This window comes from Entelurus aequoreus, linkage group LG08 (genome assembly GCF_033978785.1).
Source record: "Entelurus aequoreus isolate RoL-2023_Sb linkage group LG08, RoL_Eaeq_v1.1, whole genome shotgun sequence".
Lineage (NCBI taxonomy): Eukaryota > Metazoa > Chordata > Actinopteri > Syngnathiformes > Syngnathidae > Entelurus > Entelurus aequoreus.
The window spans coordinates 53,416,578-53,560,756 of NC_084738.1; the positions used below are offsets into that span (position 1 = coordinate 53,416,578).

General features: G+C 40.0%; 4 protein-coding genes across 12 annotated transcripts in view; 3 read left to right on the forward strand and 1 right to left on the reverse strand.

The window, feature by feature from the left end:
• Positions 1-344, reverse strand: part of kcnn2 (potassium calcium-activated channel subfamily N member 2) — a 218,714-nt gene extending 218,370 nt beyond the window's left edge. For 2 of the 3 annotated variants that reach the window (XM_062056769.1, XM_062056771.1), the window contains exon 1: positions 1-113. This exon is cut by the window's left edge and continues 423 nt beyond it. The gene's annotated coding sequence lies outside the window, so the exon portion shown is untranslated. The other variant, XM_062056770.1, reaches the window with a different exon arrangement.
• A 17,105-nt stretch (positions 345-17,449) lies between these two features.
• slc2a11l (solute carrier family 2 member 11, like) lies at positions 17,450-52,754 on the forward strand. Its single transcript, XM_062057488.1, is given in 12 exon segments — positions 17,450-17,473; positions 17,546-17,644; positions 19,880-20,040; positions 20,107-20,231; positions 22,276-22,405; positions 32,693-32,841; positions 32,904-33,091; positions 45,858-45,968; positions 46,067-46,168; positions 46,235-46,310; positions 46,634-46,761; positions 52,539-52,754. Coding segments are annotated over 12 exon segments (1,509 nt in total).
• Positions 52,755-63,563: 10,809 nt separating this feature from the next.
• Positions 63,564-103,346, forward strand: nt5c2l1 (5'-nucleotidase, cytosolic II, like 1). 7 transcript variants are annotated; one of them, XM_062055074.1, is made up of 18 exons: positions 63,574-63,761; positions 66,119-66,192; positions 68,554-68,671; positions 70,078-70,173; positions 71,547-71,638; positions 71,744-71,801; positions 71,984-72,077; positions 72,135-72,188; positions 73,803-73,886; positions 73,963-73,998; positions 74,081-74,188; positions 74,249-74,315; positions 74,375-74,545; positions 89,791-89,842; positions 92,383-92,443; positions 98,439-98,615; positions 98,687-98,763; positions 103,169-103,346. In XM_062055074.1, exons 1-17 carry the CDS (start codon positions 63,715-63,717, stop codon positions 98,747-98,749), a joined length of 1,452 nt encoding a protein of 483 aa, XP_061911058.1. In that variant the 5' UTR covers positions 63,574-63,714; the 3' UTR covers positions 98,750-98,763; positions 103,169-103,346. The 7 variants fall into 7 exon arrangements, 6 of the variants coding, with proteins under 6 accessions (XP_061911056.1, XP_061911055.1, XP_061911054.1 ...); XM_062055072.1 differs by having other exon boundaries at positions 63,564-63,761; positions 66,134-66,192; positions 68,569-68,671; positions 74,081-74,315; XM_062055071.1 differs by having other exon boundaries at positions 63,566-63,761; positions 68,569-68,671; positions 74,081-74,315.
• Positions 103,347-125,317: 21,971 nt separating this feature from the next.
• On the forward strand, positions 125,318-135,281 carry cacfd1 (calcium channel flower domain containing 1). Its single transcript, XM_062056775.1, has 5 exons — positions 125,318-125,788; positions 131,007-131,079; positions 131,291-131,416; positions 133,007-133,114; positions 134,718-135,281. Exons 1-5 carry the CDS (start codon positions 125,680-125,682, stop codon positions 134,794-134,796), a joined length of 495 nt encoding a protein of 164 aa, XP_061912759.1. The 5' UTR covers positions 125,318-125,679; the 3' UTR covers positions 134,797-135,281.
• Positions 135,282-144,179: the final 8,898 nt, after the last annotated feature.

Sequence of the window (144,179 nt, forward strand, 5' to 3'; positions counted from 1 at the left end):
TGGTGCCCGGAGGAAGATGCATGGCGAGTCTCCCCAGATGTCCTCAAAGTTACCGCGGTGCACGTCGGTGACGTCCCGCGGACGACGAGGCGGTCGCCGACATGACAGGTGCGGTTGGTGCAGGTGCGGCTCGACCCAATTGGGATCCGCGGACTCGGATGCTTCGTGTTGGACTAATAATGCTACCGCAGCTGCCCCAGACTTCCCATGTCTTCTTCCTCCTCCTCCTCTTCTTCTTCTCCTTCTTCTTCTTCTTGTTTTTATTTTTCTTCTTCTACTTCTTCTTCTTCGCCTTCCTCTTACTCCTCTTCTTCTTCTTCCTCTTTCTCCTCCTGCTCTCCTTCTTCTTCTTTTTTAAAGCAGCAGCAGTCCAGCAGCACACAACGATGGAACAGAACCTCGTCGGCTCCCGTAGAATAAACAATCATCTTTAGCAAGGGTGAGGACCCAAACACTCTCATTTAGCCAGGTGTTAACTAACCTCTCCTCATATATACAATATCATATATTCAAAATAATATGTATCATATATACAATATAATTTATATCATACAATATCAAAAGACATGCACCTGGGGATAGGTTGATTGGCAATACTAAATTGGCCCTAGTGTGTGTGAATGTGAGTGTGAATGTTGTCTGTCTATCTGTGTTGGCCCTGTGATGAGGTGCGACTTGTCCGGGGTGTACCCCGCCTTCCGCCCGATTGTAGCTGAGATAGGCTCCAGCGCCCCCGTGACCCGAAGGGAATAAGCGGTAGAAAAAGGTTGGATGGATGGATGGACAATATCATGTATACAACACCATGTATCATATAAACAATATATTATATATCATATAAACAATATCGTATGTACCATATAAACAATGTCATATGTATTATATAATCATATCATATGTAATGATTATATGTAATAATATATATCATATATCATACATATATCATACATCATATATCACATATGCAATATATAAAATATACAATATCATATGTTTCATATATACTATTTCATATATATCTTATATGCAATATCATATATATCATAAATGCAATATACTTTTTATCATACAATATCATATGTATCTTATATACAATATAAAACATATTATTCAATATAATATATACAATACCCTACTTATCAAATATGCCATATCATGTATATCATAAAATATCATCAATACAATATCATATGTATCTTATATACAACATCATATCTTATACAATATATTTACACAATGCAATATCATAATCATATATACAATATCAAATATATCATATATACAATATCATATATGTCATATACACAACATCATATGTATATCATATATACAATATCACATGTATCATATAAACAATATCATGTATATTATACATACAATATCACATATATAATTTATATAAAATAATGTATATTATGTACAAAACTGTATGTACAATATCAGATATATATACAGTATATTTTATACAATAACATAGAGTATACATTAGTGGTTGTCAAACGTATTTCACCAAGTTGCACCTCAGAAAACACTTGGCTCTCCAAGTACAGTAGTGTAGTAGACCTAAGTATTCATCAAGTACCACCATAATGACAACATTAAAATACAGTAGTGCAGTAGACCTACGTATTCATTAAGTACCATCATAATGACAACATTAAAATACAGTAGTGTAGTAGACCTAAGTATTCATTAAGTACCACCATAATGACAACATTAAAATACAGTAGCGTAGTAGACCTAAGTATTCATTAAGTACCCCTGTAATAACAACATTTAAATACAGTAGTGTAGTAGTGTATTCATTAAGTATCACCATAATGACAACATTAAAATACATTAGTGTAGTAGACCTAAGTATTCTTTAAGTACCACAATAATGACCAACATTAAAATACGGTAGTGTAGTAGACCTAAGTATTCATCAAGTACCACCATAATGAGAACATTAAAATACAGTAGTGTAGTAGACCTAAGTATTCATCAAGTACCACCATGATGACAACATTAAAATACAGTAGTGTAGTAGACCTAAGTATTCATTAAGTACCACCATAATGACAAAATTAAAATAAAGCAGTGTGGTAGGCCTAAGTATTAATTAAAAAACACAATAATAACAACAATAAAATACAGTAATGTAGTAGCCCTAAGTATTCATTAAGTACTACCATAATGACAACATTAAAAAACAGTAGTGTAGTAGACCTAAGTATTCATTAAGTACCACCATAATGACAACATTAACATACAGTAGAGTATGGGTTCTAAGTATTCATTAAGTACCACCATAATGACAACATTAAAATACAGTAGTGTAGTAGACCTAAGTACTCATTAAGTACCACTATAATGACCAACATTAAATACAGTAGTGTAGTAGACCTAAGTATTCATTAAGTACCACCATAATGACATTATTAAATACAGTAGTGTAAGAGGCCTAATTATTCATTAAGTACCACCATAACAACATTTAAATACAGTAGTGTAGTAGACCTAAGTACTCATCAAGTACCACCATAATGACAGCATTAAAATACAGTAGTGTTATAGACTTAAGTATTCATTAAGTACCACCATAATGACAACATTAAAATACAGTAGTGTAGAAGAATACAGTAAGTATTCAATAAGTACCACCATAATGACAACATTAAAATACAGTAGTGTAGTAGACCTAAGTATTCATTAAGTACCACAATAATGACAACATTGAAATACAGTAGTGTAGTAGACCTAAGTATTCATTATGTACCACCATAATGACCAACATTAAAATACAGTAGTTTGGTAGACCTAAGTATTCATTAAGTACCACCATAATGACATCATTAAAATACTGTAGACAAGTAGGCATAAGTGCTCATTAAAAATAAGGCAGATGTTTTATGTAGTAACATTACACACAGTTTGAATACTATTTGTCTGTGTTTAAATACAGACAAATAAAACTGTTGCATTACAATATTTAAGGAAGTGATTTTTTTTTAAAATACCATTAGATAGAGCCTGCGTACTACTAGTGGTACCCATACCACAGTTTGATAATCACTGATATATATCATATACACAATGTCATATAGATCATCATACATATATGTACAAACCCCGTTTCCATATGAGTTGGGAAATTGTGTTAGATGTAAATATAAACGGAATACAATGATTTGCAAATCATTTTCAACCCATATTCAGTTTAATATGCTACAAAGACAACATATTTGATGTTCAAACTGATAAACTTTTTTTTTTCTCCAAATAATCATTAACTTTAGAATTTGATGCCAGCAACACATGACAAAGAAGTTGGGAAAGGTGGCAATAAATACTGATAAAGTTGAGGAATGCTCATCAAACTCTTATTTGGAACATCCCACAGGTGAACAGGCAAATTGGGAACAGGTGGGTGCCATGATTGGGTATAAAAGTAGATTCCTTGAAATGCTCAGTCATTCACAAACAAGGATGGCGCGAGGGTCACCACTTTGTCAACAAATACGTGAGCAAATTGTTGAACGGTTTAAGAAAAACCTTTCTCAACCAGCTATTGCAAGGAATTTAGGGATTTCACCATCTACGGTCCGTAATATCATCAAAGGGTTCAGAGAATCTGGAGAAATCACTGCATGTACAGCTAAGCCCGTGACCTTCGATCCCTCAGGCTGTACTGCAGCAACAAGCGACATCAGTGTGTAAAGGATATTACCACATGGGCTCAGGAACACTTCAGAAACCCACTGTCAGTAACTACAGTTGGTCGCTACATCTGTAAGTGCAAGTTAAAACTCTCCTATGCAGGGCGAAAACCGTTTATCAACAACACCCAGAAATGCCGTCGGCTTCGCTGGGCCTGAGCTCATCTAAGATGGACTGATACAAAGTGGAAAAGTGTTCTGTGGTCTGACGAGTCCACATTTCAAATTGTTTTTGGAAACTGTGGACGTCGTGTCCTCCGGACCAAAGAGGAAAAGAACCATCCTGATTGTTATAGGCGCAAAGTTGAAAAGCCAGCATCTGTAATGGTATGGGGGTGTATTAGTGCCCAAGACATGGGTAACTTACACATCTGTGAAGGCGCCATTAATGCTGAAAGATACATACAGGTTTTGGAGCAACATATATTGCCATCCAAGCAACGTTACCATGGACGCCCCTGCTTATTTCAGCAAAACAATGCCAAGCGACGTGTTATATCAACGTGGCTTTATAGTAGCAGAGTGCGGGTACTAGACTGGCCTGCCTGTAGTCCAGACCTGTCTCCCATTGAAAATGTGTGGCGCATTATGAAGCCTAAAATACCACAACGGAGACCCCCGGACTGTTGAACAACTTAAGCTGTACATCAAGCAAGAATGGGAAAGAATTCCACCTGAGAAGCTTAAAAAATGTGTCTTCTCAGTTCCCAAACGTTTACTGAGTGTTGTTAAAAGGAAAGGCTATGTAACACAGTGGTGAACATGCCCTTTCCCAACTACTTTGGCACGTGTTGCAGCCATGAAATTCTAAGTTAATTATTATTTGCAAAAAAAAATAAAGTTTATGAGTTTGAACATCAAATATCTTGTGTTTGTAGTGCATTCAATTGAATATGGGTTGAAAAGGATTTGCAAATCATTGTATTCCGTTTATATTTACATCTAACACAATTTCCCAACTCATATGGAAATGGGGTTTGTATATATATATATATATATATATATATATATATATTATATATATATATATATATATATATATATATATATATATATATATATATATATATATATATATATATATATATATATATATATAATATATATATATATAATCTGTGTACTCTAACCGTCTACAGCAGGGGTGTCAAACTCATTTTAGATCGGGGGCCACATGGAGAAAAATTTACTCCCAAGTGGGCCGGACTGGTAAAATCACGGCACGATAACTTGGGCGGCGTGGCGAAGTTGGTAGAGTGGCCGTGCCAGCAATCGGAGGGTTGCTGATTACTGGGGTTCAATCCCCACCTTCTACCATCCTAGTCACGTCCGTTGTGTCCTTGGGCAAGACACTTCACCCTGGCTCCTGATGGGTGCTGGTTAGCGCCTTGCATGGCAGCTCCCGCCATCAGTGTGTGAATGTGTGTGTGAATGGGTGAATGTGGAAATACTGTCGCTTTGAGTACCTTGAAGGTAGAAAAGCGCTATACAAGTATAACCCATTTTTCATTTATTTATAACTTAAAAATAAAGACAACTTCAGATTGTTTTCTTTGTTTAAAAATAGAACAAGCACAATCTGAAATTGTACAAATCATAATATTAGGGTTTTTTTTTTTATAATTACTTGTTGCGGTTAATAGAATATATACTTTATTTGTCGTTATTTATATTTTTTGAATAAATTATGTGATAATGTTCATCAGTCAACTCATTGGTGTTCATTTTCAATCTATCAAGATAACAAAATGATATCAAACTCAAATTGCAGTATATTATTTATGTAGTTTGATAATTTTCTCGACTGATGTACTAACACAGGGGTCACCAACGCGGTGCCCGCGGGCACCAGGTAGCCCGTAAGGACCAGATGAGTAGCCCGCTAGCCTGTTCTAAAAATAGCTCAAATAGCAGCACTTACCAGTGAGCTGCCTCTATTTTTTAAATTGTATTTATTTACTAGCAAGCTGGTCTCGCTTTGCTCGACATTTTTAATTCTAAGAGAGACAAAACTCAAATAGAATTTGAAAATCCAAGAAAATATTTTAAAGACTTGGTCTTCACTAACTGACAAAGAAACAGATAACAGATTTGGTGTCCAATTCAAAGTGTGACATGATTTATCTAAAAATTTGAGAGTTGACTTCTGTATTTTACATGAGTTATTATTTGTACAAACATGGTGCAAAGTAATTCATGATTTGTTAAAAAATGTTAGTGGCTATCTGGTTAAAATGGGATATTGTGATTTCACAAGACTGTCTTAGAAGTGATCATTTGAAAATGTTCAATTTGAAAAATGTGCACTTAGAGAAAATATAAAAATAAAGTGTTGATATTGATATTTATCTGTTTCCATATATATTTATTGTGAGAAATCATTAAGTTGATCAGTGTTTCCACAACGATAAATATCATTAATTATTAATAATAACATAGAGTTAAAGGTAAATTGAGCAAATTGGCTATTTCTGGCAATTTATTTAAAGGCCTACTGAAACCCACTACTACCGACCACGCAGTCTGATAGTTTATATATCAATGATGAAATCTTAACATTATAACACATGCCAATACGGCCGGGTTAACTTATAAAGTGACATTTTAAATTTGCCGCTAAACTTCCGGTTCGAAACGCCTCTGCGGATGACGTATGCGTGTGACGTAGCCCGGCGAACACGGGTATGCCTTCCACATTGAAGCCGATACGAAAAAGCTCTGTTTTCATTTCATAATTCCACAGTATTCTGGACATCTGTGTTCGTGAATCTATTTCAATCATGTTCATTGCATTATGGAGAAGGAAGCCAAGCAAGCAAAGAAGAAAGTTGTCGGTGCGAAATGGACGTATTTTTCGAACGTAGTCAGCCACAACAGTACACAGCCGGCGCTTCTTTGTTTACATTCCCGAAAGATGCAGTCAAGATGGAAGAACTCGGATAACAGAGACTCTAACCAGGAGGACTTTTGATTTGGATACACAGACGCCTGTAGGGAACTGGGACAACACAGACTCTTACCAGGATTACTTTGATTTGGATGACAAAGACGCAGACGTGCTACTGTGAGTATGCAGCTTTGGCTTTTTTTTGCGTATGTACGTAACTTTTTTAAAATATATAAGCTTTATGAACCTTGGGTTAGGTGAACGGTCTTTTGGGCTGAGTGATTGTGTGTGTTGATCATGTGTTTGAATTGTATTGGCGTGTTCTATGGAGCTAGGAGCTAGCAGAGGAGCTAGGAGCTAGCATAACACGTACCGTACGTGCGCGTCACGTACGTAACTTTTTAAAAATATATAAGCTTTATGAACCTTGGGTTAGGTGAACGGTCTTTTGGGCTGAGTGATTGTGTGTGTTGATCAGGTGTTTGAATTGTATTGGCGTGTTCTATGGAGCTAGGAGCTAGCAGAGGAGCTAGGAGCTAGCATAACAAACACGCAGGTGTTATTATGCAGGATTAATTTGTGGCATATTAAATATAAGCCTGGTTGTGTTGTGGCTAATAGAGTATATATATGTCTTGTGTTTATTTACTGTTGTAGTCATTCCCAGCTGAATATCAGGTACCGTGAGTATGCAGCCTTGGCTGCTAAACATTCGATAACTTGACCGTATGTGCGCGTCACGTACGTAACTTTTTAAAAATATATAAGCTTTATGAACCTTGGGTTAGGTAAACGGTCTTTTGGGCTGAGTGATTGTGTGTGTTGATCAGGTGTTTGAATTGTATTGGCGTGTTCTATGGAGCTAGGAGCTAGCAGAGGAGCTAGGAGCTAGCATAACAAACACGCAGGTGTTTTTATGCAGGATTAATTTGTGGCATATTAAATATAAGCCTGGTTGTGTTGTGGCTAATAGAGTATATATATGTCTTGTGTTTATTTACTGTTGTAGTCATTCCCAGCTGAATATCAGGTCACCCCCGGCTCTCACAGCATCTTCCCTATCTGAATAGCTTCAACTCCCCACTAGTCCTTCACTTGCACTTCACTCATCCACAAATCTTTCATCCTCGCTCAAATTAATGGGGAAATTGTCGCTTTCTCGGTCCGAATTTCTCTCACTTCATGCGGCCATCATTGTAAACAATAGGGAACTTTGCGTATATGTTCAACTGACTACGTCACGCTACTTCCGGTAGGTGCAAGCCTTTTTTTTATCAGATACCAAAAGTTGCAATCTTTATCGTCGTTGTTCTATACTAAATCCTTTCAGCAAAAATATGGCTATATCGCGAAATGATCAAGTATGACACATAGAATAGATCTGCTATCCCCGTTTAAATAAAAAAAATTCATTTCAGTAGGCCTTTAAGTGTGTATCAAACTGGTAGCCCTTCGCATTAATCAGTACCCAAGAAGTAGCTCTTGGTTTCAAAAAGGTTGGTGACCCCTGTACTAACATCATGGTTTTTTTTTTTGTTCATATGCAGCATCATCTACAAAGATACAAATAATTGCTATTGCAACATCCAGTGGACACATTTAGAACAGCTGTTTCTATCATTCAAAAATTTCAGGTTAATTTTTATACTTAGCAAACTCATCCCGCGGGCCGGATAAAACCTGTTCGCGGGCCTGATCCGGCCCTCGGGCCGTACGTTTGACACCCCTGGTCTACAGGAACAGTTCCGCTCCAATGATTCTGCGGCAGTTTGGAGAGGTCTAAGGGCCCTTACGAACTATAAGCCCAAAACCCCCCAGGCCCTGAATGACCGGACTCTCGCTCAGGGCCTCAACACACATTACTTTCGTCATGAACGGCCTTCAGCTCATCAAAGCCATGCTCCCCCCCACCATCACCCTCCCCACCAATGCCAGCACTTCATTAAAGGAGTAAAAGGACTCAAAGGACTCCAATGACATCACAGGACTCCAAAAACATCATAAGACTGTAAAGACCCTCTCCATCAAAGAAGAGGATGTACGCCGGCAGTTCTTGAAGCTGAATACGCGGAAGGCCCCCGGGCCGGATGGTGTCTCCCCCTCCACTCTCAGACACTGTGCGGACCAGCTGGCTCCTGTCTTCACTGACATTTTTAACACCTCTCTGGAGCTAAGCCGCGTGCCGTCCTGCTTTAAGACCTCTACCATTGTCCCTGTCCCCAAGAAAGCACGGATCACAGGACTAAATGACTACAGGCCGGTCGCGCTGACGTCTGTGGTCATGAAGTCCTCTGAGCGCTTGGTCATGCCCCACCTCAAGGACATCACCGCCCCCCTCCTGGACCCACTGCAGTTCGCCTACAGAGCCAACAGGTCTGTGGATGATGCAGTGAACCTGGCCCTCCACTTCATCCTGGAGCATCTGGACTCCCCAGGAACCTACGCTAGGATCCTGTTTGTGGACTTCAGCTCTGCCTTCAACACCATCCTCCCTGGACTGCTACGAGACAAGCTCTACCAGCTCAGCGTGCCCGACTCCCTCTGCAGTTGGATTAATGACTTCCTGACAGACCGAAGACAGCACGTACGGCTGGGGAAGATTGTCTCGGACAGTCGAACCACAAACACTGGTACTCCTCAGGGCTGTGTACTCTCCCCCTGGCCTCTTCTCCCTGTATACAAACTGCTGCACCTCCAGTCACCAAACCGTAAAACTGCTCAAGTTTGCGGATGACACCACCCTCATCGGGCTCATCTCGAATGGCGATGAGTCCGCCTACAGGAGAGAGGTGGACCGGCTGACGTCCTGGTGCAGCCTCAACAACCTGGAGCTGAACGCCCAGAAAACACTGGAGATGATCATGGACTTCAGGAAAGTCACAGCCCCACCATCCCCTCTCACCCTGATTGACTCTCCCACCCCCGTCCCCATTGTGGACCCCTTCCGTTTCTTGGGCACCACCATCACCCAGGACCTCAAGTGGGAGCTGACCATCAGCTCCCTCATCAAGAAGGCCCAGCAGAGGATGTACTTCCTGCGGCAGCTGAGGAAACTTAAGGTGCCGACCGAGATGCTGGTGCAGTTTTACTCAGCCATCATAGAGTCCATCCTGACCTCCTCCATCACAGTGTGGTTCCCCGGCGCCACAGTCCAGGATAAGAATAGACTGCAGCGCATCGTACGTGCTGCTGAGAAGGTGATTGGCTGCAAGCTCCCATCCCTCCAGGACCAGGAGGCGTGTGGGTCGGATCACAGCTGACTCTTCTCACCCTGGACACACACTATTCTCCCCTCTCCCCTCAGGCAGGAGACTACGCTCCATCCAGACCCACACCTCCCGCCACCTGAACAGTTTTTTCCCCTCGGCCATCAGGCAAATGAACAATAACTCCTAACAGCAGCTCCTTGAATTCCTTGAATTCCTTCTAAGTCTATCTGATAGCTCAGTTACAGCTCTTTTTATTACCAAATATGTGTTATATGTGTTTCATGTCGCACGTTTGCACCAAGAAAAATTCCTAGTTTGTGAACCCGTTCTCAAACATGGGCAATAAAACTATTCTGATTCTGATTCTGATTCTGATATATTAGGGGTGTGGGAAAAAATCGATTCGAATTCGAATCGCGATTCTCACGTTGTGCGATTCAGAATCGATTCTCATTTAAAAAAAAATTTTTTTTTTAAATTAATCAATCCAACAAAACAATACACAGCAATACCATAACAATGCAATCCAATTCCAAAACCAAACCCGACCCAGCAACACTCAGAACTGCAACAGACACAAACACGACACAGAACAAACCAAAGTAGTGAAACAAAAATGAATATTATCAACAACAGTATCAATATTAGTTACAATTTCAACATAGCAGTGATTAAAAATCCCTCATTGACATTATCATTAGACATTTATAAAAATAAAAATAAATGAACAATAGTGTCACAGTGGCTTACACTTGCATCACATCTCATAAGCTTGACAACACACTTTGTCCAATATTTTCACAAAGATAAAATAAGTAATATTTTTGGTTCATTTAATAGTTAAAACAAATGTACATTATTGCAATCAGTTGATAAAACATTGTCCTTTACAATTATAAAAGCTTTTTACAAAAATCTACTACTCTGCTTGCATGTCAGCAGACTGGGGTAGATCCTGCTGAAATCCTATGTATTGAATGAATAGAGAATCGTTTTGAATCGTGAAAAAATCGTTTTTGAATCTAGAATCGTGTTGAATTGAAAAAAAAATTGATTTTTAATCGAATCATGACCCCAAGAATCGATATTGAATCGAATCGTGGGACACCCAAAGATTCACAGCCCTTATATATATATATATATATATATATATATATATATATATATATATATATATATATATATATATATATATATATATATATATATATATATATATATACTGTATATATATATATATATATATATATATATATATATATATATATATATATATATATATATATATACAGTATATATACAGTATATATATATATATATATATATATATATATATATATATATATATATATATATATATATATATATATATATATATATATATATATATATAATATCAGATATATATGATTTATAGCAGACCTGGGCATTCTGCGGCCCGCGGGCCGCATCCGGCCCTTTGTGCGTCCCTGTCCGGCCCGCGTGAGGCCAATTATAAATTACAAAATACATTTTAAAAAGTATCTATGTCGAGTGTGCAATACAACGGTGCTGCTTTTGTTTTGAAAATCGTTATTTGTATTACTTCCGTGTGGACGTATGCATGTGCGTGATTGTGAGTGAATGTGAACAGCTGCAATCATTAATTACAAAATAAAGTTGAAAAAACATCTATGTCGTGCGCGCAATACAACTGTGCTGCTTTTATTTTGAAAAGTATTATTTATGGGCATGTGTCCATGTGTAACCTGCGAGTGAAGGTGCACATGCAGCGACAAGTGATGCACGGTTTACACCCGAGACGCTAAAAAGAGACTGCTAGCGTCTGCTGCGCGCAGCAAATATATGCCGCGGACCAAATCAAATCCCATCTGAATTCTAAACAAAATAAACATATTTATTCTATGTAATTTTGCAATGCAACTTTGAGTGACAGTGACAACAAGCGGCCCTAACGGTGTTCGTCAACACCGTTCAATTGAACACCGTTCAATTATTGTAACGTCTATCGAGATGCTTCGAGGCCAGGAATTATATCGATCACTTTATTGAGCAAAACTGTTTATATTCGGCCAGAACCACACCAAAAACATAAGTAAAACACTTCTATCTCGAAAAACTAGTCATTTTCTGCCGTACAAACCAGGCCAAAACCAACCAACACGCATAGCACTAAACCACTGGTGTGTTTATGGCCACACAAAAAGTCGGACAACTCAAACACCACACAAAGTTACACTATGACTCCTCAGTCATACGTGTGCTTATTTTACTGTCATTTATTATTAATGTTAATTTATTTATATTAGTCATGGAATGCTGTTACACACACTATGTTGAAGTATTACTATTATTATTAATTATTATTATTATTATTATTATTTTTATTATTTATCTTACGGTATATATCGAAAATAATATTGAGTGAAATTTAATTGAAATATTGTCGATGTGGCCCTCCAGCAGTGCTTGGGTTGCTCATTCGGCCCCCGGTAAAAATTAATTGCCCACCCCTGATTTATAGAATATCAGATATATATGATTTTTAGAATATCATATATATATATATATATATATATATATATATATATATATATATATATATATATATATATATATATATATATATATATATATATATATATATATATATATATATATATATATATATATATATATATATATATATATATATATATATGTATATCATATATATAGTATCATATATAAATTTTATAATTAACCATTGTTGTGTCTGTGTTGTAATAAAGTACGGCAGATAATGTAATACTCTTCTATTTCAGTAGGTGGCAGCGGAGGGCGATTCCTGTAAAGACAATCGAGTTAGCGCTGCGTGACACGTGATAGTGACAGTTTGGGATCGCAGCAAGAGGAGGCGAGAAAGGGACAGTGATGGAGAAGTTTTTGAGAAGGGAAAATGCAAATACCGAACATGGTCCTGGACAAAATTCTGACCCAGATGAAGGCTCTAGTATGAGTGGTTGACAAAATAAAATAGACAAGACGGTGAGCTCGAGGCAATACAGCGAAAGCTATCGTTCATTTGGATTTACTTTCACCGGGGATGCGACAGCACCGACTCCGCAGTGCTTGGTGTGTGGTGAGAAGCTATCCATAGCGCCATGGTGCCAAGGAAGCTTAAACGCCATCTCCAAACGAAACACCCTTCCGTTCAAAACAAGCCGATGGATTATTTTGTATGCTTACGTACAAACAATGAGAAACAGGCAACTTTTCTGAGAAAAATCACAAAGGTAAACGAGAGAGCCCTCAAAGCGAGCTACCTTGTTGCTGAAGTCGTAGCTAAATGTTTCTGCCACACTGTGGCAGAAACATTAATACTGCCAGCTTGTAAAGCCATTGTAAATGAGATGGTCAGTCCTGACGCGGCCAAAAAGATCGCTAAAGTGCCTCTCTCAGACAACACAATTGCCAGATGTATTGATGACATGCCTGCAGACATCGAAACTGTCGTTTTGGAAAAGATGGGCATCTGTAAGAAATTTGCCTTGCAACTTGATGAGTCGACGGATATTAGTGGACATTGTCAGCTCTTGGCCAACGTGTGTTTTGTGGATGGAGAATCCATTAAAGAAAACTTCCTATTTTGCAAGGCACTGCCAGAAAAATCAATAGGAGAGGAAATATTTCGGGTCACGTCGGAATATTTTGACAAAAGCGGGTTTACGTGGGAAAACTGCACAGGTGTCTGCACTGATGGAGTCGCGCCATGGTCGGGCGCGTCAAAGGCTTCGTAAGTAGGGTCAAAGAAAGAAACCCGGATGTTATTGTTACGCACTGTTTTTTGCACCGTGAGGCACTCATTGCAAAGACCTTACCAGCAGATCTAGCTCCTGTGTTGGATGCTGTTGTGCGCATAGTGAATTTTGTGAAGACGCGACCTTTGAAATGTCGTTTATTTGCGTCTTCGTGTGAGGAAATGGGAGCGGAACATAAAGTCTTATTGCTCCACACGCGCGACAAAGTGCTTACCCGTGTGTATGAGCTGCAAGAGGAACTTAAAGTATTTCTGACAAACGAGAGGTCTGATTACTCAAAGTTGCTTGCAAGTAATGAGTGGTGTGCAAAGCTGGCATACCTGGCACATATATTTCATCATTTGAATGAACTGAACACACGGATGCAAGGCCGAAATGAAAACCTGCTTACAAGCACTGATAAAATGAATGGATTCCGTTTAAAGGTGCAGCTCTGGCAACAACATGTGCAGCGTGGCAACCTTGAGATGTTCCCACTCACCGAGAAACTGCATGATGGCAACACTGCTGCAATGTGCGAAGTGATTGGCACACATTTAAAAACTCTTGAGGAGAAGTTGTTATTTTATTTCTCTTCAGCCTTCACAGAATGCCTTGTCTGGGTTAGGAACCCATACAGCTAAGCATCCATTGCTGGAAAGGACATGACTTTAAAGGAGCAAGAGGAACTCATTGAATTGAAACAAGATCATGGTTTAAAGTTTAACTTTGCTGATCTTCCTTTGGACAGTTTTTGGTTATCTGTTGCCAAGGAGTTCCCCATTCTGGCCAACAAAGCCATTTTGACATTGCTCTAGCTCATATCTATGTGAGCTGAGCTTCTCAAGCTTGACTGCGATAAAAATTAAAAACAGAGAGAGACTGAGAGCTGTTGAGGAAGAGCTTCATGTGTGTCTTTCTACCATTCCTGCCAGGATATCCATTTTGTGTTCATCGAAACAGGCCCAGGTTTCACACTAGGTGAGTATAAATACATTTAGATACTATATTATTAACTATATGTATTATATACTGTGTTAGAGTGTCATTTTGTGCATTTTGGTTGGTGGTGTGCCGCAGGATTTTGTAAATGTAAAAAGTGTGTCGTGGCTCAAATAAGGTTGAAAATCACTGATATAAACAATATCATATATAGATTATTTTAGATTATCACATACACATCATATATAGATTATCATGTATAGATTATTATATACACATCATATATATTTATTATCATATTTAGATTATCATATACACATCATATATAGATTATCATATATAAATCACATATAGATTATCATGTGTACATCATAAATAGATTATAATATATAGATTATCATATATAGATTATCATATATAAATGATCATATATACGTCATGTATAGATTATCATATATACAATATCATATACACATTATATACAGATTTTCATATACAGAATATCATATATACAATATCATTATACAATATCATGTATAAATGATCATATATAAATTATCATATATACAATATCATATACACATTATATACAAATTATCATATATAGAATATAATATATACATTATTATTATACAATATCATATATACAATATAATTTATACAATATCATATATAGATTATCATATATACAATATAATTTATACAATATAATCTATAGAATATCATGAATGTCATTTTATGTCCCTGTAATCTACATTATTTTGCACTCAAAAGAATTTTAACTTTTGTCTTACTTTCACTTTCATTGACTTAAATTGACTTAGTGATCTACAAACACTTTATTTTTTGTCTCACTTTCACTTTCATTGACTTAAGTTGACTTAGTGATCTACAAACAATTATTTTTTGTCTCACTTTCACTTTCATTGACTAAGTTGACTTAGTGATTGTGGAAGGGGTGTGGTCCACGCGTCCCCTGCGGGCAGGGCGTGTGCAGGAGCCGGCTGTGAAGCAACTGACAGGTGAGGAGATACCTCAGCTGGAACGAGTTATCTAATCACCTGTCTCTTTATTAGCAGCGTCGGAGACCATGAGGGGAGCGTGGTGACACTCAGAGGAGGAAGAGGAAGAGAATAGACGACGATTGCACGAAAGAGCAAAATAAAAGAGACTTGTACACCCTGACAGCGGCCCTGCATCAGTTATATTGGTCCAAAAGAACCCACAAGGGAAAGAGCATTACAGTGATCTACAAACAATTTGTTTGTTGTCTTACTTTCACTTTGATTGACTTAAGTTTACTTAGTGATCTCCAAACAATTCTTTTTTTTGGCTTACTTTCACTTTCATTGACTTAAAGTGACTTAGTGATCTACAAACAATTCATGTTTTGTCTTACTTTCACTTTCATTGACTTAAATTGACTTAGTGATCTACAAACAATTCATTGTGCTTCCAAAAACGTAAATACATGAAAATACATAAGGAGCCCATAACATTTATTTATATATATATTTTTTTTTTAAATTCACCTTTTCCACTCACACTTTTGACCTCACAGTATTTTCATAAGGTCACACTGACGTCATTTATTTGATTGGCCGGGGGTCACATGATCACTTGAAAGACTTCCCACTTTTAAACTGCAGCGTGTTTTTTAAGCACACGCACGCACGTACGCACGCACACACACACGCACCTACACACGCACGCGCGCGCGCGCACCCGCACGCCCACACACAGAAACCTTATTGATCACTGAAGCTGCCTTTCATAAAGTGTCCCTTTGCACAGCATCGCAATGCGCACTTCTAGCTGATTGGCTGGATCTGTGCCACGTGACCGCCCCCACCTTCTCTGCATCCATAGATGCCTCCTCTGTGAGTGTGTGCGTGGTATTATTTCAACAACGTTTTTCTCATTACTGTGGAACAGTCTAACACCAACAGTTGACAAGAAGGTTACAAATACTTCAAGAAAGAAAAAAAGGATTATTTGTTTAATTAGTTTTAATTTTTGTATCAATGGAGATCTTTCTGACATATTTTTGTCCGGAGTATTCAGCGATTTATACACATCAGGAGCAGCCAAAATTCTGCGAATGCTACAAAACCTTTTTTTTTTTTGTCATTACCTTTTACTTCTGTTACTCTATGTATAAAGCTGCACTGCAACGTCGTCATTTCCTATTGTGTGATAAATACAAGTCTATTGTAACCTGCAGAAAATACCTGGTTTTGGCAAAGTAATTCTCTCCACAACTAAATATTTAAATAAAACCAAGTTCATATTGTTTTCAAAAGGGAGCCAAAACGTAGCCCTGTGGGACACCACAGGCAATAGGTGATCAAACACTGTGACTTACGCTGACCTGTTTGTTTGCTAATGTTTGATTTATAAGTGCCAGATTTTCACCCCCAGGAAAAGTGTGCTGACTCCTGAATGTTCTGCAAGTGGGCGTGACTCTGTAGGATTGTTTGTGGTGTTAATAACTCTTCATTCGGTGTCATGAAATAGCCCAATAACTTGGATCCAGCAAAATATGTCAGCATCGTCTTCATCATAGTTCATCACGGCATAGCTGTTGGTAGAGCAGCCTTGCCAGCCACTTGAGGGTTGCTGGTTCGATCCCCGCTTTCGTCATCCTAGTCTCTCCCATTGTGTCCTTGAGCAAGACAATTTACCCACCCGCTCCCAGTGCCACCCACACTGGTTTAAATGTAACTTAAAGATGTAGCTAATGGGATTCACTATGTAAAGGACATGACTTTAAAGGAGAAAGAGAAAAGCGCTATATAAATACAATGCACTTCACTTTACTTCACCCAGCAAGCAAGTTGTAATTGGAGACATGCGCCATAAACGCCACCACCAGTTTAATGATTGCACTTTAGCATGCTAGAGTTGGCAAAGGTTGCCTTCATGACTTCAGCGATGCCACAACATCTAACACTCCTGGTAAGTCCTTTATTCTAGTTATCAAACGCAATTATTGCTACATTTCATGATATTTTCATGCTTTTCATGCAGCTGGACTGTCCTCTTGTCATCGCCGCCATCTTTACACTGGGCATTGGCGGGACATTTCAGTACGGATTCTGCATATCTGTGGTCGCGTCCTCCTCCACTGTAAGTCAAACAGAGGCAGGCGGTCATGCAGTCGCGGCCTTATTGGTATTGATATGAATGTGATATGATTCATGTGGCAGGTGTGCCACACGGTCCGCCCCTCGCCGAGGACGAATCACTAAAAAACACAGGTACAGACAAGGAGAAGCAGGAACACACTAAAAACACAACAATGATTGTAATGTGATTGTAATGTGATTGTAATGTGATCGTGATGTGATTGTTATGTGATTGTGATATGATTGTTATATGATTGTGATATGAGTTTGATATGATTGTAATGTGATTGTAATGTGATTGTGATATGATTGTAATGTGATTGTGATCTGAATGTGCTATGATTGTAATGCGATTGTGATATGAATGTTATATGACTGTAATGTGATTGTGATATGATTGTGATATGAAGGTAATGTGATTGTGATATGATTGTGATATGAAGGTAATGTGATCTGAATTTGATTGTGATATGAATTTAATGTGATTGTGATCTAATTTTGAAATGACTGTTTTATGATTATGATATGAATGTGATATGATTGTAGTGTGATTGTGATATGAATGTGATCCGATTGTGATATGAGTGTAATGTGATTGTGATATAAATGTGATATGAGTGTGATATGATTATAATGTAATTGTGATATGAATGTGACATGATTGTGATATGCTCGTAATGTGATTGTGATGTGATTGTGAGGTGATTGTGATATGATTGTGATATGATTGTGATATGAATGTGTTTTTGATATGATTGTGATATGATTGTGATGATTGCCTTTCCTTTTAACAACACTTGGTAAAAGTTTGGGAACTGAGGAGACCAAGTTTTGAAGCTCTTCAGGTGGAATTATTTCCCAAAATTGCTTGATGTACAGCTTAAGTTGTTCAACAGTCCAGGGTCTCCGTTGTTGTATTTGACGCATCGTAATGCGCCACACATTTTCAATGGGAAACAGGTCTGGATTACTGGCAAGCCAGTCTAGTAGCCACACTCTTTTACTACGAAGGCACGCTGTTGTAACACGTGCAAAATGTGGCTTGGCATTGTCTTGCTGAAATAAGCAGGGGTGTGGATAGCAACATATGTTGCTCCAAAACCAGTATGTTCTTTTCAGCATTAATGGTGCCTTCACAGATGTGTAAGTTACCCATTCCTTGGGCGCTAATACACCCCCATACCATCACAGATGCTGGCTTTTGAACTTTGCACCTACAACAGTTATTTTCCTCTTTGGTCCGGAGGACACAACGTCCACAGTTTCCAAAAAATTTGAAATGTGGACTCGTCAGACCACAGAACACTTTTACACTTTGCATCAGTCCATCTTAGATGAGCTCGGGCCCAGCAAAGCTGGTGGTGTTTCTGGGTGTTGTTGATAAATGGCTTTCGCTTTGCATAATACAGTTTTAACTTGCACTTACAGATGTAGCGACAAACTGTAGTTACTGACAGTGGTTTTCTGAAGTGTTGCTGAGCCCATGTGGTGATATCCTTTACACACTGATGTCACTTTTTGATGCAGTACTGCCTGAGGGATCGAAGGTCATGGGCATTGCTGCTTACGTGCAGTGATTTCTCCAGATTCTCTGAACCTTTTGATGATATTACAGACCGTAAATGGTGAAATCTCTAAATTCCTTGTGTAATAGCTTGTAATATCTTAAACTGTTCGACAATTTGCTCACTCATTTGTTCACAATGTGGTGAACCTCGCCCCATCCATGTTAGTGAATGACTGAGCATTACATGGAAACTGTTTTTATACCCTATCATGGCACCCACTTGTTCCCAATTAGCCTGTTCACCTGTGGGATTTTCCAAATAAGTGTTTGATGAGCATTCCTAAAGTTTCTCAGTCTTTTTTGCCACTTGTGCCAGCTTTTTTGAAACATGTTGCAAGCATCAAATTCCAAATGAGCTAATATTTGCAAAAAATAACAAAGTTTACCAGTTCAAACGTTAAGTATATTGTCTTTGCGTTCTATTCAAATGAATGTAGGTTAAAAATTATTTGCAAATCATTGTATTCTGTTTTTATTTACTATTTACACAACATGCCAACTCCACTGGTTTTGGGTTTTGAAATATGATTGTGATAATTCTAATGTGATTGTGATATGATTGTAATATGATTCTGATGATTGTAATGGGATTGTGATATGATTGTAATATGATTGTGATGATTGTAAGGAGATTGTGATATGATTGTAATATGATTGTGTTGATTCCAGTACATCAAGGAGCTGCTAAACCAAACGTGCCTACAAAGATATGAAGTCAGACTGACACCATGGCACATCTCCCTCATCTGGTCCTTCATTGTCTCCCTTTTTTGCGTGGGCGGGTTGCTGGGCACGCTCTTGGCGCCTCCAATCTTCTCCAAGTACGGAAGGTGAGTGGTGCGGACACACCAAGTGGTTGTTTGCCAAGATGCCGAGCATGATCTCTGTGTGCTCAGAAGAACGTGTCTTCTACTCAACAACCTGCTGGCGATAATGGGAGCTGTGCTGATGCTCTGCAGCTGAGCAGCCGCGTCCTTTGAGATGATCATGGCCGCCAGGCTTCTGTACGGCATCAATGCGGGTAAGACCAAATGGCCACAACATTAGGTACACTGGAGGTGTGTGGAATCGTAAATGCAATCATTTGCTTGAATATTTTCCGAATTCATGCAGCAGAAACTGTCACGTATATTAATTAAATATATTTTAATGTGTTTATGGGTTGTGCTATTGACACTGTAACAATATCAACACAATATTTATACATCCATTTATTTTATTATATACAATTATTTGATAAAAAAAAGAAGTCAATAATACACAATAACTAAGCAAAAGTAAGAACTTACTGCATCCTAGTATTTCAAATCCTTTGCTTTATAACCTCAAAGTCCTCCTGTTTTTTTCCTGAATTTGTGAAAATATGAATTTTTATCTAAAAACTCTGGTATCGTTCATATACTTCTACTACTCTTGGTATCAAACAGTGGTGGGCCGTCAGGCCAACAAGGCCTTCTCTGCTGGCCCAACATAATCAGAAATCATGATCATAATTAAAGATAAAATTATTTTAAAATGCACTTTACCTAAATATCTAAAAGTATTCATATTCTCTTCATGTCATATTATGCTTGTTTGAGTGCTAATGTTTTTAGGTTCCAGTTTGTATCCAATCAGAATTCAGCTGGCTTATGTTGCCATGCTGTACGAAATCTGCCCGAGGCCTTCTGAATCAACAATGTGGGCGTCTGTGCACTGTAAGTGAACGGGGACATAGAGTCGATAGACAATTGCGATACCCAATCAGATCACCAGGTGTTGTCAGTAAGGCCTGTGATTAAATACTCACAGGGACCGTTAGCGGATGAATTTGAGAACACATAGAGTTGATAGACAGTTGCGATGGCCAATCAGATCACAAGTTGTTGACAGTAGCCTATCTAAGTAGCCTGATGTTAACGAGACTGTGATTGGATAATCACTTGTCATTCCAAAGTGAGTATGCATTCACAAGTTTCAATTTAGCAGAAAGCAGGAAGTGTTGCGCCGTAGCCGGGATAGCAGAGAAGGAGAACAAAACGTTGATTAGGTGGCAGATATATATTTGCGAGGCCATTTTCAAGAAGGATATTTAAAGAAAAACTACATCTTGTGAGACGATGTCGGCCAATCCCGGAAGCTAACTCAGCTGTTCTGGCGATGAAATGGGGAAATGCCCCCCATTTCCACTCGAATAAACCGACTACTAGGGGTACCACAGACTTATATGGCATCGAATGGGTTCTACAAATTGTGAGTTCAAATATTTTAATGTTTTCACTTTTAATATGTTTTTTGCAACTTTAATTTTGACAGTACCACATAAGATATGTTTTAATTGCTGTTGCGTTTTAATTGATTTTTTAAATGTGCCAGAAAATAACCCGTTTTGTACACTGTTGAGGTGATTCAATGCCCAGTAGGGGGTCAATGTGTTCCTGTATAGTATTTAGGCCTTGGTGGGAAACGCACGGCCTCCCACTGGTATCAACACTACCAATATGTGGATGGAACCTACGTGAACACAGCAACAGTTGTTGTCATACCATCCTCTCTAACTCTTATTAATGTATTTGTTCATTATCTGTTAAAAAAAACTGCTTACTTTGTTCTGCAACGTGCTTCCAGCTACATTTTATTAAGTACTTCTTTTTGATCTTGTTTCAAGTTAGTTAGCTTAGTGGCTAGCCCGACTATTGCTTCTGCTTGTTCTTACTCTGTGTTTAACATGTTTAACCTCAGCTACAGTGATAACGATACTTTTTGTTATTAATTTAGTGGTTATCAACTTTGGCTCCTTCAGCCCGGGGACCAGAAATAAATAAAGTATCAGCCAGAGGAGTTTGGCTTTTGTGATCGGCATTGAAAGGCATTAATCTTCATGGGTTGTTATGTACTTCATGAATATTGGCCAATCGATCACTACATCTCTAATTCAAAATGTCTTTTAACGTACATTTGTGCAAGGAGGATGTGTGGCTAAAGATCAAGAAAATTAGTCAAACAAAATCGTTTATGTGACAGACTTTGAACAGTGCAAAATTGAAAAGACATAAAATGTTCAGTCACCATTGACACCCATGCAGGAGTCAGTCTCTCCACTCAATCCGTGTACCTTGTTGAATGCGCCCCGAAGACGCTGAGAGGGATGGTAGGCGTCACCATTGCCACCTTCATCGCTGCAGGGAAGTTCACTGGTCAGCTGCTGGGGATCAGGTGAGCAGAAGTGAACTACGTTAGAGTCTGTTAATGAGCACCAAACTATCAAACAACCAATCGTCTCCCTCACTTGTTGACTCCACTTTTGAGAGAAGATACGTTCCAATGGTTGGTTCATTAAAGCGTTGGCTTTCCATGATGTCATGAAACCTTCTTCCTCAGGACATGACACCAGCCTGACCTGCCTCCAACTAGATGGACTTGTTTCGTATACACACCCACCCTTTGATGGAAGATAGCTTTGTAAAATAAGAGAAAATAAAAAAGTAAACATCCATCCATCCATTCATTTTCTATCGCATGTCCCTTTCGGGGGGACGGGGGACGGGGGGCTGGAGCCTATCTCAGCTGCATTCAGGCGGTAGACGGGGTACTGCAGGGCCAACACAGATAGACAGACAACATTCACACTCACAATCTTTCACTAGGGCCAATTTATTGTTGCCAATCAACCTATTCCCAGGTGCATGTCTTTGGAGGTGGGAGGAAGCTGGAGTACTCGGAGGGAACCCACGCAGTCACGGGGAGAACATGCAAACTCCACACAGAAAGATCCCGAGCCCAAGATCGAACCTATAAATGTGAAATATAACATCTATTACATTGTTGTATGTGATATATGACATGTATTACATTGTTGTATGTGATATATGACATCTATTACATTGTTGTATGTAATATATGACATCTATTGCATTGTTGTATGTGATATATGATATATATTACATTGTTGTATGTGATATATGACATCTATTGCATTGTTGTATATGATATATGACATCTATTAAATTGCTGTATGTGATATATGACATTGGTTACATTGTTGTATATGATATATTGATTGATTGATTGAGAAGTTTATTGACATCTTAAAGAATTGAATCCATGTAATGCTTTAAAAAGGCAAATGGATGGCACAAAAAGCCAAAAGGCTTGTTTCCATTGTGGTCCATTAAATATTCATCACTTTTGATACATTCAATAATAAAAGATATATAACCTGTAACATGTATATAAAAAATTATGTTAAAAAACTAATAAATGATGTACATACTGTATACACAGTATACATGTCAGGTGATTTGAAAAACAATATATACAAAAAATGGGTGGGGCAGGGGGGGCCTATTTACACTATGTACATGGCACTATGTACATGACTTTGCACATGTTGTCTCCAAGAATGTGCAAAACAGAATGGGAAAATATATATACACTATAACCCAGGGGTCACCAACCTTTTTGAACCAAGAGCTACTTCTTGGGTACTGATTAATGCGAAGGGCTACCAGTTTGATACACACTTAAATAAATTGCCAGAAATAGCCAATTTGCTTAATGTACCCTTAACTCTATGTTATTATTAATAATTAATGATATTTACACTTAATTGAACGGTTTAAAAGAGGAGAAAACACGAAAAAAATGAAAATTCAATTTTGAAACATAGTTTATCTTCAATTTCGACTCTTTAAAATTCAAAATTCAACCGAAAAAAAGAAGAGAAAAACTAGCTAATTCGAATCTTTTTGAAAAAATTAAAAAAATAATTTATGGAACATCATTAGTAATTTTTCCTGATTAAGATTAATTTTAGAATGTTGATGACATGTTTTAAACAGGTTAAAATCCAATCTGCACTTTGTTAGAATATATAACAAATTGGACCAAGCTATATTTCTAACAAAGACAAATCATTATTTCTTCTAGATTTTCCAGAACAAAAATTAAAACAAAAAAATTCAAAAGACTTTGAAATAAGATTTAAATTTGATTCTACAGATTTTCTAGATTTGCCAGAATATTTTTTTTTAATTTTAATCATAATAAGTTTGAAGAAATATTTCACAAATATTCTTCGTCGAAAAAACAGAAGCTAAAATGAAGAATCAAATTAAAACATATTTATTATTCTTTACAATAAAAAATAAAACATTTACTTGAACATAGATTTAAATTGTCAGGAAAGAAGAGGAAGGAATTAAAAGGTAAAAAGGTATATGTGTTTAAAAATCCTAAAATCATTTTTAAGGTTGTATTTTTTCTCTAAAATTGTCTTTCTGAAAGTTGTAAGAAGCAAAGTAAAAAAATTAATGAATTTATTTAAACAAGTGAAGACCAAGTCTTTAAAATATTTTCTTGTATTTTCAAATTCTATTTGAGTTTTGTCTCTCTTAAATTAAAAATGTCGGGCAAAGCGAGACCATCTTGCTAGTAAATAAATACAATTAAAAATATAGAGGCAGCTCACTGGTAAGTGCTGCTATTTGAGCTATTTTTAGAACAGGCCAGGGGGCTACTCATCTGGTCCTAACGGGCTCCCTGGTGCCCGCGGGCACCGCGTTGGTGACCCCTGCTATAACCACATATAAACCTGTTTGATGCCTTGGAAAGTTGCTGGGGATCAATTTTAGTTCAGATCAGGTAGAGCTTGAGCTGAGCCAGGATTTTATGGCAGTTTTAAAATTTTGTAGGGAAGTTACAATTTTAAGGTCTGTTGGTAATGCATTCCACTGTGTGGTGGCAAAATAGTAGAATGCACTTTTTCCCATGAGAGTCTTGAATTTGGGGGGAACGAGGTCTGAGGAACTCACTCTCGTGTAGTACCAGTGAGCATCACTTACTCTGGTGAAATAGTTCGACAGGTACTTAGGGACAGTTTCTCTGAGTATTTTGAATACCAGGCACATTGCGATTTGGTGTACTCTTTCCTCAACTCTAAGCCATCCCAATTTGGTAAAGTGGGCTTGAGTTAGGTGAGTCCTGTATAGGAGGTTGAGCAGGAGTCTCACCAGCTTGTTTTGGAAAGTTTGCAGTTTTGTTTTTAGTGGCTTGGGGATACTGGTGAAATGAGGTGCAGGTGTAGTCAAAATGACACTGTATAAGGGCACCGGCAAGGGTCTTAAGTGTGTCCCCTTTGATAAACGTAGAAATCTTGCCCAAAAATCTAGTTTTATTATTGATCTTGGTGATTGCTTTAAATGCCATTTTTTCACCCGAGAGAGTGTTGTCCAATGTACAATCTAGGTAAATTACCTTGTCTTTGCTGGTGATTATGGTATCACCTGCTTTAATCGTAAAGCCCGGGGATTTACCTAGGTTGTGCTTGGACCCAAATAGGATGGACTCTGTTTTACCCAGGTGTAGTGACAGTTTGTTATCGGAAAGTCAGAGACAGAGATTACTTAGTTCGGTGCTGAGTGCACTTTCAACCTTCAATTTGTCCCTGTCCGAGGCCAGGATTGCAGAATCGTCCGCAAACAGGAACAAATTGCTGTTACATGCTGATTTCATGTCGTTAATGTAAATCAAGAATAACAATGGTCCCAGAATGCTCCCCTGTGGGACACCACAGCTCACCTTGAGTGGAGAGGACAGTGATCCGTTCACCTCGACCACCTGTTTTCTATCCTCAAGGTAAGATTTCATCCAGTTTGTGGCTGCGCTGTCAAAACCGATTGCCCTCAATTTGTTTAACAGTATTGAGTGGTTAACTGTGTCGAATGCCTTTTGAAGATCCAGCATAACCATTCCACAGTACTTGCCCATGTCTATCTCTCGCGTGATGTAGTCAGTTAGGTACAGTAGGCATGTATCGGTGGAATGTGATTTTCTGAATCCTGATTGAAATTCGAATAGGAGGTCGCAATTTGATAGATAATGATCTATTTGCTCATATATTAACCTCTCTATAACCTTTGAGATGGAGCAAAGGATGGAAACAGGGCGGTAGTTGCCGGGGTCTAATTTGTTTCTTTTTTTATACGGATGTGATATTCTCGCGAGCTTGAATTCTTGTGGGACATGACACTGATTGATAGACAAGTTGGTGATATCAGCAACCATTGGGGCAATAATGACAGCTGCGTCTCTGAGAAATATGGTGGGAATATTATCATGTCCTGTGGCTTTGTTTGGCTGCAGCGAGTTGAGTTTCTTTAACACATCATCAGTTTTAACTTTGACAAACTTGAAGTCATCCTTGCGTACCCCTTTGTTTTTGTAAAAGTCTTGGATGTGCTGTTCACCGTAGAGGCCTGAATGTGAGGGCAATTTATTTACCAACTTGGAAGCGATGGTTGAGTAAAATCTGTTAAAGGAATTTGCCACATTCAGTTTGTCTGTGATGAGTGAGCCGTTTATTTTCAAATTGAGGTTGGTGGTTATTGTTTTGAGACTGCTGTGGTCCAATTGTTTCAGAGTCTTCCAAAGTTTTTGCGGGTTATTTTTATTTTCCGTTAGTTTTTCGTTGAAGTAACTGGATTTGGCCTTCCTGATCATATTAGTTATTTCGTTTCTTAGCTTTTTGTATTCTTTAAGGAGCTGTTTAGTCCTGTTTTTAGTGAAGTTAGCGTGTTTGTCATTTCTAAGTTTCATGGTTTCTATTATGTCTGCATTGATCAAGGGTTCTGTTTTGGATTTTACTCTGGAAGGTTTCATGGGTGGCTGGTCAGATACAGTACATGCAGGAAGTTGGATTTGAAGCATGCCCATGCTTTTTCAACCGATGAGCAATTTAGTACATTTGACCAGTCCAGCCTCTCCAGGGCTGCTGTTAGAGCTTCGCTGGTGTACTTCTTCACCGATCTGAATCTTATTGTGTTGTGACAATCTGATATAGATTTCTGAATTTTACGTATGCAGAAAATGATGAAGTGATCGCTTATTCCACACTTGATTATACCGCTTCTGGAGATCTTGGTCCGGTCTGATGTCAAAATTCAATCAATGACGGTTTGAGCAGCAGGGCACACCGATGTGAATTAAGTGATCAGCTGTTTCAGGCTATGTAGCTTACAGTAATTACTGAAGTATTTGTAGATAGGAGTATCTTTTTTCAGGATGTTAGTGTTCAAATCACCGATCAGTATCACTTGAGAATTGCCTAAATCAGCTGATCCCTCGTTTAGCTGTTCAAAAAATGAGTTTTGAGTTGGGGGTCTGTACAGAGAGTCAATTGACAGTTGTTGGGGTTTGGGGAAAATGATATCAAGCCACACTGCCTCTATATCACTTTGCTCCAAACCATCCCGTACATTAAAACAGATATCAGATCTTACATACGTACAAACCCCTACCCCATGTCGATTTCTGTCCCTTCTGACTACTGTGTAATTGACAATTTCTATCTCAGAGTCCTTAATAGAACTATCAAGTCTGGTCTCGGAAAAGGACAGAATTCCCACCTTCCCATTTCCAAAGATCAGTCTGAGTTTGTAAATGTTACGGAGAAGACTGCTTACATTCATGTGGATTATATGCAGTCCTCTGGCAGAGAAAATAGTTTCCATGTCTTGTGACAACAATGTTTCTTTTCCAACGGTTGCGTGGTTGGGCGCCGCCGAAGAAATTACTCCATTATTGTCTGTTGCGCCATTGTTCAATCAATCAATGTTTATTTATATAGCCCTAAATCACAAGTGTCTCAAAGGGCTGTACAAGCCACAACGACATCCTCGGTACAGAGCCCACATACGGGCAAGGAAAAACTCACCCCAGTGGGACGTCGGCGAATGACTATGAGAAACCTTGGAGAGGACCGCATATGTGGGTAACCCCCCCCCTCTAGGGGAGACCGAAAGCAACGGATGTCGAGTGGGTCTGACATAACATTGTGAAAGTCCAGTCCACAGTGGATCCAACACATCAGCGGGAGTCCAGTCCACAGCGGGGCCAACAGGAAACCATCCCGAGCGGAGACGGGTCAGCAGCGCAGAGATGTCCCCAACCGATGCACAGGCTAGTGGTCCACCCGGGGTCCCGGCTCTGGACAGCCAGCACTTCATCCATGGCCACCGGACCTATGCAACTCCCCCTCGCAAGGGACAGGGGAGAAGAGGAGAGAAGAAAAGAAACGGCAGATCAACTGGTCTAAAAAAGGGGGGGTCTATTTAAAGGCTAGATTATACAAATGAGTTTTAAGATGGGACTTAAATGCTTCTACTGAGGTAGCATCTCTAACTGTTACCGGGAGGGCATTCCAGAGTACTGGAGCCCGAATAGAAAACGCTCTATAGCCCGCAGACTTTTTTTTGGCTCTGGGAATCACTAATAAGCCGGAGTTCTTTGAACGCAGATTTCTTGTCGGGACATATGGTACAATACAATCGGCGAGATAGGCTGGAGCTAAACCGTGTAATATTTTATACGTAAGTAGTAAAACCTTAAAGTCGCATCTTAAGTGCACAGGAAGCCAGTGCAAGTGAGCCAGTATAGGCGTAATATGATCAAACTTTCTTGTTTTTGTCAAAAGCCTTGCAGCCGCATTTTGTACCAACTGTAATCTTTTAATGCTAGACATAGGGAGGCCCGAAAATAATACGTTACAGTAATCGAGACGAGACGTAACGAACGCATGAATAATGATCTCAGCGTCGCTAGTGGACAAGATGGAACGAATTTTAGCGATATTACGGAGATGAAAGAAGGCCGTTTTAGTAACACTCTTAATGTGTGACTCAAACGAGAGAGTTGGGTCGAAGATAATACCCAGATTCTTTACCGAGTCTCCTTGTTTAATTGTTTGGTTGTCAAATGTTAAGGTGGTATTATTAAATAGATGTTGGTGTCTAGCAGGACCGATAATCAGCATTTCCGTTTTCTTAGCGTTGAGTTGCAAAAAGTTAGCGGACATCCATTGTTTAATTTCATTAAGACACGCCTCCAGCTGACTACAGTCCGGCGTGTTGGTCAGCTTTAGGGGCATGTAGAGTTGAGTGTCATCAGCATAACAGTGAAAGCTAACACCGTACTTGCGTATGATGTCACCCAGCGGCAGCATGTAAATACTAAAGAGTGCAGGGCCAAGAACCGAACCCTGGGGAACTCCGCACGTTACCTTGACATAGTCCGAGGTCACATTGTTATGGGAGACGCACTGCATCCTGTCAGTAAGATAAGAGTTAAACCAAGACAAGGCTAAGTCTGACATACCAATACGTGTTTTGATACGCTCTAATAAAATATTATGATCGACGGTATCGAAAGCGGCGCTAAGATCAAGAAGCAGCAACATAGATGACGCATCAGAATCCATCGTTAGCAATAGATCATTAGTCATTTTTGCGAGGGCTGTCTCCGTAGAGTGATTTGCCCTGAAACCGGATTGAAAAGGTTCACAGAGATTGTTAGTCACTAAGTGTTCATTTAGCTGCTGTGCAACAGTTTTTTCGAGAATTTTGGAAATAAACGGAAGGTGGGAGACCGGTCGGTAGTTTACCATGAGGTCAGGATCGAGGTTAGGTCTTTTGAGCAGAGGATGAATAACCGCTTTTTTGAATGCTAGGGGAACAGTGCCGGAGGAAAGTGATAAGTTTATAATATTTAACACTGATGGACCTAATAATACAAACAGTTCCTTGATAAGTTTCCCAGGAAGTGGGTCAAGTAAACATGTTGTTTGTTTTATCCCACTTACACGCTGTAATAATTCCTCTAATGTTATTTCATCAAAAATAGAGAGACTATTTTGGAGGGCAGTGTCCGTCGTATATACAGTCGTATTTGTGTTAATAGAGCCCAGTTGTAGCTGGGATGCGTTGTCTTTAATCTCCTTTCTAATGAGTTCAATTTTCTTATTAAAGAAATTCATAAAATCATCTGCCGAGTGGGTGGAGCTACTGGGAGGAGTCCCTTGTTGGGTTAGCGATGCTACTGTACTAAACAGAAATTTAGGATCGTTTTTGTTGAGGCGGATGAGATTTGAGTAGTATTTAGCTTTAGCTAAGGTAAGCATGCGTTTATAAGTTATTAAACTATCACTCCATGCTTGATGGAAAACCTCAAGTTTAGTCGCGCGCCATTTGCGTTCCAGTTTTCTACATGATAATTTATGAGCTCTAATTTCTTCTGTAAACCATGGGGTGCGCCTTTTAGGGGCCCTTTTTTGCTTTAGCGGTGCTATACTATCAATAATTTCGCGCAAGGCATCGTCAAAGTTGTTAGTGAGTTTATCAATAGAGCCGACATAATTTGGGAATGGTGCTATTACCGAAGGCAGTAGGTCAGCAAGAGTCATCGTTGTGGCAGCATTAATGTTGCGGCCGCTATAGCAGTTATTATTATTATTAGCTTGTTGACAAAGAGTCAAAACTTCAAATTTTATAAGGTAATGATCGGACATTACTTTAGTATATGGAAGTATCATAACTTTGGAGGTGGTGACACCCCTGACAAGCACTAGATCTATTGTATTACCGTTGCGATGCGTGGGTTCATGTATTATTTGTGTAAGACCACAGCTATCAATTATGGTTTGGAGCGCCACGCACTGAGGGTCCGATGGGGTATTCATATGGATATTAAAGTCCCCCATTATGATTATATTGTCGGCGTGCGTCACTAGATCAGCAACGAACTCTGAGAATTCACTGATAAAGTCCGAATAGGGCCCAGGGGGGCGGTAGATAACAGCCAGGTCGAGAGGTAGCGGTGTGACAGACCTCATAGTAAGCACCTCAAACGATTTATATTTATTATTTAGGTTAGGGGTAAGGTTGAAATTTTCATTGTATATAAGTGCGACACCCCCTCCCCTTTTAAGAGGGCGGGCAACATGCGCATTCGTATAGTTAGGAGGAGATGCCTCATTGTTCGTGTCGTTGTTGTTGTCCTTGTAGTGACTCGTCGTAGCCGGCGAGGCCATTGTTGTTGTGGGGAGTCTCCATGACGACGGTGTCCATCTGGTTCTTGTTTTGTTAGCCTGCAGCCTGTTGCAAGATGCAGCCGGTGCAGCGTCCCTGGGTTGTTCCATGACGATGGGGACGATGGTGTCCGGGGGTCGTGTCGTTTTTTTCCGGCCATTCTAGTCCTGCGCGTCTCCTCCACTCTTGGTGCTGGGGTACTCCTTTGTTATGCAGTGGGATCACTTCCCCCACTACGGCGCTAGCATTGTTGTTAGCATTAGCTATGCTAACCCATGCCCGGTCCGCTGGATACGATTCTGTTGAAAACAAATTTACCAACGAACCTGGGCCTGGACATCGATGTATGTCTCCCGATGGTAGCAGGCAGATTGAAATAACAATTCGAACATCCATTCGACTGCTCTCCCTTTGTGGTGCATTGAGTCGGACATGGGCAGACGTGTTGTGAAGGACGGCTTTACCGAGCACAAGATGTTTTTGTAAGTCTGTCGTCGTAGAATGAATGTAGAAGTTAGGGAACTTTTCCATAGCTTCAATTACTTGTTTGGACTCATTTTCCTTCACATTTCTGAAGTTACTAAGTGCGTTTACGATGTAAATAACCATGAGAAAGTATCAAATGGTTAGAGCGCTGGTGAAAACATGTCTGCTCGCGGTGAAGAGGCGGTACCTAAGTATTACATGTATCACATTTTTCTATGTGATATACGACATCTATTTCATTGTTGTATGTGATATATGACATCTATTACATTGTTGTATGTGATATATGACATGTATTTCATTGTTGTGTGTGATATATGACATATATTACATTGCTGTATGTGATATATGACATCTATTACATTGTTGTATGTGATTTATGACATTTATTACATTGTTGTATGTGATATATAACATCTATTGTGTTGTTGTATTTGATATATGACATCTATTACATCGTTGTATGTTATTTAACACATGTATTACATTGTTGTATGTGATATATGACATGTATTACATTGTTGTATGTGATATTTGACATCTATTACATTGTTGTACGTGATATATGACATCTATTACAATGTTGTATGTGATATATGACATTGATTACATTGTTGTATGTGATAAATGACGTCTATTACATTGTTGTATGTGATATATGACATATATTACATTGTTGTATGTGAAATATTACATCTTTTACATTGTTGTATGTGATGAATGACATCTATTACATTGTTGTATGTGATATATGACATGTATTACATTGTTGTATGTGATATATGACGTATTACATTGCTGTATGTGATATAATACTTATATTACATTACTGTATGTGATATATGATATCTATTACATTGTTGTATGTAATATATGACATCAATTACATTGTTGTAGGTGATAAAGGACGTCTATTACATTGTTGTATGGGATATATGACGTCTATTACATTGTTATATGTGACATATGACATACAGTATATGCATTTGATTGCTTTTCATAAAATTCAGGTTACTTTGGATAATGGCTGAGATGGCACTGTGGTGAAAACCACTCCAATATGAAACCTTTGAGGGTTAGGAGACACAATCTATGCCCTGATGGATGAGTAAAACCCTTTTGTGTTTGGACTTATGACACTCTGATGTCCTTACAGCGAGCTCCTGGGCACTGAGGAGCGATGGCACTTCCTGCTGGCCTTCAACGCTCTGCCGGCCTTGTTTCAGCTCCTCACCCTCCCTTTCCTGCCAGAGTCGCCCAAGTTCCTGCTCCTGGAGCAAGGAGACCAGCAGGCCTGCCAGAAAGGTGAGAGCAAACCTTTTCCCCACCTTGCAGGACTGTGTCATGTGACGTGTTATGGCTCTCAGCTGTGACCAGGCTGTGGGGAAAGAAGGACCACAGAAGGGAGCTGGAGGACATGTTGGAGGAAAAAGCTGCCCTCCAGAACGTCACCAGCCGCTCCGTGATGGAGCTCTTGCAGGATGGAAGCATACGCTGGCAGCTCATAACCATCGTGGTGACCTTCAGCTCGCTACAGCTCTGCGGCATCAACGCAGTGAGTCACCTGCTAAAACTTTCATTCAGTCATTATAATCATAATTTTTTTAATCAAAGTGTTCATTTTCAGTTCAGTTCAATTGTTATAATTGTTCAGTTGAAAATAAATAATTTCATCCAACACAGTTTTGGGATCATATGTAAAGAAATAATCGGTTTTGGGATATGCACTGTGTTGTCTGTATAATTGTAATAAATGCAGACAAGGCGTGTTGGCTGAGTTCTCAAAGGTTTACTCAAAGCGTGTTCATCACAACCTCCAGCTGCCCGCATGGCTACATACAACAACACTCAACAGGGCTACCGCGCATGCGCTTCACAACTGTAGCATGCTGGGTAGTGGAGTTCTTATATTCCCTAGCTCATAACGTCACATCTTCTCCCACCCCCGTCCCCATTGTGGACTCCTTCCGTTTCTTGGGCACCACCATCACCCAAGACCTCAAATGGGAGCCGACCATCAGCTCCCTCATCAAGAAGGCGCAGCAGAGGATGTACTTCCTGCGGCAGCTGAGGAAACTTAAGGTGCCGACCGAGATGCTGGTGCAGTTTTACTCAGCCATCATAGAGTCCATCCTGACCTCCTCCATCACAGTGTGGTTCCCCGGCGCCACAGTCCAGGATAAGCATAGACTGCAGCGCATCGTACATGCTGCTGAGAAGGTGATTGGCTGCAAGCTCCCATCCCTCCAGGACTTGTTCTCCTCCAGGACCAGGAGGCGTGTGGGTCGGATCACAGCTGACTCTTCTCACCCTGGACACACACTATTCTCCCCTCTCCCCTCTCCCCTCAGGCAGGAGACTACGCTCCATCCAGACCCACACCTCCCGCCACCTGAACAGTTTTTTCCCCTCGGCCATTAGGCACATGAACAATAACTCCTAACAATAGCTCCTTGAATTCCTTGAATTCCTTCTAAGTCTATAACAAGATCTGATAGCTCAGTTACAGCTCTTTTTATTACCAAATATGTGTTATATGTGTTTTATGTTGCACGATTGCACCAAGAAAAATTCCTAGTTTGTGAACCCGTTCTCAAACAATGGCAATAAAACTATTCTGATTCTGATTCTGATTCTGATTCTGATAAGGAAATAATGATTAGCTCAATAAACAGTTTTTTGGGGGGTTTTTTTAGCTTTAAATTTTCATTTCTTAGCATTCTAACCACATTTGCAAATAACTTTTCTCTTCATAGAATTTTTCTTTCAATAAATAAATAAAGTGCAAAAATGTCAAAGCATCATAACAAACATAGTCATGTCAACACTTTTTTTTTCTTCAAAGTTTCATGTTGCCTTTTTTTTTTAGCAATGTGCAATAACCAAGAGTCTTTAACAACTCTCAATCAGCATTTTAGGTGGCTGAACGTGTTTCTTAGACAGTCTCTCAACAGCTGGTGACGCAGACACTGCTGTCAGACCTTGGTCAGCAAGGTCAGGCTCAGTGTCAGCAAGTTCTGCAGGTCCAGCTGAGTCCTGTGGAGCCTTTTCCTGAGCTGCGTTGTTCCCTTCAGTCAACTGTACTTGAAGATCCATGTGGTTCCTTCTCAAAGACAGTCCACTTTCCATCTGGATCCTATACGAGCGTGGAGCAACTTCCTCTTCCACTTGTCCTTTTTGTCTCCAAGTGCCTGTAGAAATGTCTCTGAGACGCACAACGTCTCCCGGCCTCAGCATAGGCAGGTGTTTTTCCGTTCTATCATGCAGCCGTTTTTGCTTTGCTTTTTGTTCCTCCTTTGCGTGTCTGACTTTTTGTGCGTCTTTGGGTGTCAGCAAGTCTTCATTGACTGGTAGGTTGGAGCGAATGCGCCTACCCATCAGCATTTGGGCTGGTGAAGGTCCGTTTTGTAGAGGTGCACTCCGGTAGACTTTTCTGAAAGTCGTCTTTGTCCTGTGACTTTTTCAACAAGTTTTTTACTGTTTTTACTGAGCTTTCTGCCAAGCCGTTGGACTTCGGATAAGTTGGACTTGAAGTGGAGTGTTGAAACCCCCATTCCTTGGCAGAGGCAGCAAACTCACAGCTAGAAAACTGGGGACCATTGTCGGAAAACAGTTCGCATGGAACAGCATGTCTGGCAAAAACAGTCTTTAGATTACTGACAACTGCTTTGCTCGATGCTGACTGCAACGCTCCGATTTCAGGATAGTTTGAAAAGTACTCCGTGACTATCACGTAGCTCCTTCCATCAAAGTCAAATAGATCAGTTCCTACTTTGTAGTAAGGTCTTTGGGGCACTGGATGAGTCATCAGTGGCTCCACTTGTTGTTTTGGCCTGTAAGTTCGGCAAAGTCCACATGACGCTGTTGTCTGGCTAATATCCTAATTGATCCTCGGCCAGTACATTACTTCTCTAGACCTCCGTTTACCCTTGACTTCTCCGAGGTGGTCTTCGTGTATTTTTTCGAGCATCTGCTTGCGCAGTGAGGACGGAATAATAAAATGTGCTCCCTTTTAGCACTATGTCACCCACCACAGCTCTACAATTCCAATAGTCTTGTATTTTCAAGGGGCAATCATTTTTGTTGTCAGGCCATTCATTCTGTACTGTGCTCTTGAGTTCTTTCATAGTTTCATCTGCAATAGTCTCTCTCCGTATTTGTTCTGTTCTGTCGGCAGTCACAGGCAAAGACGTCACAACCATGTCTACATATGCCTGTATCTCTGTGCTATTCTCACTGTCTGCAAGTTCTCGCTTATCCACTCCCCTAGACAATGTGTCAGCTGTGTACATATATTTTCCCTGTGTGTATCATGTGCACGTCATATTTTTGCAGTCTAATTAGCATGCGCTGTATTCGTACCGGACAGTCATTTAACGGTTTGTTCATGATGGACACCAACAGTTTATGATCAGTTCCCACTTGAAACATCTGTCCATATACATATTGATGGAAACACTGACATGCATACAAACTCACTAAAAGTTCTTTCTCAATTTGAGCATACCTGGACTCGGCGCTTGTCAGGGCTCTGGATGCCTAGGCGACAGGTAGCCACTGCTCTTCATGGAGCTGCAGTAGCACTGCTCCCAGGCCGTATTGTGATGCATCTGCCGAGATCTTGGTGCTCTTCTCGGGGTCATAAAACTTTAACACGGGCTCCTGTGTAAGAGTCTCTTTCAGTTTACGAAAACATTGTTCTTGCTTGTGGGACCAGATCCATTCATTCTTTTGTTCAAGAAGACTCCTGAGAGGTGCTGACTGTGTTGACAGTTGTGGGACAAACTTGGCGAGACGGGGTGACCATCCCTAGGAAACGTCTGACCTCATCTTTGTTGGTTGGCCTATCCATGTTGTTGATTGCTGATTTTTTTCTCAGGTCTGGCTTCACCCCCTCTTCACTCACAACATCTCCCACAAAGGTAAGTGACTTCACTCCAAACTCACGTTTTTCTTTGTTAAGTTTTAGGTTCACCTCCCTCGTCTTGTCTAGCACTTGTCTCTGTCTTTCATTGTGTTCTTTTCGGGTTGAGCACCCTACTATGATATCATCCATCATTGTCTCAACTCCGGGTATGTGCTCAAAAATCATGTGAATGGTCTTATGATATACTTCAGGCGCTGACAAGATGCCGTATGGTAGACAAAGAAACCTGTACCTTCCCTCCGGGGTGTTAAATGTGCACAGTCTGTAACTCTCCTCGTCAAGCCTCAGCTGCCAGAAACCTGATGAAGCATCTAATTTCCTGAACCATTTTGCTCCAGCAAATTGTGCCAAGATTTCTTCCCTGGTTGGTAACTTAAAAGGCTCTCTTCTGATCGCTTTATTTAGGTCTCTTGGATCCAAGCATGTTCTCAGGGCAGCTGTTTTCTTTTGCACACTGACCAGCGAGCTGACCAATTCAGTTGGCTCATCAATTTTCTTAATGACTCTCAACTTTTCAATTCCCACTAGTTCATCTTTCAGTTTTTCCTGCAGAGCAAATGGGACTTTCCTGCACTGGTGCACAACGACACATTTTTATATACACATATTTTATGTAGTCCAGGTAGACATCCAAGTTCTTGGAAGCAGTCCTTGTTCTCTTCCATGAGTGAGTCCTGAGCATTTGCAGTTTCTTGAGATGTCACCACCAACACTCTTTTGACAAGATTGAGCTTTGTGCATGCACTAAGTCCCAGGATTGATTATACACTCATATCCACGATCAGTAGCTGTGCTCTTATCTGTCGACCTTTGTGTTTAAAAGTTGCAATGCATCCGCCTTTGACAGGAACTCGTTCTCCGGTATATCCACTTACTTTGGTTTTTACTGGATGGATTTTGCTCTTTACAGTCAGTGTTTTGTAATCTTCCAAAGATAGCAGGTTTACATGAGCACCTGTATCCAGCTTGAATGGTATTGTCGTCTGATTCACCGTAATTGGAACAACCCATTCTTCTTTTTTAATTGTGCATTCTTGCACCACTTTGAAAAAAACTCCTCATTATCATCTTTCTCAACTGTGTGAACTTTCTGTCTTGAAGGTGCTTTGCAACATTTAGCATAGTGATTACTCCTTCCACAGTTGTTACATGTTTTTCCATATGCAGGACAAGATTTTGGCTTGTGGCTGCCTCTTAGTTGCATTTTGGCATTTTTCAAACATCTATTTTCTGAATCTCCCTGACTTTTCAATGTACTCTTTAATACAAGAACTGTTGGCTCTCTCCCCAGCTCGCTCATCACCCAATACTTGCCAAACATTAAGGTCCGCTAAGGTAGCTCAGTCTTTTATGGAAGAATTTTCTGTTTCAGATGTCTGGCACATTTTTAATCCCTCTGGAAGACAATATTCCTTCTTTTCTGACGTCCACCACACTTTCACCCGCATTGACAACTTTCTCATGCTAAATACTACATGCAAATATGATGCAATTGTTATCTCTGATCATACTCCAATTTTAATGGATTTACTCTTTAAAAACCTGACAACCACACATGCGCCACAGAGTCTAAATATACGATTACAATTTAGGACATTGTGGATTTAGTTTCACGTCAAATATATTTTTGGGCTCTTTAACAAGACTTAGCCCGACTGTCGGCCTCTGTACTCTAGGAGGAGATGAAGGCACATATTAGGGGGGAGATAACTCAGAAGGAATAAATTGACTAGTTTGACACGAGGCATATCTCTCTCAGATAACGTGTACTCTACCTCTCAAAACCCAGACACTTTTAAGGAAATACTCGCTCTACAGGTAGAACTGGATGTCCTTACAACATACCGTGCTGTTGAACAAATACTCCGCCCAAGATCTCAGATTTATGAACAGGGCGACAAAGCTATTAAACTATTAGCCAGATATCAGCAAACCATTATATTCTGTGGATTAAATCCGATTTAAATATAGTTACAGATTTTTTTAGAATCGATAATGTGTTTAAGAATTTTTATGCGTCCCTCTACTTACTGCTCAATGTTCTACTCCTGAGTTTGATCATTTCTTTGGCAATCTGGACAGTCCCCTCGGTTGATCAGTCCGCTGTAGTGCAGTTAGAGAGACCAATTACTTATGCAAAATTGAATGTTGCAGAGTTATCACTACACAACAGTAAATCCTTGGGACCAGATGGCTATCCTCCGGAAATGTAAGATTATTTTTGCATAAGCCAGCCCCCCCTATTATTGGACATGTACAATGAATCGTTTGAATCTGGCCGCCTCCCGCAAACGTTTAACTAAGTTTGAATTTCTCTCCTCTTGTAAGAAGGCCAGGACTCTTTGTCGTGCACTTTGTATCGTCCTGTTAGTCTGTTAAATGTGGACTTTAAATTATCATCCAAACTGCTGGCGTTACGTCTGGATACTATGCTCCCTTCTATCATTAATGCGGATCAAAGCGGGTTAATTCGAAACAGGCACTCCTTTTCTAATCTTCGAGATCTTTTCAATATATTGTATGATGTGCCCGCTCTTAACACTGAAGAGGAAGTGATACAGTATCTCTGGATGATGAAAGGATTGAACCGAATCCTCCAAGTGGACTATTTGGCGTAGCGCTTCAGTCATCTACCCTTAACCACTCCTAAAGGAATCTTGTCACATTCACTACTTTGTTGGCTAGAAGAGTCAATGCGTTGAATTGGAAGGCAACAGCGCCTCCTTGCCCCTTCTGCTAGATACAAGATGTTCTTTATTTTCTCCAACAGGACAACATTAGGCTGACATTGAATGGTTGTTCTGCAAAGTCCAAAGAACTGTGGGGTGCTTTTCTGAAATATATAGGAGACACCGATCTTCAAATCAACCCCGATTGAAACACAATTGGAATGTGGGTGGTTGATGAGCCTTTTGTGTGCTTGTTTGTTGTTATATCTCTCTGGGGCCATTCAGGAATGCAGCTGTCTGTGGTTTTATGTTGCTAACGATCTCTGTTTTTTTATAATGTATTTAATTACTTGTATACTAATTATGACATTTTTTTGCTACTTGAGGGGAGCATTTGATGTATTTTCAACTATATGTAAATTTAAAATCCAAATGTTAAAACAAAACAAAAACATTTCTAAGGACACGATCTACTAAGATACCAAGCTACCCAGCTCTAAACATGTGTACAAAGTATAAAATAGTGTGTACAAAGTGTAAAATAGTGTGTACTCTTAGTGTGTAGAAAATATAAAATAATGTGTACTATTAGTGTGTACAAGTATAAAACAATGTGCACAAAGTATAAAAGCGTGTGTAGTATTGGCGTGTACAAAGTATAAAACACTGTACTCTTAGTGTGTATAAACTATAAGATAGTAGTGTGTACTCTAAAAATAGTGTGTATGGTAAAATTATAAAGTTATATTGCTGAATAGACAATATGTGTAATATTTTTATTAATGAGAGTACAAATATGTTTACACACACGTAGGACGGAAGATTTCCTGTCTGTCTTTGCAGCCATATTTTGTTTCTGCAAGTTCATCTTTACTCTCTATATAACATCTGATGTTAAGTCTGTCACTGAAATATAAATGTTTTGTTACTAATATTAATCCTCTTCAGCGATTGTTCCTCTGAATGAGTGAAGTATGCACTACTCATGAATATTCATAAATCTTGACTGCAGGTGTAGTTCTACTCCTGTGAAATGTTTGCGGGAATCCAACAACAACAATCAGCCTATTGATGATAATAATCAATAAAAGGAGTTTGCGTGTCCCAATGATCCTAGGAGCTATGTTGTCCGGGGGCTTCTATGCCCCCTGGTAAGGTCTCCCAGGACTTACAGTTCGTAGGTGAGGGACCAGACAAAGAGCAGCTCAAATATCTTTACGAAAAGAAACAAACAAGAACCCAGATTTCCCTGGCTCTTGAGCCTGGCCTGGAGGTGGGACTCCATGGTGAGCGCCTAGTAGCCGTGCCTGTCCCCATGGGGCCGGATTCACTAGAGGGAGCCCTGTAGAGTGCTACCTCAGGTGATTCCCTTGTTCCACTGGGGGACTTCAACGCTCACGTTGACAACGACAGTGAGACCTGGAGAGGTGTGATTGGGAGAAACAACCGCCTGGATCTGAACCCTAGTGGTGTTTTGTTATTGCACTTTTGTGCTTGCCACACATTGTCCATAATATAATCCATATGTGCACTTGGCACCAGGATACCCTAGGCCACAGTTCCATGATCGACTTTGTGGTTGTGTCATTGGATTTGCGGTTTCATTATTTGGACACTCGGGTGAAGAGAGGGGCTGAACTTTCAACCGATCACCACCAGGTGGTGAGTTGGCTCCGATGGTGGGGGAAGATGTCATTCAGACATGGCAGACCCATTGTGAGGGTCTGCTGGGAACATCTAGCAGGGTCTCCCATCAGAGACATGTTCAAATTCCCACCTCCGGAAGAACTTCAAACATGTCAAGAGGGAGGCGCTGGACAATGTTCGAATGGACAATGTTCCACGCCTCTATTGTCGAAGCAGCCGATCGGAGTTGTGGCTGCAAGATGGTTGGTGCTTGTCATGGCGGTAGTCCCAGAACCCGCTAGTGGGGACTCTGGAAGAAGCAGACAAGTACCGTCAGTTTAAGCGGCTTGCGGCTTTGGCGGACGCAGAGGCAAAAACTCGGACATGGGAAGAGTTCAAGGAAGCCATAAAAAATGACTTCCGGACAGTTTCGAAGCAGTTCTGGACCACCACCAAGCCGTGCACTGTCAATACAGTATATGGTGGGGATGGTGTGCTGCTTAGCTCGACTCAGGATGTTGTTGATCAGTGGAATGAATACTTCGAAGACCTCCTCAATCCCACCTACACGTCTTCTTATAAGGAAGCAGTGCTTGGGGACTCTCCCATTTCTGGGGCTGAGGTATTAAAAAAAGCTCCTCGGTGGCAGAGCCCCAGGGGTGGATGAGATCCACGCGGAATTCCTGCAGGCTCTGGAATCTGTGGGGATGAGTTGGTTGATGAGATTCTGCAGCATTGTGTGGACATAGGGGGTGGTGCCACTGAATTGGCAGACCGGGGTGGTGGTTCTTCTCTTTAGAGAGGGGAACAGGAAGGTGTGTTCTAACTATTGTGGGATCACACTCCTCAGCCTGTCCGGAAAGATCTACCTTGGACTTAGGCTAAGCAGTGTGTTTTTTTCCTGGTCGTGAAACTGTGGACCAATGCTATACTCTCGGCAGGATCATTAAGGGTGCATGGGAGTTTGCCCAACCAGTCTACATGTGCTTTGTGGACTTGGAGAAGGCATTCGACCGTGTACCTCGGGAAGTCCTGTGGGGAGTGCTCAGAGACGGTGGGGTACCGCACCGCCTGATTGTGGCGGCCCGCTCCCTGTATGATCGTGTCAGAGCTTGGTCCGCATTGCCGGCAGTAAATCTGACTTGTTTCCAGTGAGGTTTGCCCTTTGTCACCGATTCTGTTCATAACGTTTATGGATGTACTTTCTAGGCACAGTCAGGGCGTTGAGGGGATTCGGTTTGGTGGCTGCAGAATTAGGTAACTGCTTTTTGCAGATGAGGTGGTCCTTCTGGCTTAATCCGGCCAGGATCTTCAGCTCTCACTGGATCGGTGAAGCAACTGGGATGAGAATCAGCACCTTCAAGTCCGAGTCCATAGTTCTCACCCGGAAAAGGGTGGAGTGCCATCCCCGTTGGAGAGGAGACCCTGCCCCAAGGGGAGGAGTTCAAGTACCTCGGAGTCTGGTTCACGAGTGAGGGAAGAGTGGATTGTGAGATCGTCAGGCGGATTGGTGCGGCGTCTTCAGTAATGCGGACGCTGTATCGATCCGTTGTGGTGAAGAAGGAATTGAGCCGGAAGGCAAAGCTTTCAATTTACCGGTTGATCTACGTTCCCATCCTCACCTATGGTCATGAGCTTTGAATTATGACCGAAAGGACAAGATCAGGGGTACAAGCGGCCAAAATAAGTTTCCTCCGTCGGGTGATGGGGCTCTCCCTTAGAGATAGGGTGAGAAGATCTGTCATCCGGGAGGAGCTCAGAGTAAAGCCGCTGCTCCTCCACATGGAGAGGAGCCAGATGAGGTGGTTCGGGCATCTAAAGTACCAATGATTGTCACACCAATGATTGTCACACACACACTAGGTGTGGTGAAATTTGTCCTCTGCATTTGACCCATCCCCTTGTTCACCCCCTGGGAGGTGAGGGGAGCAGTGGGCAGCAGCGGTGGCTCGGCCCCCCAAATTATTTTTGGTGATTTAATGTTATGTTTGGACTAAAGGGGAGGTGACGGCAAACAGACACCAGAGGGCAGTAAGGTTCACTAATTTATTATATATATAATAAATATATATATATAATAATAATAATAATAACAATACAACTAAACTATAGAATGGAGTGTGTGACCAAAATACAAGAGTGTGTGAAGTAATACTATGTGTGTAATTTAACTGAAGTGTGTATTACCAAAGTGTTGAATGAGATACGAGGAAGTCCAGGGGGCAGGCAGGTGATCCGGGCGAGAGAGAAGCGTCAGAGAAAAACGTGTCCAAGCGGGAGGTCGAGAATCCAAAAGGAGGTCCGGGGGAGCAAGGGGAACAACAAGGGATCACAGGGGAACACGGGAAGCGCTGCGGGAAGACAACAGGAATATCAGACACAACGGAAACACGGAAGTCGCAGGGGATCGCGGGACGGAAGCCAGACACTGGATGCTTACACAGGTACGGAAGACTATACTCCGGCGCCGCCTGGCAGGTTGTGCGAGCTTATGAAGGCAGGTCCTTCATTACGGGCAGGTGTGCTGATAGCCGGTGATCGATTGCAGCTGGCGGCTGCCGCGGGGCGGAGACGCACACGGCGCGCTCCTGGATATGCGCGCCCGTGGGTGTGTCCCGAGGTGCGCTCACTGAAGCGCACAGACGGATGAGAGGCGTTGGCAGGAGTCTGAGCCGTAACAGTACTCCCTCCTTATGGACAGCTTCCAGATGTCCTACCGGTCGTACCACAAACAAAAACACAGGAATAAAAGTCAAGGGAGGGCTGAGGGGTGAACTGGTGGTGGGTCACCGGCCCAAATGTCCCCGAATCCACCGGGGACGAGTCTGGTGGCGGCGGCGAGTAGAATGCCGCTGAGGCCAGCGAGGCGGGCGACCAAGGAACGGACACCATCTTGGGCGTCGGGAAGGCGGACGCGAGTGGCGCCATGGTGCGTCTCACCGGAAACAAGAAGGAGACGTCTGAGGCGAAGAAGATGACGTCTGAGGCGTGGAAGCAGCGGACGTCATCGGCATGGAAGCAGCGGACGTCCTCGGCGTGGAAGCAGCGGATGTCCTCGGCGTGGAAGCAGCGGACGTCCTCGGCGTGGAAGCAGCAAATGTCCTCGGCGTGGAAGCAGCGGACGTCCTCGGCGTGGAAGCAGCGGACATCATCAAAGCCGGAGACGAGGAGGGCAGCTGAGGAGATGGCCGAGGTGCTGAAACCAGAGCTACAGGCTGAGGTGCGGAGGTCGGCGCTGCCGGCCGAGGTGCTGAGGTTGGCGCTGCCGGCCGAGGTGCAGAAGTCGGCGCAGCCTGCTGAGGGGCAGAAGTCGGCGCTGCCGGCCGAGGGGCAGAAGTCGGCGCTGCCGGCCGAGGGGCAGAAGTCGGCGCTGCTGGCCGAGGGGAAGAGGTCGGCCCTGCTGGCCGAGGGGCGAAGGTCGGGGTCAGCCTGGGAGCTGGTGGAGAAGAGGGGTCTATCCGGGGACTGGTGCTAGCTCGGGGGCTAGCCGAGGGACTGGTGCTAGCTCAGGGGCTAGCCGAGGGACTGGTGGATGCGGCTGGGAAAAGCGAGAGACCGGAGGAATTTGTCTGGCAGGGTTGTAGCCTGTCTGGGTGCGGCTGCGCCACCCTATCAGCACAGCCAACAGTACTATCTCCCCCCCTCCGAAAGCGGATGCCAGACGATTCTAGCTGGCTGAAGAACAGTCACTAAGGGTGGGAGAAGGGTGTCCAGGCGGCGGGTAAATTCTTCCTTGCTGATATCGCTGCTAAACATGCCTTTCCATGACATTTCAGCAGGACACGACAACTCCTCAGGTGTGAAGCGAAAAAAAGAAAAAGCCATGGTGAATGGGGCAAAACGGAGAAGAAAAAAAAAATCAGTGAGGGCGGGGCTAAAGTCACTGGGGGCGGGGCTAAGGAACTGTGCCGTCAGGTCCCTAATCAATTGGCCGGAGTATACTGTTGTGTTTGGACTAAAGGGGAGGTGACGGCAAACAGACACCAGAGGGCAGTAAGGTTCACTAATTAATTATATATATAATAAATATATATATATAATAATAATAATATTAATAACAATACAACTAAACTATAGAATGGAATGTGTGACCAAAATACAAAAGTGTGTGAAGTAATACTATGTGTGTAATTTAACTGAAGTGTGTATTACCAAAGTGTTGAATGAGATACGAGGAAGTCCAGGGGGCAGGCAGGTGATCCGGGCGAGAGAGAAGCGTCAGAGAAGAACGTGTCCAAGCGGGAAGTCGAGAATCCAAAAGGCAGTCCTGGGGAGCAAGGGGAACAACAAGGGATCACAGGGGAACACGGGAAGCTCTGCGGTAAGACAACAGGAATATCAGACACAACGGAAACACGGAAGTCGCAGGGGATCGCGGGATGGAAGCCAGACACTGGATGCTTACACAGGTACGGAAGACTATACTCCGGCGCCGCCTGGCAGGTTGTGCGAGCTTATGAAGGCAGGTCCTTCATTACGGGCAGGTGTGCTGATAGCCGGTGATCGATTGCAGCTGGCGGCTGCCGCGGGGCGGAGACGCGCACGGCGCGCTCCTGGATGTGCGCGCCCGTGGGTGTGTCCCGAGGTGCGCTCACTGGAGCGCACAGACGGATGAGAGGCGTTGGCAGGAGTCTGAGCCGTAACATTTAACCCCCAATTCCAACCCTTGATGCTGAGTGCCAAGCAGGGAGGTAATGGGTTCCATTTTTATAGTCTTTGGTATGACTCGGCCGGGGTTTGAACTCACAACCTACCCATCTCAGGGCGGACACTCTAACCACTAGGCCACTGAGTAGGTGGTCAGGATGCCACCTGGACACCTCCCTGGTGGGGTGTTTAGGGCACATCCAATCAGTAGGAGGACACGGGGAAGACCCAGGACGTGTTGCTGGCCTGGGAACGCCTCTGGATCCCCAGGGAGGAGCTGGACGAAGTGGCTGGGTAGTGCTTCCCCCGCGACCTGACCTCGGATAAGTGGAAGAAGATGGATGGATGGATGATAATGATAGTAATAATATAGTAATAACATTAATAACATTAATAATAATGATGATAATAAAATAATAATAATGATTAATTGTCATAAACTTTGATTGCAGGTGTACTTCTACTCCGATGAGGTGTTTGCAGCAGCAGGAATCCAACAACAACAGTTAGCCTACGCTGCTTTGGGAACCGGGCTGTGTGAGATGATGGCCTCCTTGGCGTGCGTAGGTGTCCCCTCAAAATATTATTTTTCATATATTTGATGTGTTACATCACTATAGCGCCACATTGTGGTGCCTTCGTCCTCTGCTTGATGCTACAGTTTGTGATTATCGAGAGTGCCGGGAAGAAAGTCCTCCTCTCCAGAGGATGTCTGGCCATGGCTGCTGCACTCGCCCTCCTCACTGTCACTCTTCATCTCCAGGTGATGATGCCTGGGACGTATGACGCAATCACAGAATCCAACTCACACTTTGTTTTTGTTGCCTAGCAACACATCTACTGGATGTCCTACTGCAGCATGGTCCTCATTTTTACCTTCATTGCCCTTTTTTCCACTGGACCAGGTAGGTGGGCATCCAAAAAACCAAAACATCTCATGATCACCTCAACTTCTATGTCGGCCATGTTGGTGGCATACGTTGTTGTTTATAGCAAAGCATTTTTGTACACCATGTTGGCCATGTTGGTGGCTTCTGGAGGAGCGCATTTTTTACAGCGTCATGTCAGTGGCATACGTTGTTGCAGCAGAATTGGCCATGTTTGTAGAGTGTGCAGCAACAGGACCATCAATAATGTAATCAGGTTTGTTTTTTGTGTCTGGCATGGATGAATTATATCTGCAAGATATTAATATGGTCTATCTATTTTTATGTTTTTTTACCTTCAGGAGGAACAACCGCTCCTCTTCCGGGTGTAATTTTCACTCAGGCGTATAAATCGTCCGCATACTTGGTGGCCTGCACCATCAACTGGACGGGCATGTTCACTGTGGGGATGGTTTTTCCCATCTTAGTGGTTAGTATGCAAACATTATGTTTTTTAGTGGTTAGTTTGCAAACATTCATGTTTTTACATCTTAGTGGTTAGTTTGCAAACATTTATGTTTTTACCCCTCAGTGGTTAGTATGCAAAAATGTATGTTTTTCATCTTAGTGGTTAGTATGTAAACATTCATATTTTACATCTTAGTGGTTAGTATGGCGAAGTTGGTAGAGTGGCCGTGCCAGCAATCGGAGGGTTGCTGGTTACTGGGGTTCAATCCCCACCTTCTACCATCCTAGTCACGTCCGTTGTGTCTTTGGGCAAGACACTTCACCCTTGCTCCTGATGGCTGCTGGTTAGCGCCTTGCATGGCAGCTCCCACCATCAGTGTGTGAATGTGTGTGTGAATGAATGAATGTGGAAATACTGTCAAAGCGCTTTGAGTACCTTGAAGGTAGAAAAGCGCTATACAAGTATAACCCATTTATCATTTATTTATGCAAACATTTATGTTTTTACATCTTAGTGGTTTGTATGCAAATAATAATGTTTTCCATCTTAGTGGTTAGTGTGTAAACATTTATGTTTTACATCTAAGTGGTTAGTATGCAAATATTATTGTTTTCCATCTTAGTGGTTAGTATGTAAACATGAATGTTTTCTATCTTAGTGGTTAGTATGCAAACATTTATGTTTTACATCTTAGTGGTTAGTATGTAAACATTAATATTTTACATCTTAGTGATTAGTATGCAAACATTTATGTTTTACATCTTAGTGGTTAATATGCAAACATTTATGTTTTACATCTTAGTGGTTAGTATGCAAACATTTATGTTTTCCATCTTAGTGGTTAGTATGTAAACATTAATATTTCCCATTTTAGTGGTTAGTATGCAAACATTTATGTTTTACATCTTAGTGGTTAGTATGTAAACATTAATATTTTACATCTTAGTGATTAGTATGCAAACATTTATGTTTTACACCTCAGTGGTTAGTATGCAAACATTTTTGTTTTACATCTTCTTGGTTAGTATGTAAACATTTATGTTTTCCATCCTAGTGGTTAGTATGCAAACATTTATGTTTTACATCTTAGTGATGAGTATGCAAACATTTATGTTTTACATCTTAGTGATGAGTATGCAAACATTTATGTTTTACATCTTATAAATAATAATAAATGGGTTATACTTGTATAGCGCTTTTCTACCTTCAAGGTACTCACAGCGCTTTGACAGTATTTCCACATTCACCCATTCACACACACATTCACACACTGATGGCGGGAGCTGCCATGCAAGGCGCTAACCAGCAGCCATCAGGAGCAAGGGTGAAGTGTCTTGCCCAAGGACACAACGGACGTGACTAGGATGGTAGAAGGTGGGGATTGAACCCCAGTAACCAGCAACACTCCGATTGCTGACACAGCCACTCAACCAACTTCGCCACGCCCTCTTAGTGGTTAGTTGGCTCTGTGATGAGGTGGCGACTTGTCCAGGGTGTACCCCGCCTTCCGCCCAAATGCAGCTGAGCTAGGCTCCAGCATCCCCTGCGACTCCAAAAGGGACAAGCGGTAGAAAATGGGTGGATGGATGGATCTTAGTGGTTAGTATGTAAACATTAATGTTTTCCATCTTAGTGGTTAGACTGCAAACATTTATATTTTCCATCTTAGTTAAGTTAAAGTTAAAGTTAAAGTTAAAGTTAAAGTTAAAGTTAAAGGCCTACTGAAACCCACTACTACCGACCACGCAGTCTGATAGTTTATATATCAATGATGAAATCTTAACATTGAAACACGTGCCAATACGGCCGGGTTAACTTATAAAGTGCAATTTTAAAATTCCCGCCACACTTCCGGTTGAAAATCTCCTTTGGATATGATTTATGCGCGTGACGTCATAAAATGCACAGAAGTGTTTGGGCCCTATTGGACACAATACACAAAGCTGTTTTCTTCGACAAAATTCCACAGTATTCTGGACATCTGTGTTGGTGAATCTTTTGCAATTTGTTTAATGAACAATGGAGGCTGCAAAGAAGAACGTTGTAGGTGGGATCGATCGGTGTCTTAGCGGCTAAGTACAATACACACAGCAGCACAACAAGGACTACTTACCCTGATAGAAGACGCCTAGCTGATGCTTGCCGCCAAACCCACGGATGAAGTCCTTCGTCGCGCCGTTGATCACTGGAACGCAGGTGAGCACGGCTGTTGATGGGAAGATGAGGGCTGGCTTGTGTAGGTGGAGCGCTAATGTTTTATCATAGTTCTGTGAGGTCCGGCTGCTAAGTTGCTAAATTAGCCTTAGCGTCGTTAGCAACAGCATTGTTAAGCCTTACCAGGCTGAGAATTTTTAACCGTGTAGTTACATGTACATGGTTTAATAGTATTTTTGCTCTTCTATCTATCCTTCCAGTCAGGGGTTTATTTATTTTGTTTCTATCTTCATTTGAGAACGATGCTATCGCGCTAGCTCAGTAGCTAAGTGTGTCACCGATGTATTGTCTTGGAGATAAAAGTCACTTTAAATGTCCATTTCGCGTGCTCGACTCTCATTTTCAAGAGGATATAGTATCCGAGGTGGTTTAAAATACAAATCTGTGATACACAATAGAAAAAGGAGAGAGTACATAGTTCTGTGAGTTCCGGTTGCTAAGTTGCTAAATTAGCCTTAGTGTCGTTAGCAACAGCATTGTTAAGCTGAGAATTTTTAACCGTGTAGTTACATGTACATGGTTTAATAGTATATTTGCTCTTCTGTCTATCCTTCCAGTCAGGGGTTTATTTATTTTGTTTCTATCTTCATTTGAGAACGATGCTAGCATGTTAGCTCAGTAGCTAAGTGTGTCACCGATGTATTGTCTTGGAGAAAAAAGTCACTTTAAATGTCCATTTCGCGTGCTCGACTCTCATTTTCAAGAGGATATAGTATCTGAGGTGGTTTAAAATACAAATCTGTGATCTACAATAGAAAAAGGAGAGTGTGGAATCCAATGAGCCAGCTTGTACCTAAGTTACGGTCAGAGCGAAAAAAGATACGTCCATCACTGCCTCTCAAGTCCTTCACTGTAACGTTCCTCATCTACGAATCTTTCATCCTCGCTCAAATTAATGGGGTAATCGTCTTTTTCTCGGTCCGAATCTCTCTCGCTCCATTGTAAACAATGGGGAATTGTGAGGAATACTAGCTCCTGTGACGTCACGCTACTTCCGGTACAGGCAAGGCTTTTTTTTATCAGCGAGCAAAAGTTGCGAACTTTATCGTCGATTTTCTCTACTAAATCCTTTCAGCAAAAATATGGCAATATCGCGAAATGATCAAGTATGACACATAGAATGGATCTGCTATTCCCGTTTAAATAAAAAAAAATCATTTCAGTAGGCCTTTAAAGGTAAAGTACCAATGATTGTCACACACACACTAGGTGTGATGAAATTTGTCCTCTGCATTTGACCCATCCCCTTGATCACCCCCTGGGAGGTGAGGGGAGCAGTGGGCAGCAGCGGTGCCGCCAGGGAATCATTTTGGTGATTTAACCCCCATTTCCAACCCTTAATGCTGAGTGCCCAGCAGGGAGGTAATGGGTCCCATTTTCATAGTCTTTGGTATGACTCGGCCGGGGTTTGAACTCACAACCTACCGATCTCAGGGCGGACACTCTAACCCAGGGGTGCTCATTACGTCGATCGCGAGCTACCGGTCAATCACGGAGGGTGTGTCAGTCGATCGCCAGCCAGGCATTAAAAAAATAGTCCTAAAAATGAGAGATCATAAATCTTCACTATGACGTCACTTTCGTCACTTGATTGACATTCACGGCACCCGAGGGTCTTCTGAGATGACGCTGGCTGCTGCCAGCTCATTATTAAGAAAAAATTACCGACAGGATGACGGCGAAAAAACACTTTTTATTTCAACAGACTCTGGCGCTTCACGCCAAATTTCTTCCCTCTACAAAAACTTTCCCTCCCCATTTACTTCCATGGTCATGTTTCCTCTTACGTCATTGACAGCGATCGATAGCACTTCGGCTTTGACTGCCCGTCGCTGGAAGGATACTTCGTCTTTGACAGCTGCTGGAATCTGAAGAAATCGATTATTGTTTTTTTTTTGTACAGGCGCGAAACAGTACAGTTGCATGCAGGTTAAGGACCCCCGGCAACTTTGTGATTTTATTGGAAACAGCCCCGGAAGTAAATGGGGGAGGGAAGGTTTTTGTAGAGGGAAGAAATTTGGCGTGACAGCGCCGTACCTGTCGTCAAAACTCCAAAGACCGACTGCACAGTTCCTGCCTTCACAATAAAAGCTCTGCTTCATCCTGCCTGCGCTAAGAGTCTCAGAAAGCTGGCGTGCACAAGCTAGCAAGCTACGGAGTTTGCCGCCAATGTATTTCTTGTAAAGTGTGCACGGTATACAAAGGAGTACGGAAGCTGGACAAATAAGATGCCAAAAACCAACCGCTTTCATGTGGTATTGGACAGAAAGGATGACTTTTTTTCTCCTCCATTTGAAAATGCGGACGTTATCAGCACCACTGTCTAATTCCTATCAAAGCAAGTCATCAGAATGAGGTAATACACCAACTTATATTCCTGTCTTCATGAAAGAAAGGAATCTATATGTGTTAAACATGCTTGCATTATCTTTAAACACCTTTAACTTGTTAACAATATTAACTATGTGTGTTAAACATGCTTGTATTATCTTTAAACACCTTTAACTTGTTAACAATATTAACTATATGTATTAAACATGCTTGCATTATCTTTAAACACCTTTAACTTGTTAACAATATTAACTATATGTATTAAACATTCTTGTATTATCATTATACACCTTTAATTTATTAACAATATTAACTATTTGTGTTAAACATGCTTGCATTATCATTAAACACCTTTAACTTGTTAACAAAAACATATATTTCATAAATAAGTAAATATAAATTATATATATGAATAAGGTAGATCCCCGCGACTTGATCAATTGAAAAGTAGCTCGCCTGCAGAAAAAGTGTGAGCACCCCTGCTCTAACCACTAGGCCACTGAGTAGGTTAGTGTAGTAGTGGTTAGTATGCAAACATTTATGTTTTACATCTTACTGGTTAGTATGTAAATATTCATGTTTTCCATCTTAGTTGTTAGTGTGCAAACATTTATGTTTTCTATCTTAGTGGTTAGTCCAGCCATCCATTTTCTACCGCTTGTCCCGTTCGGGGTCGCGGGGGTGCTGGAGCCTATCTCAGCTGCATTCGGGCGGAAGGCGGCGTACACCCTGGACAAGTCGCCACCTCATCGCAGCTTAGTGGTTAGTGTGCAAACATTTATGTTTTCCATCTTAGTGGTTAGTATGCAAACATTTATGTTTTACTTCTTAGTGGTTAGTATGCAAACATTTGTGTTTTACATCTTAGTGGTTAGTATGCAAACATAAATATTTTACATCTTAGTGGTTAGTATGCAGACATTAATGTTTTCCATCTTTGTGGTTAGTATGCAAACATTAATGTTTTCCATCTTAGTGGTTAGTATGCAAACATTTATATTTTCCATCTTTGTGGTTAGTATGCAAACATTTATGTTTTTCATCTTTGTGGTTAGTATGCAAACATGTTTTCCATCTTAGTGATTATAACCACTAAGATGGAAAACATAAATGTTTGCATACTATAGTATGCAAACATTTATGTTTTCCATCTTAGCGGTTGGTATGCATACTGTATATTTTCCATCTTAGCAGTTAATATGCAAACAATAATGATGAACATCATGAAACATGACTAGCTGCTTCTCTTGCAGGAGAATCTGGGCTCCCTATGCTTTATCCTGTTCCTGTTGATGTGTTTGTGTTGCGGTCTGTACGTGCTCTTCCATGTCCCAGAGGTGAACAACAAGACGCCTCTGGAGATCGCCACAGACTTCCAGCGGCTGCACAACAAGTCCCCTTTAAGTCCCCTGATGTCGCCAAAACACAGCAGACCAAATTTTAGATTTATAAAAATAAAAATAAGATAAAAATGTTGTTTTTTTCTAAATTAAAGCGAAAGACTACTAACTTTTGGAACCACCCTAAACAGATTGTCCCTGCGCATATGCAGTGGAAAGTCCAGGTTGTCAATGAGAACCAAAGTAGATTTAACACAAGAGTTTTATTTTACTCATAATCAAATGGTACAATGGTTGGGTTGAGTTGTCGAGCACACAGAAAGTTTTCCCCCGGGCGCGCCCGACAGCATGGAATAATGGCTACCAAAACACTCTCTTCGTTTGACTTTATCCCTTTCTTATCTCTCTTGTTAGTGCGTCAATGTCTTTTTGTTTTCCCTATCTGTTCCATAACAACTCGAATCCTTTAGACAGTCAACACATTCTGTAGACAGGTTGGCATGACTTAAAATTCACTTTTGTACCACAGAATAGAAGAGAAATCAAAATGAGCATACATTCTTGACAGACATGAAATATAGGTCAAAGGTCAGAAATTCTACTACACATACGCACACACTTTGGGCCTGATCGACTCAAGGCTTGTGTGAATTAATTATAATGATAATAATAATAAATCTGAACCCGAGTGGTTTTTTGTCATTGGACTTTTGTGCTCATCACAGATTGTCCATAACGAACACCATGTTCAAACATAATGTTGTCCATATGTGCACTTGGCACCAGGACACCCTAGGCCGCAGTTCCATGATCGACTTTGTAGTTGTGTCATCGGGTTTGCGGTCTCATGTTTTGGACACTCGGGTGAAGAGAGGGGCGGAGCTTTCTACTGATCCCCACCTGGTGGTGAGTTGGCTGCGATGGTGGGGGAGGATGCCGGACAGACCTGGCAGGCCCAAACGCATTGTGAGGGTCTGCTGGGAACGCCTAGAAGAGTCTCTTGTCAGAGAGAGTTTCAATTCCCGCCTCCAGAATAACTTTGAACATGTCACAAGGGAGGTGCTGGACATTGAGTCCAAGTGGACAATGTTCCTTACCTCTATTGTCGAGGCGGCCAATTGCAGCTGTGGCCGCAAGGTGGTTGGTGCCTGTCGTGGCGGTAATCCTAGAACCCGCTGGTGGACACCAGTGGTGAGGGATGCCGTCAAGCTGAAGTAAGAGTCCTATCGGGTTCTTTTGGCTCATAAGACTCTGGAGGCAGTAGACAGGTACCGACAGGCCAAGCGCTGTGCAGCTTCAGCGGTCGCGGAGGCAAAAACTCGGACATGGGAGGAGTTCGGGGAAGCCATGGAAAACGACTTCCAGCCAGCTTCGAAGCGATTCTGGAACGAACACCATCCGCCGCCTCAGGAAAGGGAAGCAGTGCAATGTCAACACCGTGTGGGGATGGTGTTCTGCTGACCTCGACTGCAGATGTTGTGGATCGGTGGAGGGAATACTTCGAAGACCTCCTTAATCCTACCAACACGTCATCCTATGAGGAAGCAGTGCCTGGGGAATCTGTGGTGGCCTCTCCTATTTCTGGGGCTGAGGTTGCCGAGGTAATTAAAAAGCTCCTTGGTGGCAAGGCCCCGGGGGTGGATGAGATCCGCCCAGAGTTCCTTAAGGCTCTGGATGCAGTGGGGCTGTCTTGCTTGACAAGACTCTGCAACATCGCGTGTACATCGAGGGCGGTACCTCTGGATTGGCAGACCGGGGTGGTGGTTCCTCTCTTTAAGAAGGGGAACCGGAAGGTGTGTTCCAACTATCGTGGGATCACACTCCTAAGCCTTCCAGGTAAGGTCTATTCAGGTGTAGTGGAGAGAAGGCTACGCCGGATAGTCGAACCTCGGATTCAGGTGGAACAGTGTAGTTTTCATCCTGGTCGTGGAACTGTGGACCAGCTCTATACTCTCGGCAGGGTCCTTGAGGGTGCATGGGAGTTGGCCCAGCCAGTCTACATGTGCTTTGTGGACTTGGAGAAGGCATTCGACCGTGTACCCTGGGAAGTCCTGTGGGGAGTGCTCGAGAGAATGGGGTAACAGACTGTCTGATTGTGGTGGTACGCTCCCTGTATGATCAGTGTCAGAGCTTGGTCCGCATTGCCGGCAGTAAGTCGGACCCGTTTCCAGTGAGGGTTGGACTCCGCCAAGGCTGCCCTTTCTTACCGATTCTGTTCATAACTTTTATGGACAGAATTTCTAGGCGCAGTCAGGGCATTGAGGGTATCTTGTTTGGTGGCTGCAGGATTAGGTCTTTGCTTTTTGCAGATGATGTGGTCCTGATGGCTTCATCTGGCCAAGATCTTCAGCTCTCACTGGATCGGTTCGACTGGGATGGGAATCAGCACCTCCAAGTCCGAGTCCATGGTTCTCGCCCGGAAAAGGGTGGAGATCTTGCCCCAAGTGGAGGAGTTTAAGTACCTCAGAGTCTTGTTCACGAGTGATGGGAACACCATCAAACATACATAGCTCATGATCGTGAGGTCGACAGGCGGATCGGTGCGGCGTCTTCAGTAATGCGGACGCTGTATCGATCCGTTGTGGTGAAGAAGGAGCTGAGCCGGAAGGCTATGCTCTCAATTTACTGGTCGATCTACGTTCCCATCCTCACCTATGGTCATGAGCTTTGGGTTATGACCGAAAGGACAAGATCACGGGTACAAGCGGCCGAAATGAGCTTCCTCCGCCGGGTGGCGGGCCCTCCCTTAGAGATAGGGTGAGAAGCTCTGTCATCCGGGAGGAGCTCAAACTAAAGCCGCTGCTCCTCCAAATCGAGAGGAGCCAGATGAGGTGGTTTGGGTATCTGGTCAGGATGCCACCCGAACGCCTCCCTAGGGAGGTGTTTCGGGCACGTCCGACCGGTAGGAGGCCACGGGGAAGACCCAGGACACTTTTGGGAAGACTATGTCCTGGGAACGCCTTGGGATCCCCCGAGAGGAGCTGGACGAAGTGGCTGGGGAGAGGGAAGTCTGGGCTTCCCTACTTAGGCTCCTGCCCCCGCGACTCGACCTCGGATAAGCGGAAGAAGATGGATGGATGGATGGATAATAATAAATTACTAATAATAATAACAATTGGTTAGAATTTATATAGTGCTTTTCTGACACTCAAAGCGCTTTACAGTGAGAACTGTCACACACCATTCATTCACTCCACATTCACATATTGACGGGGGTAAGATACATATAATAATAATAATAATAATAATAATAATAATAATAATAATAATAATAATAATAATAATAATAATAATAATAATAATAATATTATTATTATTAATAATTATACTAATGTAAACACATTACTGGTAGTAAGATAATGCATTAATAATAATAGGGGTTAACTTAGCTAATAATATTAATATTACTAATAATAATTCTAATTATAAAAATAAACACATTGATGGTGGTAAGATACATTTAATAATAATAATAATAATGAAAAATAATATTAATAATAATAAACACATTGATAATGCCCATGGGACGGCGTGGCGAAGTTGGTGGAGTGGCCGTGCCAGCAATCGGAGGGTTGCTGGTTACTGGGGTTCAATCCCCACCTTCTACCATCCTAGTCACGTCCGTTGTGTCCTTGGGCAAGACACTTCACCCTTGCTCCTGATGGGTGTTGGTTAGCGCTTTGCATGGCAGCTCCCGCCATCAGTGTGTGAATGTGTGTGTGAATGGGTGAATGTGGAAATACTGTCAAAGCGCTTTGAGTACCTTGAAGGTAGAAAAGCGCTATACAAGTATAACCCATTTATTTATTTATCATAATGGTAAGATACATTTAATAAAAGTAAAAAGAATACCGTAATTTCCGGACTATAAGCCGCTACTTTTTCCCCTCGTTCTGGTCCCTGCGGCTTATACAAGGGTGCGGCTTATTTACGGCCTGTTCTTCTCCGACACCGACGAAGAGGATTTCGGTGGTTTTAGTACGCAGGAGGAAGACGATGACACAATGATTAAAGACTGACTTTTCATATACCGGTAGGCTGGTTATTTTGATAACGTACAGGCGAGCACTTTGTATTACTTTGCACCGTTGTATTATTTGTACTCTGCACGAATGCTGTTCGCCATGTCAAAGATGTGAAAGTTTGATTGAATGATTGAAAGATTTATTGTTAATAAATGGGACGCTTTGCGTTCCCAAACAGTCATCTCTGTCCCGACAATCCCCTCCGTGGTAGCAGGAACCCCTATATACTACGCTAATTACACATCAAAACCCTGCGGCTTATAGTCGGGTGCGGCTTATATATGGAGCAATCTGTATTTTCCCCTAAATTTAGCTGGTGCGGCTTATAGTCGGGTGCGGCTTATAGTCCGGAAATTACGGTAATAACAATAACAATAAACACGTTCATAGTGGTAAGCTAAATGTAATAATAATAATAATAAACACATGAATTATGGTAAGCTACATTTAGTTAGGGTAGACTGCCAATTTGTACATACAGCCTTTTTGACCACATTCAATCATTCATTTATATTCACACGCCAAATATTCATTCATTCATACACCAAATATTAATTCATTTTCATACACCAAACATTCATTAATATTCATACTCCAAATATTCATTTATATTCATACAGCAAACATGCATTCATATTTATACACTAAACATTATTTCATATTTATACACCAAACATTCATCTATATTTATACATTAAACATTCATTCATTCGTACACCAAACATTCATTCATTTTCATACACCAAACATTCATATTCATACGTCAAACAATAATTCATTCATACACAAAATATTATTCCTATTTATACACCAAACATTCATTCATATTCATAAAAAACATTAATTCATATTCATACACCAAACATTAATTCATTTATACATCAAACATTAATTCATATTCATACACCAAACATTAATTTAGTTCATACACCAAACATTCATTCATATTCATACACCAAACATTCATTCATATTCATACGTCAAACATTCATTCATTCATACACCAATATTATTCATATTCATACACCCAACATTCATATTCATACAGCAAACATTATTTATATTCATACACCAAACATTCATACATATTCTTACTTCAAACAATATTTATATTCATACACCAATTATTCACTCATTCATACATCAAACATTCATTCATATTCATACACCAAACATTCATTCATATTTATACACCAAACATTCATTCATATTCATACAACAAACATTCATTCATATTCATACACCAAACATTCATTCATATTCATACACCAAACGTTCATTAATTCATACACCAAACATTCATTCATATTCATACACCAAATATTCATATTCATACACCAAACATTCATTCATATTCATACACCAAACATTAAAGGCCTACTGAAATGCGATTTTCTTATTTAAACGGGGATAGGAGGTCCATTCTATTTGTCATACTTGATCATTTTGCGATATTGCCATATTTTTGCTGAAAGGATTTAGTAGAGAACATCCACGATAAAGTTCTCAACTTTTGGTCGCTGAGAAAAAAGCAGACGATATGCGCGTGACGTCACAGGTTGTGGAGCTCCTCACATCTGCACATTGTTTACAATCATGGCCACCAGCAGCGAGAGCGATTCGGACAGAGAAAGCGACGATTTCCCCATTAATTTGAGCGAGGATGAAAGATTTGTGGATGAGGAAAGTGAGAGTGAAGGACTAGAGGGCAGTGAAAGCGATTCAGATAGGGAAGATGCTGTGAGAGGCGGGTGGGACCTGATATTCAGCTGGGAATGACTAAAACAGTAAATAAACACAAGACATATATATACTCTATTAGCCACAACACAACCAGGCTTAAATTTAATATGCCACAAATTAATCCCGCATAAAAAACACCTCCCCCCTCCCGTCCATATAACCCGCCAATACAAATCAAACACCCGCACAACACACTCAATCCCACAGCCCAAAGTACCATTCACCTCCCCAAAGTTCATACAGCACATATATTTCCCCAAAGTCCCCAAAGTTACGTACGTGACATGCACATAGCGGCACGCACGTACGGGCAAGTGATCAAATGTTTGGAAGCCGCAGCTGCGTACTGCATTACACATACAAATTAAACAAAATGCTTATGGCAACATTCTGGTTGCGTACTCACGGTACCGCGTCTGCGTATCCAACTCAAAGTCCTCCTGGTAAGAGTCTCTGTTGTCCCAGTTCTCCACAGGCCAATGGTGAAGGTTGACTGTCATCTTTCAGGAATGTTATAAATGAAACACCGGCTTTGTGTTTGTGTTGCTGCAGCCGGCCGAAATACACCGCTTCCCACCTACAGCTTTCTTCTTTGCTGTCTCCATTGTTCATTGAACAAATTCCAAAAGATTCACCAACACAGATGTCCAGAATCCTGTGGAATTTTGCGATGAAAACAGACGACTTAATAGCTGGCCACAATGCTGTCCCAAAATGTCCTCTACAATCCGTGACATCACGCGCAGGCATCATCATACCGAGACATTTTCAGCAGGATATTTCGCGCGAAATTTAAAATTGCACTTTAGTAATCTAACCCGGCCGTATTGGCATGTGTTGCAATGTTAAGATTTCATCGATATATAAACTATCACACTGCGTGGTCGGTAGTAGTGGGTTTCAGTAGGCCTTTAAAGGAATACGTATGAAATCTTAACATTGCAACACATGCCAATACGGCCGGGTTAACTTATAAAGTGCAATTTTAAATTTCCCGGCAAACTTCCGGCTGAAAACGTTTCGATATGATGACGTTTGCGCGTGACGTCAACGGTTGAAGCGGAAGTATACGGAACCCATTGAATCCAATACAAAAAGCTCTGTTTTCATCTCAAAATTCCACAGTATTCTGGACATCTGTGTTGATGAATCTTTTGCAATTTGTTTAATGAACAATGGAGACTGCAAAGAAGAAAGTTGTAGGTGGGATCGGTGTATTAGCGGCTGGCTGTAGCAACACAACCAGGAGGACTTACTTGGATAGCAGACGCGCTAGCCGACGCTAGCCGCCAACCGCACGGATGATCGGGTGAAGTCCTTCGTCCTTCCGTCGATCGCTGGAACGCAGGTGAGCACGGGTGTTGATGAGCAGATGAGGGCTGGCTGGCGTAGGTGGAGCGCTAATGTTTTTATCATAGCTCTGTGAGGTCCCGTTGCTAAGTTAGCTTCAATGGCGTCGTTAGCAACAGCATTGTTAATCTTCGCCAAGCTAGAAAGCATTAACCATGTATTTACATGTCCAGGGTTTAATAGTATTGTTGATTTTCTGTCTATCTTTCCAGTCAGGGGTTTATTTCTTTTGTTTATATTTGCATTTGAGCCCGATGCTATCATGTTAGCTCCTTAGCTAAAGTGTTTCGCCGATGTATTGTCGTGGAGATAAAAGTCACTGTGAATGTCCATTTCGCGTTTTCGACTCTCATTTTCAAGAGGATATAGTATCCGAGGTGGTTTAAAATAGAAATCCGTGATCCACAATAGAAAAACGAGAGAGTGTGGAATCCAATGAGCTCTTGTACCTAAGTTACGGTCAGAGCGAAAAAAGATATGTTCTGCACTGCACGCTAGTCCTTCACTTTCACGTTCCTCATCCACGAATATTTCATCCTCGCTCAAATTAATGGGGAAATCGTCGCTTTCTCGGTCCGAATCTCTCTCGCTGCTGGTGTAAACAATAGGAAAATGTGAGCAGCCCTTCCTCCGGTGTCGTCACGCTACTTCCGGTCGGGGCAAGGCTTTTTTTTTATCAGAGACCAAAAGTTGCGAACTTTATCGTTGTTGTTCTATATCAAATCCTTTCAACAAAAATATGGCAATATCGCGAAATGATCAAGTATGACACATAGAATGGATCTGCTATCCCCGTTTAAATAAAAAAAATTCATTTCAGTAGGCCTTTAATTCCTATTCATACATCAAACATTCATTCATATTGATACAGTAAACATTAATTCATTCATACACCAAACATTTATTCATATTTCTACACCAAACATTCATTCATATTTATACACCAAACATACATTCATTCATACACCAAATATTGTTTTATTCATACACCAAACGTATAGGTTTAGTGTCTTGCCGAAAGACACAATGGCAGTGACCAGGATGATGGAAGTTGGATTTGAACCATGAACCCTCAAGTTTCTGGACGCTCTACCATCTGAGCCATGATGCCCACACGCACACACACAGTTTATCTCCTAAGGATTGCGTGTCTTCGTGAGCAGAATAATTAGTGCAACCAAATTAGTGTGTCTGTCCTTATGAATATGTAAATGATATGCTAATAATCAGAACACCCACAATACTGGGAGGAGATGATGACGTGAAATAAAATGTCTCAAAAGTGGAAGGTTTGGAGAATTGGAGATTTCAAACTAGATTAATCATGACTAATCACCGGCGATTACTCGCTTGCATAATTAACATTAGCTTCAGAAAAGAGCCTGGTATTTGTACACAAATGCAATTTTATTTACTGTCAAAATGTTATTCAGTAACGTTTTTAAACGTTTTACTTGAATGCATGTCCTTAATTTGCACAAACTTGCTATCACTTATATCTAAAGTTTTTTCAGGATGTATTTTAAGTATAATATTTAGTTTGATATAAAGTTCTTTCACAATGTATTTTAAATATAATATTTAGTTTTATCTAAAGTTCTTTCAGGATGTATTTTAAATATAATATGTAGTTTTATCTAAAGTTATTTCAGGTTGTATTTTAAATATAATATTAAATTGTATCTAAAGGTCTTTTAGGATGTATTTGAAATATAATATTTAGTTTTATCTAAAGTTATTTCACAATGTATTTGAAATATAATATTTAGTTTGATCTAAAGTTCTTTCAAGATTTATTTTAAGTATAATATTTAGTGTTATCTAAAGTTCTTTCAGGATGTATTTTAAATATAACATTTAGTTTTATCTAAAGTTCTTTCAGGATGTATTTTAAATATAATATTTGCTTTTATCGAAAGTTGTTTTAGGATGTATTTTGACTAAAATATCTAGTTTTATCTAAAGTTGTTTTATGATGTATTTTAATTATAATATGCTGTTTGATCCAAAGTTGTTTTTAGGTTGTATTTTAAATATAATATTTTGTGCCAGCCGCAGGTCAAAGTGTCCTCCCTCATTTATTAATCTAAGTGTGTTCTTGATTAAAGCCATAATTCTTTGTGATTAATCATGAATTAAATCATTGTTTTGGGAGTCCTAATATATACAAATATATATATATATATATATTAATGTCTGTATATATATATATAGATATATATATCCATCCATCCATCCATTTTCTACCGCTTGTACATATATATATATATATATATATATATATATATATATATATATATATATATATATATATATATATATATATATATATATATATATATATATATATATATATATATATATATATATATATATATATGTATATGTATATGTATATTAGACTTAGACTTAGACTTAGACTTAGACTTCCTTTTTATTGTCATTCAAATTTGAACTTTACAGTACAGATAAGAATAATATTTCATTTCATTAGCTCATGGTAGTGCAGGATAAAAAAGTAATAAGGTGCATATATAAATAAATAAATAGGTTACTGTACAGATAAATATATTGCACTTTTTCACATGCGTCCACGTTTATGGATGTATGTTATATTGTCTTTTTTATTCCAGCGAGTTAATCCATTTTGGGGGGAGTTGAGGGGATTTTATGATGCGTTCAAGAGTGTTATCTAAAGTTGATTATGATTATGAAATATTCTTTATTAATATTGTTTTATTAATGTTAGTTACTCATAATTAACATTGATTAATTATTTTTAGTTATTCCTAAATAGCATTGGATCAACAGATCTGCTTTTTTTTCTGAATATTTTACCTTTTTGCTACGTTTTTAGCATTTTCACAGGGTTTTTATTTACGCTGCAGCATGAATGCCTCTCTAGAGGTACCTAATTAAGTGTCCTGTTTGTGTGTGTTTTGCTGAGTCAGCAGCTGACAAGACACACTCCTTCAAAGGGGACCCCCCCCAACTCCCCCCTCCCAGTGCACAGTTGTGCAGGCTGCTGATAACACAATCTGGGTCATCACCCGCATGCTTCTCCCCAACCCCGAATAATACTTCAAACATCAAGAACCCAGGAGGAGTTCCAACCTCTTCTTCAGCAAACTGAAACACGGGCCTTAAGTTTTCCCCCCACACACCCCTCATCTTGAAGAGTGACCCCCACACACAATCCTCATCTTGTAGGGTGACCCCAACCCCCCTCATCTTGAAGAGAACCTCCACACACACACCCCCTCTTGAAGGGTGACCCAACACACACTCCTCATCTTAAAGGGTGACCCAACACACAATCCTCATCTTGAAGGGTGACCCCCACACACACCCCTCATCTTGAAGGGTGACCCAACACACAGTCCTCATCTTGAAGGGTGACCCAACACACACTCCTCATCTTGAAGGGTGACCTCCACACACACCCCTCATCTTGAAGGGCGACCCAACACATACCCCTCATCTTGAAGGGTGACCCAACACACACTCCTCATCTTGAAGGATTACCTCCACATACACTTCTCATCTTGAAGGGTGACCCAACACACACTCCTCATCTTGAAGGGTGACCCAACACACCCCCTCATCTTGAAGGGTGACCTCCACACACACTCCTCATCGTGAAGGGTGACCTCCACACACACCCCTCATCTTGAAGGGTGACCCAACACACACAAACCTCATCTTGAAGGGTGACCCCCACACACACACCCCTCATGTGATCTTGAAGGGTGACCCCCACACACACACCCCTCATGTGATCTTGAAGGGTGACCCCCCCACACACACCACTCATCTCGAAGGGTGACCCACACACACCCTCTCATTTGATCTTGAAGTTTGCCTCCCCCATGGCCCGGCTCCCTCATACCCCCACTCCCCACCCCCGTGAACTTGACTGCTTGCCACAACAACAACAAGCTGACTTGTGCCCGTAAGCTAGTTTGGACGTGATGGACACCCCAGAGGACTGCAAGATGATCACAGGCTTCCACCAAAAGTTAGTTAGTTGTTGTGTGTTTATTGTTGTAATACTACACAAGTGAGTTGGTTGTTGTTGTGTGTTCATTGTTGTAATACTACACAAGTGAGTTAGGGGTTGTTGTGTGTTTAATGTTGTAATACTACACAAGTGAGTTAGTTGTTGTTGTGTGTTTATTGTTGTAATACTACATAAGTGAGTTAGTGGTTGTTGTGTGTTTAATGTTGTAATACTACACAAGTGAGTTACTTGTTGTTGTGTGTTGATTTTTGAAATACTGCACAATTGAGTTAGTTGTTTTGTTGTGTGTTTATTGTTGTTATACTACAAAAGTGAGTTAGTTATTGTTGTGTGTTGATTCTTGTAATACTACAAGTAAGTTGGTTGTTTTTGTGTGTTGATTTTAGTATTACTACACAAGTGAGTTAGTTGTTGTTGTGTTTATTTTATAATACTACAAAACTGAGTTTGTTGTTGTGTTGATTTTTGTAATACTACACAAGTTAGTTATTTGTTGTTGTGTGTTTATTTTGAAATACTACGCAAGTGAGTTGGTTGTTGTGTGTTTATTTTTGTAATACTACACAAGTAAGTTGGTTGTTTTTGTGTGTTGATTTTAGTAGTACTACACGAGTGAGTTAGTTGTTGTTGTGTTTATTTTTATAATACTACAAAACTGAGTTCGTTGTTGTGTTGATTTTTGTAATACTACACAAGTGAGTTAGTTGTTGTTGTGTGTTTATTGTTGTAATACTACACAAGTGAGTTAGTTGTTGTGTGTTGATTTTTGTAATACTACACAAGTGAGTTAGTTGTTGTGTATTTATTGACGTAATACTACACAAGTGAGTTAATTGTTGTGTGTTTATTTTTGTAATATTACACTAGTGACTTAGTTGTAGTTGTGTCTTTATTGTTGTAATACTACACAATGATTTACCACTTGTATCATTCTGATCCCTGAACTCACAATTAGTAGCACCTATTCGACGCCGTATAAGCCAGTGGTACCCCTCGTTGTCGGCTTATTCGAGTGGAAATGGCGAGCATTTCCCCATTTCATCGCCAGAACAGCTAAGCTAGCTTCCGGGGTTGGCCGACATCGTCTCACAAGATGTAGTTTCTCTTTAAATTTCCATCTTGAAGTGGCCTTGCAAATATATATCTGCCACCTAATCAACGTTTTGTTCTCCTTCTCTGCTACGGCACAACACTTCCTGCTTCCTGCTAAATTTAATCTTGTGAATGGATACTCACTTTGGAATGACAAATGAGTATCCAATCACAGTCTCGTTAACATCAGGCTACTTAGATAGGCTACTGTCAACAACTTGTGATCTGATTGGCTATCGCAACTGTCTATTAACTCTATGTGTTCTCAAATTCATCCGCTAGCGGTCCCGATGAGTATCCAATCACAGGACGTGTAAATGTCATGTTCAACGTGAGACCATCTAGAAGGCCTTACTGACAACAACTGGTGATCTGATTGGCTATCGCTATTGTCTATCAACTCTAAGTCCTCGTTCACTTACAGTGCACAGACGCCCACATTGCTGATTCTGAAGGCCTCCGGCAGATTCCGTCCAGCATGGCAACATAAGCTAGCTGAATTCTGTTTGGATACAAACTAAACTAAAAACAACAGCACTGGAACAAGCATAATATGACATGACGAGAATATGAATACTTTTAGATATTTGGGAAAGTAAATTTAAAAAATGTTTTATCTTTAATTATGATCATGAATTTTGGTTATGTTAGGCCAGCAGAGAAGGCCTTGCTGGCCCCGACAGCACACCACTGCATGACTTAAAGAAGCCAGGTCACATGACTTAATGATGACAGGTCACATGACTTAAAGATGACAGGTCATATGACTTAATGATGTATGTTATATTGATTATTGTCACATGACTTAAAGATGACAGGTCACATGACTTAAAGATGTGAGGTCACATGACTTAATGATGCCAGGTCACATGACCCAAAGATGACAGGTCACATGACTTAATGATGTCAGGTAACATGACTTCATGATGCCAGGTCACATGACTTAATTATGACAAGTCACATGAGACTTAATGATGACAGGTCAAATGACCTAAAGATGACAGGTCACATGACTTAATGACGCCAGGTCACATAACTTAATGATGATAGGTCAAATTACTTAATAATGACAGGTCACAAGACTTAATGATGACAGGTCACATGACTTGATGATGACAGATCACATGATGTAATGATGATAGGTCACATGACTTAATGATGCCAGGTCACATGACTTACTGCACATGACTCAAAGATGCCAGGTCACATGACCCTAAAGATGCCGGGTCACATGACTGCAGTGTTTTTGTGGTCCATCACAGGGTTTTTGTCAACAGGAATCTTACGCTGGAAAATATCACTTGCTATGGCTTTGACATGGACTACACGCTCGCTAGTAAGTACTTGACCTCATGGATGAAAACCGAGTCTTCAATTCCCATTCTCCTGAAACCATTTGATTCCTATTTTCCATGCTCAGAATCAGCAGCCACAGCTGACTGTTTATTTCTATACATGATGTACAGCTGCTCCCCTTGCAGCACAAAAACTACAGTTCTACAAGCATTATTATCACTGGAAGGCCAGATTAAACATGAAGGGCACGCTAGAGCAAACAAGAAAGCAAGCTAGTCACTAAGCCAGTTTTAAACAAGAGAATAAAGAAGTTGTTAGTAAAGTTTAAGAAGTGTAGATGGAAGTTCCTTACAACAGGCAGTAATCAGTCAATAAAAGGAAGTGAAGAAATGTTTAAGAAATGTAGATGGAAGTGCATTACAACAGGAAGTAATCAGTCATTAACAGGAAGTGAAGAAAAGTTTAAGAAGTGTAGATGGATGGATGGATGGATGGATGGATGGATGGATGGATGGATGGATGGACCATTTTTTTTGGTTGTGTTATTGTGTAAAATTCAGGAAATAACTCCCTGGACTAAGAATTTTAAGGGTAAAATTTAAATGAGTGTATTTTTGTATAGAGTATTTTATCTTACTTTTGTGTAGTCATTGTGTACTATCGATCAAACAGTTGTACGCGCCGTGGAAAATGAAGAATCAGCAGACTTGGAGGATGTTCATTCACTTGTTTCATTTTGCAGAAACAAAGCAGATAACAGACATGACAACTAGAATCATTTCAACATTCTGGTGTTTTAAACACACTAAATCCAGAAAATAGGTTGTGCTCGTCAGTAACAGTTTTTAGATCTAGCAAAGTGAAAACACAATGGAATCAGCCTGACAATGTTTGTTTCCTAAACTAACATCTGCATCAGACGACTTGTGTTCACTAGTTCTGCAGTTCGAAAGGATGGTTCACACCTTGGAGAGCTGTTGCAGCAGGTGGATTGACATGAATCATGACTACAACACGACAGATGTCAAGTGAATTAAAGTCAAAGTTGTTGAAGAAGGTGAATTGTTGACAAATGTGTTGCAGCAGGTGGATTGACATGAATCATGGCCCCAACACCACAGATGTCAAGTAAAACAAAGTCAAAGTTGTTGAAGAAGGTGAATCGCTGACAAAGCTGTTGCAGCAGTTGGATTGACATGAATCATGACTCCAACACCACAGATGTCAAGTGAAACAAAGTCAAAGTTGATGAAGAAGGTGAATCGTTGACAAAGATGTTGCAGCAGGTGGATTGAATGAATCATGGTTCCAACACAACAGATGTCAAGTGAAACAAAGTCAAAGTTGTTAAAGAAGGTGAATTGTTGACAAAGCTGTTGTAGCAGGTGGATTGACATGAATCATGACTCCAACACCACTGATGTCAAGTGAAACAAAGTCAAAGTTGATGAAGAAGAGTACTTGTTGTCACTCCTTAAGTCCACACCTCACAGACGTTGTAATACTACACAAGTATTAGAGGTGGTGCAACAAAGTTTTCTTTGTTTCTTACAATTCCATCATTTTCTAGTCTTTGGTGTAGACAATATTTTCTTCTTTTCTTTTAATGTTTTTAAATCCAGAAATGTGCCATTTGATGTGATAATAGTTTTGTGTCATCTGCTTTGTGTTGACAAAATGAAACAAGTGACTGACAGAAAAGTCGTGTTATCACTCATGTTACGTTTTATTCGAAGTTAACGTTTTTTTTTAATGACAAAAAGCTGATAGTATTTCAAAGTATTTTCTTTCATAAATGTGGACAAAGCTGTTAAAGGAGCCATGGCGAAGTTGGTAGAGTGGCCGTGCCAGCAATCGGAGGGTTGCTGGTTACTGGGGTTCAATCCCCACCTTCTACCATCCTAGACACGTCCGTTGTGTCCTTGGGCAAGACACTTCACCATTGCTCCTGATGGGTGCTGGTTAGCGCCTTGCATGGCAGCTCCCGCCATCAGTGTGTGAATGTGTGTGTGAATGGGTGAATGTGGAAATGGTGTCAAAGCGCTTTGAGCACCTTGAAGGTAGAAAAGCGCTATACAAGTATAACCCATTTATCATTTATTATTATATGTAATAATGTGGCCAGAAATGGTACTGCAATCACGGTCAACATTCTGTAGTCCCCTCCCCCTCTACCTGACTGAGGTTGCCAGATACACAGCGGAATCCAGCTGGATGAACTGGGCTACTCCAAGCTTTTGAGCTTTAGAGAGAAACTTCTGTGAAAAGAAACTTCATAAAGTTCATATTCGAGTTTAAAGGATGAATGCTTGGAAATAGAAAACAAATTGGAGTGGAGAATGGTCCCAAAGAAGACCTCTTGTGGTCTGTGGTCCATGGACTATAATCCGTCACTGTGCAGTGTACATCTCTCCAGACTACGAGAGCCTGGGCTTTGAGCTTCTGAGGGACAGAATGGTGTCGGTGGGCTACCCTCATGAGGTCCTGCGCTACACCTATGATCCCAGTTTCTCTACAAGGTTGGTCAACTCCCACCTTCTCTTTGAGCACCATGCACATTTTGTCATCTTCTCACAGTCCTTCATGAAGAATGATCTTTAACTCATGCGTGTCCTCGTTCATGAGAAACAACTGTCCAGTCTTTGCTCCTCTTTTCTAGAGAAGAGACGATCAAACGCTCACTTTCGAACTTATTTCTACAACAGAAGTTCTCTGACGGCACTTCACACATTGAGAAGGTCCTCAAACGCTAGAGCGAACCAATTTAAACCACATGTGTAGCTTAGTGATGGAGGCAAGGAAAACCTCCCTCTGAAAGAAAACCCTCCTTATTCATGTTAACTTAGCAGGCCTCGCTACACGTCTTAAAATGGAATTCTGCCAACCATCTTTTAGTCAGTTACAGACGGGGGAGCTGTACGTTTGATCATTTGGATGTTCTTCACCAACAATAATTTAGCATCTAGCATGATGTTAGCATATAATGTTAGCATGTAGCTCAAGTAGCTATGCTAACATTGCTAACACTTCATTTCACATTGTTGTATGCAATACATCAAACTTGATTCATTTAGCACTGTTCATGCTCAGGAAAGTGGCAAACTACAATAAGTTAGCATCTAGCATGAAGTTAGAATACAATTTCAGGATGTAGCTCAAGTAGCTATGCTAATATTGCTAACGCTTCATTTTCTTCACCAACAATAGCTTAGCATCAAGTATGAGGTTAGGATGTAATGTTATAATGTAGCTCAAGTAGCTATGTTAACGATGCTAACACTTCATTTTCTTCACCAACATTAGGCTAGCATCTAGCATGATGTTAGCATATAGCTCAAGTAGCTATGCTAACATTGCTAACACTTAATTGTCTTCACCAACAATAGCTTAGCATCTAGCATGATGTCAGAATATAATATTAGCATGTAGCTCAAGTAGCCATGCTAACATTGCTAACACTTCATTTTATTCATCAACAATAGGATGGATGAAACAATAGGTTAGCATCTAGCATGGGGTTAGAATATAATGTTACCATGTAGCTCAAGTAGCTATGCTAACATTGCTAACACTTCATTTTCTTCACCACCATTAGGTTAGCATCTAGCAGGATGTTAGAATATAATCTTAGCATGTTGCTCAAGTAGCTACGTTAACATTGCTAACACTACATTTAACATTGCTGTATGCAAAATATCAAACCTGATTCATTTAGCACTTTTCATGCTCAGGCAAGTGGCAAACACAAAGTGCTGTACAAAACAAACAAACACAAATAAGACAAGAAGAGAAGAAAACAGACACACACACACACACACACACACACACACACACACACACACACACACACACACACACACACACACACAATTGAGTTTGAGGTGAGGAGCAGGACAGAGGTGACTGTTTGTCGCTATGGTTACAGGGGTCTGGTGATGGACACCACCTACGGGAACCTTCTGAAGGTGGACTCCAACGGGAACATTCTGGTGTGCAGTCACGGCTTCACTTTCCTCAAAGGGTGAATCACAAGAAAATAATGACACAAAAAAATTGTAACATATAACAATAAAACAATGACACAATACAATTGTAACATAACAATAAACTAATGACACAATACAATTGCAATGTATAACAAAAAAATAATGACACTACAATTGTAACATAAAATAATGACACAATACAATTGTAACAGAGCAATAAAATAATGACACAATACAATTGTAACATAACAATAAAATAATGGCACAATACAATTGTAACATAATAAAATAATGACACAATACAATTGTAACATAACAATAAAATAATGACACACTACAATTGTAACATATAAAAATAAAATAATGACACAATAAAATTGTAACATATAACAATGAAATAATGACACAAAACAATTGTAACATATAACAATAAAATATAGACACAATAAAATTGTAACATATAACAATGAAACAATGACACAATACAATTGTAACATACAACAATGAAATAATGACACAATACAATTTTAACATATAACAATAAAAAATGACACAATAAAATTGTAACATATAACAATAAAATAATGACACAAAACAAGTGTAACATATAACAATAAAATATAGACACAATAAAATTGTAACATATAACAATAAAATAATGACACAATAAAATTGTAACACATAACAACAAAATAATGACACAATATTATTGTAACATATAACAGTAAAAAAATGACACAATAAAATTGTAACATACAACAATAAAATAATGACACAATACAATTTTAACATATAACAATAAAATAATGACACAATACAATTGTAACATATAACAGTAAAATAATGTCACAATAAAATTGTAACATTTAACAATAAAATAATGACACAAAACAATTGTAACATATAAAAATAAAATAATGGCAGAATAACATTGTAACATATAACAATAAAATAATGACACAATACAATTCTAACATATAACAATAAAATGACACAATACAATTGTAACGTATAAAAATAAAATAATGACACAATAACATTGTAACATATACCAAAAAACAATGACACAATACAATTGTTAACATACAACGATGAAATAATGACACAATACAATTTTAACATATAACAATAAAATAATGACACAATACAATTGTAACATACAACAATAAAATAATGTCACATTAAAATTGTAACATTTAACAATGAAATAATGATACAAAACAATTGTAACGTATAACAATACAATAATGACACAATAAAATTGTAACATAAGACACTAAAATAATGACACAATAAAATTGTAACATATAACAATAAAATAATGACACAATACAATTGTAAAATATAACGAATAAATTAATGACAATTGCTGCACACACATTTGGAATATTGATTTGTGTGTTTTCAGAGAGGAGATCAATCGATATTATCCCAACAACTTCATTCAGAGGGACGACACAGACCGTTTCTACGTCCTCAACACACTCTTCAACCTTTCAGGTGACACGTTTTCACACGCACACACACACACACACACACGCACACACACACACACACACACACACACACAATACAACAATTAAATGTGTGTTGCTTTCTTCACAGAGACATATCTTTATTCTTGCCTTGTGGACTTCTTCACCAACTGTAACAGATACAAAAAGTGAGCACACACAAGTTCCACACACACACACAAGTTAACACACATGTTCCACGCACACGCCCCACACACAGGTTACACTCTCACACAAGTTCCACACACACACACAAGTTCCACACTCACACTCACACACAGGTCGTTAGGTAACACCCTCACCTTGCTGACAAATGGCGGCCATGTTGCAGCGTGCTGAAAGGTCATCACCATGGCGACCTGTTCATGTCGTACAGAAGTATGTTCCAGGATGTGAGAGACGCCATGGATTTCATTCATGACACGGTGAGTCCACGTCCTCTTCTCCCGCCTGGTTTCACCTCATGTGGATTCATCATCCAGGGAGTCCTCAAGGAGCAGACCCTCAAGAACCTGGACAAGTACGTCAACAAAGACGTGAGTAGCACAAGAAAACATCAACAAGTACGTCAACAAAGACGTGAGTAGCACAAGAAAACATAAACAAGTACGTCAACAAAGACGTGAGTAGCACAAGAAAACATCAACAAGTACGTCAACAAAGACGTGAGTAGCACAAGAAAACATCAACAAGCACGTCAACAAAGACGTGAGTAGCACAAGAAAACATCAACAAGTATGTCAACAAAGACGTGAGTAGCACAAGAAAACATCAACAAGTATGTCAACAAAGACGTGAGTAGCACAAGAAAACATCAACAACAACCTCACATTCTGACCATCAAACATCCAAATAAAGACACTTTTTGTAAAAGACAACAGAAAATACTAAGTGAAATGTTGACATATTCAAATGATTAATAAGTGAAATGTTGACATATTCAAATAATAAATAAGTGACATTTTGACATATTCAAATGATAAATACGTGAAATGTTGACATGTTCTAAAGATAAAAAAGTGAAATATTGACATATTCAAATGATAAATAAGTGAAATGTTGACATATTCAAATGATAAATAAGTGAAATGTTGACATATTCAAATGATAAATAAGTGAAATGTTGACATATACAAATGATGAATAAGTGAAATGTTGACATATACAAATGATAAATAAGTGAAATGTTGACATATACAAATGATGAATAAGTGAAATGTTGACATATACAAATGATAAATAAGTGAAATGTTGACATATACTGTACAAATGATAAATAAGTGAAATGTTGACTTATATAAATGATAAATAAGTGAAATGTTGACATGTTCAAATGATGAATAAGTGAAATGTTGACATATTCAAATGATAAATAAGTGAACGGTTGACATATACAAATGATTAATAAGTGAAATATTGACATGTTCAAATGATTACGTGAAATGTTGACATATTCAAATGATAAATAAATGAAATGTTGACATGTTCAAATGAATATGTGAAATGTTGACATATTCAAATGATAAATAAGTGAAATGTTGACATGTTCAAATGATAAATAAGTGAAATGTTGACATATTCAAATGATAAATAAGTGAAATGTTGACATATACAAATGATAAAAAAGTGAAATGTTTACATATACAAATGATAAATGAGTGATCGGTTGACATATACAAATGAGAAATAAGTGAAATGTTGACATATTCAAATGATAAATAAGTGAACGGTTGACATATACAAATGATAAATAAGTGAAATGTTGACATGTTCAAATGATTACGTAAAATGTTGACATATTCAAATGATTATCTGAAATGTTGACAAATTCAAATGATAAATAAGTGAAATGTTGACAAATTCAAATGATAAATAAGTGAAATGTTGACATGTTCAAATGATAAATAAGTGAAATGTTGACATTTGCAAATGATAAATAAGTGAAATGTTGACATGTTCAAATGATAAATAAGTGAAATGTTGACACGTTCAAATGATTAATTGAAATGTTGACATATTCAATTAATAAATAAGTGAAATGTTGACATATTTTAATGATAAATCAAACAATGATTAAAAAGAATGTGGGTGACAGGAAGGTGTGAGTATTTCAAGGTAGGACAAAAGTGAAATTACATCTTTCCTTGCAGCCAAACATTGTTGTGTTGCTGAGTCGAATCAAAGACGTGGCCAAGGTCTTCCTGGCCACTAACAGCGACTATATGTACACCGAGGTAAGTAACGCCGACAAGATAACAGTCCTAACACCCTAATAATCTGATTTAAAAAACTCCTTGCTGCTGCGTGGAGGCCATCATGAAATACCTGCTAGAAAGTCCCACCAAGGTAAGACAGTTTGGCATGAAGGTGAACAAATGACGTGTCCTGGCTGGTCCACCATGAAGAATGGACATGTGTGTGTGTGCAGTCTGGAGGTCCCAAAAAGCCCTGGCGCTCCTTCTTCGACCTGGTGGTGGTGGACACCAGGAAGCCTCTGTTCTTCGCAGAGGGGACGGTGCTGAGACAAGTGGACACGGTAGGACACTGGCGCTCCTTTCAGAGGGGAATGTTTCACACCTCCATGTTTGGGACGCAGGACACGGGCAAACTGTGTATTGGCACCTACACCGGCGCCCTGCAGCACGGAACCGTCTACTCTGGAGGTGAGCATGTCCAAGAACCAAGGTCGTCCGTTTCAGCCTGAAACATGAAACGCCCGCAGGATCGTCGGACCTCGTGTGCGACCTGCTGGGCGTGAGAGGGAAAGACATCCTCTACATCGGAGATCACATCTTTGGAGACATCCTCAAGTCGAAGAAACGACAGGGCTGGAAAACCTTCTTGGTGATCCCAGAACTCACCAAGGAACTCAGCGTGTGGGAGGAGAAGAAAAGTATTTATGCAAATGCACACATAGACACACATATACACACATAAATGCGGTATATATATATATATATATACAGTATATATATATATACTGTATATATATATATATATATATATATATATATATATATATATATATATATATATATATATATATATATATATATATATATATATATATATATATATATATATATATCTTAGCGTTGTCTCGATACCAATATTTTGGTTCCGGTACCGGTACCAAAATGTGTTTCGGTACTTTTTGGTACTTTTCTAAATAAAGGGGACCACAAAAAATGTCATTATTGGCTTTATTTTAACAAAAAAAATGTAGGGTACATTAAACATATGATAAATGATAAATGGGTTATACTTGTATAGCGCTTTTCTACCTTCAAGGTACTCAAAGCGCTTTGACAGTATTTCCACATTCACCCATTCACACACACATTCACACACTGATGGCGGGAGCTGCCATGCAAGGCGCTAACCAGCAGCCATCAGGAGCAAGGGTGAAGTGTCTTGCCCAAGGACACAACGGACGTGACTAGGATGGTAGAAGGTGGGGATTGAACCCCAGTAACCAGCAACACTCCGATTGCTGGCACGGCCACTCTACCAATGTTTATTATTGCAAGTTTGCCCCTAAATAGAATAGTGAACAAACAAGACAACTTGTCTTTTAGTAGTAAGTAAACAAACAAAGGCTCCTAATTTAGCTGCTGACATATGCAGTAACATCCATCCATCCATTTACTACCGCTTATTCCCTTCGGGGTCGCGGGGGGCGCTGGAGCCTATCTCAGCTACAATCGGGCGGAAGGCGGTGTACACCCTGGACAAGTCGCCACCTCATTGTGTCATTTATCATTCTATTATTTTGTCAACATTATTAAGGACAAGTGGTAGAAAATGAATTATTAATCTACTTGTTCATTTACTGTTAATATCTGGTTATTTTCTCTTTCAACATGTTCTATCTACACTTCTGTTAAAAAATGTAATAATCCTTTATTCTTCTGTTGTTTGATACTTTACATTAGTTTTGGATGATACCACAAATTTGGGTATCAATCCGATACCAAGTAATTACAGGATCATACGTTGGTCATATTCAAAGTTCTCATGTGTCCAGGGACGTATTTCCTGAGTTTATAAACATAATATAAATCTTAAAAAAAACAAAATAAGTTTTTGTGATGCTAAAAAATATTGATGTAATCATAGTAGTATTATTATTATAGAGGTTTATTTGAAATAGTGACAGATACAAAAACATAGACATCTGAGACAGTTATCCAATGTATGCATCATAGTGTTTGTAGCCAAAGCTAATTTACAACACTTGTCCCCAACAACAACAACAACAACAACACAGATCCAACATCATTAAAATAGGAAAATAAAAAATAGAATAAGGCAAAGATGACTCGATAATAATGATAATAGAAATAATACAGACAAAGTGCAAACTAGATAAAAGCCAATAATAATAATAACACAGACAAAGTGCAGACTAGAAAAAAACAATTAGTAAAAATGAGTAAAAACTAAACATGGGAACACGATTGTTGCTCAACTAGCCATAATTGTGTTTGTTTTTTGAAAGTGACAAGTGCAGGTATACTTTTCAAAGTGTCAGGTAGAGAGTTCCATAGTTGTGGTCCTTTTATTGAAAAGGCAGTCTGGGTAAAAGGTGTCCTACGAAATGGAACGCAACAGTTGCCTTTTGACATTGCTCAGGTGGTAGATCTGGTACCACTTTGCAGTCTTGTAATTGCCTTGCAGAGCAATTGGGGAGCAGAGTTATCCAAGCATTTAAAAACCAGTTTGACTGTATGTAACAAAATCAAATTGGTAAAACTTAAAATATTGTATTTAGCTCAAATTTGGCAATGATGATATCGTATACTCTTCTTGTCTAGGACTTTCAAGGCGCGGTTATAAAGACACTCAATGGTCTTGATTGATGACTGGTGTGCCTGGGACCATGTAGTTAAGCCATAAGATATGTGTGAAAGAATCATTGAATTCATAAAAGTAAAAGCACAGCTGAGAGTTAAGCAGTTTCTTATAATATAGCCTAGATTTGCCTTCAGGGTTTTACACATTTTCTCAATGTGACTTTTAAAATTCAGCTGATAGTCTATGATTATTAGGGTTGGGTATCGAGTATCGAGTATCGATTGGAACCGGGACTAACTTTCCGATTCTCCCGGAATCGTTCAAAAGTTAAAATTTCGATTCCTATTTTCGATGCTGTCACGCCAATTTAGTCCGCCGACCGGAAAAAAATATGTCCGCCGAACCGGAAGAAGAAGCCGCTGAACACCAACGAAGAAGCGCCCACCGCCGGAAGTGTTAGCATAGCCGAGCGAGTCAGTCAAGCTCAAGCATGGATAGCGGGCGTCGGCGGTCGAAAGTGTGGCTTTACTTTACAGAAAAAAAATGAAATAACCGCGAAATAACAGAGCTCCATGTCCATCAAGAAACGAGTGGAGAGAGAGCTGCAGATGTACCAGGACGTTCCACCGATACTTATGTCTGACGACCCTGCTGCATGGTGGTGGTCCGGTGGAACCAACAAAAGACTTATCCTTTGCTGTCATATCTCGTTTTCTCCTATTTATGCGTTCAAGCTTCTTCCACACCCAGCGAACGTGTATTTTCCACAGCAGGAGACACTATCTGTCCAGAACGCTCACGCATCCTGCCTGAGAAGGCGGATATGGTCATTTTCCTAAACAAGAACTGTCTCTGATTTTATACTGTACCTGCTGCTAATCTGGACTGGGTTTTGCAAGTTGTTTCTTATTGTTTATTTGCTTTTCTGCACCAGGTTAGCCCATCAGTGGGAGCACGGTAACATGTTTAAGTACCTGCAGCATCATACACTTGTGTGTGTAAATGTGTTTTCATGAGGTTTTCAAAAATAAAGCTCTCTTGAGGAAAGTGTACCCCTGGGAAAATGTATTCATAATTTATAATATTTATATTCAAGTTCATAGATTTGATATTTATATTCTAGTTGAAAACAGCCCTGTGAGGAATTTATAGTAAAGTTCATAAAAAGTTAATAGAATTAAAATTGATGGAGAATGTCAGACTATTTCATTCAGAAAGACTGTAGGTTAGCTAGCTCATTTAAAATATCCTAAACTTTTTTTTGACCCTGCCTCTTAAAAGAATCGGAATCGAGAATCGTCAGGAATCGGAATCAAAACAAAGAACCGGAATCGGAATCGGAATTGTTCGAATTCAAACGATACCCAACCCTAATGATTATGCCCAAATATTTGACTTCAGGTACTTGTTCAATGAGCTCCTCGTTAATTTTTATATTCAGGTTTGTTTGAGGTAGCTTTTTTATGGAGAAGCAGACAGAGTTAGTCTTTTTAGTGTTTAGGGTTAAACAGGATGATGCCAGCCAAGATGCTATTTTGTCTAATTTAGCATTTAACTTCTCAGCAACTAGAGTACAGGTCTTACCTGATGTATATACGACTGTGTCATCCGCATACATCTGTAAATCTATATCTGTGCATACATCTGGTAGGTCATTAATGTATAGACTGAATAGTATCGGTCCCAAGACACTACCCTGAGGTATCCCTGTTTCAATTTTGCGGAAAGAAGATCTCACATTATTAATGGTGACACATTGTTCACGGTCCTTTAGATATAACTCAAACCAGGACAATGACTGTTTGGATAAGTTGAATTTGGTTAGTTTTGAAATTAAAATGTCATGATTGACTGTATCAAATGCTTTTTTTAAGTCTAGAAATACTGCACCGACCACCTGTCCTTTGTCAAGGGAATGTTTGATCTTTTCAGTTAAAACACAAGTGGCAGATTCTGTAGAATGGTTACGTCTGAATCCGAATTGCAGGGGATTGAAATAGTGATTTGTCTCAAGGTGGTGCATTAGTTGTTCCAAAACAATCTTCTCCAGGACTTTAGATAACACTGGAAGAAGGCTATAATTAGATGTAATTCCAGCATCACCAGATTTTAAAAGTGGTATTACCTGTGCAGTTTTCCATCCATCTGGGAATTGCCCTGTTTTAATGGAAATATTAATAAGACGGGTAAGAGGCTGTATAAGAATGCAGCTATATTTTTTTAAGAAAAGCTGTGTCTAGGTTATAAATATCCTTTAAGTATGTGGTGTTTAGGTCATGTATGGCATTTAGGACAGTTGTCTGACTAACCTCCTTGAGCTGAAATGAGCTGTCTTGTTCATCAGGTATGTCTGGATTTTCCGTTGTCTGTCACTAGTATCGACTAGATACGCTCCTGTACTTGGTATCATTACAGTGGATGTTAGGTGTAGATACACCAATGACGTTTGTTTACATTGTAGCGTATACTTCCATCTTGATGGTTCATGATTGGACATAGTGAAATGTTATACTCCATCCATCCATTTTCTACCGCTTATTCCCTTCGGGGTCACGGGGGGCGCTGGAGCCTATCTCAGCTACAATCGGGCGGAAGGCGGGGTACACCCTGGACAAGTCGCCACCTCATCCCAGGGCCAACACAGATAGACAGACAACATTCACACTCACATTCACACACTAGGGCCAATTTAGTGTTGCCAATCAACCTATCCCCAGGTGCATGTCTTTGGAGGCGGGAGGAAGCCGGAGTACCCGGAGGGAACCCACGCAGTCACGGGGAGAACATGCAAACTCCACACAGAAAGATCCCGAGCGCAGGAGCGAACCCAGGACCTTCGTATTGTGAGGCACATGCACTAACCCCTCTTCCACCGTGCTGCCGAAATCTTATACTGACTTTGCCAATTATAGATCATTTTTAACACATCGGATATTATGATTTTGGTGTGCTGCGAAGTGTAGTAAAGCATGTACAGTTGTATTGAAGCATGTATAGTTATAACCAGAACGACGCTTGGAACAAGTGTACTATATTTATCGCCGTGGAGACATTAATTAGAGCTTTAGAAGTAGTTACAACACTGCGTATAGACATTATCCACTAGCCATGTCTTAATGCACCTCTTCCTGCCTACACACATTGTCTGCTTGTAAATACTCCGTGATTGTGCACTGCAGGTGGGGGACCGGTACTTTTTAGAGGCGGTATAGTACCGAATATGATTCACTAGTATCGCAGTACTATACTAATACCGTACAACCCATTATACTTACATAAATGCAGTACATACATATATATATATATATAAAAAAAATATATATATATATATATATATATGTATGTTATAGATGGTATGCATATTATAAATGTATAGATGTATGTATGTATGTATGTATGTATGTATGTATGTATGTATGCAAATATGCACATGGACACACATATACATACATATATATATATATATATATATATATATATATATATATATATATATATATATATATATATATATATATATATATATATATATATATATATATATATATATATATATATATATATAAATGTATATATATATATATATATATACATAATACATACATATATGTATATATATATATATATATATATATATATATATATATATATATATATATATATATATATATATATACAGTATATATATATATATATGTATACAGTATATATATATATATATATATATATATATATATATATATATATATATATATATATATGCCCACTGCCTATATATATAGGCAGTGGGCAGAGAGACGTCCCCGCCCTCCACGAGTCTCCCACTGCTTTGCGGGCAGGTTTTGGATAACCAAAGGCTAAGGGAGTCAACCCTGACATCAAATCCGGAGCCGGAGTCCCTAAGGCGGTCTGACCTTGTCTTCATAGTCATTCCGGCAACTCCTGCGATGCCGCTGGTGCCAAGATGTATCGGTTTTACCTTTCCCTTGGATGCATCAACTGCGATTGCTGCACCAGGCAACAACACAAGAAATTTAAATTCAACAATGAAAACTTCTCCCCTCAAGCTGGGCATGTGGAATGTCAGAACAATGACACCAGGACTTCCGACGACCTCCAGGACATCAGCGATGCCCGGAAGACCACAGTCATCAATGATGAACTTGTGAGACTGCAGGTTGACATTGCCGCACTGCAGGAGACGCGGCTTGCCGACTCTGGAACTCTCAGAGAAAATAACTTTACGTTCTTCTGGCAAGGGAAAAGTGCCGAGGAAACCAGAGAGTATGGCGTTGGATTTGCTGTCCGGAACTCTCTACTGGGAATGATAGAACCCTGTCAACAAGGCACAGAAAGACTGCTATCAGTCCATCTCCACACCACCACTGGGCCCGTCAACCTGATCAGTGTATATGCACCAACACTCAGCGCCACCAGGGATACCAAGGATGAGTTCTACAGCCAGCTAGACTCTCTTATGGACAGGATCCCAAAAGAAGAGCACCTGATACTGCTGGTGACTTCAACGCCAGAGTGGGCACTGACCACGACTCTTGGCCCTCCTGTCTTGGCAAGTTTGGTGTTGGAAAGATGAATGAGAATGGGCAACGGCTCCCGTAGTTGTGCTAATACCATGACCTCAGCATCACCAACTCTTTCTTCCAGACAAAGCCTCAGCACAAAGTGTCTTGGAGACACCCTCGCTCCAAACACTGGCACCAGCTAGACCTGATCATCACCAGGCGATCTGCGTTGAAGTGCGTCCTCCTTACCCGCACCTTTCACAGCGCTGACTGAGATACTGATCACTCGCTGGTGTACTCCAAGATGAGACTTCTACCTAAGAAGATCCATCGCTCCATGCCCCAGGGCAAACCCCGCATAGATGTGAGCAAGACCGCACATCCTGACAAGGTAGCGGAATTCACCCAATCTCTCTCCGAGGTGCTTGACTCAGATCCTCCTGGTGGCTCAGCCACAGAGAGATGGGACCGCATTAGAGAGTCAGTACACAGCACTGCTATGGTGGTCTTTGGAGAGAAACAGACAAAGAACAACGACTGGTTTGAGGCCAACTCTTCTATACTCACTCCAGCTGTAGAAGAATGCCGCAGAGCTCACCTGGAATACAAGCGATCCCCTAGCCAGAGAACCCTGCAGGTGTGCAGATCTGCCAAGAGCAAAGTACAGAGACTAGCAAGGCAATTTGCTAACGAATACTGGCTCCAGCTCTGTCAGAGCATCCAGTTAGCGGCTGATACTGGAAACATCAGGGGCATGTACGAAGGCATCAAGAAAGCCATGGGCCCAACCAAGAAGGTTACAGCACCATTGAAGTCTGCCACGAGCGAGACCATCCAGGACAAAGGCAAGCAGATAGAGAGATGGGTGGAACACTATTCCGAACTGTACTCCAGACAGAATCAAGTCACATACGATGCCCTCGCAGTCATTGAAAGCCTCCCTCTCATGGCTGAACTGGACGAGAAACCCACTGTGGCTGAACTGAAGAAGGCCATTGAGAGCCTGTCCTCAGGGAAAGCGCCTGGGAAGGATGGCATACCACCAGAAGTCATAAAGTGCGGCGACAGCAAGTGTGCATCTTTACGACCTCCTCTGTCAGTGCTGGGAGGAAGGAGCAGTACCTCAGGACATGAGAGACGCCAACATCGTTACCCTGTACAAGAACAAGGGTGATAGAAGCGATTGTAACAACTACAGAGGAATATCTCTCCTAAGCATCGTAAGCAAAGTCTTCGCACGTGTCCTCCTGAACAGACTGCAGAAGCTTGCTGATAGAGTATACCCAGAGTCACAGTGCGGGTTCCGCTCGGAAAGATCAACCATTGACATGGTCTTCACCATCAGGCAACTGCAAGAAAAGTGCAGAGAGCAGCACAAGCCCATCTTTCTGGCCTTCATAGACCTGACCAAAGCGTTCGACCTTGTCAGCAGGGATGGGCTCTCTCTGCCCACCGAGACTCCTGAGCATGATCAAGTTGTTCCATGACGGCATGAAAGGCACAGTTCAATATGACGGCTCGACGTCAGATGCTTTCGACATCCGCAGTGGCGTCAAGCAGGGCTGTATCCTCGCTCCCACTCTCTTCGGCATCTTCTTTGCCGTTCTGCTGAAGCACGCCTTCGGATCGTCGACCGAGGGTGTTTACCTCCACACTCGGTCAGACGGCCGACTGTTCAACCTGGCTCGCCTAAAAGCAAAGAGCAAGGTCCGGGAGGTAACCATCAGAGACATGCTGTTTGCAGATGACGCTGCTCTGGCCACCCACACAGAAGAAGAGCTACAGAGCCTAATGGACCGCTTTGCAAAGGCATGCAACGAGTTCAGCTTGACTATGAGTCTGAAGAAGACAAATGTGATGGCCCAAGATGCTGAACCACCCTGTATCACCATCAACGACTATGAACTAGAGGTCGTCAGCCAGTTCACATACCTTGGCTCCACTATCACTGACAACCTCTCACTGGAAGCAGAGATCAACAAGAGGATTGGCAAGGCATCCACAACCTTGGCCAGTTTGTTGCAAAGAGTGTGGAACAACAGCATGCTGACAATAAACACCAAGATCGCTTTGTATCGTGCCTGCGTGCTAAGCACTCTCTTGTATGCCAGCGAATCCTGGACTCTGTACTCCTCGCAGGAGAAGAGGCTAAGTGCCTTTCACATGCGCTGCCTCCGTCGCATAATCGGGATTAAATGGAGCGATCGTGTGACAAACAATAAGGTGCTGATGCAAGCCAAGATTCCCAGCATGGTCTCTCTCTTCCATCAGCGTCGCCTTCGATGGCTGGGCCATGTGCGTCGAATGGACAATGGCCGGATCCCCAAAGACATCCTCTACGCAGAGCTTGCCTCGGGCAAGAGGACAGCGGAACGGCCACATCTCCGCTTCAAGGATGTCTGCTAGGATGTCTGCAAGTGTGACCTGAAAGCGCTCGACATGGACCTGAACACCTGGGAAGAGCTTGCTCAGGACAGATCCAGCTGGAGACACACTGTGAACACTGGACTGAACACTGGACTGAACGCTGGCGAAGCAAAACTGTGCCAGCTTGCAGATGAGAAGCAAGCTCAGAGAAAGAGCAAGCAACTACATCCTGTAGCTGACTCAACCTACAAATGCACCAAGTGCAACAGAGACGGTTGGGTCTCTACAGCCACAGCAGACGCTGCATGACCAACTTAATCATATCCAAGGAGCGCCAATCCATTGTCTTCCGAGACTTACGGATGCCAACAACATATATATATATATATATATATATATATATATATATATATATATATATATATATATATATATATATATATATATATATATATATATATATATATATATATATATATATATATATATATATATATATATATATATATATATATTATAAATGCAGTACATACATATATAAACAGTATATATATTGTTGCGTTCCAGACCAGATGTTCCTCCAAGGGAATTTAAGTTACTGGTCAATCCCAAATTCTTTTGATGACATATAAGCTGATTTTGAATTATCACCAGAACAGAATAGGTATTTTGTAATTTATTTTCAAAGCTTTGAAGAGAGCAGCCTAGGACAACACATTCAATTGCGTAGCCAAGTTGATCTGAAAAACATTACCCCAGTGCTGTGTTCTTCAATATGTCCCTCGCCCCCACCCTCCAGAACGAATACACATGTCTATTGTTCTCCTTAGCTAGAGACAGGATGAGATAAAAAATAAAAAGGAGTATTGCTACTCCCTGCATTCCGAGCTCAAGGTAGTCCACAGTGTACCCTCGGTCATGAGATGGAGAAAAAATAGAAAGAGTACAAGATGGAACACTAGCTATTTCAAACATGACTATAGAAAGAAATAACTCTTAATTATGGATATATGTAGATATCTATCTCCGTCAATATATATATATATATACTGTATATATATATATATATATATATATATATATATATATATATATATATATATATATATATATATATATATATATATATATATATATATATATATATATATATATATATATATATATATATATATATATATATATATATATATATATATATATATATATATATATATATATATATATATATATATATATATATATATATATATATATATATATATATATATATATATATATATATATATATATTGACGGAGATAGATATCTACATATATCCATAATTAAGAGTTATTTCTTTCTGGCTCCGTCAATATATATATATATATATATATATATATATATATATATATATATATATATATATATATATATATATATATATATATATATATATATATATATATATATATATATATATATATATATATATATATATATATATATATATATATATATATATATATATATATATATATATATATATATATATATATATATATATATATATATATATATATATATATATATATATATATATTGACGGAGATAGATATCTACAGATATCCATAATTAAGAGTTATTTCTTTCTATGTGTGTATGTTATAGATGTTTGTATGCACATTATAGATGTATGTATGTATGTATGCATGCTATAGATGTTTGTATGCATATTATAGATATTTGTATGCATGTGTGTAGGCATGTTATAGATGTATGTATGCATGTATGCATGTTATAGATGTTTGGTTGCATATTATAGATGTATGTATGTATGCATGTTATAGATGTTCATATGCATATTATAGGTATTTGTATGCATTTTATAGATGTTTTTATGCATCTTATAGATGTTTTATGTAATTTTAACTTTGCATCACAGCTATGACGGGACTGTGTGTGTGTGTGTGTGTGTGTGTGTGTGTGTGTGTGTGTGTGTGTGTGTGTGTGTGTGTGTGTGTGTGTGTGTGTGTGTGTGTGTGTGTGTGTGTGTGTGTGTGTGTGTGTGTGTGTGTGTGTGTGCATGCGTGTCTGCGTGTCTGCGTGCATGCAAGTGTGTGTGTGTGTGTGTGTGTGTGTGTGTGTGTGTGTGTGTGTGTGTGTGTGTGTGTGTGTGTGTGTGTGTGTGTGTGTGTGTGTGTGTGTGTGTGTGTGTGTGTGTGTGCATGCGTTGAGTCCTGGGTATGACTCAAAACTGCATCCGGTGATGAGGCTTCAGTTCGGGAGTTCTGGAGTTCTGGGGAAGGTGAAGTTACCCCTCAGTCATCATTACACCCAGGTCCACTCTGACCCGGGGTGGTAGTACCTGTCAGGGTCCCAGCTATGGGTTAAAATAGCTTGCAGAGACCGCCTCAAAAGTCTCTGCCTCATTGACCAGTGCCTACTGGCTAACCACTTGGTTATAGGCTACGGGAGAAAACCCCTAACGAAAAATCTGTGGCGAGGACCCGCATTAGGCAGTCACCAACAGACCGGTGCTCTGGCAGTCCTCTGCAACACCATGCGGCAGAAGGTCATCATGAGCTTTTCATGCCACTGGAGGACGCCACATGGGGCCAAGACAAAACAGTGCGGGTAGAGACTGCGCACTTCTACCACCACTTACATCAATTCACTGCGCAGGTGTTTTGCTCCTCCTCAGCACTACCCCCAACCTCCCCGCCCTCAAGTCCTGCGGCGATGGGGAAGGGTGGCTGGTACAGGTCAAGGATGTGACTGGCAGTACCTAGCCCAACCCTGCACGTAGGCGGCGTGCGAGTGAAGGTCGCTGTGGCATGGGATGGAACAGCATGCCTCCCCGGCAGCTTCGCACGTGACTGAGCAGCACCGCTCTGCTCACCCTGAAATGGGAAGGGCCTAGAAAAGGTGGCCTAAAAATGGTCTGTTCCTCATCGCCCGGGCAGCCTACCGCAGCTGCTGGGCCATCCCTTTATGCGGTCGAAAACAATCGTACAAGAGAAACAAAATTCCCTTCACAATAGCGTCATGGAACGTCCGCACACTTCTGGATGCGCGTGATCTCTCCTGCCGCCCGCAGCGAAGAACAGCACTCGTTGCGCATGAACTAAACCGATACGGCATTGACATAGCCGCCCTGAGCAAAACCCGCTTACATGGGGAAGATTCAATTACGGAGGAGGGAGAAGGCTACACTTTCTTCTGGAAGGGTCATCCAGAAGGCTCCCGTCGTCTACGTGGAGTGGGTTTTTCCGCCAGGACAAGCCTTCTTCACAATATCCCAGAGTCTCCAGTGGGTATAAGCGAAAGGCTCATGACGTGGCGTGTACCACTCACCAAAAATCGCCATGTCACCCTTATCAGCGCCTACGCCCCAACCCTGGATGCAGACCTCGAGAGCAAGGACACATTCTATGCCTCACTAAACTCCGCCATTGAGGGAACGCCTCCCACCGACAAGCTCATACTCCTCTGGGATTTTAACGCGAGGGTGGGCTCTGACAGTGGGCTCTGGACCGGAACACTTGGTCAGCACGGGGTTGGTAGGCTTAATGATAATGGGCTTCGCCTCCTTACACTCTGCTCTGAACATCAGTTGATCATCACCAACACCCTGTTCCAGCTCAAGGATAAATTCAAGACCTCCTGGCAACATCCTCGCTCCAAACATTGGCACCTCCTCGACTATATTATCACCCGTCGTAGAGACAGGAAGGAGGTCCTAATCTCCAGAGCGATGCGTGGAGCGGACTGCTGGACTGACCATCGAATGATCAGAGCCAAATTTCAGATGGAAGTCCGCCCCCAACTGAAGAAAACATCACGAAACAAGAGACTCAACTGTGAAGCACTCAAATCCAAGCAATCTGTAGACCAGCTTAGAGCACAGCTTGCAGAACATTTGTTTGCAATCCCTGATACCTACCTGGACCCTGACATCAACACCTGCTGGAACTCCCTAAGAACTGCCATCCATCAGGCAGCAGAGGAGTCACTTGGGTACACCAGGCGTAAACATCAGGACTGGTTTGACAACAGTGCACCGGATATCCATAAACTTCTCCAGGCAAAACACAAAGCCCATGCTGCTTACCTGGCCAACCCACAATCCATCACACTAAAGACTCGACTCTCCTCCATAAGAGCCGAAGTCCAGCGTACCCTCAGAGCCATGGAAAATGACTGGTGGATCAAGAAAGCCAGTGAGATCCAACTTTATGCTGACACAAATAATTCCCATGGATTTTATGATGCCGTCAAATCCATATATGGTCCACAGAGAAAAAACATAACCCCAGTCAGATCGGCAGACGGAGTCACCCTCTATAAGGACACACCCCAGATCCTAAATAGATGGGCTGAACATTTCAACACTCTCCTTAACTCCGAAAATCCCTCTGACCAGGACATTTTCACCAATTTCCCAACCACTCCCCCTGTCGACCACCTGGACTCCCCGCCTACCTTTGCTGAGGTCCTAAAAGCCGTCAAGGGCCTAAAAAACAACAAAAGCCCAGGCCCTGACGGTATCCCAGCTGAGGTGCTGAAGTTTGGTGGCTATCTCCTCACCCGCCGGCTTCACCAATTGATTGATTCCATCTGGTCCTCTGAAGCCATCCCCCAGGAATGGAAAGATGCTGTTATAATAACCATCTTTAAGAGGAAAGGTGACAAAGCCGACTGTGGAAACAGCAGAGGAATTTCCCTGCTCTCCGTTGCTGGGAAAGTTCTTGCCCGGGTCATGCTCTCTCGTTTAGTTACTCACATCTCTGAGAACATCCTGCCTGAATCACAGTGTGGATTCAGAAGAGATCGCAGTACTACTGACATGATCTTTGTAGCCAGGCAGGTACAAGAAAAGTGCCGGGAACACCACCAGGATCTGTACATCGCCTTCATCGACCTGTCCAAGGCATTTGACACTGTAAACCGGAATCTCCTCTGGGACTTACTCGGAAGGCTGGGGATTCCGCCAAAGTTCCTCAACATCCTGAGACAACTTCACGATGGAATGCGAGCCTGTGTCCGCATTGGAGGCCAGCAATCCCCCTCTTTTAATGTGAAAGTCGGGGTCAGGCAGGGATGTGTCCTAACCCCTGTCATATTCAACCTCTTTCTCTCAGCAGTCACCCTCCTCACACACAAAGCTCTGGGAACCACAGATGGCATCCACATACAGTTCCGGCTGGACGGCAGTCTCTTCAACATCCGGCGCCTCCAGGCCTTCACTAAAATTACAAACCACAGATCCTAGAACTTCAGTATGCTGACGATTGTGCTCTCCTTGCCCACACGCCAGAATCTCTACAACGTGCACTTAACGTGGTCTCATCCACATACAGTGCCCTAGGACTCAAGGTCAACATTTGAAAAACACAGATCATTGCGCAACACTCTACCCACCAGTCAGAAGTGCCTGTCTTTAACATTGCTGGTCAGCAGCTCACCATCGTTCCACATTTCACCTACCTCGGAAGTGTCCTGTCCCCCACCTGTAACATCGATAATGACATCCAGGTCCGTGTTGGTTTAGCGTCTGCTGCCTTCGGTAGGCTCAAAACCAGAGTTTCCACCAAAGCAGCTGTTTACAAAGCAGTTTGTCTGTCCACACTGCTATACGGTTCGGAAGCCTGGACCCCTTACCAAAGGCACGTCAGAATCCTGGAGAGATACCACATCCGCTGCCTGCAACGGATCCTGGGTCTGATCTGGGAGGACAGAGTCCCACATGTGGATATTTATGACCGGACCCAAACACCCAGCATCCAAGTGTTCCTTGCGCAAAGACATCTGCGCTGGGTGGGGCATATAATCCGCATGCCCGCCCAGAGGCTCCCCCGACAGATCCTCTACGGCCAACTCCAGGAAGGCTGTAGGTCTCCTGGGGGTCAGCGGAAACGCTACAAGGACCACATAAAAACCCTCCTGAAGCGCTGTGCTATCCAGCCTTCCGCACTGGAAGTCTTGGCTGCTGATCGCCACACCTGGCGCAACTGCAGTCACGCCGGCATTGCTCATGTCCAGGAGCAGACCACTGAGAGGAGAAAACAACAACGTTTACAGCGACATCAGCGCGCTGCAGGGGCCCCCCTCTCAAGCGTGGACTACATCTGCCCCACATGTGGCAAACCATGCGGGTCGCGCATTGGCCTGCACAGCCACATGCAATGGCATATACGAAACCCCCCTCAATAACCCATTACTGGAGCAACGTCATCATCGTAATCGATGGACAGCCAAAGAGAGAAGAGTGTGCATGCGTGTGTGCGTGCGTGCATGTGTGTGTGTGTGTGTGTGTGTGTGTGTGTGTGTGTGTGTGTGTGTGTGTGTGTGTGTGTGTGTGTGTGTGTGTGTGTGTGTGTGTGTGTGTGTGTGTGTGTGTGTGTGTGTGTGTGTGTGTGTGTGTTATAGATGTTTTCAAATATTTCACATTTCATTCCATTTTTTCCAGATTTCTTTGAAGAGCTGAAGGGTCTCGACGTCTTCCTAGCTGACCTGTACAAGTGAGTCCTCATTCTAGGATAGACATCATGACAAACATCTCTGTGCAATGATTATTTTTTTTACTGTTTATGAATTGTTGGGATACGCTCCGCCCCTGAAGGAATTGCGTGTGAATGCTCCAATGCTGAAGTTGAACTGAAATGCTGACAGAATGTAGTATGAATATAAGAATAGTTTGAATGTTGGAATGGTTTGAATGTTGAAGAACTGACGCTGAACTGAAATGCTAATGGAATGTAGGGTGAATGTAGAAATTGTTTGGATGTTGAAATTGTTTAAACGCTGAAATATTTTGAATGTTGAAGAATTAAAATTTCCAGGAAAAACGGAATTTGGTTTGATACTTGGGAAAGTCTTAGTTTGAACGTCCAGGATAAGTGGCATGTGTTGATGTTGGAATGGTTTTAATAGGTTGAAAAATATGGGATTGTGCAACCTGGAAAAATGTCCCATTCATTTCAATAGGAACTTCCTGGAAATTTGGGAATTTTGGGAAAAGCTGAATTTTTTAAAAATGATTAGGAGCATGAATGTCCTGAATGGGCTGAATTGGTTGGTGTTGGAATCGTTAAAATCGGTCAAGAAATGTTGAAGTAGTAACAGTTTTTTAATTGAGAAATGTCAAGGCGAGGACTTTGGCGGGGTTTGTTTTCCCATGGTGCAAAGGATTTGGACCGGACATGCCGTGAAGGTAAATACATATTTAATTTTGACACTCAAAAAAGGAACAAACAAAAGGCGCTCACAGTGGAGGTACAAAACTTAACGCAGGGAACAAAAACTTGGACTATGCATAACTATGAACATGGCAAAACAAAAGACACTAACTGTGGCATAAAAAATACAACTTACTTGCGGAAGCAAAGAGCAGCATGAAAGATAGTATCAAGAGTGTCAGGGGTATATCGAGAGTGTGATGTCGCCAGGCTGATTGCCTGGCAACTACGGGCTTAAATAGTGAAGACATGATTAAAGACAGGTGCGTGAGTCGTGAGGACAGGTGAAAACTAATGGGTTGCTATGGCGACAAAACAAACAAGAGTGCACAATGAGTCCAAACGTGGAACAGGTGAAACTAATGGGTAACCATGGAAACAAGACAAAGGAGTGAAAAAGCAGGAACTAAAAAGAGTCCAAAAACCAAGCGGAACATAACTTACACAAAACATGATCCCAAAACCAAGCGGAACATAACTTACACAAAACATGATCCCAGACATGACAAGAAATTGTATTGAGGAATTCCTGAAATTTCAGGAAAGCTGGGAATGTTTCTAGTTCTTAAACCAACTTGTTTTTTTGTCCTGACTAAGAAAAAAAAAGGTGACAGTGGAACAGTTGAAATGGGATGAAAAAAAGGAAAAGAAGTAATCAAAAGAAAAAGGTTGGAAAAAAACAAAGGGGAATTCCTGGAAATTTGTTGAACGTGGAAAAATGGTAGTTTGAATGTCTAGGATGAGTTGAATGTGTTGAAGGTGGAATGGTTTGAATCGGTTGAAAAATGTGGGAATTGTGGAAGTTTGAAAAATGGACAAATCACTTAGAATGCAAGGGGAAAATGAAAAAAACTAGGAATTTTGGGAAACCCAGGATTTTTTTTTAGAATTGTTGAAGTAGAGCACACAATTACCAAACAGGCGGAATATTTTGAAGTTGGACAGTTTGAATCAGATGAAAAATGTGAGAATTGTGGAACTTTGAAGAATGTCCCATTGATTTTATTTGGGAATATCCCAAAAAATTGGGAATTTCGGAAAAAGCGAGATTTTTTTTAAAAATGGTAAAATACTTGAATGGTCTAAATGATTGGTGTTGAAATTTTTCAAGTAGTTGAAATGGTATTACGGAATTTATGAAATTTCAAGAAAACCGGGAATTTTTCCAGTTCATAGAACAAGTTCGTTTTTTGTCCTGATTAAGGGGAATGTTTTGACAGTGGAACGGTTGAAGTGGGTTGAAAAATGTGGGAGGAGGAGTCGCCAGAAAAATGGGTGAAAATAGGGCTTTGGAAAACCAGGAATTCTGGAAAATCCTGGAATTTTTTTTAACTTGGAAAAAGAGTAGTTTAAATTTCCACAATGGTGGAATATGTTGAAGATGGAATGGTATAAATAGGTAAAAAATGTGGAAATGGTGAAAGTTAGAAAAATTGGCAATTAATTTAAATGGGAAAAATGTCCCGGAAAACCAGGAATTCTGGGAAATTTGGGAATTTTTGGAATTTGTCAAGGGAAAGCCCGCGATTTCCGAAAAGGCTGAACAGTTTGAAGTTGGAACAGTTTGAATCGGATGAAAAATGTGGAAGGTAGAGCGCGCCAAAATCTGGAGAAGAAGAAGAAGAAGAATTGGAGCATTCACACAATAAATAGATGAATTTGGGTGTAGAAAACCATATGTGTGAATGCTTTGGTTAATATATGATATAATATGATAATATATGGCCAGGCCACAAGGGGGCAGTACACACGGTGTTATAAAAGTAATGCTTTATGTTGTATGTAATTATAATAATAATGTTACAGTACATTGTTTCTTGCAGGCACCTGGACAGCAGCGGCAGGACTGCTCATGACATTCCCAACATTCAGTCCAAACTGAAGGTAATAATTCATACTTCAATTTGTCATTCCTTGGCCCTTGGATGAGGTGGCGACTTGTCCAGGGTGTACCCCGCATTCCGCCTGATTGTAGCTGAGATAGGCTCCAGCGCCCCCCACAACCCCGAAGGGAATAAGCGCTAGAAAATGGATGGATGGAACTTGTCATTCCTACAGCGTTTTGGGCCAGTAGTGAATGTTTCTAAATTGGGCTTCATAACAGTAACGTGCAGTCAGGTGAGGCAGGTGAGGTGGGGCCTCACGTGCCATCATGGAAAGAAAAAAAATGTAAAAAGAAAAAAAATTAATTAAATTGTTATATGTATCCAGTGATTATACTATAAAGTTATTTTCCATTTAACTTCACCAGTTTTAGATTATTTGTATTCAAAATCGCTGAATTTTCACATTTGCCGTTCAAATACTGAGAAGAGACTTGCGGTGAGTCACCAGCCAGTTGAGCCTCGCCATGGATTGCGCAATGACTCGGCTAACTGCTGGCCTGCTGTGCAGTGAGACCGTATTGCTATATGAATTATATTATTCATTTCCATAGTTTAGTTAGCTGAGGTATATAATGTACAGTGTATATTGTCAACAACTGTATGTGTGTAACGTATTTCTTGTGCTGAGCAATCATAAAGCGGCTGCGAAGACGCACTGGGTGAGGCTCGCAGTAATCCCGCCTCCTGGTTGTAGGGCGCTAGTGTTCCCAGGGATCATTCTTGCGACTACTCGGCTGCAGAATAAGCGACAACAAGCAGCAACAGTTAGCAAGTCAAATGCAGCCGCAGTGATCGTTTATTTTTTCCTCTCGCCTGGACTTTTACCATGGAGGACTACATATCTAAAATAAAACAGTTTTCTAAACTGGACTTTCAATCGAAGCAGGAGGTAATAATTAAAGGAAGATCTCCATCGAGACAGAGAGACTTTTAAAACTGAAGAAAGATAAGGAAGACTTCTATAAACAAGTTATCGATGCTTTTGTTCAGAAGGAGCGGCGCATGGACTTAATTTATAAGTAAAGGTAAGACCATAATAAAAAAAAATTTATTAAATGTGCTTTTTTGTGTGCTACAGTTTGTATGTGTAAAGTTAAAGTTAAGTTAAAGTACCAATGATTGTCACACACACTAGGTGTGGTGAAATTTGACCCATCCCCTTGATCACCCCCTGGGAGGTGAGGGGAGCAGTGGGCAGCAGCGGGGAATCATTTTTGGTGATTTAACCCCCAATTCCAACCCTTGATGCTGAGTGCCAAGCAGGGAAGAATGCTGGTTTGAGCTTTTAAATATAACCCGTTAACTGCTGCCAATCAAATGTTGAATAAGATACTCTTTGGGGGTTCATATGTTTGTAAATCTGACTGAGATGAAGTCAGTGCCTCACCAGCCATTAACCTCACCGCACGTCACTGCTTCATAAATACATGAACCATGACCTTTTATCTGAAATATGCATTTAATTCAGGTGATAAATACCCAAACTGTACTTACTATCCCACCTATCCAATGACGTATGAAGTATATTTAGTTTAGTTTTATTTCTATTCTGCCTAAGACCCTGAAAGTACTGTTTTTTCGGATTAAAATGAAAAAACTCACAAAATATGGAGCTTCACAAACACTGTCCACTGTAAAATATGTAATTGTGTGACTTTTTCCCCTGCTATTTGAAAAAGCAAAAATAGTTTTCATATTGGAAAGGTAGATATTGATACTTCCAGTGCAAAGCAGGTATCAAAGAAAAATGACTCGTCAGATATGACCCTCACAAGTATGAAGACATCCGCTGTCGATGCTGTCCAATGGAAAACATTTCTAAAGCTGGGGAAGACCGTAGAGATGGAAGGCTATTGTTTAAGGTCTTGGAGAGACTTATTTATGATGGAGTCCAACCTAATATTATGTTTACTATTAGTATAACTATTATTATTATTATTATTTGGTTTTATTATCATAGACCTGCTGTTTAGTCCGAAACAAGCTGGTGTTATCAACTGCAGATCGTTCCCGTCCTTACTCAAGACTTGGAGGCTAAAAAGAATGTGATTGTTGGTCTCACAGCAGCATGGAAGCCTCACCTGCGAGCTTGTGGGTCTAGACCCAAGGTCTCTATGATCATGGCACTTGTTCGCAAGGGCAGTATTGTCCTCTTGTAACGGTCCGCAGAGCTGGTTGCAACGTTTGAGGATTGGTGTCCCACAGGAATCAGTCCTGGCTCCAAACTTTTACAGCATCTAGACACATGACCTGCAGCCAAGATTTCCAGCAAATTTGCATATGCAGATGACCTCTCGATAATGCAGTCTGTAAGAGACTAGCAGACGCTAACAAGGTCCGATGTGGCAACACTATCCTCGTATCTCCAGAAATGGAAGTGGAAGATCAGTACAACCATGTGGCTTGGCATTGTCTTGCTGAAATAAGCAGGGGCATCCATGAAAAAGACGTTGCCTGGATGGCAACATATGTTGCTCCAAAACCTGTATGTACCTTTCAGCATGAATGGTGCCTTCACAGATGTGTAAGTGAATATATAACGACAACATGTAATATGACAGTGAATATATGTTAAAGAGTAATATGACAGTGATGATATATGTTAATGAGTAATATGACAGTGATTATATATTTTAATGAGTAATATGACAGTGAAGATATATGTTAATGAGTAATAACAGCAATATATATGTTAATGAATAATATGACAGTGAATATATGTTAATTAGTCATATGACAGTGATGATATATGTTAATGAGTAACATGACAGTGAATATATATGTTGATGAGTAATATGACAGTGATGGCAGAGGTGTGGACTCGAGTCACATGACTTAGACTCGAGTCAGACTCGAGTCATGAATTTCATGACTTTAGACTCGACTTGACAAAATGTAAAGAGACTTGCAACTCGACTTAGACTTTAACATCAATGACTTGTGACTTCACTTGGACTTCAGCCTTTTGACTTGACAAGACTTGCTACTTTTCCCAAAACCCAAAGATTAAAAAGTTATTTAGGAGCGCTCCGTATCTTTCATTGTGTATGTGTGTGTTTGTCAGCGTGTGTGCTGTCAGTACAACATCCAATCAAATTAGATCCACGTTGTTTTCATCCCACAGCATTCATCCAATCAAATTGCAGGACAACCAACGAAGAAGAGCTGTCAAACAACGCGTCAGTGAGGAAAAATTATGCCAAAGATAGTTTCGTTCGGGTATTAAAACTACGAGTTGGTCAACAAAAAACAAATTGCAGTATGCAAAACATGCGGTTCGAAGATTACAGACGGAGACGCAACAACTTCCAACTTTGTTCGACATTTGAAGTTGCACAAAGAACGGTAGGTTTTGAATGTAAGCTAACGTTTATTGGCTAAGTAACATAACTTTTATTTGCTGTGTAGTTAAATCAGTGAGGCTGTAAACTCACTGCTAACATTATAACCATAGACATCTTATAAGTAGACGCAGCATCGACCGCTAATGCCGACTGGCGCTGACGAAACGCGGGGCCGCCATCTTGGAGTGGTGATCCGCACCACTCAGTGCAATTCATTTGGCAGGAGCAATGAACTGTCAGCGCATTTAATTAATTTTACCTCACTGAATAACACTGAATATCACACGTTTTTTGTCATATGTGTAGCTATGATAAAGGACACATGTTTTGGCGTGTTTTATTATTCATAGTTTGCTTAACAGTAATAGAATATTCTTATATGCTATAAGTGACCAGACGTCCGAGATCAAAACTGGGAATATAATCCCAGAGAAGTGGGAAAAAAATGGTTCAGCTATTTTTAAGTTCAAGAAACAATATGATTAGGTTATATATACATGCGTATATCCTACATAAACAATGTATGAATACATTAGATATCTATATATCTTAGGGACCTATAGACTGTATCTCTGTTGCTGCAGCAGCAGAGAGTTTATTCTGTCTTGACACTTTGTATTGATATTTTGTATTACATTCTTCCCTTAAATGATAATGTTTACAGTGATTGTTTTATATGTATTTTTTTATGTATGTCGCTTTGGATAAAAGCGCCTGCCAAATACTTAAACATAAACATATATAAACACTTGAAAGTCTTTATATCAGCTAAAACCACCAATCTGTTTCACTGGATTCAGAATTAAACCAAATTCTGTCTTACCAAACAGTGTTAGTATTTGAATATTGTTACTTGAAGACTTATTCCTGGTTACAATTATACTGTTAAGAAAGTATTGTCTAATACTTTGCCTAAAATGAGAATGCATCATAATCAGTGGCAGCTGGTGAATTTTGTTTTAGGTGGGGCTGAAAGTTTGTAAACCAAACCCCTGTAGGGGGGTCATCCTCCCCCAGAAGATTTCTTTGTGGAATATTTCTGTGGTAATATTCTTTTCACAAAATACAACCAATAGTACGTTAATGTTAAATCTTACTTGTGAAAAGTAATCCCCCAATTCCTATTTTCAACAGTCTGCTCATTTGAGCAGGAAAACGCTGAACACCAGTCCGGCATCTTTGTTTTCTACCTGTCAACTGTCAGTTTAGGCTGCTCGCCGGCTCCTCGTCACCACTTCAAGATGGCGGCCGAATTTCTCGCGTCACAGCAGCCAATGCTGCGTCTACTTATAAGATGTCTATGGTTATAACGTCATTGCAAACACGGCAATCTGTTGCGTCCACTGCAGTTCGCTACATTATTTATACTTTTTGTCAAGTGATTTTTTTTAAGCAGGGTTGCATGAGGTACCTATACTTAACGTTACGTTAGTCAATGTATCACACACAGTAACGTAACATTAGACGGCGGTCAGCAGCACCTCATATTTTAGCCACCTTCAAAAAGACAAACAGTCAAATAAAGGTCATTTAAAATGTATCCTATATTAAGAATATGTGTACATATTGCATAGGGCCCTGACATCTAAAAAGTACAACTCTGTTCCTTTTAATTTTCCTGAGGGAACTCTCCTGAAGGAATCAATAAAGTACTATCTATCTATCTATCTATCTATTGTTATGTTCATGTATTTGTTATGTTTTTCATGTGTACGCACACATCAACACACATACAGTATGAGATGAGATCAATGAGATAAGGTAAGAATAGGATAGAAACTGCTGTGGAACTAGTTACAATGCAATATGCCATGGAAACACAATGTTAACACTTTTGTGCAAATAAGTAAGTACAGTTGCACTTGTTTTTTCAAATGTGTTTTTTTTTCTGTAAAGGAATTAGTTAAATGTTTAAAATGACTGGTTATTAGTGCTATTATGAAGTGCAATGTCAGCACTATTTTTTTCCTGCAATTTCAAATGCACTTGTAAATGCAGCGTTTTAAAAGCATACACAATCTGTGTAAATATATTAGTCTGTGGTTAAAAGGACTTGAAAGGACTCGAAACTCAAAATGCAGGACTTGGGACTTGACTTGAGACTTTCCAGTCTTGACTTTGGACTTGACTCGGGACTTACCTGTCTTGACTCGGGACTTGACTCGGGACTTGACTCGGGACTTGACTCGGGACTTGAGGGCAAAGACTTGAGACTTACTTATGACTTGCAAAACAATGACTTGGTCCCACCTCTGATTGATGGTATATGTTAATGAGTAATATGACAGTGATAATTTATGTTAATGAGTAATATGACAGTGATGATATATGTTAATGAGTAATATGACAGTGATGATATATTTAATGAGTAATATGACAGTGAAGATATATCTTAATGAGTAATATGACAGTGATGATGTATGTTAATGAGTAATATGACAGTGATTATATATGTTAATGAGTAATAAGACAGTGAATATATATGTTAATGAGCAATAGGACAGTGACGATATATGTGAATGAGTAATATGACAGTGATTATATATATGTTAATGAATAATATAACAGTGAATATGTTAATGAGTAATATGACAATGATATTAGATATTTTGACAGTTGTTTAACAATGTAGTTGTTGTGGTTGTCCAGATGCTAACGCTAAGGATGGACATGTCTTACTGCCAGATGGGAAGTGTTCTTCGTAGCGGCTCCAGACAAACGTTGTTTGCAAGTCAGCTGATACGTTATGCTGACCTTTACTCTTCTAGCTGCCTCAACCTGCTGCATTACTCCTTGGATTTCTTCTTCATGGCTCCTCCAGTGCTGGTCTGTCAAATCATTGAACGTCTCTGCTGGTGTCCTCAAACTGTGTCCAATCATCTCTGTTTCTCCTTCAGATGCCTCATGAGGCCTCAGCGCTCAACTCTGTGGACTTTCCTCCCAAAAAGATTAGCAACTGAGAACAGGCGCACAGGTAGTAACTTTGACTTGACATAAAAGATGACTTTTCAACAAGTTTGTCCATTATATATGACTTTTTAACAAGTTTGTTCATAAAAGTTGACTTTGTTATCATAAAGGATGACTTTTTAACAAGTTGGTCCATAAAATTGACTTTTAGACAAGTTTGTTCATAAAAGATTACCACTTTTAGACAAGTTTGTTCATTTAAGATGACTATTTTTCAAAAAAGTGGACTTTTCAACAAGTTTGTTCATAAAATATGACTTTTAGATAAGTTTGTCCATAAAATATGACTTTTTTTTCATAAAAGATGACTTTCCAACAAATTAGTTAATAAAAGATGACTATTTAACAAGTGTGTCCATAAAATATGAGTTTTAGACAAGTTTGTCCAAAAAAATTACTTTTCAATAAGGTTGTTCATAAAAGATCACATTTAGAAAAGTTTGTCCATAAAAGATTACTTTTTTCATAGATGACTTTTCAAAAAGTTTGTCCATAAAATATGACTTTGTTTTCATAAAGGATGACTTTTTAACACGTTTGTCCATAAAAGATTACTTTTAGACAAGTTTGTTCATTAAAGATGACTATTTTTCAAAAAAGATGACTTTTCAACAAGTTTGTCCATAAAATATGACTTGTTTTCACAGATGACTTTTCAAAATGTTTGTCTATTAAATATTACTTTGTTTTTATAAAGGATGACTTTTCAACAAGTTAGTTCATAAAAGATGACTTTTTAACAATTTAGTTAATAAAAGATGACAATATTTCAATAAAATTTACTTTTCAACAAGTTTGTTCATAAAAGATGACTTTTAGACAAGTGTGTTCATAAAAGAAAACTTTTTAACAAGTGTGTCCATAAAAGATGACTTTTAGACAAGTTTGTCCATAAAAGATTACCTTTTTTACACAAATGACTTTTCAAATAGTTTATCTATAAAATATGACTTTGCTTTCATAAAGGATGACTTTTAGACAAGTTTGTCCATAAAAGATAAAAGCATTTCATAGCTGACTTTTCAAAAAGTTTGTTGTTGTTGTTTTCATAAAGGATTATTTTCAACAAGTTTGCTCATAAAAGATTACTTTTCAAGAAGTTTGTTCATAAAAGTTGACTTTTCAACAAGTTTATCCATAAAATATGACTTTGCTTTCATAAAGGATGACTTTTAGACAAGTTTGTCCATAAAATGTTTTATTTTTTCATAGCTGACTTTTCAAAAAGTTTGTTGTTGTTTTCATAAAGGATTTCTTTTCAACAAGTTTGTTCATAAAAGATGACTTTTCAACAAGTGTGTTCATAAAAGTTGATTTTTTAACAAGGTTGTCCATAAAATATGACTTTCAGACAAGTTTGTTCAATAAAGATGACTTTTTAACAAGTGTGTCCATAAAATATGACTTTTCAACAAGTTAGTTCATAAAAGATGACTTTTTAACAAGTTTGTCCATAAAATAGGACTTTTAGACAAGTTTGTTCATTAAAGATGACTTTTAGACAAGTTTGTTTATTAAAGGCCTACTGAAATGAATTTTTTTTATTTAAACGGGGATAGCAGATCTATTCTATGTGTCATACTTGATCATTTCGCGATATTGCCATATTTTTGCTGAAAGGATTTAGTATAGAACAACGACGATAAAGATTGCAACTTTTGGTATCTGATAAAAAAAAGGCTTGCCCCTACCGGAAGTAGCGTGACGTAGTCAGTTGAACATATACGCAAAGTTCCCTATTGTTTACAATGAAGGCCGCATGAAGTGAGAGAGATTCGGACCGAGAAAGCGACAATTTCCCCATTAATTTGAGCGAGGATGAAAGATTTGTGGATGAGTAAAGTGCAAGTGAAGGACTAGTGGGGAGTTGAAGCTATTCAGATAGGGAAGATGCTGTGAGAGCCGGGGGTGACCTGATATTCAGCTGGGAATGACTACAACAGTAAATAAACACAAGACATATATATACTCTATTAGCCACAACACAACCAGGCTTATATTTAATATGCCACAAATTAATCCTGCATAAAAACACCTGCGTGTTTGTTACGCTAGCTCCTAGCTCCTCTGCTAGCTCCTAGCTCCATAGAACACGCCAATACAATTCAAACACCTGATCAACACACACAATCACTCAGCCCAAAAGACCGTTCACCTAACCTAAGGTTCATAAAGCTTATATATTTTTAAAAAGTTACGTACGTGACGCGCACATACGGTCAAGCTATCAAATGTTTAGCAGCCAAGGCTGCATACTCACGGTACCTGATATTCAGCTGGGAATGACTACAACAGTAAATAAACACAAGACATATATATACTCTATTAGCCACAACACAACCAGGCTTATATTTAATATGCCACAAATTAATCCTGCATAAAAACACCTGCGTGTTTGTTACGCTAGCTCCTAGCTCCTCTGCTAGCTCCTAGCTCCATAGAACACGCCAATACAATTCAAACACCTGATCAACACACACAATCACTCAGCCCAAAAGACCGTTCACCTAACCCAAGGTTCATAAAGCTTATATATTTTTAAAAAGTTACGTACGTGACGCGCACATACGGTCAAGCTATCAAATGTTTAGCAGCCAAGGCTGCATACTCACGGTACCTGATATTCAGCTGGGAATGACTACAACAGTAAATAAACACAAGACATATATATACTCTATTAGCCACAACACAACCAGGCTTATATTTAATATGCCACAAATTAATCCTGCATAAAAACACCTGCGTGTTTGTTATGCTAGCTCCTAGCTCCTCTGCTAGCTCCTAGCTCCATAGAACACGCCAATACAATTCAAACACCTGATCAACACACACAATCACTCAGCCCAAAAGACCGTTCACCTAACCCAAGGTTCATAAAGCTTACATATTTTAAAAAAGTTACGTACATACGCAAAAAAAAGTTGCGCACATACGGTCAAGCGATCAAATGTTTAGAAGCCAAAGCTGCATACTCACAGTAGCACGTCTGCGTCTTTGTCATCCAAATCAAAGTAATCCTGGTAAGAGTCTGTGTTGTCCCAGTTCTCTACAGGCGTCTGTGTATCGAAGTCAAAAGTCCTCCTGGTTAGAGTCTCTGTTATCTGAGTTCTTCCATCTTGACTGCATCTTTCGGGAATGTAAACAAAGAAGCGCCGGCTGTGTACTGTTGTTGCTGACTACGTTCGAAAAATACGTCCATTTCGCACCGACAACTTTCTTCTTTGCTTGCTCAGCTTCCTTCTCCATAATGCAATGAACATGATTGCAACAGATTCACGAACACAGATGTCCAGAATACTGTGGAATTATGAAATGAAAACAGAGCTTTTTCGTATTGGCTTCAATGTGGAAGGCATACCCGTGTTCGCCGGTCTACGTCACACGCATACGTCATCCTCAGAGGCGTTTCGAACCGGAAGTTTAGCGGCAAATTTAAAATGTCACTTTATAAGTTAACCCGGCATGTGTTATAATGTTAAGATTTCATCATTGATATATAAACTATCAGACTGCGTGGTCGGTAGTAGTGGGTTTCAGTAGGCCTTTAAAGATGACTATTTTTCAAAGCATTTTACTTTTCAACAAGTACGTCCATAAAAGATGACTTTTTTTAATAGACGACTTTTCAAAAAGTGTGTCCATAAAATATGACTTTGTTTTCATAAAGGATGACTTTTCAACAAGTTTGACATAAATATGACTTTTAGACAAGTTTGTCCATAAAAGATGACTTTTAGACAAGTTTGTTCATAAAATATTACTTTTAGACAAGTTTGTTTATAAAATATGACTTTTCAACAAGTTTGTCCATAAACGTTTTTTTAACAAGTTTGTTGAAAGTTTGTAAAATATGACATTTTAACAAGTGTGTTTGTAAAAGATGACATTTTAACAAGTGTGTTTATAAAGGATGACATTTTAACAAGTGTGTTTATGAAAGATGACATTTTAACAAGTGTGTTTATAAAAGACGACATTTAGACAAGTTTGTTCATTAAAGATGACTTTTTTACATAAAAGATGAAATTTTAACTAGTGTGTTTATAAAATATGAAATTTTAACAAGTGTGTTTATAAAAGATGACATTTAGACTAATTTGTTCATTGAAGATTACTTTTTTTCATAAAAGATGACATTTTAACAAGTGTGTTTATAAAAGATGACTTTTTAACAAGTGTGTTTATGAAATGTGACAATTTAGTGTGTTTATAAAAGATGACATTTTAACAAGTGTGTTTATAAAATATGACAAAAGATGACAATTTAACAAGTGTGTTTATAAAAGATGACATTTTAACAAGTGTGTTTATAAAATATGACAAAAGATGACATTTTAACAAGTGTGTTTATAAAAGATGACATTTTAACAAGTGTGTTTATAATAGATGACAAAGTGTGTTTCTTGCAGCGATGAAGACAAGCGTGCCGCATGAGAAAGACATAAAGATGGGTCTAAAGTGGTTTTACCTGCTGAATGTTGAATAATTGTTTAGTGGCAGCCATGATGGACACAACTCAACTTTTCGCTCTCCCTGCTGGATTAAACCTGCTATGCCCCTTGAACCAATAAATATGTTGTCCAGTGAAAAGCACGCATCTCTCAAATTTGTGTTTATTAGACATATACATTTTTATAATATATATATATATATATATATATATATATATATATATATATATATATATATATATATATATATATATATATATATATATATATATATATATATATATGAATAAATGTATGCATATATATGTATACAATGAGTTATTATTTTCCAAAAGGAGTCATTCTTTACCAAAAAATACTAATTCTTTAGCAAAAAATACTCATTCTTTACCAAAATGAGTCATTGTTTAGCAAAAATACACATTCAGTAGCAAAAGGAGTCATTCTTTACCAAAAGGAGTAATTTTTTTACCAAAGGGAGTGATTTTTTAGCAAAATTTGTTATTCTTTACCAAATACGAGTCATTGTTTAGCAAAATAAGTCATTATTTAGCAAAAGGAGTCATTCTTCAGCAAAATAAACCTTTCTTTACCAAAAGGAGTTATTCTTTACCAAAAGGAGTCATTCTTTAACGAAAGGAGTCAGTCTTTACCGAAAAGAGTTATTCTTTAGCAAAATGAGTCATTCTTTACCAAAAGGAGTCCTTCTCTACCAAAAGGAGTCATTATTTACCAAAATTAGTCATTCTTTAGCAAAATAAGTAATTCATTACCAAAATCAATAATTATTTAGCAAAATTAGTCATTGTTTAGCATAAGGAGTCATTCTTTACCCCCTGTGGCAGGATGGACAACCATATCCACTTCCCACCTCCATACAATCCTACTTTACCACCAAAGAACAGAAAATTGTTGACAATTTTTTTTTTTTATTAAATTTGCGTGCATTTCACCATTTTCTTTCACCACGCTGCTTGCTCCAGCAACTGCAGCTCAACATGGTCAAGTTCTGGAGGACACCTTCAGGGCCCTCCTGGAGACCTGCCTGGTCTGGGCCCACTGGACAAGTGGAGCAGAACTTGTCGGCCACGTGAAGATTCTACTTTTGGGACAAAAAGAAAAATATTTTTACAGGCAAAACGGACTTTTTGCAGAATTAGACATTTGATTTTTGGGAAATAATGAAAGCAGTTTTCAAAAAAATTCAAGCAAATTAATTTCATTTCAGGTGACCATTGTCCGAAATGATGTGTCAGGAGCCATGAAGCAGCCGTGCCTGAGACTTGGCAGTCCATCAGATTGTTTGTGAGCCAGAAGTACAAGGGCACTTTTGTCCAGCTGCCAATAAAGAAAAGAAAGTTTGTGTGACAGATGTTGTCAATGTTTCATCCAGTTGGCAAACAAAAACTGGCAGGCGCTACAGGTGCATCAGAGCCAGAACAAACAGGCTCAGAGACAGCTTCTTTCCCAGAGCTGTCACCATCTTGAACTCTAACTTATAATAATAATTCACCCCTATAAAATATCCTACCCTAATACCCTACTGTGCAATATTACCCTTCGAGTGCAATAGGTCCGACACTGATTGTTATTTATTACTCCGGTACTCTTGTATATTGTACAGTATTTTGTATTTCTATAGTGTTTTGTATATTGTACAGGATTGCTTATTATTCTTATTGGATAGTAGTCTGTTTATTTTAATTGTTAGTTTTTTTCTTTATTGCCTGTTGTGTAAATTATTTTATTTTATTACTTATTTATTTTTACCCCATATTTGTTCCCACTTCCGCACCTAAAGTTGGAGTCCTTAATCTTGTTATATGCAAATATAATGACAATAAAGTCCATTCTATCTATTATATTATATTCTAAAAAGGTTCAGAGAGACATTCTGCCACACAACAAAGCATGCCTGTGTGCACTGTGACAACAACCAGGCAACTGACTCAATCCTTTTGTTGTACAGGGGCCACAAGCACAGGGGGGCGGGGGAGCTGGGCGTTTGTATACATGACATCTTAATGTTTAAATGAAAAATTACATATTTAAACATCATTGTTAGTTACATAATAACTGTGGTGCAATCTCGCAAAGATCTGAAAGTTAGGGACAATTAATTATTTTCATTGTCAAATATGGCCAGAATATATTCAGGAGTAATTTATAAACCATGTATGGAATAATTAAAAATACATATTTTATTTTAAAAGGGTCGTAATTGATAATTATATAAATAAAATACATTTATAAATAAAATACAATTTAACACTTTATTATTATATAAATAAAATACAATATAACACGTTATACTTATATAAATAAAATACAATATAACACGTTATAATTATATGAATAAAATATAATATAACAATTTATAATTGTATAAATAAAATACAATTTAATACTTTATAATTAAACAAATAAAACACAATATAACACTTTATAATTATATGAATAAAAGACAATATAACACTTTATAGTTATATAAATAAAATAGAATATAACACTTTATAATTATATAAATAAAATACCATTTAATAATTGTATTTATATAAATAAAATACAATTCAATACTTTATAATTATATAAATAAAACATTATTATTAAAACATTATGGGCAGTAACAAGCTACATGGAGCTAAGCTATGTATCTTAACTACATTTTCCAGTAGCTTAGCTACTTGTAGAGCCATGTAGCTAGGTAGCTTACATCAAAGCTACAAAGAGAGATAATGGACTGTGAATCCATCCATCCATCCATTTTCTACCGCTTGTCCCTCTCGGGGTCGCGGGGCCAAATAAAATATGTAGAAAATGGAATGACCTGGATGAATGAGTTTGATTGATCGAGCCTTTTATTAGTAGGTTGCACAGTGAAGTACATATTCCGTACAATTGACCACTAAATGGTAACACCCGAATAAGTTTTTCAACTTGTTTAAGTCGGGGTCCACTTAAATTGATTCATGATACAGATATATACTATCAGATATATACTATCATCATAATACAGTCATCACACAAGATAATCACATTGAATTATTTACATTATTTACAATCCGGGGTGTGGAGGGGGGGGGGGGGGGTTAGGTTTGGTTGTTATCATCAGTCATCAACAATTGAGAACAGAGAAATGGATATTGGAACAGTGTAGGTCTGACTTGGTAGGATATGGACAGCAAGTAGTCGACATAGAGAGAGAGAGAGAGAGAGAGAAAGAGAGAGAGAGAGAGAGAGAGAGAGAGAGAGAGAGAGAGAGAGAGAGAGAGAGAGAGAGAGAGAGAGAGAGAGAGAGAGAGAGAGAGAGAGAGAGAGAGAGAGAAAGATCAGAAGGCATAAGAAAAAGTATCTGTTTACATTTGATTATTAGCAATCCAGGGAGGGTGTTAGTTTAGGGTTGTAGCTGCCTGGAGGTGAACTTTTATTGCGGTTTTGAAGGAGGGTAGAGATGCCCTTTCTTTCATACCTGATGGGAGCGCATTCCACATTGATGTGGCATAGAAAGAGAATGAGTTAAGACCTTTGTTAGTTCTGAATCTGGGTTTAACGTGGTTAGTGGAGCTCCCCCTGGTGTTGTGGTTATGGCGGTCATTTACGTTAAGGAAGTAGTTTGACATGTACTTCGGTATCAGGGAGGTGTGGCGGATTTTATAGACTAGGCTCAGTGCAAGTTGTTTTACTCTGTCCTCCACCCTGAGCCAGCCCACTTTGGAGAAGTGGGTAGGAGTGAGGTGGGATCTGGGGTGGAGGTCTAGAAGTAATCTGACTAGCTTGTTCTGGGATGTTTGGAGTTTAGATTTGAGGGTTTTGGAGGTGCTAGGGTACCAGGAGGTGAATGCGTAATCGAAAAAGGGTTGAACGAGAGTTCCCGCCAGAATCGTCATGGTGCTTTTGTTGACCAGAGAGGAGATTCTGTAGAGAAATCTCGTTCGTTGGTCAACCTTTTTGATTACCTTGGTTGCCATTTTATCACAGGAAAGATTAGCCTCTAGAATGGAACCTAGGTAGGTGACCTCATCTTTCCTGGTGATAACAATGTCACCCACTTTTATAGTGAAGTCATTGACTTTCTTAAGGTTGATGTGGGACCCAAATAGAATGGATTCCGTTTTACCCAAGTGTATGGATAGCTTGTTGTCAGCGAGCCAGGTGCAAGTTCTACAGAGCTCAGCACTGAGGATTTTCTCCACCTGTGACTTGTCCCTGTCTGATACCAGCAAGGCCGAGTCATCTGCAAACAAGAACAATTCACAGTCGCATGCCGATAACAAGTCGTTTATGTATATTAGGAACAGTAAAGGTCCCAATATACTGCCTTGGGGGACTCCACAGCTCACTGAGAGGGGGTGGAGGGGACACGGTGCCGTTCACCTCTACCACCTGCTCCCTCCCCTCCAAGTAAGATTGCATCCAGCTCCTTGAGGTTTTGTTAAATCCAATTGCTCTGAGCTTATCCAACAGTATAGCGTGGTTAACGGTGTCAAAGGCCTTCTGAAGGTCCAGCATGACCATGCCGCAGTATTTGCCCGCGTCCACCTCATGTTTGATGTGGTTGGTCAGATAGAGAAGGCATGTGTCAGTGGAGTGGTTAGTTCTGAAGCCGGATTGGAATTTGTACATGAGTTTATTAGTGGCAAGGTAACTATCGACCTGTTCATAAACTATTTTCTCCATTACTTTCGAAATAGAACTGAGAATAGAAACAGGCCGGTAGTTGCCAGGTTCCAATTTGCTTCCTTTTTTAAAGAGGGGAGTTACTCTTGCTATCTTAAAATCTTTTGGTACTTGGCCTTGCGTAATTGATAGGTTTATTATGTGCGTGATGATTGGGGCAATGATGGAGGCAGAGTCCCTGAGGAATATGGAGGGAATATTATCAAGGCCGGTGGCCTTGTTTGGGTGGAGCGCGCTCAATTTTTTAAACACCTCATCACCTGTGACCATTTCTAATTTGAAATCATCGTTGGATACTCCTAGCTTTCTGTAGAAGGCTTTCATGTGTTCTACACCAAAGCGACCAGAGTGGTGGGACAGCTTGTTGACAATAGTTGCGGCTATGCTGGTGAAAAAGGCGTTAAGCCTGCTAGCTACCTCCATTTTGTCTGTAATGAGGGAGTCACCCTCCTTGATGCTGATGTTGGTACGTCTGGTTTTAAGTTTCTGGCTGCAACTGAAGCTGGTTGTTGAGAATTTTCCAGAGCTCACGTGGCTTATTTGTGTTTTCCTCTATGTTGTCGTTAATGTAATTTTTTTTAAAGGATTTAGTCGGATTGGTTGACTTATTTCTTAATTTATTGCATTGCTTTTTGAGTGTTGAAAGGAGTGATTTGAGGTTGATATTATTGGGTTCTTTATCTACTTCTGTTTTACACTTTTGGTATTCGGAGTATTTTCTGTCTCTGTCTTTTATGGCAGCTAATAGGTCCGGATTCATCCATGGTTCCGAGCGGGCTTTGATCCTGACTGTTTTCACGGGAGCCATGTCATTTAGTATCTTTAGGAACGCCGTTTTGAAGCGATCCCAAGCAACATCGACCAGGTTGCTCGCGAGCACAGGGGACCAGTCCCACTCATCTAATTTTAAATTGAAATTATCACTGGAGTATTTCATTTTGGCGGGGTTTTGTCCGTTTGAAGACAATGAAAATAAAGAAAATGGATGTATGAAGGCGCCTCTAAATCCTGTGTATGCTGTGGGTCCAGACGCCGCGTCCTCGACCGTCAGGGACCGGGGAGAGGCCACGTGGACCCCCGCCACACCGTCTCTACTGCATACTGGGGTGTCGATGTCGACAGTCACCTTGTTGACCGCCGCCGCGCTGTTCGTCTCGTGCAGTTCGCCGCCATCACCGATGTCTGTTTCGCCCTTCACCACCGCCGCCGCGCTGCTCGCCGCGCCGTTCGCCGCCGCTGGGTCGCTGCCTTCACCGATGTCTGGGTCGTCCTCCACCGAGCCGCCGACCGTGTCGATGAACGGGGCGAAGTCCTCCGTCGAGCCGCCGATCGCTGGAGCACAGGTGAGCTTGAGTTGTGATGAGCCGATAGCTAAGTTAGCTTCAATGGCGTCGCTAACAGTAGCATTGCTAGTCTTCGCCATGCGGGACAACATTAACCGTGTTGTTACAGGTCCAGGGTTGAGTTCAGTGTCTCCTGATAGTAGAAGTAATAATAGTATTATTGTCTTTCGGTCTATCCTTCCAGTCAGGGGCATGTTTCCTTTGAGTCGATGTGCAGTCAAGCACGATGCTATCACGTTAGCTCCGAAGCTAAAGTGTTTCGCTGATGTATTGTCCATGAGATAAAAGTCACTGTGAATGTCCATTTCGCGTTCCCGAGAACATCCATACATACGGAGAACATCCATGATGATTGGTTTGTGTTCCCATGATGAGTCACAATTACCGTATTTTCCGCACCATAAGGCGCCCCGTGTTATTAGCCGCACGTTTAATGAACGGCATAATTCAAAACTTTGTTTACCTATTAGCCGCCCCGTGCTATTAGCCGCACCTACGCTACGCTAAAGGGAATGTCAACAAAACAGTCAGATAGGTCAGTCAAACTTTAATAATATATTACAAACCAGCGTTCTAACAACTCTGTTCACTCCCAAAATGTAATGTACAAATGTGCAATAACAAAAATAGTAACACTCAAAATAGTGCAGAGCAATAGCAACATCAATAACTCGACGTTGCTCATACGTTAGTGTCACGCAACACACAAAATAAACATTTAAAGCTCACTTTCTGAAGTTATTACTCATCTACAAATTCCTTCGAATTATTCTTCTTCGGTGTGCTTCACTTGTTTTTTTGACACCATCGATGATGTGGACGCGCATGCAGTCGTAGATCAACAGGAACGGCGCTGCGTGAAAAAAGTCACCCGGTGTCTTCGCGTAAACGTCTATCAACCAATCGCTCATCTTTTCTTCATCCATCCATCCCTTCGAGATAGCTTTTATGATGACGCCGGCTGGAAAGTTCTCTTTTGGCAAGGTCTTCCTTTTGAATATCACCGTGGGCGGAAGTTTCTGGCCGTTAGCATGGCAAGCTAGAACCACAGTAGGACGACTTCTCATTCCCTGTGGTGCGAATATTCACCGTACGTGTTCCCGTTGTATCCACAGTGCGGTTCACATGAATATCAAAAGTCAGTGGAACATTGTACACGTGTCTCTTAGTAGGAGACATGTTGTTGTCTTTACGGAAACACACAAATGAAATTAAATATCCGCGAGCTTCTTCTTCTACGGGGGCGGGTGCTCACCTTGGCGGTTGCTTACAGTAGAAGAAGAAGCGCTTCCTCTTCTATGGGGGCGGTTGCTTACCGTAGAAGAAGAAGCGCTTCCTCTTTTACGGGGAAAAAAGATGGCGACTGTTTACCGTAGTTGCGAGACCTAAACCATATGAAAATAAATATGAATATTAATCCATATATAAGGCGCACCGGGTTATTAGCCGCACTGTCTGCTTTTGACAAAAATTGTGGTTTTTAGGTGCGGCTTATGGTGCGGAAAATACGGTAGCTAAGGTTAGGACTAAAAATTACGGACTGGCCAAGATAAGGCGGGTCATTGAAACCAGCAAGTAAAATCATAACAGACACACACTCATGTCACATGATGACGAGGGAGTCGGAGACACAGGGACGCTTCAAGCTGACCACTCAAAAAAAAAGAAACATATTTGAAAATGTCTGAGGAATTCTCTCCTGCAGATTAGATTTTTTCTTTACTGATGAAGATGATGTGCAGGAAGCCCACAATAATGCATGTCCTTGGCCATATTTAGACAAATGTATGCCTTTGGAGAAAACAAAACCTTAGTTTTTAGTTGTTTACTCTGTAAACCAAAATCATAACTGATGTCTTCATCTAAGACGTGGTACACAAATTTAGGAACAAACATTAAGTTGAGTTCATGAAATGTTTTACTGCACATAACCATTACCAACTGTTCCCAAACAACACACAAGTCATTGTTTTTTTGTCAAGATATAGATAGATGCAGTTTTTTTACGGTAGATGGAGAAAATGAATATAGGGGTGGGCCAAAGAAAAGGGAAGTTAAATAAATACATAGAGTGGGGTGTAGGGACCCCTAAAGGTAGTTGTAGGGTGTCCTCAGCTAAATGACAGATAGTTAATAGTAATATTTGTACAGTTACATTACATTTATTATACATGTGGACCTATAGATAGTAATGTTGTTAAATGTAGCTTTGATGTAGCTAGCTACTTTTGTAATGTAGCTTGCTACAATTCTGCGGGGATAGCTTCCCCTGTAGCTTAGGTAAATTAAATCAAGAGTAACTTGTAGCTTAGTTACATTTAAAGGAGAGTAACTTGTAGCTTAGTTACATTTAATGGAGAGTAACTTGTAGCTTAGCTACATCTAATCAGGAGTAACTTGTAGCCTAGTTAAATTTTTGGGAGAGTAACTTGTAGCTTAGTTACATTTAATGAAGAGTAACTTGTTGCTTAGTTACATTTAATCAAGAGTAACTTGTAGCTTAGTTACCTTTAATGGAGAGTAACTTGTAGCTTAGTTACATTTAATGAGAGTAACTTGTAGTTCAGTTACATTTAATGGAAAGTAACTTGTAGCTTAGCTACATTTAATGGAGAGTAACTTGTAGCTTAGTTACATTTAATGGAGAGTAACTTGTAGTTTGGTTACACTTACTGAAAGTAACTTGTAGTTTAGTTACATTTAATGGAAAGTAACTTGTAGTTTAGTTACATGTAATGGAGAGTAACTGGTCATTTAACTACATTTAATGGAGAGTAACTTGTATTTTAGCTACGTTTAATGGAGATTAACTTGTAGCTTAGCTACATTTAATCAATAGTTACTTGTACCTTAGTTACATTTAATGGAAATTAACTTGTAGCTTAGCTACATTTAATGGAGAGTAACTTGTAGCTTAGTTACATTCAATCAATATTTACTTGTACCTCTGTTACATTTAATGGAGAGTAACTTGTAGCTTAGCTACATTTAATGGAGAGTATCTTGCAGCTTAGCTATATTTAATGGAGAGTAACTTGTATTTTCGTTACATTTAATGGAGAGTAACTTGTAGCTTAGCTAAATTTAATGGAGAGTAACTTGTAGCTTAGTTACATTTAATGGAGAGTAACTTGTAGTTCAGTTACATTTAATCGAGAGTAACTTGTAGTTTAGTTACATTGAATAAAGGGTCACTTGTAGCTTAGCTATATTTAATTGAAAGTAACTTGCAGCTTAGCTACATTTAATGGAGAGCAACTTGTTATTTTCTACATTTAATGGAGAGTAACTTGTAGCTTAGTTACATTTAATCAATAGCTACTTGTACCTTAGTTACATTTAATGGAGAGTAACTTATAGCTTAGCTACATTTAATGGAGAGTAACTTGTAGCTAAGTTACATTTAATGGAGAGTAACTTGTAGCTAAGTTACATTGAATGGAGAGTCACTTTTAGCTTAGTTACATTTAATGGAGAGTAACTTGTAGCTTAGCTACATTTAATGGTGAGTAACTTGTAACTTAGCTACCTTTAATGGAGAGTCACTTGTAGCTTAGTTACATTTAATGGAGAGTAACGTGTAGCTTAGTTACATTTAAACAATAGTTACTTGTACCTTAATTACATTTAATGGAGAGTAACTTGTAGCTAAGTTACATTTAATGGAGAGTAACTTGTAGCTAAGTTACATTCAATCAATATTTACTTGTACCTCTGTTACATTTAATGGAGAGTAACTTGTAGCTTAGCTACATTTAATGGAGAGTAACTTGCAGCTTAGCTATATTTTATGTAGAGTAACTTGTAGTTGAGTTACATTGAATGGAAAGTCACTTGTAGCTTAGCTACATTTAATGGAGAGTAACTTGCAGCTTAGCTACATTTAATGGAGAGCAACTTGTAGCTTAGCTACATTTAATGGAGAGTAACTTGTAGCTTAGCTACATTTAATGGAGAGTAACTTGTAGCTTACATTTAATCAATAGTTACTTCTACCTTAGTTAAATTTAGTGGAGAATAACTTGTAGCTAAGTTACATTTAATGGGGAGTAACTTGTATCTAAGTTACATTGAATGGAGAGTAACTTGTAGCTTAGCTACATTTAATGGAGAGTAACTTGTAGCTTAGTTACATTTAATGAAGAGTAACTTGTAGCTTAACTAAATTTAATGGAGATTAACTTTTAGCTTAGTTACATTTAATGAAGAGTAACTTGTAGCTTAGCTACATTTAATGGAGAGTCACTTGTAGCTTAGCTACATTTAATGGAGAGTAACTTGTAGCTTATTTACATTTAATCAAGAGTAACTTGTAGTTTAGTTACATTTAATGGAGAGTAACTTGTATTTATAGAGGCTTTGCAGTCACATGGTTTTATCACGTGACTTTGTGTTATGCCGCCATCTTGCCGGTCAACCGGTCAGCTCGTTCTTACGTGTTCGTACAGATTCAGTTTGATTTCTGCGCTACATTTTCACCGATTTCATTCGAATTATGGCTGATTTGCTATCCAATGAAGTTGTGCATTTGGATGAAGAGTCCAAGAAACGTTACAGAGAGAAGTTGAACCTTTTACCGAGAAGCATGCTAAAATCACCTGAGCATTTTGCAACAGCCGACCTGCCTGATCTCTCATATCCAGACATTTATAATTACCTCGTCGATTCACCATCTCCGTACACTGGAAAGGACCTTAAGGCATACAAGAGTCTGGATGCCTACAAGTATTTTACAGCAGGTTTTGTGCATGATGGGCTGATATGGCAGATTCCAAACAAGAATCGATTTCTTCTCATGACCAAGGTAAGGAAAAAGCACACACAGAAGAGCCTACTGTCTGTTTACAAATCTGCGTGGCAGTAACAGTGTGATTGTGAAAAAACTACTGAAGTGATTCTAATGAAAACTCACATTGTTAAGCTTTTTTTTTATTACAAAAGGCCTCCTGTTCAAAAATGCTTTTAATTAAAAAACTGTTTCACAAACTTCATATTGATATTTTCCAATTTTTCTCTATGCATTACATAATTTCAAAAAACTATTATAGACTTTGTGAAACAGTTTTTTAATTAAGCATTTTTGAACAGGAGGCTTTTTGTAATAAAAGATTAGCCTGAAAATGTATCGTATTCAGTTTAAGGATGTGACCAAACAATATTATAAAAAAATTCTATCAAAAATTGCTTTGTAAAAAACTGTTTCCAGGAGCTTCATATTGAAATCTGAGAAATTAATTCGTACAATAAAACAACATTACATAATTTCCGACTATTCAGTATAGAGCTTATGAAACAGTTTCTACAAAAATAATTTTTAGAATTCATGCTTGATAATTCAATTTGGTTTCTTGCTCAAAATGAACCAGGTTTAAATTTTCAGGCTAATTTAATGAATGATTCATGATAAAATGTACCAAATGCCAGGTAAAATATGCATAAATGGACAGTAAGAGGTCTAGCCTTGTATATTATATCCAAATTAGGGACTGATAATAATATAAGGTATGTCATATTATCTGTTTCACGTAAAACACTCTCAACGGATGAATGATCCTCCCCTCAGACCTTGGGTAGCAATAGCGAAAGATGGTCAGATCATGTGCTGCCACTGTACCTGCATGGCTGGATTGGGTGAAACATGTTGACATTCAGCAGCATCCCTGTTCGCCTTGGAGACATTAATACGTATGAAGACAGCCACTCCATGCACATCACTACCTTGTCAGTGGCTGAAACCATCAGCATCGCACATAGAATATGCTGAAGGATGCAATATCGATTTTGCCCGTCCAGCCCAGCTAAAGTGTACACAGTAGAACAATCTGTTGCTACCACTGCATCCGCTTCGGAAGAGTTTGTTTGCTACTGCCGTAACCCTCCCACTGAGGATATGTTGGTTTGTAAATCAGAGAACTGCAGCATCAAAGCATTCCACATGAAATGTCTTGGCATAAAACGAGTCCCACAACGATGGTTTTGCCCTAACTGTAAGAAGTTGGAAGTAAAACAGAAAAAGTTGTTTCTGTAAGATTCTTTCCTGGTATTTATTACAGAAAAAATATGGATGCAACATCATTACTCAAATGGTACAATTGGGTCAGATACATTTGTAAGTGCGCATGACACTTGTACAATTTTATCTAATGTGAAACCACTGTCATCAGATGACAATAAAGAGATGGGTATGATATTTTCCATCATGGTATACTTTTGTCTTGCGAGTCCAATAACTCTCTCTACATGGATACGGACAGCAGCTAATCCTCTGGTGCCCTCAACATCTAGTGGATTAAGCTGCCTTCTTTTCGAATCTCAGCGTGCACCACATCTTCACCAGCGGGTAGTTGATCATTTTCACAAGGGACAGACTGGGAAATATTGACAAGTGCTGCTGCTGCTGCCAATGCCCTCTCGCGGTCTCTCTTACGCTGCTTGAGATTTTGTCTTCTCTCAAAGATCTTCATTGAACATTTGAGTTTTCGTTTGTGAGGTGACTGGGTATGCTCAAATATACTTGGCACATAGTCTGGGGATAGTGGATATTCGCTTTTTGCACCTGAAACAATTAAACAATCACATTATTCATAATGACTGCCATAAATAATTAAGCACGTTGTTGATGGGGATATACCCAGTTCAATTTGTTTTGTAATGGCACTTCATAACTTGACATATTAAAAAACTGAATAGAGTGAAATCATTCAGATACCTGTCTGTTTAAGTTGCTACCGTTTTTGTTTTTTTCATGATGCCTCATCTGATTGGCTTGAAAACTTTACCAAAAATTGTTTTAACCTTGTGCCAATGGCTTGAAAACTTTACCAATGTAGATTTTACCTTGTGCCAAATGAAGTAACAAAAAGCCTCTTGCTCAAAAATGCTTCATTAGAAAAAAATTGTTTCACAAGGTCCATCATAATTTTTTTTGAAATTTCCTAATGCATTCACTCATGAGAATTAATTGTTCAATTCCAATATGAAGCTCAACGTTTACATTGATAAAGTTTTCAAGCCAATCAGATGAGGCATCATGAAAAAATAAAAACGGTACCTAGCATCACACAGACAGAGGCGGGGGGTTGGGTGAACTGAAGAAATCATCCCATTCCCTGCCTTGCTGCTCTTGCTGCCTTTCTAAAAATGCACCCAGCATTTTCAACAATCATATTTGTATCATCCCATATTGTATTATTTCACATTTTGTGAAACAAATCAGGGGTGAATAGTTTGTTTACATACCTGATATGAAGTGTTCATTGCATATCCTTGTGTACATCGTAAGTTTCCATCGTTCACGACAAATCGCCGCGATCCGAAGCTAAGATTTGGTTTATCGCCTCGTCTATTGCTACATCCAACAGCACAGCAGGTTTCCGGCATTTCCAAGCTCAAATAGCAGCAGATCTAACAAGAAAGCGTGTGTGAGTCGCTGACCGGCAGTGAACTGGTGACCGGCAAGATGGCCGCCAAGCTAATGTCACGTGGCTGATGACGTCAGCTGCAAAGCCTCTATTGGAGAGTAACTTGTAGCTCAGCTACATTTAATGGAGAGTCACGTGTAGCTTAGCTACATTTAATGGAGAGTCACTTGTAGCTTAGTTACATTCAATGGAGAGTAACTTGTAATATGGCAATACGATAAATATAGTCCTTGTTGGGGTGTCACCACCTCCAAAGTTGTGATACTCCCTTACACCAAAGTAATGTCCGATCATTACCTTATAAAATGTGAAGTTCTGACTCATTGTCAACAAACTACTAATAACCACTGCTTTAGCAGCAGCAACTTAATGCTTCCACAACTATAACTCTAGCTGGCCTACTGTCTTCGGTAATGGCGCTATCACGCCAAATTTCTTCCCTCTACAAAAACCTTCCCTCCCCCATTTACTTCCGTGGTCATGTTTCCTTTTACGTCATTGACAGCGATCGATAGCACTTCGGCTTTGACTGCCCGTCGCTGGAAGGATACTTCGTCTTTGACAGCTGCTGGAATCTTAAGAAATCGATTATTGTTTTGTTTTTGTACAGGCGCGAAACAGGACAGTCGCGTGCAGGTTAAGGACCCCCGGCAACTTTGTGATTTTATTGGACGCAGCCCCGGAAGTAAATGGGGGAGGGAAGGTTTTTGTAGAGGGAAGAAATTTGGCGTGACAGCGCCATTCCCAAATTATGTGGGCTGTATTGATAACATCACTAACAACTTTAACGATGCCCTGCGTGACACCATTGATAGTATAGCACCGCTAAAGCTAAAAAAAAAGGCCCCTAAAAGGCGTACCCCCTGGTTTACAGAACAAATTAGAGCTCTTAAACTATCATGTAGAAAGCTGGAACGCAAATGGCATGTGACTAAATTTGATGTTTTCAATCAAGCATGGAGTGCATAGTTTAATAACTAATAAACACATGCTTACCTTAGCTAAAGCTAATTACTACTCCAATCTCATCAACCTCAATAAAAAACATCCTAATTATTTGTTCAGTACAGTAGCATCGCTAACCCAACAAGGGACTCCTCCCAGTAGCTCCACCAACTCGGCAGATGACTTTATGAATTTCTTTAATAAGAAATTGAGCACATTAGGAAAAAGATTAAAGATAACGAGTCCCAGCTACAACTGGGTTCTATTAACACAGATACGAATGTATGTAGGACGGATAATGCCCTACAAAATGTTTTTTGATTGATTGATTGAAACTTTTCTTAGTAGATTGCACAGTCTGTACAATTGACCACTAAATGGTAACACCCGAATAAGTTTTTCAACTTGTTTAAGTCGGGGTCCACATAAATCAATCCATGGTACAAATATATACTATCATCATAATACAGTCATCACACAAGTTAATCATCAGACTATATACATTTAATTATTTACATTATTTACAATCCGGGGGGTTGGATGAGGAGGGTTTGGTTGATAACAGCACTTCAGTCATCAACAATTGCATCATCAGAGAAATGGGCATTGAAACAGTGTATGTCTGACTTGGTAGGATATGTACAGCGAGCAGAGAACATAGTGAGTTCAGATAGCATAAGAACAAGTATATACATTAGAAATACATTTGATTATTTACATTTGGTTATTTACAATCCGGGGAGGTGGGATGTGGAGGGGGGAGTGTGTTAGTCAAGGGTTGAAGTTGCCTGTAGGTGTTGTTTTAGTGCGGTTTTGAAGGAGGATAGTGATGCAATTTCTTTTTACTTGTTACACCTCTCCTTTTTTGATAAAATAACATTAGAGAAACTACTGCGACTTGTAAAATATGTAATGTTGTGAAAATGGGCACGGTCCCTTTAAGAGACTGAGTTCTCGAGTCTCTCACGTGATCCCGGAAGTTGGATGTTGATAGCATAGCGAGCAGTAGCGATGCCGGTAAAGAGTACAGCGGAGTATGATTGATGTTTGAAGGTGTTCATTAAACACAGTTCTATAAAGCAAGAGTGGACATCACGTTTCTACATTTGACTGTATTGTGCCGAAGGCTGTTTCATCAAGAATGTTGGCTAAAGCACCTGAATCGACCAGAACGTTCATGTTTTCACCAGCTATCACAAGCTGCCGCATTGGTGGTAGTGCTCCACCAGCTGTGCTTGTGACAAATAGGTACTCATCATCTGTGCTTGAGTCTTGTGCAGCTACATGGCTGACAGAGGTGTGCGGTAGATCGTCTACATCAGTCTGAAGTGATCTGACTTGTTTATAGTTACATGCTGTTGTTTTGTACATGCTGTGTGTTTGTTTGGTTGTCTGTTGTGAGAGACAGCAATGAGCATAATGATTGAGTTTCCCGCATGCATTGCACGAGACGCCTTTTTCCAGGCATGCTGATTGTCCTCCCTGGGGAGGAAATGTGCCCCCACAATTCTTGCATGTTGTTTTTGAATGCTGTTGTTGTTGTGCACTGTTCATCTTTGATCTGTGGGGCAGCGAGCCTGTCCATCTTTTGTTGCTTCTGCTAGCTATGGCTGCAATCTCTCCTGTGTTATTTTTGTTTTCCATGTCAGAAGCTTGAAATTCAGATGTTTCGAATGCCCTTGCAAGATCCAGTAGGTCTTTGAGAATCATCCTAGGGTCTCTTAGTGCTCTCCTCCTGAGCCGTGACGACATGCAGCTGAGTATGATTTGTGATTTTATTTCTTTATTTTCGTCACTGAATTCACATTTTTGGGCCAGTTTCCTGAGTTTAGTATGGAATGCATCCATTGTTTCTCCCTTGTTTTGTTTTTCTTGTCTAAACGTGTAGATTTCAAACTCCACATTACGACTTGGGCTAAAGTATGCAGTGAGTAGCTCAACTGCTTTATCATAGTCCTTTGCCTCTCCTTTTTCAGTAAAAGTCTCAAAAATATCTTGCACTGGTTCCCCAGCATAATACAGTAGCATAGCTCTTTTACGTGTTGCATCCGTTATGGCTGCTGCAGTGAGAAACGTTTCAAAACGCAACATCCACTTCTCCCATTTTGAGGAGTGGGAGGCGGGTTCAGTGCTGATATCGAAGTGTGGGAATTGCGGGAGCCCATCTAATGCCGCCATCTAGCTTGTTTTCGTAGTTTTATTTATTTGAATCTCTCTTTCGTTCTGTCTGTAGTGCTGGTTAGCAGTGGAGTAGCATGTATGATTGATTCAATGGTTTTCACTTACGGCCGATCAGCTTCGTAGCGTGTCATGATACTGCTCCGTGCAGTGAATGGGGCAGACGGTCCTGGAGGGGAAAATCAATGGGTTTTTTCACAGCTTGTGCTCCGTATCCTCGTCGCCAATGTAGAAACGTGATGTCCACTCTTGCTTTATAGAACTGTGTGACAGCCCCTCGGAATTTGATCGCTCAATGTTAAAAGCCTTCCACAACGTCAGGGAAGAGTTCACAATCCTGGATGACGGCATCCTCATCCTTAGAGGCAACAGACTGGTACTGCCACAGACGCTACAAACTAGAGCTCTAGCTCTCGCTCATGAAGGACATCAAGGCGTAGTTAAGACCAAGCAGCTACTCAGAGAAAAGGTCTGGTTCACGGGAATAGACAAGCAAGCAGAAGAACTAGTGTCTCGGTGCATCCCATGTCAGTCATCAGTACCAAAAACGGAACACCAGCCACCACAAATGTCTGAACTCCCAACTGGACCCTGGAAAAATGTCTGCGTGGACTTTTGCGGTCCCCTTCCCTCCGGTGATTACCTGTTTGGTATGCTGGACGAATACTCAAGATTCCCCTTCGTCGAGATCACATCTTCAACCTCAGCACACACAATAATCCATGTGATGGATAAAATATTTTCCTTGGTGGGCACGCCAGAAGTCGTCAAGAGTGACCACGGGCCCCCATTCTCAGGCAACATATTCTGTGACTTTGCTCACTACCTCGGTTTCCACCACAGGAAAATCACACCATACTGGCCACAGGCCAATGCAGTAGTTGAAAGATTCAACAGACCGTTGATCAAGGCTGTGCACACTGCCATGGTTGAAGGTAAGCCATGGAAGCAAGAATTGTACAAGTTCCTTCACAACTATCGCGCCACTCCTCACCACACCACCAACAGCAGAATTATTCTTTGGTCGACCCATGTCAATAAAACTACCCTCCATCTCTCACCCCACCGACGACAATTACCTCGGGCAAACTGATGCACTAAGGAAGACGAAAATGAAACTATATGCGGATGAAAGGAGGAATGCTGTGCACTCACAGTTGAAACAGGGTGATGTTGTCCTGATGCGTCAGAGGAGAACCGGGAAAATGGTCACACCATTCAACCCCAAGCCATACAAGGTCATCTCAGTGAAAGGAACAATGGTCACCGCAAAAAGACAGGGACATGAAGTCACCAGGCACAGGTCCCTGTATAAGCTTCTCAAACACCAACCATTTGTCCCACTGAATTGTGACAGTGACAGCAGTGATGATGATGATGATGATGAGGACAGTACTGGTGATCAGATTCATGACCAGGATCAACAACGATAACAACAAGGTCCGGATCAAGACCAGAGGAGATACCCTGTCAGAGCAGACAGACAAATCCCAAGGAGACTCTTGGACTGAATTAACCTTTGAATTTCTATTTGCTCCTGTATACTAATGTCAATGTTGTTATCCATTTAAAATGTTTGTATTGTATTGTCATTGTGAAAGTTTGAACTGGCAAAATCTTTAGTTTGACTTAAGTTAAGTGTCACCATACAGTCCTTTTTTCAACAGAAACAAGGACATTTAATTTGAAAGAAAAGGAGGGATGTAATGTTGTGAAAATGGGCACGGCCCCTTTAAGAGACTGAGTTCTCGAGTCTCTCACGTGATCCCGGAAGTTGGATGTTGATAGCATAGAGAGCGGTAGCGATGCCGGTAAAGAGTACAACGGAGTATGATTGATGTTTGAAGGTGTTCATTAAACACAGTTCTATAAAGCAAGAGTGGAAATCACGTTTCTACACATGGGACAAAACATGTTTACTTGACCCACTTCCTGGGAAACGTATCAAGAAGCTGTTTGTAATATTAGGACTATCAGTGCTAAATATTATAAACTTATCACTTTCCACTGGCACTGTTCCCCTAGCATTCAAAAAAGCGGTTATTCATCCTAACCTCGATCCTGATCTCATGGTAAACTGTATGTATGTGTATGTGTATGTGTATGTGTGTGCATATGTATGTATATTTCTGGGGGTAGGTTCTGGGCCCGCCTGTCAGGTGGGGGTCGGCGCCTCAGGCTACAGCATCCGGACTGCGTGTCTGGAGCTCCTGGGTCCCACCGTCCATCCTTTCCGGGTGCCCGTCTTGGTTGGGGCCTGCTGGGTCTAGTCCCTGCGTCTACTGTGGTAGCTTGGTGCTGCAAGGTTTTCCGAGGTGCTGCGAGTCGGCCAGTTGTTGGGGTAGTGACCTTGTGTGTCAGTATGTCTGTGATCTTCTTTTAATTATTTTTTTTAAAAATATATTTAATTATTTATTTATTTTTAATTTTTTAATATATATATATATATATATATATATATATTTTTTTTTTTTTTTTTGCCCTACCTCGGGTGGTGGGGACTCGGCGGGGCGTTTGCTGGTTGTTCCATCTCCATCGTTGTGGTCCCTGCGGGTGGGGTGGGTGGTTCCCGTGGCCCCGTGCTGGGTGGTCCTGTGGTGGCCGACTTGGGTGGGGTGGCCGGGGGCTGGCCTCGCCGCGCTCTCCGGGGGTTGGGGGTGGGCTCGTGGGGGCCCGGTTGCCGGTGGGGCGGGGGCGGTCTTCCCGTCTGGTTGCGGGGGGTCTCCGGGCCCCTCGGGCGGGGCGTCCCACCTTTCTGCCCGTGTGGGGTGTGGTCTCTCGCTGGCTTGGGGTCTGGCTGTCCCCTGCTTTTCTCGTGCCTTGTCCTCTGCCGGGTGCGTCTGTCTGTGGCCTGCTGCTGGCCCTTGTGGGCGGCGCGGTGGGCCAGGCTCTGGGGTTCCTGTCACTGTCCGGCTTGGCTGCGTGGGGGCGGTGGTCCCTGGTTCCCTGGGCACCACACTTACTGTTTGTAGGTTGGGCTCTCGGGGAGGCTGGGGCCGTTCTCTGGCTCCCACACACACTGGGAGTCAAATGTATTGTACATACAAATTGACATATACTCACATACATACATACACACATACATAGGTACCTACTCTCCCACATACATATACAAATAGAGTACATATTTACACACTCAAAGTTTGTACATCCACACGCACATTCATTATACAAACATACACATTCACATACTGTACATATACATTCTCTGTACAAACATACATATACACATACTGTACATATACACTCACTGTACAAACACATATACACATACTGTACATATACATTCACTGTACAAACACACATACCATACTGTATGCACATACAGTACATATACATTCACTGTACAAACACACACATACACATACTGTACATATACATTCACTGTACAAATGCAGATATACACATACTGTACATATACAAGTACATATGCACACATACACTCATGCACTAAATCACGTTTCAACAAACATATAATAATGTTGTTGCCCTAGGGTAAACTGGGTATAACACATGGCACTCTGACAAAGCTTAACCTCATGTTAATATAACAATCTACAAGGTTAATTTAGGTTGCTTCTCTTTCTTCCCCTCCAATTTTTCTGCATTCTTTTGTATCTCAAGTTATCATTACGTATATGTATTGTTGCATTTGAACAACTGTATTGTTGATAATAAAGGTAAAGTATTGGTATTGTTCATTATCAATAGCGCTATTTCTATTGGTATTTGTATTGCTCCATTTTTAGTGTAATAATGCTCATTGTCATTTCTGTATTATTTTTTATTTTCGCTAACTGCTTATTTGCTATTACTTTTACTATCATATTTGTACATGTCATATTTGCTGATGTTGCTCTATTGTTGTTGTTGTGTTTGCTGTTGTTGTTTTTGTCTCTCTGTCTAATCCCCTTCTTGTCCCCACAATTCCCCCCTCTGTCTTCCTTTTTTTCTCTTTCTATCCCCTCCTGCTCCGGCCCGGCTGCACCAAATGATAATATAAATACATTTAATAAAGTCAAATACAAATAAGGCAACAAGAGAAATATCCTACACTTCTCTTTTGTAAAGTAAATCTGAACAACCGATATGGGCATCTACATCAACTATATGATTTGCCTGAGAAGCTGGACAGGACAAAATAAATAAATTAAAAAAAATAAAAATATAGCCCTAAATCACAAGTGTCTCAAAGGGCTGCACAAGCCACAACGACATCCTCGGTACAGGGCCCACATAAGGGCAAGGAAAACTCACCCCAGTGGGACGTCGATGTGAATGACTATGAGAAACCTTGGAGAGGACCGCATATGTGGGTAACCCCCACCCCCCCACCGAAAGCAATGAGATAAAAATAAATAATCACAATTATCAGATTAAAAGCATGGAAGCCCGCTTTCGCCACTTAAAAAAAATATATTCCAACGATAAAAAGTCATAACTATGAAATAAAGAGTCAAAATTAAGAGATGAGATTAAAAGTCATAATTAGGAGAGAAAAAGTCGTAATTCAGAGATAAAAAGTCAAAATTATTATATAATAGGTCGAAATTATGAGACAAAGAGTCAAAATTATGAGATAAGTAAATCTAAATTATGTTATAGTCACAATTATGAGATAAAAAGTCAAAATTATGAGATAAATCATCATAAAGAAAGGGATATTTTTGGATATAAAGTCATAATTATGGGATAAATCAAAATGATGAAATAAGTCATAAATATGAGATAAAGGGTCGAAATCGTAAGATATAGGAGTCAAAATTATGAGATCAAAAAGTAAAAACTATGAGATAAGAAAGTCGAAATTATAAGATACTCGTAAATACAAAAATTATGAGATACTTACGAGACAAAAATTTGATAGACAAAAAGGCAAAATTATGAAAAAAAGCCATAACTAACAGATAAAAATGTCATAATTATGAGATTAGAAATCGAAATTATGGGATAAGAAAATAGAAATTATGAGATAAATCAATAATTATGACTCATAAAATACATCGAAAATATAAGGGACAAGCGGTGAAAAAATAGATGGATGGATAGAAGGTCAATAATTACGACTCATTAAATACATCGAAATTATAAGGGACAAGCGGTGAAAAATAGAAAGATGAAAAGAAAGTCATAATTATAACAAAGAGTCGAAATTATAAGATATAAAGTCATAATTATGACACAGAGTCGAAATTATCAGATAAAAAGTCGGAATTATTGAGTATAAAGTCATAATTATGAGATGAAAAATCCAATTAAGAGATTAAAACATGTGAAATTATGCGATTGATGAAAATTATAAAATAACAAATCTTAATTATGAGATAAAAAGTCATAATAGTAAGTCATAAAAAGTAATAATTATGACAAATCATACTTATGAGATTAGAAATCATAATTATGGGATAAAATGTGAAATTTATAAGATACAAAACATAACCAATATATTAAAAGTCGTAATCATGAGATCAAAAGTAGTAATTATGAAACGGGCTTCCAAAACTGTTCCAATCGAGAAAATATGGCTTCCGGGTAGCCCTCCCACGATGCATTGCAGTCGCAATAACCCGGAAAAGAAAACAGAACGTTACGCTGCCCAAACAACAAAATCAGTATGTTTTTGTATTTTTTTAATTCTTACTCAGTTGTAAGTGAGTTTAATTGAATCACAACACCACGAAACAGTTTTTGAGAAGTTTAGAAGTGACGATCATGCTCTCGGCAGCTTAGGCGGCGCTTGTTAGCATTAGCTAGCGGCTGGCTAACTCCGAGGAGCCGAACAACAACAGGCTTGTCGACCCGTAGTGCTGCTGGTTTTATTTTGGCACAGTTAGTCTTTTAAAGCCACCGAACTCTGCGTGAGTTGGCTCCAGTACAGTAGCCAAGAGCGTGTGCTTCCTCTAAGATGAGCTCCGAGGAGGCTGCAGCGCCCACAAAAGCCGTCCCGGATGATGACGGCATGACGTGGTGGTACCGATGGCTGTGCAAGATAGCTGGCGTCCTGGGAGGAATATGTAAGTACATGACACACTTTTAGTTGCAGATGTGTGTTTGGGTGAATGGGCTCTACTTCATAATGTGCACTATTTGGACTGCTTACTTTAAGAACACTGACTATTAATACGGTATCAGGTTGTAATTACACCAGAAAACAAGGCTTGCAGCCGTGCTATGACATGCATCAAGTGGTTCGGCCTCGCTAAACAATAGAGGCGCCATTGCTTTTTGTCTCCTCCGCTATGACCACAGTACTGCTGCTGTTGCTGGGCCCCGCCTGTGCGGCTGTAGATGCCGGTGGTCCTCAACCTACGGTAGCTGACAGGGATAAGCGTCCAAAGGCTTCAAAATATCCACCCATCCATCTATTTTCTACCGCTTGTCCCTAAACAGAAATTATTTTTTTTAAAAACCCACACACACACATGCAATGCGAGCATGCTGCAGTCGGGTTAAAAACAAAAATGCTGCAAAAACACAGAAATCCCAAAACAACTACACAAGATTACAAAACACTTGGCTTCATCTATCTGAGGTTGTTTGTTTAACCCCTGATCACAAGTGCCTCAAAGGGCTTTACAAACAACAACTGCATGATGATTGATTTACGTGGACCTCGACTTAAACAAGTTTAAAAACTTATTCGGGTGTTGCCATTTAGTGGTCAATTGTATGGAATATGTACTTTACTGTGCATTCTACTAAAACAAGTTTCAATCAATCAATGCATCCCATGATCTAAACCCGCATCCGGACAAAGAAAAAGCCTGAAACAGGAAGAAGAAGAAACCTTGGGAAGGCTCCGCAGATGTGAGAACCCCCCCACCCCCCCTCCTGGGTGACCGGCTGCCATAAGAGCCGAGTGGGTACCAAATATTGAATTGTTACATATCAAATAATAGATAATGTGAGAGCCTAGTCCATTGATAAGACAGCAGAGTGTTGTAAGGGGATCTTCTTGCATGTAGACGAGTCGAGACGTCCCAACTGATGCACTGAAGAGACAGCGAGCGCCTCTTCCAGACTGGTACCGCTACAGAAATGATTTGTGACCACCTGGTACTCTCTCCATACAAGCGAGGGTGGACCAAGCAGAAAAGAAAAGCGGCATATCAACTGGTCTAAACAGGGGTCTACTTAAAAAAACTAAAGTATTGACATGATTTTTAAGGTGGAAATTAAATGCTTCTACTAAGGTAGCGTTTCTAACTCTGGGAATCACTAATAAGCTGGCCTTCTTGGAATTTTGGGACGGCACATATGGCACAATACAATCAGCCAAATAAGATGGTGATAGACCCCAAAGAGGTTCATTAGGTCTTCAAAAATGTATGCAATTTGTTATTCTTATAGCCAGACCTGTGTGTTTACTTGACATCACGTGACAACCGCTGAGAAAGGCAACAGTTGTAGCCGAAACCGTCAGGTACAGAAGTAAACACACAGGTCTGGCTGTAAGAATAACAAATTGCATGGTACTAGACCGTTGAGTATTTTGTAACTAAGTAACAAAACCTTAAGACAGCATCTTAAGTGTACCAGAAACCAGTCCTAGTCAAAAGTCTAGCAGTCGCATTTTGTACCAAATGTAATCTTTTAATGCTGGACATGAGAAGACCCGAAAATAATACGTTGCAGTTATCAATAAGTGACGTAAGACAGATTTTAGCAATATTACGGACATAAAAGTAGTTTGTTTTAGTAAGACTCCAAAAGTGGAGCTTAAACGAGAGAGTTTGGTCGAAAATAATGCTGTGATTTTTTTGTCTTTGTCAAAGACTTAGCCCTAATTTTTGACGAATTTTGTTGTTCGTGTTTGACATAGATACTAAGATACTTGTACAAACCCCGTTTCCATATGAGTTGAGAAATTGTGTTAGATGTAAATACAAACGGAATACAATGATTTGCAAATCCTTTTCAACCCATATTCAATTGAATGCACTACAAAGACAAGATATTTGATGTTCAAACTCATAAACTTTTATTTATTTTTTGCAAATAATAATTAACTTAGAATTTCATGGCTGCAACAAGTTCACCACTGTGTTACATGGCCTTTCCTTTTAACAACACTCAGTAAACGTTTGGGAACTGAGGAGACACATTTTTTAAGCTTCTCGGGTGGAATTCTTTCCCATTCTTGCTTGATGTACAGCTTAAGTTGTTCAACAGTCCGGGGGTCTCCGTTGTGGTATTTTAGGCTTCATAATGCGCCACATATTTTCAATGGAAAACAGATCTTTACTACAGGCAGGCCAGTCTGGTACCCGCACTCTTTTACTATGAAGCCACGTTGATGTAACACGTGGCTTGGCATTGTCTTGCTGATAAGCAGGGGCGTCCATGGTAACGTTGCTTGGATGGCAACATATGTTCTCCAAAACCTGTATGTACCTTTCAGCATTAATTTCCGCTTCACAGATGTGTAAGTTACCCATGTCTTGGGCACTAATACACCCCCATACCATCACAGATGGTGGCTTTTCAACTTTGCGCCTTTAACAATCCAGATGGTTCTTTTCCTCTTTGGTCCGGAGGACACGATGTCCACAGTTTCCAAAAACAATTTGAACTGTGGACTCGTCAGACCACAGAACACTTTTCCACTTTCTATCAGTCCATCTTAGATGAGCTCAGGCCCAGCGAAGCCGACAGCGTTTCTGGGTGTTGTTGATTAACGGTTTTCGCCTTGCATAGGAAAGTTTTAACTTGCACTTACAGATGTAGCGACCAACTGTAGTTACTGACAGTGGGTTTCTGAAGTGTTCCTGAGCCCATGTGGTGATATCCTTTACACACTGATGTCGCTTGTTGATGCAGTACAGCCTGAGTGACCGAAGGTCACGGGCTTAGCTGCTTACGTGCAGTGATTTCTCCAGATTCTCTGAACCCTTTGATGATATTACGGACCGTAGATGGTGAAATCCCTAAATTCCTTGCAATAGCTGGTTGAGAAAGGTTTTTCTTAAACTGTTCAACAATTTGCTCACGCATTTGTTGACAAAGTGGTGACCCTCGCCCCATCCTTGTTTGTCTGAGCATTTTATGGAATCTACTTTTATACCCAATCATGGCACCCACCTGTTCCCAATTTGCCTGTTCACCTGTGGGATGTTCCAAATAAGTGTTTGATGAGCATTCCTCAACTTTATCAGTATTTATTGCCACCTTTCCCAACTTCTTTGTCATGTGTTACTGGCATCATATTCTAAAGTTAATGATTATTTGCAAAAAAAAAATGTTTAGGCAGGGCAAGGCAACTTTATTTGTATAGCGCTTTTCATACACAAGGCAGACTAAAAGTGCTTCACAGACAACAAAGTGAAATGAAAGAAAATAAAAGCAAAATTAAAATGCAGACAATAAAAATAAAAACAGTGCGGACGTTAAAAGATTAAAAGATATAGCTGAAAGCTAAGGTGAACATAAAAGTTTTCAGTCTAGTTTTAAAAGTAGTCAGAGTTGGGGAAAGTCTGACGTCTTCAGGAAGTTTATTCCAGCTATTTGTTGCATAGTGACTGAATGATGCTCTCCCTTGATTTGAGTTTACTCTGGGAACCGCTAACAGATTGGTCTCAGAAGATCTTAGTGATCTAGAGGGCTTATATAGTGGGAGCATATCAGTGATATACTTCGGCCCTAGACCATGTAGTGATTTATATGAGCAGGAGGATTTTGAAATCAATTCTCTGATGTACAGGGAGCCAATGTAAGGATTTAACAATTGGTGTAATGTGCTCACATTTTTTGGTCTTTGTTAGAACTCCAGCAGCAGCGTTCTGAACAAGCTGTAGCTGCCTGACGTTTTTTTTTGGGAAGACCTGCAAGGAGACCATTACAATAGTCTAAGCTACTGGTAATAAAGGCATGTACAAGTTTTTCTAAGTCTTGAGCTGACATGAGCCCTCTAAGTCTTGTTACATTTTTGAGGTGATAGTAGGCCGATTTTGTTACTGATTTGATGTGACTGTCGAAATATAAATCAGAATCTAAAATAACCCCAAGATTTCTGGCTTTATTTGAGGTTTTCAGGGAGAGTGATTGAAGGTGTTGGATGACTTTCTTTCTTTTTTAGCACCAAAAACAATTATCTCAGTTTTATCTTCATTTAGTTGTAGGACATTTTGGCACATCCAGTGTTTGACTTGCTCAATGCACTGGCACAGAAGATCTATGGGGTGATAGTCATTTGGTGATAGCGCTACATAGATTTGGGTGTCATCGGCATAGCAATGATGGTCAATGTTATTATTTTGCATGATTTGTCCTAGTGGGAGCATATAGATGTTAAATAAAGTCGGCCCCAAGATTGAACCTTGGGGGACTCCACACGTTACGTTGGTTGGTTCTGATACAAAGTCACCAATGGAAACAAAATAGTTCCTATCTTGTAGATATGACTTGAACCAGCTTAAAACTGTGCCTGAGATCCCCACCCAGTTTTCCAACCTGTCCAAAAGTATTGAGTGGTCGACAGTGTCAAATGCAGCACTGAGGTCCAATAGCATTAATACTGAAGTTTTGCCAGAGTCTGTGTTTAGACGGATGTCATTTATAACTTTATAACTTTGTGCTATGAAGAGGTCGAAATCCTGACTGGAAGTTGTTGTGGCAGGCAGTAGAAGCCAAGAAGTGATTTAGTTGTTTATCAGTTTGAACATCCAATATGTTGTCTTTGTAGCATACTCTACTGAATATGGGTTGAAAATGATTTGCAAATCATTGTATTACGTTTATATTTACATCTAACACAATTTCCCAACTCATATGGAAACGGGGTTTGTACATCCTGTTAGCCTGGCTAACTTCCGTTTTGTTCCGTGAACTTGCTTTGGTTTGATGGTTTATTCTTGTTTTAGCATTTATGTATTTGCAGCAATTTACCATTGCATTAGTTTTTAGGCGACACTGTGTACTCTGCCCCTGCCAAACACCATATCTCCCAAGCGACCTAATAAAACATGGTCAGTTTACTTCTGTATTTGGACTGACACCGGAGTCAAGTGCTTGTGTCACAGACACCACTGCTGCATATTCAATGAGCATTGTATTTTTCAGCAGGATGGAAACATGTGCATCAAATGTCAATAGACACAACCAAATGTTTATTATTCATCAGAAAAAGCTGTTAAAAAGTGAAAATGTTCCCGTTTGCTTCTTTTTCCTCTGCTGAGATCTTCAGTTTGAGTCCAATCCTAACCGTTGTGTTCTGCTCTGTCCTAAATATTGCAGCTTGTGCCATTGCAGGGGTGTGGAACTGCATCACCGTGAATCCTTTAAACATCGCCGCCGGAGTGTGGATGGTGTAAGTCAGGATCTAGAACAGGGTCTCAAAGTTGCGGCCTGCGGGCCCATATTTTGTGACTTAAGAAGGTGGTCTGAAATTCACTTTACACAAGTAAAAAAGTTGAAAATGTTCCTGTGTCAAACTTTGACCACCTGTTTTTTCATCTGGAATGTTTAAAGTGTTCAATATTTGAACTGTCTTCACTTATTATGAACGGCTCTTTGTCAAGGTTGAACGCATTTGTGCTGTTCCTGTGCGAGGTGCCCTTCTGCTGTCAGTTCATAGAGTTCGCCAACGCTATCGCTGCCCGTGCGGACCGCTTCCAACCCTGGCAGAAGGCCTTCTTTTACTGCGGGTGAGAACACAGGGATGTTGCTGAATGAAATCCAGTGGAACCTCGATTTACGAACTTAATTCCCAACAGGGTTCGTAAATCAAAACGTTTGTATAGTGAAGCAAATTTCTCCATAAGAAACAATGTAACTATGAATAATGGGTTCCAGCCTCGACAGAAGTACTTATTTTAGTGAAGGTTTGTACACTTTGAACACAAAATAAAGTGCTGTGCACTACTGTATATCAAACAAACATAACAAGGGGGTGATGAATCGACTGTCTTTTTATTAACTACCCAAAACAACAGGTTGCTGCTGTCCTCTGCTCTGTCAACACACGCAGACACACAGAGCCTATTTGTTGCCAGCACAAAGGATCAGAAATCACAAAAATCCCTGACTATTACAACCATATTGCTACAATAATTAACTTGAAAAAAAGTACAAGCCACTTAGTGTCGAATATGATGAAGGAGGAATATAGAGCTAAAGGAGGGTTAAAAGTACTTGAAAAAATAACTTTGAAACCGAAAGTTAAAGTTTTGATGTTGAATTTTGAAAAATACATCAGTGTATTCCAAATAAGAAGAAGTGAACACAATGTTTTTTTAGTTTGGATATAATTTTGATTCACACTTAAAATTATTTTAAATGAATTATTTATTTTCATTTTTCACTTTCATGTATTTTGATATTTAAGCTTGTTTTTTTATGTTCACATTTTTTTTCCCCAGATTCAAATCCTTTTTTCCCCAGATTCAATAATTGTTTTTTCTAATTCAGACTTTTGACCCTTTTTGTAAATGGAGCGCATGCGAGGGGCATTGCCTCCTGACAGACCAATGAGCAAAAGGATAAGTAGTGTCCTCTATCAAGTTGCCTTCAGGGAACTTAGGAACTAATTTAGCTCAAGCCAATACTTTTTTTATTGTATACACCATGTGATTGTAAGTGAAAGACGTAGTGCCAGTGAGAAATGAAGGCTGTGTTAAACAGCACTTAGGACAAATAGCAGAATTGCAACGACTCATTATGCCAGATTATTTCAACATGCACGTGTGTGCCTTGAAACTAAACTCTTCTCCTCTGCTGTAAAATAAGTCTACTATAGCATCTTTTTCCAGAAAAGTCCAGTCTCATCACAATTAAAACTTGATAGCCTGCTTCGTCAATTCTTCCATACTTGCAAGCCCCATCAATGCACAGTACTCGCAAATATTTTTTTTACTGCCACAGTGATTTTCTTCTTTCCACGCTGGTGTGTTGTCTTTTTAGGACTCATGTTGAGATAGCAAAATGAACAAAACTTGTCAAAAGAGGAATAAACACACAAAGGGCACACAAGGTAAAGCGCTGAGAAGTGAGTGTGTACTGTGAAGGAAGTGCTACAAAAATGCTGCGTCCTGCTTTCTGCCTGCAGGGGTGAAACAAGATGAATGACTGAATAAAGCATTCATTGATAAGACATGTTTCGCACAAGGTGGCATATTTGACTCAATGGAAAAGTTTGCAAATATAGGGGTTGGTAAATCGAGATTCCACTTTATAGGAGAAGTACTATTCTAATTTGTATGTTTGTTGTTTATGTCCATGGCTGCTCTGGGGCTCAGGATGGCGCTGTTTCCCGTATTCCTGAGTTTCTCCTTTACCACCTTGTTCGGAAACAGCATCGCCTTTGCCACAGGAGTCCTGTACGGTCTGGCATCTTTAGGCAAAAAGTAAGACACACCTAATTAAAAAAAGCAGCCATTTTGAACTCTAGAATGTGATTGACTGTCTTCTCCTTGTCATGCATTAACATAGGTGCTTATTTAAATCCATCCATCCATTTTCTACCGCTTAAATTCACCTCATAATTTGTTACCTCCAATTCCTTTTCATGATTTTTTTTAAATAATGTAAAGCCTTTCAGATTTGATTATAATATTTTTTTTAAACTTCATTGCTAATTCAAAACTAATTTCCACCACACTGCACTTCTAGTCTTAACATTAGATACACTTCCTTTTAAAAAGCCAGTACTGCCCAGTTTTGACTGATTTTCTTGAACAATGTTTGTTTTTTTCGCTTAATATTTTATTTTAGTATATAATGTAAGATACATTATGTAGTACAGTCAGACGCAAAATACACAATTACTTGTTTTCCCTAAATACCATTCTGTACAATAAAATGTTCAATATAACAGATTGTAAAATATAATTCCAGAATTAAGTAGCATTATTTTTCAGGTGTTATATAATATATTATTCAATATGCTAAAGTTTATTTATGGGTTTGTGCCAATTGATAGACCAGTCTTGTCTGATTTTCGTGAAAAAGTAGGGGATCGCCATTGCCAATTAATGCCTTTTGATGCCAATCCCTTACTTCTGACACTGTATTAATTATTAGTCCCCCTGCTGACAAGTGGCTAACAGCTAATTATGTGTCTCCATACAGAGTGTGGAATTGCTCCCCTAACTTAAAAATAATAATTTCCATTACAACAACTACTCTGCATTTCTTAGTACTTTATGTATCCATTATCACTGGAGGACGAGGCTAAACATGTTACACACCGAGAGCAAGCCAGGGGCCCGCATGCTAATGGCTAAGCGAACCACTAACTAGCTTTAAGCATCAAGAAATAGTGGCTGGTAAACGTTCATGGAGTGTACATGGATGCGTGTAACAGCAGAAAGTAAGCAGCTATTAACATGAAATTAACAAAGGGTTAATAAAACAACATCTGTTTGTGTGCCAGCATTGTCACAGTCAGTACATAACTTAAGGGGAGGGTGAATCAATCACCCATAAATTAGTGGGGTCGATACCTAGGTTACTATCTGTATATGATGGATACTGGAATGATAGGACGATATTTGTATTTTTTCAGGAATTTTTTGTTGACGTTTACTACAAACTGGGGAAGTAATTCCTTGTACACAGGAGGACTTGCTGGGCAAAAAGCAAAGTATTTAAATGAGCAGTAGATAGTAATTTGTACTTTTGTTTTGTTATTGTGTACTATTGACTTTGTTTTGCTTTTTAAAAAAATGGTAAAGAATATTAAACAGGTTTAAATATAGTGTTGATATTGTTAAGCTGTCAATAGTAATAATTGCAAAATTTACAGTTAATACATGTGATCAGTACAGGCCGATCTCACTAATGGATGATCGTTATCGGAATCTGTGGCATAAAACATCCTTCATTTTCACAAATAAAAGCCTTTTTGTACTGCTGTACCTAATGTCATGTTTTATTAGTAAGTCTTAACCTTCCTATTAACCCCCTACTATATTTGTGCAAATTAACGACTAATGGCCATTCTCACAGGGGCGACGCAGTGACTTACGCCAGGCTGCAGCACAACAAGCAGGGCGACGAGGAGAGGATGACCGGCACGGCAGAGTGAGCCCTCCTGTCGCGCTTTTTCTTCTTCTTCCTTTCCCAATCTTTGTTGGAGCGCACTCCTTACAGAAGAACGTTCATCCCTCTCCTGCACCCACCTACCTCCTCCTCTTCCTCCTTCTGTCCTTGCTGTCATCAAATTGTATTTATTATTACCTCTTTTTTGGACTTGCAGCATAAACCAGGAGAAGGTCCGGTTTTGTGTGCTCGCTTTTTCTAAATTATTTCACAGTGTGACCCTTTTTTTGGTTCTTTGTGTTGTTTTGCTGCTATTTTTTTTCCACCATGTGTTTGTAGTTGCACACACCCTTCTTCAGGACCTGAACACTTTGCTGATTGTACGATGTGCTTATACGACGTAAGATTTACTTCTTTTTTTTTTATTAAGCAGCTTAAAACTTAAGTGATGTCGCCTTTCCTGACTTTGCAGCCTGAATGTATTTCGTGTTTTATTTTTCATAGCTTTTATCATGAAGTCTTAGCAGTTTGCCTGAACCTTTTCTCACTTGCAGTTTTAGTAGAATGAGCCAGAATGATCACTATTGAGTAAGAACAAAAATTGCGGTGTTTTTATTTACCAGATTTCCTCATAGAGCGCCACTTTCTCTTTAAACGTCAGCTTCATGTCTGCTCAATTGACGGTCGGTCAGGGTTAAGGATGGGCATAATTCATGGATTTATTTTAGTGCTGTCTATTCAAATCCTCTCTTTTGCAGGGAAGAGTCCTCCCAGGTTGTTTTGTTCTAAAGCTGCCTAAAATGTAAAGAGGTGACTAGAACTGAAGTTGAACAATTTGTTCTACTAAGCAGGAGTAAGTACAAACAGTAGAAACACAAGCGCTGTGACAGAGTGATCCAAGCAATCTCTAAGATGGTCGCACGTCTGTCATGCTTTTGTCCTCCTTGACAGGAATCGAAACTGAAACTTAAGTTGACATGCGTGCCGAGTACACATTCATTCTGTTTATCTTCTTTGAGCAGAACCAAGGCCAAAGCTAGTCATTTCTAAGGCGTTTGATGTTACCCATATAAGGTCAAATATTCCCTTAACATGTCAACTCATTACTCTTTTGAATTCGATTAATCACACTTCTGAATTTTGGATTAATCGCGATTAATCAGACTAAATTACTTCCTGACATAATTTAAATCAACCAAAAAAAAGAGTCCAATGTTTTGATACAAATGCAATTTTATTGTCAGAATGTCAGACACAAGCATTTTTTAAAAATGTTTTACTTGAATGCGATAAAAGTATTATCTAAGGTTATGTCAGACTTTATGTTGAAGCGCACAACCCATACCGCCCATTCACGGTTAAGGTAAAGGACCTCAAAATAAATCAATGTGAAGAATTATTTAAAAGAAAACCCAAATAAAATGCCTGATTAATGTGCAAATATTCATGATTAATGCAATATTTTTTTTGTATTAATGACATGAGTTAACTTGTTGTTTCTGACAGCCTAAGTGAATAAAAAATGGGAGTGCAGTACTTACTGCAACCAGTAGAGGCGCTGTATTTTAGCCCTCCTCTATTCTTCAGATGTTTTAATATTTATTAGAGATGTCCAATAATGGCTTTTTTGCCGCTATCCGATATTGTCCAACTCTTAATTACCGATTCCGATATCAACCGATTCCGATATATACAATCGTGGAATTAACACATTATTATGCCTAATTTTGTTGTGATGCCCCGCTGGATGCATTAAACAATGTATCATGGTTTTCCAAAATAAATAAACTCAAGTTATGGAAAAAAATGCCAACATGGCACTGCCATATTTATTATTGAAGTCACAAAGTGCTTTTTTTTTTTTTTTAACATGCCTCAAAACAGCAGCTTGGAATTTGGGACATGCTCTCCCCGAGATAATCCTGACAGCCACTATGGGAAGTACTATATTTATCTTTCACAAAGTGCATTATTTTTTAATTTATTTTTTAAACATGCCTCAAAATAACAGCTACAAAAACAATGAAGGCACACAGCTTCAGTCCAGAGTATACTAGAGTAATAAAGTAAACAATAACATAGTCCTACTTTAGTGCAAGACTGCCTGGCATACTGTATAACAGGAAATTATAAACTGGGCTCAATCTGCCCTGCTCTGACGTATCTGTATGAGTAACAAAAATGTGCTGCAAGCTAGTAGTGAGTGCTTGAAGTGGCCTAGCAGTCAGCCAGAGCTTCTGAAATGCTGCGTTGATTGGCAACACTAAATTGGCCCTAGTGTGTGAATGTGAGTGTGAGTGTTGTCTGTCTATCTGTGTTGGCCCTGCGATGAGGTGGCGACTTGTCCAGGGTGTACCCCGCTTTCCGCCCGAGTGTAGCTGAGATAGGCTCCAGCGCCCCCCGCGACCCCGAAGGGAATAAGCGGTAGAAAATGGATGGATGGATGGAGACAGGGCACCTCCGTTCACCATACTTGCCGGGGCAACCATTCTCCCGAATTTCTTCCGATTTCCACCCGGACAACAATAGCGTCCTCTCTCACCTGAAAAGGAGACTACCGTATTTTCCGCACTATAAAGCGCACCGGATTATAAGGCGCACCTTCAATGAATGGCCTATTTTAAAACTTTGTTCATATATAAGGCGCACCGCATTATAAGGCGCATAGAATAGATGCTACAGTAGAGGCTGTGGTTACGTTATGCATCCATTAGACCTGTTGTGGCTCAATATTGGTCCATATACAAGGCGCACCGGATTATAAGGCGCACTGTCAGCTTTTGAAAAAATTGGAAGTTTTTAGGTGCGCCTTATAGTGCGGAAAATTCGGTATTATATATGTCTCTGTTATCCATAGGTTTATCCATAACCCATAAAGTAGGCAGGCACGGAGCTATTTCTCAGCGTGTGTTTATTCCAGCCGGCACGTTAACACACTGACACGCAACATCCGGATTCCCATCCTGCATTGCTTCAAAACTACGGCAAGTAGTAATGTCCAAAAACATAACAGAGACGAAGCAGAAGAACGAAGAAGAGACATCGACGACGAGTAAGAAGAAGAAGTACGCTTGCAAGTTCCAAAATTATTGGAAAAAATTATTTCAGTTCATCCAGGACTGCTCAAAGTGGAAGGTGTATGCTGCCTGCAAATTTTGTAGATCAGACTTCTCCATTGAATACGGTGGCCGAACGGATATACTCATTCATGAACGGATTATTTATACATACCTGTATATATATATATATATATATGGGGTGTAACGGTACACAAAAATTTCGGTTCGGTACGTACCTCGGTTTAGAGGTCACGGTTCGGTTCATTTTTGGTACAGTAAGAAAACAACAAAATGTACATTTTTTGGTTATTTATTTATCAAATTTGTAAACAACGGCATGACATACATATACACACAGAGTCCATTGCCAGGGTTAATGTGGTCAACATATATAAAATGAAAACTAAATAACATAAGACTCCGAATGTTTTCTTAACAAAACTTTTCTACATATAAAGTGCTGTTTTTGATTGATTGATACTTTTATTAGTAGATTGCACAGTACAGTACATATTCCGTACAATTGACCACTAAATGGTAACACCCGAATACGTTTTTCAACTTGTTTAGTCGGGGTCCACGTTAATCAACATTAAACTGCCTCAAGCTGTTGCTCAGATTAAATAAAATGACAAAACTTTTCTTCTACATATAAAAAGTGCAACATTAAACAGCTTCAAGTCAACTCAGCCTCAGATTAACTTTTCTTCCCCCCCTCCCAGCCTGGCTAACTTTGCAGTAAGAGGTGGGAGCTGTTTGCTCGTCTTTATCTTTGTTGAAGCGATGTTCACTTGGGGGTGGTGCCGCTTCAAATGGGTTGGCATGTTTGACGTGTTGGCAAAAACATGCCTTACCGCTGCTGAACAATGTCCTCCGCACCGCGCAGCCGAAGTGTTCCCAAACGGGAGATCTTAACGAGGCAGGAGGGTCTTCCAGCTCTGGCTTTTATATGTTGTTGTAGCCCGGTTGTTGCTAGCATGCCGTGTGTTGTGCCTCGATGTGCATTGTTTACACAACGTTCGCTACGCTATTTAATATGTCCATATATATATATATATATACAGTATATATATATGAAGTATTTTAAAATATATACACCCCCTGCTACCCCCTAATCTCCCGAATTCGGAGTTCTCAAGGTTGGCAAGTATGCCGTTCACTGTAAGCTTCAAAGTGTGCGCCATGCAGGGCAGACTAGCCACACCGAACTCCACCGTAGTTTTTGCCATACTGCGTGCGTTGTCCCTGACCACAACGTGGGCTTTCGCCTTGGGGTGGTTTTTGTTGTATTTTTGTTTTTTCTCGGCGAAGTCTTTAAGCGACAACTGTGTGGTACTACTTTTTTTCGGTGTTTGCTGTTCATCCATCTTCCGCTTGTATTCATCGTGTATCTCTTTATGATTCTTGAAGAGGTGGGAGATCAAATTTCTTGTATTAAAGAAAGACATCTTGGTTCCTCCTTGCATAACCAACTTTTTGCAGTCATTGCAAATTGCCAGTTTTTTATCCGTCAGACACTTTAAAAATAATCCCAAACCATGTCGTTAGTCAGTCACCGAGCGAGCTCGCTTGTTAGCCAGGCTACAGCATCGGCAACAACACACTCTTGTTGCTGTTATGCTCCGCTCGCGGCGGTTTGATGAGGTCATCAAGCGTCGCCAGTAAACCTCTCATGCTGCAGTCGTGCTGCAACTCCTGTGTTGTGTGTGTGGGAGAGAGGAGAGGAGAGTGGCTGCTGACTGGGAGACGCAACTGCTCTGTACTTCTCTCTACGTCCGTGTACCGCTCCGTACAGCGGCGTTTTAAAAAGTCATACATTTTGCTTTTTGAAACCAATAGCAATAATTTCCGATATTACATTTTAAAGCATATATCGGCAGTCCGATATTATCGGACATCTCTAATATTTATGAATGATTGGAAAATTGAAAGTGATGTATCTAATAAATAATCATGAAAATTGCCCATCCATAGTTGTGGTAATGATCAAATGAATTGGGAGGCCACTATTTGTGGAAATACAGTATTTAACAACCTATTACTGGTTCTTGTTGGTTTCCCTACCAAAACCCGTCCCAAAAGGGGACACAAAATGATGGGGTAATCCTCATTAGATTCATAGTTTGCCTTTGTTTTGCATTGTGCGATTTGTGTGGATGTTTTTTTTCTCCTTTACCGTCCCTACAAAGGAAACTTTGAAAGCCGTCTTACAGCAGCTTTACTGACTGTCACCTCCTGCTCTCAGGTACAAAAGCACCGGTGGAAATGGATAAAATAATGAAACAATACCAGCTAAGTGACGACACTATGGGTGTACTTTTTAATGCTATCGTTCTGCTTCCCCGTACGGGACATGTGGACATTGTGTGTTGTGACATGAAGCCTCCAATTAAACCAACCTGCTACTTGCTCTCTTTTGGATCTTTATTCACTAATAGTCCACTTTTTTTGGCACGCAACACCTTTCTAAAGACAAAATGAAAACATCCTAGATTAGAACACAACACCAAAAAATCAAATATAAAATTGTGTGTGAATTGTGCAAGCTGCTGAAATGAGCAACCCAAATTTAAATGGTTATATTAGCATGCTAACAGTTAAAAGTCATGTGACAATGAAGCATACACATTTGAAATTAGTTTTAAAAAATTAGCATGTTTAGAATCAGAGGTGTGGACTCGAGTCACATGACTTGGACTCGAGTCAGACTCGAGTCATGAATTTGATGACTTTAGACTCAACTTGACAAAATGTAAAGAGACTTGCAACTCGACTTAGACTTTAACATCAATGACTTGTGACTTCACTTGGACTTGAGCCTTTTGACTTGACATGACTTGCTACTTTCCCCAAAACCCAAAGCTTAAAAAGTTATTTGAGAGCGCTCCGTATTTTTCATTTTCTTCGTCTGTGTCTGTCAGCGTGTTGTTCCTGTCAGCTGGTGTGCTGTCAGTACAACAGCCAATCAAATCAGATCTACTTTGTTTTCATCACACAGCATTCATCCAAACAAATTGCAGGACAACCAATGAAGAAAAGTTGTCAAACAACGCGGCAGTGAGAAACAATTATGCCAAAGTTGGTTTCGTTCGGGTATAAAAACTACGACTTGGTCAACAAAAAACGAATTACCGTATGCAAATCACGAAGTTCGAATATTACAGAAGGAGACGCAACAACTTCCAACTTCGTTCGACATTTGAAGTTGCACAAATAAGGGTAAGTTTTGAATGTAAGATAACGTTTATTGGCTAAGTAACGTAACTTTTATTTGCTGTGTAGTTAAATCAGTGAGGCTGCAAACTCACTGCTAACGTTATAATCTTAGACATCTTATAAGTAGACGCAGCATCGAGCGCTACTGCCTACTGGCGCTGACGAGACGCGGGGCCGCCATTTTGGAGTGGTGATCCGCTCCACTCAGTGCAATTCATTTGGCAGGAGCAATGAACTGTCAGCGCATTTAATTCATCTTACCTCACTGAATACCACTGATTTTCACGCGCTTTTTTGTCATACGTGTAGCTATGATAACGGACACATATTTTGGCGTGTTTTATTATTCATAGTTTGCTTAACAGTAATATAATATTCTTATACGCTATAAGTGACCAGACGGCCGAGATCAAAACTGGGAATATAATCCCAGTAAAGGGGGAAAAAAACGGTCAGCTATTTTTAAATTGAAGAAACAATATGATTAGCAGTGTTGGGACTAACGCGTTACTGTAACGCCGTTAGTTTCGGCGGTAACTAGTAATCTAACGTGTTATTTTTTATATTCAGTAACTCAGTTACCGTTACTACATGATGCGTTACTGCGTTATTTTACGTTATTTTTCATGTAGTATCGGCTAGAAACAAAAGATCTGAGTGTGTTTTTTGCAGCGCTGCGGCGTCGTGCTTCTTATTCTTCCTGTGTCACAAGGAGAGAAGAAAAGAGGCGCGCTCTGTATGTGTTTGGGTGTGGGTGTGGGGAGGAGGGGGGGGGCGTGTCTTCGGTTCGGCACACACGTGATCCGCGGTTTGATATATGAAACAAAAAAAAAAGTTGTTCGCACGTTCAGTCCACACACAGCGTGGTCACGGCGAGCGGAGTAACGGAGGAGCTTGAACGCCCCGCGCCATTTAATTGGTGGTTTATAGGTGCAGACACCGTTGTGCAAAACGAGGCTTTTAAACACATGTTGAATGTGCTTGAGCCACGTTACGTCATCCCGTCGCGCACCCACTTCAGCGATAAGTTTGTGCCAGATCTTTATGAGCAGGAGAAGAAAAAAATTGTGGATGAACTATCCCGAGCATCATCTGTCGCGTTAATCAGAAGAGTGGACGTCCAGGGGAACTATAAGCGCTCACTTCATCACAGCAGACTGGCAGATGAGAAGACACGCCCCCTCTACGAGAGTCACCTTGCGCAGGTACTGACACAAGCAGTGGAGGAATGGAAGATAAAGATATCCCAGTCACAAGTGATAATGCCAAAAATTAAATAAATGCAGTGAATGATGCAGGACTGGGACCACAGATAGGTGCTTTGCACATGTAGTGAATTTGGCATCACGTCTCAGTCAATAGGATGGAGCGCCTCCTTGAGAGGATCAGGAAGGAGGTTTCCTACTTTCACCCAAGCACAACAGCTGCTCATGTGCTTAAGACAAAGCAAGAAATGCTAAAGCTGCCTACTCATAAAGCTCATACATGATGGCCCAACGAGGTGGAACTCCACTTATGATATGTTGGAGGAGCAGGCAGCTATATACTCTGCATTGACCCACAACACCCTGAAGACAAATGTCAAAGACATCATCACCCTGTCTGATGATGATGATGTGAGAGTGGCAGAGGAGGTCTTCCAGGTGCTTAAACCCCTCAAAACTGTTACATCTCTACTGAGCACTGAAACTTCACCATCTGTGTCAATGATCCTGTCACTGAAAACAAGTGTGGAAGACAGCACCATCACTCCAGATGTCAGGCTTTATTTCACTACCTATGTTTCAAGGAAGATGATGTGCCTTCTTATGTTGCACTTTCAGTTGTTTTTTATTAATGGTCATTGGTCCAAGTATAAAGAAAGGAGAATGCCTTTTTATGTTGCACTGTTTTTCATTAGTTATGTTAAAAGGAAAATAAAAATGCATTTGAAGTTGATCAACAGATTGTATTATTCTCCAGTGCAATAACAGTACTGAAATCAAGGCTAAAAGGTCATAAATGGGAGCTATAAAAAAAAATAAGAAAAAAATAAGTAACTAAATAGTTACTTTTCACAGTAACGCATTACTTTTTAGTGTAAGTAACTGAGTTAGTAACTGCGTTACTTTTGAAATTAAGTAACTAGTAACTTAATAGTTACTGGTTTTCAGTAACTAACCCAACACTGATGATTAGGTTATATATACATGCGTATATCCTACATAAACAATGTACGAATACATTAGATAAGACTGTATCTCTGTTGCTGCAGAAGCAGAGAGTTTATTCTGTCTTGACACTTTGTATTGATATTTTGTATTACATTCTTCCCTTAAATTATCATGTTTACACTGATTGTTTTATATGTATTTTTTATGTATGTCGCGTTGGATAAAAGCGTCTGCCAAATACTTAAACATAAAGATTTATAAACACCTGAAAGTCTTTATATCAGCTAAAACCACCAATCTGTTTCACTGGATTCAGAATAAAACCAAATGCTGTTTTACCCAACAATGTTAGTATTTGAATATTGTTACTTGAAGACTTATTCCTGGTTACAATTATACTGTTAAGAAAGTATTGTCTTATATTTTGCCTAAAATTAGAATGCATCATAATCAGTGGCGGCTGGTGAATTTAGTTTTAGGTGGGGCTGAAAGTTTCTAAACCAAACCCCTGTAGGGGCGTTATCCTCCCCCAAAAGATTTATTTGTGATTTTCACATACAAATATTGAAGATCTTTGCTCCTTCTCAACTCTGTGGTAATATTATTTTCATAAAATACAACCAATAGTACATTAATGTTAAATCTTACTTGTGAAAAGTGATCCCCCGATTCCTATTTTCAACAGTCCGCTCATTTGAGTAGGAAAACGCTGAACACCAGCCCGGCATATTTGTTTTCTACCTGTCAACTGTCAGTTTAGGCTGCTCGCCGGCTCCTCATCACCACTTCAAGATGGCGGCCAAATTGCTCGTGTCACAGCAACCAATGCTGCGTCTACTTATAAGATGTCTATGGTTATAACGTCATTGCAAACACGGCAATCTGTTGCATCCACTGCAATTCGCTACCTTATTCATACTTTTTGTCAAGTGATTTTTTTAAGCAGGGTTGCATGAGGTACCTATACTTAACGTTACGTTAGTCAATGTATCACACACAGT

Excerpts from the sequence above, each read along its gene's own strand:
- nt5c2l1 (XM_062055069.1), top strand. The coding sequence starts at position 63,715 with ATGGACACCCCAGAGGACTGCAAGATGATCACAGGCTTCCACCAAAA. Across the intron at positions 68,672-70,077 it reads GATCCCAGTTTCTCTACAAG|GGGTCTGGTGATGGACACCA; the intron begins GTTGGTCAACTC and ends CTATGGTTACAG. Across the intron at positions 72,078-72,134 it reads TGGATTTCATTCATGACACG|GGAGTCCTCAAGGAGCAGAC; the intron begins GTGAGTCCACGT and ends TTCATCATCCAG.
- cacfd1 (XM_062056775.1), top strand. The coding sequence starts at position 125,680 with ATGAGCTCCGAGGAGGCTGCAGCGCCCACAAAAGCCGTCCCGGATGAT. Across the intron at positions 131,080-131,290 it reads GCCGCCGGAGTGTGGATGGT|GTTGAACGCATTTGTGCTGT; the intron begins GTAAGTCAGGAT and ends CTCTTTGTCAAG. Across the intron at positions 133,115-134,717 it reads CTGGCATCTTTAGGCAAAAA|GGGCGACGCAGTGACTTACG; the intron begins GTAAGACACACC and ends CCATTCTCACAG.